The sequence below is a fragment of the Plecotus auritus genome (assembly GCF_963455305.1).
Source record: "Plecotus auritus genome assembly, chromosome: 9".
Classification (NCBI taxonomy): Eukaryota; Metazoa; Chordata; class Mammalia; order Chiroptera; family Vespertilionidae; genus Plecotus; species Plecotus auritus.
Window position 1 is genome coordinate 43,323,831 of NC_137783.1, and position 124,498 is coordinate 43,448,328.

At 41.1% G+C, this 124,498-nt stretch overlaps 3 protein-coding genes and 3 pseudogenes across 9 annotated transcripts; 3 read left to right on the forward strand and 3 right to left on the reverse strand.

Annotated features, from left to right (window-relative positions):
* Nucleotides 1–3,861: 3,861 nt before the first annotated feature.
* Nucleotides 3,862–49,429, forward strand: STOX1 (storkhead box 1; the record flags this gene model as incomplete). Of its 2 annotated transcripts, none has more annotated exons than XM_080687998.1 (4): nucleotides 3,862–4,278; nucleotides 42,648–42,800; nucleotides 45,062–47,426; nucleotides 49,045–49,429. In XM_080687998.1, 4 exons carry the CDS (start codon nucleotides 3,969–3,971, stop codon nucleotides 49,190–49,192), a joined length of 2,976 nt encoding a protein of 991 aa, XP_080544124.1. The 2 variants fall into 2 exon arrangements, with proteins under 2 accessions (XP_080544124.1, XP_080544125.1); XM_080687999.1 differs by having other exon boundaries at nucleotides 3,969–4,278; nucleotides 45,062–45,258; nucleotides 49,045–49,065.
* LOC308257716 (large ribosomal subunit protein uL22-like) lies at nucleotides 43,478–44,534 on the reverse strand (annotated as a pseudogene). The gene is made up of 2 exons: nucleotides 44,287–44,534; nucleotides 43,478–43,816 (listed from the first exon to the last, which is right to left on the reverse strand). The product of its transcript is annotated as a large ribosomal subunit protein uL22-like (transcript).
* Nucleotides 49,430–53,781: 4,352 nt separating the features above from the next.
* LOC308257877 (large ribosomal subunit protein eL21-like) lies at nucleotides 53,782–54,258 on the reverse strand (annotated as a pseudogene). Its single transcript has one exon. The product of its transcript is annotated as a large ribosomal subunit protein eL21-like (transcript).
* Nucleotides 54,259–56,900: 2,642 nt separating this feature from the next.
* DDX50 (DExD-box helicase 50) lies at nucleotides 56,901–84,941 on the forward strand. Of its 3 annotated transcripts, none has more exons than XR_013961647.1 (16): nucleotides 56,901–57,109; nucleotides 61,302–61,598; nucleotides 63,903–63,978; nucleotides 64,327–64,505; nucleotides 66,109–66,226; nucleotides 66,344–66,529; nucleotides 67,238–67,383; nucleotides 70,053–70,202; nucleotides 75,366–75,527; nucleotides 75,970–76,089; nucleotides 76,792–76,865; nucleotides 77,090–77,249; nucleotides 80,777–80,911; nucleotides 82,387–82,431; nucleotides 83,330–83,443; nucleotides 84,444–84,940. XR_013961647.1 is itself a non-coding variant. In XM_080688001.1 (16 exons), exons 2-16 carry the CDS (start codon nucleotides 60,600–60,602, stop codon nucleotides 84,720–84,722), a joined length of 2,205 nt encoding a protein of 734 aa, XP_080544127.1. In that variant the 5' UTR covers nucleotides 56,973–57,109; nucleotides 60,565–60,599; the 3' UTR covers nucleotides 84,723–84,941. The 3 variants fall into 3 exon arrangements, 2 of the variants coding, with proteins under 2 accessions (XP_080544126.1, XP_080544127.1); XM_080688001.1 differs by lacking the exon at nucleotides 83,330–83,443 and adding an exon at nucleotides 60,565–60,677 and having other exon boundaries at nucleotides 56,973–57,109; nucleotides 84,444–84,941; XM_080688000.1 differs by lacking the exon at nucleotides 83,330–83,443 and having other exon boundaries at nucleotides 84,444–84,941.
* A 12,887-nt stretch (nucleotides 84,942–97,828) lies between these two features.
* DDX21 (DExD-box helicase 21) lies at nucleotides 97,829–120,282 on the forward strand. Its single transcript, XM_080688003.1, has 15 exons — nucleotides 97,829–98,013; nucleotides 99,935–100,429; nucleotides 101,652–101,727; nucleotides 102,627–102,805; nucleotides 103,697–103,814; nucleotides 104,475–104,660; nucleotides 105,870–106,015; nucleotides 106,913–107,062; nucleotides 107,873–108,034; nucleotides 110,176–110,295; nucleotides 111,303–111,376; nucleotides 112,902–113,061; nucleotides 114,068–114,202; nucleotides 116,657–116,701; nucleotides 117,773–120,282. The coding sequence occupies exons 1-15, from the start codon at nucleotides 97,927–97,929 to the stop codon at nucleotides 118,040–118,042; spliced, it is 2,403 nt and encodes an 800-aa protein (XP_080544129.1). The 5' UTR covers nucleotides 97,829–97,926; the 3' UTR covers nucleotides 118,043–120,282.
* A 1,799-nt stretch (nucleotides 120,283–122,081) lies between these two features.
* LOC308257817 (cell division control protein 42 homolog) lies at nucleotides 122,082–122,660 on the reverse strand (annotated as a pseudogene). Its single transcript has one exon. The product of its transcript is annotated as a cell division control protein 42 homolog (transcript).
* Between the last annotated feature and the right edge of the window lie 1,838 nt (nucleotides 122,661–124,498).

Below are 124,498 nucleotides of genomic sequence, written 5' to 3' on the forward strand. Positions count from 1 at the left end.
CAGCCAGGGCCCCATTTTTTCTTTTTTTAACACAGTAGTTGGTCTAGCGTACTAGACCTACTATTTGATTTACTTTTCTTTTTTACTAAAATTTATTTGTGATATTGTCTTATGTAAGTCTATAAAGTTCTATCAATTTTTTTTAAAAACATGTTTTTATTGATTTTAGAGAGATAGGAAGGGAGAAGGAGAGAGAAATAGAAACATTGATGAGAGAGAAACATCATCGATCGGCTGCCTCCTGCACACCCCTGCTGGGAATCCAGCTGCAACCCAGGCATGTGCCTTGACCGGGAATCAAACTGGTGACATCCTGGGTTGATGCTCAACCACTGAACCACACTGGCCAGGCTCTATCCATCTTTTTAATGACTGCCTAGCATGCAGCTTAGATTTGTATATAGTGTTAGAGTTGTCCTTTCTCAGGCATGGAGTCCTCTGAACATGTAAAATTTAAAAAATCCCTCTATCCTGAGAATTTTTAGTTTATTTTGACTACTCTGTGCCTTTTACGTGGAGAATGAATGTTTCTGGTCTGGTCTGCAGGGGCCACAAGATGGAAGGCTCTTGATAAGTTCCATTTCTCTAGTTTTGCCATATAAAACAGGCCATCGTTGGAGGCTACAGTTTTCTTTCTTTCTTTTTTTTTTTTTTAATATATTTTATTGATTTTTTACAGAGAGGAAGGGAGAGGGACAGAGAGTTAGAAACGTCAATGAGAGAGAAACATCGATCAGCTGCCTCCTGCACACCTCCTACTGGGGATGTGCCCGCAACCAAGGTACGTGCACTTGACCGGAATCGAACCTGGGACCCTTCAGTCCGCAGGCTGACGCTCTATCCACTGAGCCAAACCGGTTTCGGCCAGTTTTCTTTCTTTCTTTCTTTTTTTTTTTTGTTAATCCTCACTTGAGGGTATTTTTTCATTTATTTTTAGAGAGAGTGGAAGAGAGGCAGAGAGACACAGAGAGAAACATCAAACATTGATGTGAGAGAGACACATTGATTGGTTGCCTCCTGCACACACCCCAACTCAGGGATGGGGGTAGAGTCTGCAACGGAGGTACGTGCCCTGGCCTGGAACCAAACCTGGGACCCTTCAGTCCTTGGGTCCGTGCTCTACCCATTGAGCCAAACTGACTAGGGCTGCTCTTTCTTTTCTTTTTGAAGCTGTACATTTTTAAATTGATCTGAGAGAGAGAGAGAGAGAGTGAGAGAGAGAGAGAGAGAGGCAGCGGTTTGTTGTCCTTTCACCTATTTATGCAGTCATTGGTTTATTGGTTACTTCTTTACTAGTATATGTGTCCTGACCAGCAATCAAACTCACAACCTTGATGTGTCAGGATAATGCTCTAACCAACTGAGCTACCCGGCCAGAGCCTGTACTTTTAACATTTAAGATATGTTCCACCCTAACTGGTTTGGCTCAGTGGATAGAGCGTCGGCCTGCGGACTAAAGGGTCCCAGGTTCGATTCCGGTCAAGGGCATGTACCTTGGTTGTGGGCACATCCCCCATAGGAGGTGTGCAAGGGGCAGCTGATTGATGTTTCTCTCTCATCAATGTTTCTAACTCTCTATGCCTCTCCCTTCCTCTCTGTAAAAGAAAAAAGGATGTGTTCCATTTTGCGGGAGTTTGAGAATTGTGGGGGTTGGGTAGCTGATCCTTTGGGAAAACTAATGGCTGTACAGTTTAAAATTTTTCTCTGTACATTCTTTCTCTCTTCTTTGATAATTGGACTAGCGTAAATAAAATAAGGGAGATGTCACATCTCTGAAACCTCTCTCATAATATCAGGCCATGAAACTTCACATCTGGGTCTGCCTTGGGGCAGCCTTGCAGCCACAGGCCCTGCTAATAAGGGCCTGGTTGTCTGTGCATTTCCAGTTCAAATTCTTGGAAGAGAGAATCAAGCTCAGGACAGTTGTTCACATCAGATACAGGTCCAATGAGTCCGAGTGATGGTTGTCTGGCTTCCCCCTCCAGCCAGGAGCGTGGGCAAGGAGACATAGGATCTCCACTTCACTATCTAGGAGCTTTGTCCTCGGGACAAGCTGCCGCAACTTTCTAAACTTTTGTTTTTCTTGTGGAAGATGGGGCTTAATAGTATTACTCCTTTCAGAGAGTTAATTTTTAGAATAAAATTAGGTCACACATGTAAAAAAAACCCCTCTGTGCAGTTCCAGGCACAGAGGAAGCTGTGAGGAAATGGGAATCAGCATCGTCATGATTATGATGGAAAAGGCACTGTCCTGGATGTTAGATCTACAGAGCTCGAAGTCATAGTTCCCCACGATGACACAGAACTCTGGGAGGAACTTTGTTCTCCCTGTGGTTGCACAAAGGCGTTTACTTCATTTGGGCTCTCGGCTGTATTCAGCCATCCATCCATCCATCTTAGAGTTAGAATTCAGAGGGGAGAGTGTTGTCTCAGGCTTATAATTCGAACTGAAATTTTGTCATAGGGAACCCTGACTTGGCAGTTGTCTGACTCCATTTCTTACTAAAAACACACCTTAATCTAACCGAGCTGTAGTTTCCTTATCTGTAACACATACATGCGAATAGCAATTAATGCAGAGTTGTGGCCTTAATGCCGCAGTATAGAGTGTTCAATAAATGCTAGGGATTGCTATGCAATGACATCATCCATCATTTATTGTGATAGTTACTAGGGACAGTTATAGATGACCCCAATAGTTGTTATTGGTGATGGGTGAAGTGAGGGCGTGGGGGGTCTGGAATGAGGCCCAGGTCTTGCCAAGCACCTCTGTTCCCTCTCACACTGCCATTTCTAGGGGTAGTAAGGCCCTTCCTCTCCTTTCCCATTCCTTCATGGAGGAGCCCTCACTCAGGGCCTCTGTCCTCAGCATCTACATTGTCCCTCGTTCCTGTGAGGCACTGGCTGCAGGTCTATGACAGATCACAAGTTCCTTCTCCCGTTCCTCGTGGGGCAAGTCGGTGTCTGTCTTGTCCTATCCCCAGACCCAACCCAGGGCTGAATTTCACGGATTTCATCACTGCACGCGCCAACTGGGGTGGCACCTCTGGAACACTTTACTTCTCTTATCACTTCCATGTCCCAGGGGCGGGGCCAGATCCTAGAACCTCAGAAAGTCACGGATGAAGAAGTCCTTAGAGTCCCAACTCTTTTTAAAAAAATGATTTTTATTGATTTCAGAGAGGAAGGGAGAGAGAAACATCAACAATGAGAAAGAATCATTGACCTGCTGCCTCCTGCACGCCCACATTGGGGATGGAGCCCGCAACCCGGCCCACGAACTGTGACCTTCTGGTTCATACATCTGCGCTCAACCAGGGAGCCGCGCCAGCGAGGCCCAACTATTTGATAGGACAGTAAGCTGAAGCTCAGAGAGGGGGGAAGTAAAATGTCTCAACAGGTTAGGAGCCGACAGATTCAAACCTGGGTTTCCGGCCATGAGCGAGGTTCTTGACACCTCCAGGCTGTCTGTCCCTTGTGGCCTCTCTCACTGGGAGCGACTACAAAGCCAGGGCGGCCACCTGGCCCTCGCGGCTTTGGGGATCCCTGGCCGTGCAGCCAGCGCCGCGGTCGGAGGCGGCTGGGCTCTCTAGGGGCTGCAGGGCTCCCCGAGGACTTGGGAAAGCCCCCGGGCAGGCCCATTGGAGCAAGGGGAGTCGCCGGGGTGGGGAGGGCAGAGCCCAGGATGGGATGTGGAGAGTGATCTGGCAACTGGGCACTTGGAAACCCTTATTGAGCGCCTCGCGGGTGAGAGCAGCGGCCAGCCCCAGGGCCGCACGTCCCGCCCCACCCCCGGCCCCTCGGAGCACAGCTGACCCCGCCCCCTGGAGTCCGGTTCCCCGGACAGCCGGCGCCGCGCGCAGTAAGCCGATCGCTCCCGCCGGGCGTGCGGCGCCCGGGCCGCCAGTGCCCTGCGCTCGCCGCGCCCACCGATGCGCTAGGTGGGGGGCCACGGCCGTCCGCGCAGCATGGCCCGGCCCGTGCAGCTGGCACCCGGGTCGCTGGCACTGGTGCTAAGCAGGTTGGAGACGCCGAAGGCGGCGGGGGTCGCGGAGGACCCCGGCGGGCACGCGGTGTTCCGCGCCTTTCGCCGCGCCAACGCGCGCTGCTTCTGGAACTCGCGGCTGGCGCGCGCCGCCTCGCGGCTGGCCTTCCAGGGCTGGCTGTGCCGAGGGGTGCTGCTGGTGCACGCGCCCCCCGCCAGCCTGCAGGTGCTGCGCGACGCCTGGTGCCGGCGGGCCCTGCGCCCGCCCCGCGGCTTCCGCATCAGCGCGGTGGGTGAGTGCGGGGCTGGAGGGAGGGGCGCCCCGCGCGAGCTGCGGAGACGAAACCCTGGTTACCCGGGCGCATGCACTCCGGTTCAACTTTGGGGGGGCGGGGGCGGGGCGGATGAGGGGATGAGAAAACGCCGGCGGCTGGAAGAGGGCTCTCCTCCCGAGCATTCCCTCCAGCTGGGACACTGACGCCCCGGTCCCAGCCCCCAGGATACGCCGGGCCAACTCCAGGAGGCCTCCATTGCTCAAATCTTTCAGCCAGTGGAGCGCGCAGTTTCCTGGCCGAAGGAACTTTCTACTTAGAAAAGTGATGCTTTGGGGAGAAAGGCTTTGTGCTCGGGAGCCAGAGGGTTGGTCAGGAAGTAGGGGCCTCTGTCTCTGTTCCATGGGGGCGCTTAGAAGGGGAGCCCTAGGCGTTGAACAGAATCTACTGGTTCTGAACTGGCTGCTTTTATTTATTTTTTTTAATTACAGACTTGGGAGCAGTGTGTGGTTTTCGTATTCTGCTGTATTGGGTGGTGTGGTGGGTTTGGATCAGGGCCTAGCGGAAGGTTTGGGGTCGTTAACTTCTTGAGTAAAAGACATGACAAATGGCACTGTGGACACATCCCGTCGGCTGAATAGAATTCCTCCTTTCCAGCCTTTTCAGAGAGCCCATTTGTTTGAAGACAGACAGCAGCTTTTGCCTGTGTGACATAGCTTCTCATTTGAGAAACTAAACCACTGCAGCACTGAGTGAGCGTTCTCTGGCACCGGCCACTACACTCAGGGGGCTGTCAGCTCCCGGTAACAGCCTGGTTCTGTCTGTCTGCATTTATGTGGGGTTGTGACGACGATTTGATGGTGTGCTGTTGACAAGTCACCAGTTGTTCCAGCCCTGGATTTTGACTCATACCAAGGAACCCGCTCTGTCTCAGTCCATAAATCCTCCTCAGAGGAGGAGCAGCAAATAAAAAACATGTGTTTTAGTCCCCAGGGATAAAGGAACGGGATAGCAAGAGGCACTTGATGTTGTGCATCACCTGTCAGAGATGATGTCTCTGCATCCCAGGTCAGTGAGGTTAAACCTTGGCTTGTCACCTCCATGCATTACCATTCTGTCTGGTACACCCCCCCACACACACACACACCCTTTTTCTTCCCCTAAGAGCAAAAAAGAGCTCATTTGCAAAGCCACATAAACGCATTTCATCTCCTTTTACTTGCAGGAGTGAGTGAAGAAAATAGGTTTTTGGCTCTGAAAGCCGAAATTCTCACAGGGCAAGGGTGGATGAAAAACTCTTTTCAGTTCTGTGTCCTGGGGTTTTCTGGTTTGAATTAGCGGTTGCATTCTCTGGTTCCCCCACCCCCTTTTGAAGGGTGAGCATAGAGCGTGTTGCAGAAAGGGGGTGGGTAGAGTTGGGGTCTAGACCTGAGGGTGAAATAGAGAGGGCTTGTGCTAAGCCAGAGGCAGCCAAGATGCTTACTACCTGGGGTCCAGCGAGCAGTGGTGAAGGCTGGTTCCTGGGTTGGCCTGGGTTAGCTGCCATCTGAAAGATGCAGCGGACAAAGTGAACCCATCACCCGATGCTCTGATTCTCCACCACCAGGTAATGCTGCCTCATTGCATCACTCAGGACGTGGTGGACATGTGTTCTATGGAGAGTGCAATGCAGTGGTCTTTACACGGGGCCATCATCCCTGACCTGGGTCTCCTGTCAGAAATGATTTTGAGGTTTTTAATAGCATCCTGATAAGAATGAAGACATTTAGCTGGAATTTGTACAAAACCACCTATTGGGTCATTTTGAGGAGGAAACTGGGGAAAGATCTTATTTAATGCAGGTCAGTGGATTCCTGTGGGGGGAGGCTGTTTTGAATAGAATGGCTAATTACGAGTCTCACTTGGGGTCCTTGGGTCAGGTCAGAGGAGAGGAGGCACCAAGGCAGCCCTTGGGCCATCTGAGTCACAGGAGGTGGCGAGGGCTGGGGGAGCTGCCTTGCCCCACGGGAACTGGGAGTTTCAGTTGGCCTGCTTTCCTGAATCTGGCAGCATTGGCTTCCAGAGGCTACAGTGGGCTTCCGGGAGGCAAGGGAACAGCAGCTGCACTACTGCAGGCTTCACACCTCATTTGTTACTTGTGGGAACAGCAGAACTAGGAAGAGATACAAAGGGTCAATTTGGTTAGATCGGTTTGGTCTCTTTGCTGTAGTTTTTAAAAAATATGTTTTTATTGATTTCAGAGAGGAAGGGAGAGGGAGAGAGAGATAGAAACATCAATGATGAGAGAGAATCATTCATCACCTGCCTCCTGCATGCCCGCCACCAGGGATCAAGCTGGCAACCCCGGCATGTGCCCTTGACCGGAATTAAATCTGGGACCCTTCAATCCCCAGGCAGACGCTCTATCCACTCAGCCAAACCAGCTAGGGCTGTAGTGTTGTTGTTTTTTGTGTGTTTTTTTAAAGGCTCACTTCTCCTCCATAAAAGTATTTGGACATAGGGAATATTGCCAGCCAGCTGGCAGGAAAAGAGGTGTGGCCATGAGCTTTATAAACTCACTGTGCTTCCCTGGGTCCTTCTCCCGGGCTTTTGGACCTGGTACTTATGGGGCCTCAGAAGAAATGATGGTTGAGTGCCTTGGCCAAGCAGACAGAAGTGACCTGAGCCCCAGATGCAGACCTGAAGTTAAGGCCTGAAGGGGTTTGTTATCCATGTTTTGTGCCCTTTCTTTCCCTCTTCACTTTCTCTACCTCGGCTTCCCTCTGATGAGAAGGTATTTCCCAGGCTGAGAGCATTTCCCTAAACAGAGGGACATTGGATGTATATTTTTTAAATTTTATTTTTCAATTACAGTTGACATTCAGTATTATTTTATGTCAGTTTCAGGTGTACAGCATAGGATCTTTAACAAACAAACTCTCTTTTTGTGCTCTAGTCCTCAAGTGTTTTCTTCGTTCATTTCTTTCTTTTAAATTAGCAAATGACATTAGCAGATGAGAGGGGTGAGCTGAAAGCTGGAGGAAGACATCTGTTTACCTAGCAGCTAGGCTGAACCGCAGGTGGTAGGGGTGGAGGACACCGGATTTGTTTGGGTGAATCAGTTGTTACTCTGGGTCCACACCTACCAGGTAGATGAAAGATTAATGATGGCTTCCTGGGGTAAGGACGGGGAAAGGCCACTTGGCCAAACAAGTTTGTTCCCTTCTGAAATTTATAGCTGAGGTATCCACATTTTAATCCCATCATGGCCTTCCATCTTTTCTCATTGAATGAGAATGCCGGTGGCTCTTTTACAATATTTGCTTCATTAATTCACTAATGTGCCAGATACTGTTCTAGGTGTTTCAATGTATCTTTCATGGACTGTTTGTTTCCTCCATATTCAGTTCAAGAGGGATAGTTGAGTGGGAGGCTAGGTTCACAGTCTTCTCCATCCCACAGTGACATGTGTGGGCAGGTTCTGCCTCTGATTGAGTTGGGCCAGAGTTCCCTGGTGTGTGTTTGGGGAGTGGGTAAATACAGATCTGGCAGGTCAGGCTGGTGAAGGGGAGCTAATGTGAGAATCTTCCCACCTCCCCTCATGACCCTTCTCCCTGCTTCCTGAAACATCTCTGAGCACACAGAGATATTAAGGTAAAATTGCAAGTGCCTTTGAAGACTAGAGGCCAAGTCACTAATTTATGCTAGGTATAAATGACTGATTTCAGAATCTAATCTGGGATCTGGTGTGGGAGAGGAACAGCTCAAGGGTATGGGTGCCTGATTGTACAAGAGTTGGGCAAACATCTGAAATGTTGTCTGACTTATTCCGTGATTTAGGGAATGGCATAGGGAAGTGTGTAGAGATGGTGAGGAGAGAGAGTGGTCCAGCTCCTATTCTGTCTTGCTTCTGGGGTCCTGCCTTGAATGATAGTAGGGCATCTTGTAGGTTTTAGTAGCCAATGGAATTTTTTGTTTGTTTTGTTAATCGTCACCGGAGGATATCTTTCCATTGATTTTTAGAGTGAGTGGAAGAGAGGTGAGAGACACAGAGAGAGAAACATTGATGTGAGAGAGATATATCAATTGATTGCCTCGGGCATGTGCACCAACTAGGGCCAGGGATCGAGCCTGCAACCGAGGTACGTGCCCTTGACCGGAATTGAATCTGGGGCCTTTCAGTCTGCAGGCTGATGCTCTATCCATTGAGCCAAACTGGCTAAGGCTAGCTAATGGAATTTTTAGTTGAAATTTACTTTTAGTGAAATGCACAAATCATTAGTGTAGCATTTGATGCATTCTTCAAATACATAAATAAATGAGTGTAACCCAAACTCCTAATAGGATTTAGAACATTATCATTGTCCCAGAAAGTTCTCTCTTGCCCCTTCGCAGTCACCTCTGCTTCCACCCTCAGAAGTAACCACTCTTTTGATTATTTTTAACTATAAGTTTTGCCTGTTCAAGAATTTCATGTAAATGGAATCATTAGTATGTACTCTTTTGTGTGAGGATTCTTTCACTCAACTTCATGTTCCTCAGATTCATCTCTCTTGTGTTACTAGTTCCTTTTTATTGCTGAGTAGGATTTTATGAATATACCACAGTTTATCCATTTTACCTTAGATGAACACCTGGGATATTTCCAGTTTATGGCTATTATAAATAAAGCTCCTGTGAATATTTATGTACAAGTTTTTTTTTTTTTTTTATGCTTCTATTTTTCTGAGTTCTTATCTAGGAGAGGAATTGCGAACTCACTGAGTATGTTTAGTTTTATGAAGACTTTTCCCAAAGTGGTTGTACCATTTTACATTCCTACCAACAAAGTGAGACAGTTCTGGTTGCTGCACATGTTTGCCAAAATTTGATGTTTTCAGTCTTTATGATTTTAGCTATTCTGGTAGTATCTTGTAGTTTTATTTATTTATTATTCATTTATTTATTTTAAATATATTTTTATTGATTTTTAGAGAGAGAGGAAGGAAGAGGGAGATAGAAACATTGCTGAGAGAGAAACATTAGCCGGCTGCCTCCCACACGCTCCTTACTGGAGATTGAGCCCACAACCCAGGCATGTGCCCTGACTGACTGGGAAGCAAACTGGTAACCTCTTGGTTCATGGGTCAACGCTCAACCACTGAACCACACCAGCCAGGCAGTTTTGTGTGTTTTTTAAAAGTACATATTTTTATTGATTTCAGAGAGGAATGGAGAGAGAGAGAGAGAGAGAAACATCAATGATGAGAGAGCTAATTGATTGGCAGCCTCCTGCACGCCCCCCACTGGGGATGGAGCCCACAACTCAGGCATGTGCCCTTGACTGTAATTGAACCTGGGACCCTTACAGTCAATGCTCTATCCACTGAACCAAACCGGCTAGGGCTAAAGCTCATTTTTTTTTTAAATATATTTTATTGATATTTCACAGAGAGAAAGGGAGAGGGATAGAGAGCTAGAAACATCGATGAGAGAGAAACATCGATCAGCCGCCTCCTGCACACCTCCCACTGAGGATGTGCCCGCAACCAAGGTACATGCCCTTGACTGGAATCGAACCCGGGACCTTTTAGTCCGCAGGCCGACGCTCTATCCACTGAGCCAAACCGGTTTCGGCTAAAGCTCATTTTTTATATCTTTTTCATGAGTGTCTAATTGTCCAAGGACAGTTTGTTAAAAAGACTAGCCTTTCTCACTGAATTGCCTTTGCAACTTGGTTGAAAATCAGTTGACTGTGTCAGGATCTGTTTCCATTGATCTTGAGTCTATCCTTTCACCAATACTGTACTATCTGTTTTACTTTATAGTAAGGCTTGGAATCCGATAGATTGTGAGTCTTCCAACTTTGTTCTTCCTAAAAATCGTTTTGGTTACTTTAGGTTCTTTGTTTTTCCATATACATTTTAGAATCAGTTTATCAGTTACTTAAAAAATAATCCAGCTGGGATTTTGATTGGGATTATGTTGAAACAGGAGATCAAAATGAAGTTAGATGAAAAACTCATCCTGGTCTTCCTGAACTACCCTGGTTTTAGAAATGATAATCTTGCCCTGGTCGGTATTCCACAGTGGTTAGAGCACCGGCCTGTGCACTGAAGGGTCTCAGGTTCCATTCCTGGTCAAGGGCACGTACTTGGGTTGCAGGCTCAATCCCCAGCCCTGGTTGAGGCATGTGCGGGAGGCAATCAATTGATGTCTCTCTCACAGTGCTGTTTCTCTTTCTTTCTCTCTCCCTATATCCCTCCCTCTCTCCTACTCTCTCTAAAAAATCAATGGAAAACTCCTTGAGTGATGATTAAAAAGAAAAAAATTATAGTTTTGCCCTAGCCGGGTGGATCCGTTGGTTGGAGCGTTGTCCTGTATACCAAAGGTTGCAGGTTTGATTCCTAGTCAGGGCACATACCTAGGTTGGGGGTTCGATTCCCAGTGCGGGGGCGGGTAAGGGAAGCTACTGATAGATGTCTCTCTCACATCGATGTTTCTCTCTCTCTCTAAAAATAAGTATATCCTCAGACGAGGATTGAAAAAAATGATAGTCTTGCCATCTTGGGAGCCCTTTAGTCCCAGACAAGCTGGGAGAATTGGTCACCCTAATTTGGGGAGAATTGATATCTTAACATTTCATGAACATGGTATATCTCTCTGTTTGAGTGTCCTTAATATACTTTTTAGTGTATTGAGTATCTTTTGTTAAATTTATGTTCCTAAGAACTTTATGTTTTGGATGCTATTATAAGTGGTATTATTTTAAAATAAACTTTGTATTTTGGAATAATTTTAGATTTATAGAAAAATTGCAAATATATTACAGAGCTCTGTATTCATCACCCAGTTTCTCATATTTTTTTTTACCTTACCTTTAAAAAAAAAAGGCCAGTGTGGCTCAGTGGTTGAGCGTCAACCCAGGAACCAAGAGGTCATGGGTTTGATTCCTGGTCAGGGGACATGCCCTGGTTGCAGGATCGATTCCCAGTAGGGGACGTGCAGGAGGCAGCTGACGGATGATTTTTCTCTCTCATCGATGTTTCTGTCTCTCTTTCCCTCTCCTTTCCTCTCTCTCTTAAAAAAAAAATCAATAGAAGCATATTTTTAAAAAACTGAGATATAATTCACATAGCATAACATTTACCATTTTAAAGGGTATAATTCAGTGGGTTTTAGGATTTTCACAATGTTGTGCAATCATTACCATTATTTAATTTTAGAAGATTTTCATCACCCAAAAAAGAAAACCCTATACCACTACTCACTAGCATATTCTTTCTATTTCCCTCCACAACCCCTGTCAACCACTAATTCATCTTGTCTCTATGAATTTGCCTGTTCGAGATATTTCATTTTTTTAATTAAAAATATATTTTATTGATTTTTACAGAGAGGGAGGAGAAGGATAGAGAGTTAGAAACATCAATGAGAGAGAATCATTGATTGGATGCCTCCTGCACGGCCCCTACTGGGGATGTGCCTGCAACTAAGGTACATGCCCTTGACCGGAATCGAACCTGGGACCCTTCAGTCCACAGGCTGTCGCTCTATCCACTGAGCCAAACCGGTTAGGGCTAGATATTTCATTTAAATGGAATCACAATATGTGGTCTTTGTCCTGGTATCTTTCACTTAACATAATGTTTTCAAGGTTTATCCATGTTGTATCATGTATTAGAACTTCATTTTTGTGGCTGAATAATAATCTGTTGTGTGGATATACCACATTTTGCTTATCCATTTATCAATGGATGGCTATTGGGGTTGTTTCTACTTTTTGGCCGTGATGAATTATGCTGCTGTGAACATCTTTGTGCAAGTCTGTGTATGCACATACATTTTAATTTTGGGGTAGATTCCATTTGGCTGTCATAAAATAATTTGTTTCTCTAATGAGATTTCCAATTTGTTTGTTCATCATCAGCATGTTTAAAATGTTATCTTCCAGCTTCTTTAAAATACTTACAATTCTAACATCTTGGTCATCTCAGGGTCAGCAAGTCAGTCTCATTGGTTGCCTTGTCTTTGAATAAGTCACTTATTTTTCTATTTCTGTATTGTTTAGTGTTTCAGATTGTACCTCTGACATTATGAGTGATGTGTTGTAGAAACTCTGGATTGTTACGTTCCTTTGTACAGTGTTGCTTCCCCCCTCCCCCTCTCTTGAGGATATTTTTTTCATTGCTTTTCAGAAATAGTGGAAGAGAGGAGGGAGGGAGGGAGGGAGGGAGGGAGGGAGGGAAGGAGGTAGAAGAGAGAAGCATCGATTTCTCTCTGGCCTGGCTCCTAATAGGGCCTGCCTTTAGGTGAAAAGCTGTAAAAAATGGGAAACTTATCCAGTGCCATTTCCTTCCACGAGAACCTCCCTTCCAATTTCTACCTGGTTTTGGTTGCTTTTCAGTACCTTCAGGTAGGGGTTTTTATGTTTTGTCCAAAGTTATAGTTGTTATCGGCAAAAGAGTTAGTCTACTAGGATCTCGTTCACCATTATTGGAAGCAAAACCCCAGTAATAAATGTTCTTAATTCCTGGCTTTTCTCCTCTTCTAAAATGTTATTCTGTTGATGAACAATGTCTAGGCCATAGAGAAACTCAAGATCATGTAGACAGTTACCAAAAACCCATGCCTTTGTTCCATCTCTTCCTTCTCCTGGACAGATCTCAGTTTCTCCCCCATCTTTTCTAGCTTGATCATCCCTTTCCTCAAGTTAGGTGGGAAGCTGGAGTAATTCTGCCCGTTTTGCAGACAGGAAACAGAATGAAGGTTGTGATTTGACTGGTGGTGTTTGGGTTTCTTGCCTTCTTCTCTATTCACCACCAGTTCACTGTGGTTCCTCTAAAGGGCCTGGCATTTTTCACCGGCACTCACACTTCCTGAGAGGCTATCAGATTCCCACAAGGCCTTTGGTCCATTCCAAGGCCCAGAAAATGGCAGAAACAGCTGCTCTGTCCATGCCCCACTCTCACCTCCCTCCTTCCCGCCCACGATTTTACCAGCCATATTTTTCTGGCTTTGTTGTGCCAGATGTTGCCTTTTACCTTCGTCTGAGCAGGGGCAATTGAAGGGCTCACAGCAGGGTGTCTTGTAGGCACATTGCTGTTATCAAGCTGGATGTCCTATATGTGGCATCTGGGTAGGTAATAAGTATCTCTGGCTCCATGTTTTGATTAAGCAGCTGGTGGGTAGGAGAAGACACCTCTAGTTGCTGCCTTGTAGTATTGAGGTCCAGTGAGATGAAAAGAGCCATTAACCTGAAAATTAGCTTGGCTTTCTCTACCCTCTTTCTCCTGCCCCAGGCCAGTAGGTCATCATGTTCCTTGAGGCTCAACACCTCAGGTTTCTCTCCAATCCATCCCTTTCTCTGTTTCCATTGCTGGGCCTTTGTCCACCTAAGATCTCACCATTTCCCACGTGAATTAGGGCTCCAGCTTCCTCCCTTTGTGTGCTGCCATCCTCTGTGTGGTCCTGTACAGTCCAGTTCATTCTCCATCCTACAGGTAGACAGACTTATGAGAATCCAAAAAGGAGGTCTAATTCTGCTCAGATCCCTTATTTGCTCAGATCCCTTTATTTGCTCAGATCCCTTAGCTTTTCAGGAAAAGTCCGAGCCTTTAACATGCATTGCAAGGCTCTCTAATCCAGTTCCACCATAAGCATCCTCTTTCTCCCCACCTTCTGAGAGGTGCCTGCATTCCTGTACCAGTCAGGGTTCAATCAGAGAAACAGAACCAGTATGAGATAGATTGCAAGGAATTGACTCTGTGTGATTGTGGGGGCTCGCAAGGCAAGTCAGAAATCTCTAGGTCTGGCCATCATGAAGAACAGGCTGGACATCTCAGGCACAAACCAAAGCTGCTATGAATAGGTGGAATTTCTTTATTTTTATTTTTTAAAATATATTTTATTGATTTTTTTACAGAGAGGAAGGGAGAGGGAGAGAGAGTTAGAAACATCGATGAGAGAGAAACATCGATCAGCTGCCTCCTGCACACTCCCTACTGGGGATGTGCCCGCAACCAAGGTACATGCCCTTGACCGGAATCGAACCTGGGACCCTTGAGTCCGCAGGCCGACGCTCTATCCACTGAGCCAAACCGGTTAGGGCTAGGTGGAATTTCTTTAGTTCTGTTCTTAAGGCCTTTCAATTGATTGAAACCCAGATTGTGTAGGATAATCTCCCGTATTAATCACATCTAAAAAATAGCTTCCCAGCAATGCCTGGGTTTGTGTTTGAAAAATGAGGCCGAAACTTATCCAGGCTGACATGTAGGACCGACCATCACACTTCCCTTCAGCCATACGTGGGTGCTGTCCTCTTAACAAGCTGAGCCTTTAGGTCAGTCGGCTCGTTTCTCTGGACCTCTGGGTCTTCAGCTGTGAATAGCTTACTGCTCACTTGGGCTCTGTTGCGGCCTCTGGCTGAGGCTTCCCTACTCCTGGCTTGGCAGTGGCTTGTGGCTGGATCAGCCTCCTAGTCACCTGTGTTAGGAGGTCCAGGGAAGAGTAGACGAAAGCTCACATTGAAGTTGCTTAAGATATTTCCACAAGCAGGGAAGTTGTACCTTCCCTTCGGTCCTGCCCAGACACCTTGATTCTCTCATACTGTTGCCCCTTCAGAAGCATCTGAAGTAGTGCAGCAGTTGGAGCAACCACACCATCCTGGGCCTCCCTCGCTCTCACATCTGTTAGGTGCGCATCGAGCATTTACTGTGTGCCTGGTCCTGCACTGGTCAGTATGGAGGGGCAAAGGGCTCATGTCCTGACCTTAAGGAGTTCATAGTCCAGGGGTCAGATGGATGAGTAGGTGATAGAATCATAGGGAGCAATAGAAGCACAGCTGACCAAGAGCTGCGTGTGTGCATATGTACACACAGCTGTTTTTAGGAAAGACTTCCTGGAAGAAGTGATGTCTAAACTCAGAATGAGTAGATGTTAGCTTGATGAGAAGTACATTTTAAACAGAGGGGGAGGATATGTGTCCCAGGGCCTGGCCCACATGGGGAACCATAAGCAGCTGAGCACAGCCAGTGCATGTGCTGTGGGCAGTGGCATGAAGGGCCAGGAGAGGGACTAGACTGTGACAGGCTTTGACTACTGTATTGAGGGGTGTGGACTTGAGCCTGAGGCCACTGAAGAGTAGTAGTAAGTAGTAGAGTGCACATATGTGTATGTGATTACATTTATAATCCTGTCTAACACGATTCATGATAAATACAGGGTGGGGCAAAAGTAGGTTTACAGTTGTGAGTATGGAAAATAATACAGTAATTAATTAATAATAATGCAAGAATAAACTCCGTGTTTCCCATACTCACAATGTAAACCTACTTTTGCCCCACCCTGTATTTCCCAGCCTTGGGTGTGCATTATCTTCCATCGAGATTGTTGTCTGCAGTGGCGGTGCCTTTGAGGGGTTCTGTAATCCCTGTGGACCCACTGATGCTTGTTAAGTGGTGGTCTGTCATCTGAGTAAGACCATAGAAAGAGCCCAGGGCTGTGTGGATCTAATCCTCTCACTAATCAGCCGAGTGACCAGTTTCTCATCCAGACCTATTGGGGCCTTCGTTTCCTTGTCTTTTGGCAAGCATTCTATCTGCCCTTTCTACTTCACAGAGTTGGCATCAGGTTCAGGTGAGATACTCTCTGTGAAAACCCTGAAAAGTACAAAGTACAAGCACCAAGATGTCTGTCTGTCCATTTATTTATGTCTTCTTTTTAAAAAAAGATATATTTTTATTGATTTCAGAGAGGAAAGGAGAGGGGGAGAGAGATATAAAATCAATGATGAGAATCATTGATCGGCTGCCTCCTGCACACCCTCCACTGGGGATCGAGCCTGCAACCCAGGCACCTGCCCTTGACGGGAATTGAACCTGGGACCCTTCAGTCCGCAGGCCAATGCTCTGTCTACTGAGCCAGGGCTATTATGTCTTCTTTACCTCTCATCAGTGTTTTATAGCTTTCAGTGTACAAGTCTTTTATTTTCTTAGTTAAATTTGTTCCTAAGGATTTTTTATGGTATTGCAAATGGGACTTTTTTTCTTTTTGTTTTCTTCTTTTTTAAAAAAAAAAATATTCAAAGTATGTTAGAACTTATGTACTACTCATGTACTGGGGGGTAGGGGAGGCCGGGGGGGGGAGGTCAATGGGGGAAAAAAAAAAAGGAGGCATATGTACTACTCAAAGTATGTTAGAACTTTGTTGCTGTGGTTTTTTAAAATCTATTTTTATTAATTTCAGAGAGGAAGGGAGAGGGAGAGATAGAAACATCAGTGATAAGAGAGAATCATTGATCGGCTGCCTCCTGCACGCCCCCAACTGGGGATCAAGCCCGTAACCTGGGGCATGTGCCCTTGACCCTGGGACACTTCAGTCCGCAGATGCTCTATCCACTGAGCCAAACCAGCTAGGGCGGGATTTTTTCCCTTAATTTCCTTTTCAGATAGTTCCTTATTATTATATATAGAAATGCAGCTGATTTTTCGATGTTGATTGTGTATCCTGAAACTTCACTGAGTTTGTTGATTAGTTGTAATAGTATTTTTTGTGGAGTCTTCAAGGTTTTCTGCGTACATGATCATGTCATCTGCAAATAGATCATTTTACATCTTCTTTTCCAATTTGGGTGTCTTTTATTTCTTTTTCTTCCCTAGTTGCTCTGGCTAGGACTTCCGGGACTATGTTGAATAGAAGTGGTGAGAATGTGCATCCTTGTCTTATTCCAGATTATAAAGGAAAAGTTTTTTGTTTTTTCCCATTGATTATTATGTTAGCTGTGGGCTTTATTATGTTAATTTAATTAAGGTTAAGTTAAGGCAGTGGTCGGCAAACTCATTAGTCAACAAAGCCAAATATCAACAGTACAACGATTGAAATTTCTTTTGAGAGCCAAATTTTTTAAACTTAAACTTCTTCTAACGCCACTTCCTCAAAATAGACTCACCCAGGCCGTGGCATTTTGTGGAAGAGCCACGCTCAAGGGGCCAAAGAGCCGCATGTAGCTCGAGAGCCGCAGTTTGCCGACCACGGAGTTAAGGTAATTTTATCCTCCCAGGGCTGACCAGCCAGACCCTGAGCGAGGGATGAATGGATTACTCTGACACGCTTGCTGTGAAAGAGAGGGCTAAGGGACGGCCGGGCCCAAGGAGCCAGGCAGCCTCGATTGCCTGCCTCATTAGACTTTACTGGAATTTTCATCTTTAGATACAGTCAGTAGGTAAGTAATCTTGGGAGGACACATGTGTTTACATTGTCCTCTAGGCAAGGGCATCCAGGGATTAAGCATAATGATTCCAGTAAACACCTGGGGGTCTGCAGGTGCAGACTTGTTTGGAAAGGTCAAGGAATAATTAGGGGTGCCGCCTTTGACACTCCCCTAAGTCTCCCCTGAGTCGGAATTCCAATTAACAGGGCAGGCGGCCTTTCACACACTTCACTTTTATCAGAATGTCCTCCTTTCAAACTTTCCAACCAAGTCTCGTGTGCTCCTCAACATTATCCTATGTTTATGGATTAAAAGACTTACCGTAATATTAAATTTTTTTTTATTGTTGAAAGTGTTACAGATGTCCCCGATTTATTCCCCATTGACCTCCTTCCCCCTCTCTCACTACCCCCCAAACCTTCACCACACTATTGTCTGTGTCCAAGGACTTGATATTTTTTTAAATGTCTGTGCTACCAAAAGTGATCTATAGATTCAATGCAATTCCTATCAAAATCTCAATGGTGCCCAGGCTGGTGTTGCTTGGTGGTTAAAATGTTGGCCCTCACACTGTAGGGTCGAGGATTTGCTTTCTGGCCAGGGCAGGTGCCTCAGTTGCAGGTTACATCCCTGGACCCTGTCGGCGTGCGCAGGAGGCAACCAATTGATGTATCTCTCTATACGTCAATGTCTCTCTCTCTCTCTCTCCCCCCTCTCCCTCCCTTTCACTCTCTCTAAAACGCAATGGGAAAAAATATCCTCAGGTGAGGATTAACAAAAAAATTCATTTTAAAAATCTCAATGGCATTTTTTTTTTTTACAGAAACAGGGAAAAAAATACAACAAAATTCATGTGGGGTCATAACAGAACCTGAATAGCCAAAACAATCTTGAGCAAAAAAAACAAAGCTGGAGGCATTACACTTTCTGATTTTAATATGTTACAATTCTACAGTAATTAAAACAATATGGTACTGGCATAAAGACAGATACACCAATGCAGCAGAATAGAAAGAAATAAACCCACACATATAAAGTCAACTGATTTTTTTATAAGGGTGTAAAGAATACAACATGGGAGTCCTAGCTGGTTTGGCTCAGTGGATAGAGCACTGGCCTGCGGACTAAAGGGTCCCAAGTTCGATTCCGGTTAAGGGCACATGCTCAGGGTTGTGGGCTCAATCCCCAGTAGGGGGTGTGCAGGGGACAGCCAATCAATGATTCTCTCTCATCATTGATATTTCTATCTCCATCTCCCTTCCTCCCTGAAATCAATAAAAATATATATTAAAAAAAAAAGAATACACCATGGGGAAAAGATAATGTCAACAAAAGATGCTGGGAAAACGATGCTGGAAAAACTGGATATCCACATGCAAAAGAATGAAATTGGACCCTTGCCTTTCACCATACATAAAAATCAACTAAAAATGGATTAAAGGCTTAATGTAAGACCTGAAATTGTAAAACTCCTAAAGAAGGAGAAGAGCCCTAGCCGGTTTGGCTCAGTGGATGGAGCGTCGGCCTGCGAACTGAAAGGTCTGGGCCCAGGTTCGATTCCAGTCAAGGGTACATGCCTGGGTTGTGGGCTCGATCCCCAGTGGGGGACTTGCAGGAGGCGGCCAATCAATGATTCTTTCTCATCATGGATGTTTCTCTCTCTCTCTCTCTCTCTCCCTCTTCCTTCCTCTCTGAAATCAATAAAAATATATGTTTTTAAAAAATGAGAAGAAAAACATAATGGCGTAGGTCTTGGCAATGGTTTCTTGAATATGACATCAAAAGCACAGGCAGCTAGCCCTGCAGGTGTGGTTCAGTGGTTGAGTGTCGACCTATGAACCAGGAGGTCACGATTCAATTCCTGGTCAGGGCACATGCCCAGGTTGCAGGCTTAATCTCCAATAAGGGGCACGTAGGAGGCAGCCGATCAATGATTCTCTCTCATCATTGCTCTCTCCCTATCTGAAATCAGTTAAAAAAAAAAGTCACAGGCAAGTAAAGCAAAAATAGACAACTGAGACTGAAATCTGAACACCAAATATTAACAGTGGTTATATTCTTTGTGGTGTTGATTATGGCTGGAGTGCCTGTGTGCGTGTGTGTGTGTGTGCGTGTGTGTGTGTGTGCGTGTGTGCACATGCACTTGTGAGTGTTTTTGTATTTTTTTTTTAAATATATTTTATTGATATTTCACAGAGAGGAAGGGAGAGGGATAGAGAGCCAGAAACATCGATGAGAGAGAAACATCGATCAGCTGCCTCCTGCACACCTCCCACTGAGGATGTGCCCGCAACCAAGGCACATGCCCTTGACCGGAATCGAACCCGGGACCCTTCAGTCCGCAGGCCGACGCTCTATCCACTGAGCCAAACCAGTTTCGGCGTTTTTGTATTTTTAAGGTATCACTTTTTTTTAGTACCTGTTATTTTAATTTGATTTTAATTTAATGGATTGCTAGGTAACATATTCACACGGTATGAAAGGGTACACAGTAAAAAGTCTCTCTTCCCCCTACCTCCAGCCACTCATTTCCCTTCTCTAGAAACAGCTGCAGTGACCAGTTAGTTCCCTAAATCCTTCCAGAGATAGTTTATACATCTACACGCCATATGTATAGAAATATCCTCCCCCGTTTTTACATAAATGCTAGCATATCGCATGAACCGTTTTTTTCTTGGAAATATAGGATTTCTAAAAAGGTCACAAAAAAGGAACAATATAAATGCAAAGAAGTTAATAGCACTGATCTAAGTGTGTACAGAAACACTAGGTCCATGGCATGTAAATAGGTATTACATGAGAGTTTCCTAGTTAAGTGAGCTTAGAAACCACTTTTAAACAGGTTTCATGACTGCAAAGACTTCTGGGAGACCTTGGTGTGCTGATTGCCGACATCCAGGAGGTGGGTGAAAAATTTAGTGCCTCAGGCTTATTCGACCATGGAAACCCCTGTTGCCTCACTCCTTCTGGGGCAGATGTTTGAGGCATTCTTGGGAAACTGGGTTCTTCTGGAGCATCTTCCTGTGGAAGGAGTTGATCAGTTCACAGAGCTGACCCAGAGGCCCCCCCTATAGAGGGCCACAGTCTCAGAGCAGCTGTGATGGTGGGATGTTGAGGCCAAGTACAATCCCCCAAGGTTACCCTCCCCCCAGGGAGGTCAGTGTGTTGTAGGACAGAGGGTGGGGCTGGGCTGTGGGGAGCAGTGGACTGAGTCTGGGCTGCTGTAGAGTATTCATCATGTGACCTGGGGCAGAGGTTCCCCAGCACTGACCGCTCAGTCTTCCCTTCTGACTGACAGTTGCCAGGCTTGCCCTGCACATGCACAGTGGAGGCCTCGGGAAGGGGTAGAGTTTGCCTTCCTTTGAGCTCACAGGTTTCATAGATCAGAGGGCTTTCAAAGGCCCCCTGGAGATTCAGCTAACTTGTGCTAGTAGGGAAATGAGACTTTAAGGTTTTACAATGCCGAGAACTCTTTAGGTCAGCTAACTTATTACAGATGAGGAAACAGAGACTGCTTACCCAGGATCATCAATAATAATAAAAGCGTAATATGTTAATTAGACAGGATGGCCAAACAACCTTATGGACATCCTTCCGGCCATCCTTCTGGACAAAGCTGCAGCAGCGGGGGCAGAGGCAGAGGCGGTTAGGGGCCATCAGGCAGGCAGGCGAGTGGGTAGGGGTGATCAGGCAGGCAGGTGAGCGGTTAGGAGCCAGTGGTCCCGGATTGCAAGAGGGATGTCCGACTGCTGGTTTAGGCCCGATCCCGCAGTCCTGGATTGCGAGAGGGTGTAGGCTGGGCTGAGGTGACCCCCCCGCCCTGTGCATGAATTTCATGCACCAGGCCTCTAGTTTATAATATTAAGCTCATTACATGGAAATTGACTTAAAAAATTTATCTGTTGGGAAATGTGTGCAAACGATCTCCCTCTTCATGCAAAGCTCTGCACCATTTCTTAAGCTGTTAATTAAGGACTAGGAAGTCTCTTGTAAAATTCTTTTAAAATCAAAACAGCTTTTGTTCCCCCTAGTCTGAAACCATCAGTTGTAACCGTATTCATTTGATGTGAGGGTCTCGCAACACAGATTTTCCCATGGCTAATTAGTCTTACATAAGTGACTATAATAAAAATATATTTAATTTTTTTAATACTTTTAGGTTTATATTTAGATTTATGATGCATTTCATGAAAATTTTTGTATATGGTGTGTTATGGGTTGATGTTCTTTTTTTTTTTTTGCAGATATATGTCCAATTTTTAAAATATATAGATGTATATTTTTTATTGATTTCAGAGAGGAAGAGAGGGAGAGAGAGATAGAAACATCAGTGATGATAGAGAATCACTGATAGGCTGCCTCCTGCATGCCCCACACAGGGGATCAAGCCCACAACCCAGGCCTGTGCCCTGACCAGGAATCAGACTGTGACCTCCTGGTTCATAGGTTGACACTTAACCACTGAGCCATGTTGGGTGGTACTATACTGTTTTGATTACTGTAACTATATAGTAAATCTTGAAATCTGGTATTGTAAGACCTCTAACTTTGTTTCTTTTTGTTTCGGCAACTATAGGTCCTTTGCTTTTCCTTGTAAACTTTAGAATCAGTTTATTGATTTCCACAGGAAAATAATCCTGCTGGGATTTTTATTAGGATTGTGTTAAATCTATAGATCAATTTCAGGAGACTTCACATCTTAACAATATTGAGTCTTCTGATGTAGGTACACAATAGATCTATTAAATCTTCTTTGATTCTGACTGTGTGTTACAAATGTAAATTTTGACCTTTGACTTCTGCAGCCTTTGAAAGCCTGCTGTGAAACCAGATGCCTTCCAGATACCAGGGAGTAAGCAATGCAGGCGCAGGAGGAAGCAGAGAGAAGGGAGCCTCAGAAGGTTCATTTACATTCTCCAGGGGCACAGGGACACAGAGGATCAAAAAGGGACAAATCTCATGGGGAGAATTAGGAAATCCATATCAACTGAGGGGAAAATATTTCGAAAGCCAACAAAAGATGACCCCAGGTTTAAGTTTTAAGAGCATCACCAGATTCAAGTGTATGGTGGTGGCTTGGGATGTGGGGGAGTTTGTTTTGTTAGGCTGTGCGTGGGCTTGGATATTGGAAGTAGAAGTATTTTCAAGGCTTATCTTCTCCTGCCTGTACCCTGCCTTTTTTTTTTTTTTTAAGTTGTTGATCAAGAATCATGCTAGGCCAGCTCTGACCTGGGTGCCAGGCAGGGCACAGTGGGGGATGCTGGGTCTCCTGCCATGGGCATAGGCCAAGGGGCATTTCTCCCACACTGCAAAACATGTCTGCCATGTTTCTTATCTCAGAGCAGAGGCAAGGAGCCTGCCTCTAATCCAGTGGTTCCCAATGTGGGGCACATGCCCCACAGGGGGGCAATTTGATTTTTAAGGGGGGCAATTCAAGAATGAGTTATTAACAGTGAATTTTTTGCACTTCTTATGGTTCTAGGGGCCTTATATACAGTATATAAATATATATTGTGACATATTTATGCATTTCAGTTCTCTATGATATGTTTTGAAACTTTATTTGCTATTTTTATATCACTTCATATTATTATTATTATTTTAAACAATTTCTTAGTAATTTCTTCCTCAGTATTTCAACTGTCCTTTCGTTCTTTTATTTTTCTCTTTCATGGATGCCACGTTCTTTGGAAGCTTGTTTAGACCAAGTGAATGGCCTTTTAGGCTTCCTCCACGTGAATAGGAGTTCACTTTTTGAATAAAAAGAATTACATGTCTTGCAGGAGGTAGGCATCAAGATTTTAGAGATGATTAGGTGGCGCATGGCCAAAAAAAAAACACATGTGGAGAACCACTGCTCTAATTTCTGCTAAATGACCATAACTGAAAAGTGATCATTCTGGCCAGACCTCAGCCAGGTCAGGCTCAACGCAGCTTCATTGGCTACCGTCCATCTAAGCCCAAGTGGTCCTCAAGGCCCTTCACCCAGCCTTTGTCTGGGCTGTTCAGGGACTGCGGTGCCACAGTTTAGGGCTGATATTTAAGAAGGGGGAGGAGGGATTTCAGAGCATGATGCTCAGTGAATATCAGTGGTCAAGAGTACCAGCTCTGGGGCTAGACTGCCTGGCTTCCAATCCTGTTCAGGCACCTAACTGAGACTGTGGGCAATTGATTTAACTCTGTATGTGACTGCTTCCCCTCGGCAAAACTTAGATAATAAAACTACAGTGGGCTGTTGTAAGATAACATGACATATACCGATAAAGCACTTAAAAGATATACGTGGCTTTGCTTTTTCCTATTCAACCATTATTGGCCCATGAGTCTGTGAGACCCGGATTCCAGTGTTAACTCCTCCCCTGAATAGCCAGTCCCTCGACCGTCTCTGAACTTCTCCTGCAGTCTGTGGGTGTCAGCCATTCAGTCCTGCAGTATTCTCATTCCCTGAGTCACTGGATGATTCTCATAAGCCGGTAATTGCTGCCCCTTCCTAGTGTTTAATTTATAAATAACTATTTTCTAAAATTATGGAATGGTCCATCTTATTTGTAATTTAGAGTGAATAAAAATTATATTTTGAAAAATTGAAAATTGTGTGATTTCCACCCATTGCCCACACAACCAGAGGTACGTTCAGCCTCTGGGAGCTGTGGAAGGAGTCCTCAACCAGAGGCAGTTCATCTCCTGAAGAGAACCAGGGTGTGCAAGGCCTTGTCTTCTGTGAGGCCTCTGCCATCTGATTGGCCGAGAGCCCTGTGCACAGAAACAGAGAGCTACTAAGTGTGGGACCTTAGCAGGACAGGGTATGTGTGTTTGCCCCTTGAATTCCTTTTGTGATTGTTCTTTCATCCCTGTTCCAAATTTTGATTCTTATTGGAATACAGGTAAAACAATCACGTTCAAGAAGCCGTTTTGATGTTTACTTTTTTTTTTTAATCCCAGCCTTTGCCAGAATCTGTTTTTCTTAAGCTTTCCATCATCCGATTCTTCGCTACCCTAAGAAAGGGAATAAAGGAATGGCGTGCCCTTTAAATGGTCATTGTGGGTCACATCACATGGGCCCTCTCTGGACAGCAAGAGCATTCCGTGGTGGCACTTCTCACAAAGCCCAGGGCTCCGTGTATTTTTAAACTGAGCTGAACTGTCTAGCCCTGCAGTTGCCCTCAGTTAGATTTGCTGGTTGGAAGCCCTGGTAATAAAAATAACTCTTCTTTTTAGTGTCCTCACGGAATCAAGGCACTGTAGATGTTAGTGGTTCCTTGATGTGCCTTGAGAAAGGAAGTTGAGACCGTCTTCTCAGAAGGAAGCCTGGTTCTGAAACCCAGGGCACGTCACAGGGCCAGGGCCTTCTATTTCTGTCCTTAGCCTCTCCTCCCACGATGAAGTAGGGCATCGTTTCCCAAAGTGTCCTATGTGTAACATTGGTGGTGCTACACAGTTGATTTAGGTATACATTGAAACATTAAATTTAAAAAAATGTACTACAGTATAGCTTTTATTATAGCAAATGATACTGATTTCCCATTTAAAGCAGGGACATAAAGTTTCCTCAGTAATGATTTTAATAGAGTTGATTCAAAAATAAAGGTATATGTGGATAGGTCCTAAATCCCAAAGGTGACCCAAATGATTGATGTTTAGGAAACAATGGACTAGGACACTAACTTTTCAACTTCTCTCAACTATAAGGAAACCCTTGTGGAGGGCGGAGGAGGGGAGCGTTGTGTTGCAAAAGTTTCCTTTGAGTTGAATAAGGCGCTACACACTCATTTTGAAGTTGACATTTTATTGGTAGCTGAGACTCCATGACATCTTGTTTATTTATACTTAGACTTTTTTTTTATTATATATTTTTATTGACTTCAAAGAGGAAGGGAGAGGGAGAGATAGAAACATCAATGATGAGAGAGAATCATTGATTGGCTGCCTCCTGCACGCCCCACACTGGGGATCGAGCCCGCAACCCAGGCATGTGCCCTTGGCCGGAATCGAACCCAGAACCCTTCAGTCCGAAGGTCGACGCTCTACCCACTGAGCCAAATTGGCTAGGGCTATACTTAAACTTTTGTGTGTATGGGGGCCTCTTGGAGTATGGGGGCTGTGGCTACAGGGACACTATTGACCTGGACCACCAACTTTTTTTTTTTTTTTAATATATTTTATTGATTTTTTTACAGAGAGGAAGGGAGAGGGATAGAGAGTTAGAAACATCAATGAGAGAGAAACATCGATCAGCTGCCTCCTGCACACCCCCTACTGGCGATGTGCCCGCAACCAAGGTACATGCCCTTGACCAGAATCGAACCTGGGACCTTTCAGTCTGCAGGCCAATGCTCTACCCACTGAGCCAACCCTGTTAGGGCTGGACCACCAACTTTAAATACACAGGGTGGAAGCAGAGAATGAGGGGAAAACAAGAGGGTAAATTCTCTAATTTACCTACTAATTCTCTAGTTCTCTGCAGATTCCAACTAGGTGTCCTGCAATTCTAACATGAACTACCTGGAGTTAGCATCAAACTCACAGGTTTAAGGTTCAGTCCCACAAAACTGTCTCTTCAGATGCCAATTTGAAGTATCGGGTCCTCAGGTTACTGACACTGCTGTGCAGGTTGGCTGCAAAGTCAGGAGTTCCCACAATCACCCTCCTCAGATTCAATAATTTGCTAGAATGACTCACAGAACTCAGGAAAGTGCTTTATTTATGTTACCAGTTTATTGTAAAGGCTACAACTCGGGAACAGACAAATGGAAGAGATGCATAAGGCAACGTAAAGGGAAGAAGGATTTCAGAGCTTCTCTCCAGCACTTTGATGTATTCACCAATCCGGAAGCTCTCCCAACTTCATTATGGAGGTTTCATTGCAAATACCATGGTACATGACTTATTAAAATATTGGCCATTGCGGCCCAGCCAGAGGAGGCAGGAGGCAGCCAATAGATTCTCTCTCATTGATGTTTCTATCTCTCTCTCCCTCTCTCTTCCTCTCTGAAATCAATAAAAACATTTTTTAAATTATTGGTCATTGGTGATCAATGCAATCTCCAGGCCCTCACCCATCCCCAGAAATTAGAAAGTGGGCTGAAAGTTCCAAGTTTCTAATCAAGGCTTGGTCCTTCTGGCAACCAGCATCCATCCTGAGACTATCTAGGGGCTCACCAATCACACTTATCACTCAGGAAATTCCAAGGGTTTTAGGAGCTCTGTGCCAGGAACTAGGGACAAAGACCAAATACCTTTCTATGATTTCACTAGCAGCCTGGTGCACGAAATTTGTGCGAGGGGCTCAGCCCTCACAGCTCCAGCTGCCTCAGCCCTCGCAGCCCCGGAAGGCCGTTTGGCTGTCTGGTTTAAATAGCATATTAGGCTTTGATTATTCTAGATGAGGGAAAGCAGGTCTCTACATGAAGTCAAATATAACTCCATCTTGCAAAAAGAATGGAAGAGGGAGCCTCAATGTTGTGGGCAGTTTGAAATCTCCATGATTAAAGAATCATGTGAGCCTTAATGCAGTTTTGTTTTTTTTTAATATATATATTTTATTGATTTTTACAGAGAGGAAGGGAGAGGGATAGAGAGTTAGAAACATCGATGAGAGAGAAACATCAATCAGCTGCCTCCTGCACAACCCCTACTGGGGATGTGCCGGCAACCAAGGCACATGCCCTTGACCGGAATCGAACCTTGGACCCTTCAGTCCGCAGGCCGACGCTCTATCCACTGAGCCAAACCGGTTAGGGCTTAATGCAGTTTTTAATATTATTTCTTCCAATTGTGTCAGTGAGAAGTCATTAAATTAAAAAACTTTTAACTAGAGCATTGTTGGCTTTTAATATTCATCTTTATTAATTTTATCTGGAATGCACACAGGAGGTGTTTTTGATAGAGACAGATTTTTCTTTCATCACTTTAAATGTTACCACCCTGCTTTCTGGCCTCTACTGTTTCTGGTGAGAAGTTAGCTGTTAATCTATTTGGATCTTCTTTGTATGTGTTGAGTTGTTTTCCCTTGCTACTTTTAAGATTGTGTGTGTGTGTCTTTGGCTTTTAGTCTTTTCATTCTCTGGTGGGTCTGTGTGTAGCATTCTCATACTCGGAAGTTCTTTGAGCTTTTCAGATGTATAGTTTTTCAGCAACTTTGGGAATATTTTACTATAATTTATTGAAATATGTTTCCTGCTCCTTTCTCTCTCTCCTGTACTTCTGGTATTCCTCCTTACACATAGATTGGTGCGCTGAAAGGAGTCTTGCATTGCTCTGAGGTTCTGTTTAGTTTCTTCATTATGTTTTCTTTGTTCTTCGGATTGTTTATGTAATCTCTATTGCTCCATCTTCATGTTCACTGATTCTTCTGACAGTTCAAATCTACTGTTGAACCCCTCTAATGAATTTTTAAATTTGGTCATTGTACTTTTCAACTCCCTAATTTTCAGTTCCTTTTTATTGATATCCTCTATGTCTTCGTACTTCCTGTACTTTTAAAAAATAAGTTTTTATTGATTTTTTAGAGAGAGAGGGAGAAGAGAGAGAGAGAGAGACAGACAGACATTGATCGGCTGCCTCCCCTCCTGCAAGGACCTTAATTGTGATTGAGCCCTCAACCTGGGCCTGTGCCCTGACTGGGAATCAAACTGGTGACCTTATGGTGCACGGACAGATGCCCAACCAACTAAGCCGCAGTGGCTAGGGCTCCTGTACTTAAAAGTATGGTTTTCTTTAGTTCTTAGAACATGTAATAGCTACCTTGAGGTCTTTAAATATGATATCTGGCCCCTCTCACAGGCATTTTCTGTTGCCTACATTCCTCCCTGCATATGTGTCACATGTTCCTGGTTCTTTGCATGTCTTGTGATGTTGAAAACTGGACCTTTTAGGTAATATGTATTAAAGCAACTCTGGACCCAGATTTCTCTTCCCCTCTCTGGGACTTGTATTTGTTTGCTTTTGTAACTTGACTAGGCTACTTCAGTGAAGTCTATTTCCCCAGCAGCAAGAAGCCTTGGTCCTGCACACAGTCACTCTGGGATGACAGTGGTTTTCAGCAGGGCTCTCTCTTTGACTCTTTGTTGAAAGGTCTGTTTCATTTGGTATTATGCCACTTCTATGAGGGACTAATAATTACTGGTGATTGCTCTATTGTTTTCAATAGTGCTCTGGGGCAGACTTGCTCAGCAGTCTGATTCAGTGGAATTCTGTCGGGGGTCACTTCTGAGATCAGTCTTGGAGGTTTTTCTGACTCCAGGAGTAAGTGCTCTTAGCCCTCTTTTTCTGGTTCTGTCTGGCGCAGGAACGGGCCTATAGTTTAGTGCATTGTTCCTAACAGTAGTTATTTTTTCAGTAGTGCTCTTAGGCTTGAACTTTCCGGAACACTTTTTCAAATAAAGTCAGTTCCTTTGGGGAGTGTTTTGGAACTCTTATGAATTGCCTCTGCCCCTGGGCCCACTGAGCCACATCCCATGCGGGGCACAATGGTAGCCTGCTGTCTTTTCAGCATGCTCTACCTGGCTGGAGTCTGTGCCTGGTAGTGAGCTGGGGTGAAGGTGGTTGAGATCCAGTGTTCTTGGCCTGCTGCTCCCGGGGAGAGCCAGGACCAGGTGTAGGGACTGGGTGGAGGAAGTAGGAGCTCCACCCCAAGGACACAGGATTGAGGTCTCCCTTGGCCTCCCCATGAGCCTCCGACATCACCTTGAAATATAAACACTTCAGTTAGGGAATTCTAGAGTTTTCTCACTGTTGTTAACCTAAAAATAAAAGGTCAATGTGAGAGGCAACAGCATTTGTTTGGGATAAAAAAGAGAAGAGTAATTCAAGAAGCACTGATTCAGGCAGAAGCCCAAACAGCATTCTAATTAGAAGGTGAAGAAAATGAATATAGTAACGCTGGTTTATAATTTTCGGTTTGTAGTCATCAATTCAATAGTCATAATATTTGCTTTCCTGTTGTTTTTGCATACAGTTATTTGGAACACAGTGTTGCTTTAGGACTAGTCCAAAGGTTATTTTGCCTCGTTTTAACATTCCAAGGTGGGAGGTATAAAACGAGCGAGGCAGTAACACTGGGATAGCAGCTCAGCTCCATCTGTCTGTCTGTCTGTCTATCTATCTATCTATCTATCTATCTATCAATCATCTATTTTATCTGGTATAGTTGTAAGTTGACTTAGCTCAGGATCCCAAGATTTCAGCAGCATTTGTCAGAAAGCCCCAGCTCTTCAGTCAAACATTCCGCTTCTCTTGCTAACAATTTGCTCCATTGGGCCATGTTGGAAGCAGAATGGATGCATGACTTCCATGACCCAGCAGTCTGTGTTGCTCCAGGCAATTCCATAAGAATTGGCTTTGCTCTCCTACACCTGAGTTGCCGCACCATGCATTAGGCTGCCAGGGTTAAAGCCTGAGGTGGCAGTGGGAAAGGGAGGGGGTCACTTGGGCAAGGTGGTTGGTGAAGTGAGCAGGAGTTGAGAAAATCTTCTTTAGCAGGTTGGTAGCGGGAATACTGGCTGTGCAGCCTTTGGGAGAGGGGATCTTTCATGAGGAAACAGAGAATGTCCGTCTTAGGCTAGACAGAAAAAGAGGGTGTTAGAGAAGCAGTAAGCCAGGAAGCATGTATATTTAAAAGATATGTTGGAGCCTCTTCTGTGGGTTGACACCATGTTTGTTTTGAGTGGAGTTGGGGATCCATGTCTGTGTGGAAGGCAAAGGGAAGGGTCAGAAGACCTCTAAGATGGACCCTAGTGATTTCTGTCTGGACACAACATGATGTGCACAGACCCACAACCTCTCTACCAGAATGTAATCTGAGAACACATCTGGCTGCGTGTGAAGTAAGTAGGTGGTCGGCTCCTAGAAGCAGTGACCCCTCACAGGCAGAGATGAGAGCCACTGATACTAAGCAAGATCTACAGCCTCTTTTTGTTGTTGTTGTTACTCCTCACCCAAGGACATTTTCCCATCGATTTTTAGAGAGTGGAAGGGAGGGGAAGATAGTGAGAGAGACACATTGATTGGTTGCCTCCAGGATGTGCCTGATGCGGGCCTGGGATGGAGTCTGCAACCTACCTATGTACATGCCCTTGACCGGAATCGAGCCGGAGACTCTTCAGTCTGAGGTCCGATGCTCTGGAGATTCACTGAGCCAAACCAGCTAGGACCCTACAGCCTCTTTTAAGGTTTTTCAGGGTAGTGCCCGGCCAGCCTCGCGTAAGACTTTTCAGGCTGATGAACTTTACATTTCGTTTCTAAGGCGATTGCTAACGTCCTTCTCAGGCACAGTCACATCTGCCCAGATTTAACATGAAGCCTTCTGGGTTGGAGAAAAGGGAATTCACAATCTTAAAATTGAAAAGTTTATGTTTTTAAAGTTTCTAACAGCCTAGAAGTACTTCTCGGTGAAACTACATTTATGTGAATTGTATCCCCACCGTGGCTTTTATCTTTTAAAAGTTAATATTTCAGGAGGCCAAACGAGTCTGTAATCAACTTGAAAGCAGCTGGAGCGTAGCAGACAGTCTGGGAGAAGTGAAAGGGACCATTGATGCAGAAACTCAGTGATGCTTTCCAGACTGGGGCAAGAGCGGTTCAGGGTGGGAGAGAGGATGGCCCACTGGGCTGAGCAGCCTTGCTGAGGGGGCGCCCCTGGGCATGGATTCTGGGGAAGGTGCTCATCATTATTCTGGGTCACCAACCCCCACCTTCATCAGTAGGAGAGGAAGAGGCAGGGCTGCACTTTTTATGAAGCTTGTGGTAAAGTACGTAGGTATGTTTGTGTATAGCCTGGGGTAAAAGGCGGCATTAAGTGGGTCGATCTCATGATGTAATGAAGTAGCGCTTTCTCCAGCTCCCATCACCCAGAGCCCTCCCATCATTGGCGCAGGAGGCCCATGCGGGGCTCAGTCCACCATCACACACACCCAGCCACGGAGACCTGGGGCCTGGATGGACCCAGGCTCTTTCAGGACCAAATGCCCCTTTCTTCAACAAATGGCAGGGATTCCCTACCCCTGAAATATAAGTGGGGTTATTCATTTTTTGTCTCTTTAAACCCTGAGTTAATCTTACATTGATGTTGATGATGATACTGACTTTTGGCTCCATTTCACAAGCCTTTCTTTCAGGAGAGATTGAAAGGCATCCCGTTCTCAGGGCTGTAACTGTAGATACCCATTTTGAGAGCGGGCTGTACAGCTGTGACAGTTGTTATCTTCCCCTCTGTGATTTTCTACATGCAGGAAGGAAACCCTCATCAAGAGAAGAGTGCCTCTTATAACTTTTTTAGGACAAATATCTCCAAGCAGTTAAAAATGAGCAATACTAATTTGGCCAGTGTAGCTCAGTGGTTGAGCATCGACCTACGAATCAGGAGGTCACGGTTTGATTCATGGTCAGGGCACATGCCCAGGTTGTGGTCTCGATCCCTGGTAGGGGGTGTGCAGGAAGCTGCCGATCAATGATTCTCTCTCATCATTGATGTTTCTATCTCTCTCTCCTTCTCTCTTCCTCCCTGAAATCAATAAAAAAAATACATTTTTAAAAAATGAGCAACACTAGCTGAAACTCCTGCAGATCCTCCTTCTCATTGCGTGTCCCAGACTTGACATGATGTGGGTCGGGCAGCAGGAGCCATGACATCCTTCCTGTAAGTACCCATCAGTACGTCATTCTAGTTTCACAGCCGTTAAGGTGTTAAAGTACAAGCATTGGCTGGTATAAAATCCAGAAGCTTTAATCCAGGCCTCATTAAGACAAAGGTTTTGCACTCAGCAGAAAATAGGAGGAGGAGATAAACGTCAGGTGTCTTTGACCAAGTATTTTGCTTAGAGATGTGTTTTGTTGTGTCATGCACAAACGAGGAGTAGATTTGTCTCAAAACAAGAAGTTTGGAGGCAGTCAGCCCGGGGCCAGCACAGTGGCTCTGCAAGGCTTTCAGACACCTGGGCTCGCTCTTTCTTTCTGCTTTGCCTTCCGTAGTGGGTGGTATTTTGACATCATACTTGTCACCTCATGGTCACAAGATGGCTGCTTCCCTAATATCCAGGCTGGGAGAAAGAGTCAAGAAAGAAAGGGTAAAAGACAAAGGAAGGGGTTTTTCCTTGAGAGGCCTCCTCTGGCATTGCCAGCCAGCGAGCTGCCTTTATCTCACTGACCACTGTGATGGCCACTAGTGTAAAGTGAGGCTGGGAAGTCAGGTAACACGCTCTCCTGCCTCCACACTAGAGGAAGACAAGGAAAAAGGTGGCTGGGAATGTGTGTTGAATGTGCCAGTCCTACCTTATCTGCCATGAGGGTTGCAGTAAAATATTACCCAGTAGAACAAAGCAGGGCTAACAGTGGCTTTGCCAACATCATTTGTCTTTTCCCAGGTTCTCCAGATCATGGTCAGGACTGGTGTCTGGTCCATTAGGCTCTGGGAGTTGGGAAAAGAAAAGTCAAGACTGGCTGAGAAATCCATCATAGGCAGAACCAGTGCCTTACAAGAAAAACTTGAAGTACTAATAATGACCTGGAACAAGGGATGGTCAAGTTTGATACCCCTGTTTAGGGAAGAAAAGTTAAAGAGTGCTGCTATTGATAGAAGAACTAATGTGTGTCAGATCTTATTCCAGGCACTTCTGGATGTTTTCCCACAATAACTTTTGAGCCAGATATTGTTCATCATATTGCACAGTTATGGTCATTAATGACTACTTGAGGAGGGCTCACAGTCTGTAAGTGGGCGTGGAAGATTTGAGTCCAGATCTGCCTGACCAATTCCATGGCTCCTTTATTATCCTACTGGAGGCCCGGTGCACAAAATTCATGCACGGGGCGGGGGCGGGGAGGGTCCCTCAGCCCAGCCTGCACCCTCTCCAATCTGGGGCCCCTCAGGGGATGTCCGACTGCCAGTTTAGGCCCGATCCCCGGGATCAGGCCTAAACCGGCAGTCAGATATCCCTCTCACAATCCGGGACCACTGGCTCCTAACTGCTCACCTGCCTGCCTGATCGCCCCTAACTACCCGCCCCCCCCCCCTGCAGGCTTGGTCACCCCCAACTGCACCCCCTCCCCCCCGCCGGCCTGGTCATCCCACACAGCCTGCTGTTGAGTCATTTGGTTGTCCCTCACGGACCCCCCTTCCAGCCTGGTCGCCCCACTCAGCCTGCTGGTTGTTACTGTTACTGTGACGGCATCCCAGACAATTTGCATATTCCTCTATTATTAGATAGATGCTGCCTTAGGTATTCCCAAGGCCCCACAGGGACAAGTCTGGCTCTCTTCCTTATGATAGTTATGCCCAAGCATCCACACTCTTCTGAGAATGGCATTCAGGAGGGGGACCCAGGAATACCGAGTCCTAGTCTTACCAGTTTTAGCCCTCATGTTGGGTTATCGTTGCCTCCAACCACTGCTCTTCCAGTAGACCCAGAGTCCCTTGAGGGCAAGAACTGTATCCTGTTCACTGTTGTATCCCCAGTAACTGGCATATAGCAGGTACTCAATAAATATTTGCTGGGTAAGGACTGCTACTAATATCAGTGTTTTTGTATACCTAGTGCTACACTGTGGTAGCCACTCATTACATTTTTCTTAATTGATCCATGTATAAAGGAGAATATATCTCCATCTGATGAGGCCAGAGAGCAATTCATGGGAGAGCCAGTCGGCATTTGAGCCAGTCTTCATGACAGGACTTCTAAACACTTAGGTGTGGGGAAGAGTGCTTTAGGTGGAAGAAGTAAGGACAAGGATGCCGCGATGAGAAAGTACAGACTATTTAGGGAGAGGCTAGTTTGAATGGAGAGAAATCACAGCTGAAGGGTAATAATAGGTATTGCAGAAAAGGGATTGTTGTCAAACATGATTGGGAAACATTGGGTTAATCTAGTTTGTCCATTACAGTTCTTAGAACCTTTAACAATGCCACTGTGACTCGAAGCAGCATTTCTCAAACATTCAACCTTGACACTTTTTTTTTAATTTATTTTTTTTTATTTCAGAGAGGAAGGGAGAGAGAGAGAGAGAGATAGAAACATCAATGATGAGAGAGAATCATTGATTGTCTGCCTCCTGCACACCCCCTACTGTGGTGATCGAGCCTGCAACACGGGCCATTTGCCCTTGGCTGGAATGGAACCTGGGACCCTTTAGTCTGCAGGCCAACGCTCTATCCACAGAGCCAAACCAGCTAGGGCGGGTCCTTTTTTTTTGCAGAGCATTTCATAGAATGAATTTTCCACAGAACACATTTTGGGAAATGATCTAGCAGCCCCACATTTATAGACAAGGAAACTGCGACCCAGACATGACCTACTCAGAGCCACATCTCTCTGGATTAGAACCTCTGTCAGATTGACCCCCGGTGTAATGCTCATTTGTAATGTAAGACTATGTGTATATGAAGGACACCTTTATTACAGGGAACTTTATTTTTATTCAAACAACAACCTTGGGCTAAAATTTCCCCCTTTTTTTTTTTTTTTTTTTTTACTTTTATTAGCGTTTATTTTATGCTAAATTTACTCCTGGGCCATAAGTTTTTGTTCCTTCAGTTTCTTCTGGGGTAACTTTTTCTTCTGTGCAAATTCCTCCTCTGGCTTAGGAGCAATCTGCTCCTTTTCAGTAGGGTCATCTCCAGGTGGCAGGGAGAGCTCATGCCCTCCCCCTTCCCCATGAGCTCTGTTAAGTTCTACTCCACATCTTGAGGGAGCTTTGTTCACCCGGATGTGCTCAATGACCAGAGAGTCTACATCTAAACCCTTAAGTTCAGCATCACTCTCTGCATATTTAAGCATGTACAGCAAAAATTCACTTTTTTTAGGCCACCGACCCCTGTGTCCAGCCCCACTGTTTAGCCTGGACACACCTCCCAACTCTACCATTGTAATGATAGAATGGGACACATTGAAAATGACATCCTTCACCCGGCCACCGCGACTCTGGTTGAGCATCGACCCAGGAACCAAGAGGTCACCGGTTTGATTCCCTTTCAGGGTATATGACCAGGTTACAGGTACATGCCGTTGAATTGAACCCAGGACCCTTCAGTCCGCAGGCCTACGCTCTTTCCACTGAGCCAGACCAGCTAGGGCAATTTGTGTTGTTTTAAGCCACTAAGTTTATGATAATTTATTTTGACAGCCTTATAAAACTAACACACTTGGGTAAAGTCATTAACATATCCAATAGTGGAAGCCTTGAAGGAAGAGGTTAGGACAGGGCACCACAGGGCTGGAAGAGCTTTGGGGCTGAATGTGAGTGAGTTTTATTGTTTTTAAAAAACGGGAGTCAGGTAGGGGGATTAAGTCTTTCACACCCTTCCCTCCCAGTCTGGAGTCCCTGTATCTCTACCCAAAGTGAGGGGTAGTGGTAGTGGGGAAAGGCTGCTAGAGGCTCAAGGGGCTGCCTGAAGTAGGGCCGCCTCTGTGTCTATCCTGACAACCAAGTCGCATAGAGTCTCCAGTCATAAGTGGCCCGAGTCCTTTGCAACTCCATTGAAGGTGGATATTAGTGGATGGGTCACTTGAAAGGAATGCTAATGTACTAATCCTGAGAGGCTGAAGTGTGGTTATTAAAGAAGATAGCATTATGAACTCCTGGCTGTTGAACAGCCCAGCCTTCTGAGGGAAGCCTTGAGCTTTTCAAGAGAGGGCATTTCCCAGAAGGGAAGCCATTTGTCTGGGAGTCCAAAATAAACATCTCCGCGCTTGAGAAAGAATCTCAGCCACCCTGGTAGATAAACTGTCTACCCTTAGACTACAGCCAGTTTCTGAGTCTTGTTGCTCTTTTGTTTCTAAACGTGGAGTAAAGTGTTTGCATTCTTTTATGTTACTGAAAGAAAAGGGCGCTATGGAGAGGGGCTTGCTTTTTGCTGACCTGAAGCCGTTCATCGTCTTGTGTTCCCATTTCGTTTGATTTTCTGAATCTGTTCAAAGCCATGGAAATTTTTGCACAGCATCTTATCTCTGATGAGATGCACGTTGTTACAAAATACTTTCATTTTTAAAAGGTCAGGATTAATTTTAATGTTAAAGAAATTTGGAAATTCTGTACTGGATAAAAGTACAGTTTAAAATCAGGGAAGCTTCTTGGATTACTTAGAACAAAGCATCCTTTTTTTATTAAACTTGGGTGTATTGCAGGCTGTTTTATTCTTGCTCTATTGTCATCTCTAATGCACGTACAAGATACCTTTCCCACAGTGTGATTCAATACAGGCGCCCAAAAAGATGGTCTCAGATTTCACGTGCCGGGTAATTAGCAGTTTGAGTGGCTCAGTTTAACTGTTTGAAGGTCAATAATGCATGAATTTCTGGCTGACTGCCTAGCAAAGAGTTCACACACACATTTGTATGGGACTAAACTTTTTTATCCTAGAGAAAATTTTGTGTTTTGAATATGAAACAAGCAATGTTAGGATTAGTTTTGCCTAGAATTTAGTTTGATGGCAAATTCATGTTTTAGTATGACTCAAAAAAGTTCTGATGGGAATACTTTCCAAATTTCCAAAGAACACTTTGTTCCGCATGTTTGGTAGCACAGCCTCTTATGGACCTTAAAATCAAATGCAGGCACCCCAAGTTAAAAATGTCAGAATTTAGTTTCCATGAGGAGGCCCTTTTAGAATTTGTTTAGGTGCTTTAAAATGTAAGATAAACTTATATTTATGGCTCAGTTGGTTGGAATGTTGTTCCATACACTAAAAGGTGGCGGGTTTTTTGGGGATAATGAAAAACATTATAAACTGATGAAAAAAAAGATAGTTACAGAGGCAGTAAAGCATCAAACAGACTGTCAAATTACAGTGGTAAGGTTAGGGAGAGGTGGGGGAAATAAGAGATCAACTGAAGGACTTATATGCATGTATATAAGAGTAACCAACGGATGCAAAACATTGGGGGGTGAGGGCATATATGGGAGTGGGGTGGGGGTCGGGGGCAATGATAAGATATGTACACATATAATACCTTAATAAAAATTTGAAAAAAATAAAAATAAAAAATAAAAGGTGGCGGGTTCGATTCCAGGCCAGGCACATCGTGGATGTCATGAATTTTGATAGTTGAGTTCTCTATTTGCTGATTGGGCACCCGTGTGCTGCATACATTTAATTTGCCTTCCACTATTTCCCCCCCAAAAGTAGACTTATAAAAAGTAATTGTTTTAAAACTCATAACTTGCTTTATCACAAATGTAAAAAAAATTTATATACCAGCTATTTGGTTAATTCTCCCTGGGAAGAGCAGCAAGATATCAGTAAGTTAAAAATGTTCTTTGCACAAAAAGTGGCATTAAATGTAGCAGGCACAAATCTGTGTGGTTCTGCTTTGTTGACAGTTTTTGTGAAACCAGTCTTTCAGCCTAAACACTTTCCCATTCTCCTGGCACCCAAGAACACAAGGCTGTGTAAACATAGAGCATTGTTGTGAACTGTTTACTCTGCTCCACAGCCTCTCCTAGCCTTCTGATCCCTGCTCCTTCTCCAGGGTCAGAGGTCAGCAGCAGGCTGGACTTAAGGATGCTCTTCAATAGCAGTTGAGGATAAAGCCGAAGGGCTAGCCTTCTCTTATTGTGAAATCTGTAAGTGGGATCTTCTACACAGAAAGTTATTTTTGCATTTTAGTTATTGTATCCCCAAAACTCAAGAAATGCAAAAGTAACCAGAGCAAACTGTGGCTGTAGCTTGAAAATGATTCCTGCATCCGTCACAGATGTTCCCATGTCACTCTGCTTTCCTGCATACGAAACTCTTGATGATTTATGCACCTGCAGACGTATCTTAGCAACAACGGTGAAGGAAATGTACTGAGAAACTGCTAAGCTTTGTCTGGAAAGGAGCTCCAAAGCAGAGGTTAAATGTGATTTAGCATGTTCTCTAAAATGCAGCTGATTTATGGTTGTATTAATTTTAAAGAAAAAAAGATAGGTCGTCTTTCTAGTTGGTAGTAGATTTGTTACCTCTTGCGGTGATCACTTCCTAAGGTATATAAATGTTGAATTCCTATGTTGTACACCTGACACTAATATTGAATGTCAACTATAATTAAAAATATATTAAAACATAAAATTTTAAAAATAAAATACACATTCCCCAAACCAGTAGGAATTATGAATACATCACAGTTCGATTCCCAGTCAACCCTGACCGTACCTCAGTAGCAGATTTCCCAGCTCTGATCGGGACAAATGCAGGAGGTAACCAATCGATGTGTCTCTCTCTCCTCCTTAACCCCCTTTCTTGCATCTCTCTTTCCCCTCCCCCTACTCTCTCTAGAAATCAATGGAAAAAATATTCACAGGTGAGGATTAATAACAACAACAAAAAGAAACATCAATGATGAGAATCATCAGTGGGCTGCCTCCTGCACACCCCCCTATTGGGGAACGAGCCCACAACCCACAACTGGGGCATGTGCCCTAACTAGGAATGGAAGCGGGAATTGAACCATGATCTTCTGGTTGAAAGGTTGATGCTCAACCACTGAGTCACACCGGCTGGGCTGAAATTAAAACTTTTTAACTAAAAGCAGTCAGGGTAACTCCCCTTTTTCCAGATCCCTCAGGGCACAACCAATGCAAAACATACTCTCATTGTTTTATCATGTTAATTTTGACTGTTAACTATACTGTACCCACCTATTAAAAGATACATGTGTCTATCAATTGACTTTTCACCCAAGCCTTGAGGTTACCCTCTCCCCGCTTGCTTTCTCCCACCTCCCTAATCTATCACCCGTGGATTCCATGTAACCCTCTTGTATCATCTCTTTTTAATGTATAAAATAAGCCACAAAACTGCCATTCTCTGGAGCACTGTCTCAATTGGTTGAGATTTTGCTTCCCTACAATTGTTGACAGTTTGGCTCAAACTCTCAAAAAAAATTTTAAAATATATTTTATTGATTTTTTTTACAGAGAGGAAGGGAGAGGGATAGAGAGTTAGAAACATCGATGAGAGAGAAACATCAATCAGCTACCTCCTGCACACCTCCTTCTGGGGATGTGCCCGCAACCAAGGTACATGCCCTTGACCGGAATCAAACCTGGGACCTTTCAGTCCTCAGGCCGATGCTCTATCCACTGAGCCAAACCAGTTAGGGCTCAAAAATTCTTAAAAAATAAAAATTCTTCACAGGTTTGAATGTTTCTTTTTTTAAAAAAAAATATTTTTATTGATTTCAGAGAGGAAGGGAGAGGGAGAAAGATAAAAACATCACTGATGAGAGGGAACCATTGATTGGCTGCATCCTGCACACCCCCCACTGGGGACCGAGCCAGCAACTTGAGCATGTGCCCTTGACTGGAATGGAACCTGGGACCCTTCAGTCCGCAGGCCAACACTCTCCACTGAGCCAAACCGGATAGGGCAGTGGTCGTCAAACTGCGGCTCGCGAGCCACATGCGGCTCTTTGGCCCCTTGAGTGTGGCTCTTCCACAAAATACCACGGCCTGGGCGAGTCTATTTTGAAGAAGTGGCGTTAGAAGAAGTTTAAGTTTAAAAAATGTGGCTCTCAAAAGAAATTTCAATCGTTGTACTGTTGATATTTGGCTCTGTTGACTAATGAGTTTGCCGACCACTGGGATAGGGCTTACGTGGACACCCCCTCTTCTTTGAATTAAGGACTTCTGGTCCACATGGAGTGGAGGCAGGTAATCAATTTTAAATCACATACAAGAAAAAAAAAGTCACAGAGTTTTGGGAGATGAGGAAGAGAGATATATAAAAGTTTAAAGTCACTTATTTAAAATAGCACATAGTTATGTGAAAGTATACAAATATTTGAAATGATACTTTAATTTTGTGTTTTGTCTGGTTGAGGAGGGATGTGAAAGAGAAGAGAGTAAAATCTCTGACCCGGAGGGAAAAAAGAAAGGCAGAGAGGAAATGAAGTTAAGGAGAGAGGTTTATTACCCTTGCCTCAGAGAGCACCATCTCTCCTCACTGCCCTTTGAAATGCTAATTAATTGATTAGCCACTCATTCTAGCCTCTCAGAATCCAGTGGGATAGCCACAAGCACACCTAGAGGGGAGCCTTCCCTCGGCTGCCGCAGTTCTATCTTGTGTTGTGACCTGAGGCCCAGCCTGCCAGATAGAGAAGCATAAGCAAACAAGAAAACAGACCAGTGTGAGGGATAACTGCACACAGCTTATCAGTTTCCCTAAGCAAGTCCTTTATCTTATTACTAGAGGCCGGATGCACGAAATTTGAAATTCGTGCTAGAGTAGGCCTGCCTTTCCCCAGCCGCGGGCACCGGCTTCCCTCTGGACGCTGGCAGGCGCTGGGGACCCGGGCTTCCCTCGCAGCCCCGGCTTTGTCCGGAAGGTCATCCTGAAGGACGTCTGGTCTAATTAGCATATTATGCTTTTATTATTATAGATTATAGATGGTTCTCTCACCAGCTTTGGCTGCAACCCTTCCCACCACGCCAGTCCTCACCACCTTCCCCTCAACAAACCCTGCAGTGTAGCAGCTTCTAAACCAGCTGTGGGCAAACTACAGCCCACGGGCCGGATCCGGCCCGTTCGGCTGTTCTATCCGGCCCGCGGAGCCGAAAGAGCGGAGGGTTCTCTTGCTCTCCCCTCTGCTCCTTTACTTTGAATTTATATTAGTTCACACAAACACTCCATCCATGCTTTTGTTCCGGCCCTCCGGTCCAGTTTAAGAACCCATTGTGGCCCTCGAGTCAAAAAGTTTGCCCACCCCTGTTCTAAACTGTCACTGCAGGAAATGTCTGGCTAAGTTTCTCAGTTCTTAGGCTCTCTTCTGGCTATACTTGACTCCCATATAGGCCATGTTTTTTTGGTGAATGGTTAGCTACTTTAACATTGCTGTCGTTAGCACCCCAACCCTGCTGCTCCAAAGAGTGGACATCACCTGGGAGGTTGTTGGAAATGCAGAATCACAGGTTCCTCTCCAGACCTTCCGAATCAGAATCTGCACATTAGCACAGTCCCCTGATGATTGCCAGCTGCACATTCAAGTTTTAGAAGCACTGCTGGCCTCTCTGCCTCTCTTCCTTTCTTGCCGCTTCATCTGCCAGAAACCACACTAAAATCACCTGGAGACTCAGGGCTCCTTCATAATCTTCATATTGGTTTTTTAATTTTCTAATATTCTCCAAGAATTGCTCCTCAAACCTCCCTTTCTACCTTTCATCTCGTCATTCCCATTCCTACCCATTCTCTCTCTGACTTTACAGAGATCAGATAACTTGCGATGCTGATGTTATTCTTTCTCTGCCTCAGTATATCTCTGGGCTTCTGCTACCCTCCGTTGGTTCCTTAAGTCTCAGATGAAGTAAAATCTTCATAATTTCTAAGCTAGTTCTTCTACCTGTGCCTTTTATCCCCTGGACATTTGGCAATGGAGACATTTTTGGTTGCTGCAAATGTGAGAGATACAGTAGGTGGAGGCCAAGGGCACTACTAAACATCCTATAATGCACAAGACAGCCCCGTACAGCAAAAGTGAGCGTACACAGACCTCATCTTATAATGGAAACCCAGTATCAAGCCCTTGATCATGACTGCAGATTGTGCAAATGATGGCCAGTTCACCATTTGTCAACCTGGAGCCTCTTGTTTTTCTTTCTAAGGAGATTGAGCTCTACATTGATGTGATTGAAGTCCCCCCTGCAGGGTGCCTCTGGGGCTCTTCATAGTAATTGTGTGTCCCTTCAGAGTGATGTCAACATTTTCTGGAATGTCAACAATCTGATTGCTGAAAATGGTCTTCATCCTCACAGTAGATGCAGCAAAGAGTTCAAATTTTCTTAATCATTCCAATCAGGAAAGTGTGGAATGATGAAAATACTGAATTAGGTGTCAGAAGACCTATTCCTGCTACTGTACTTGCTTTTAGGCCTTGGGACAATTACTTGAGCTTTCTATGGCTTTGTATATTTTAAAATATGAAAAATGCTTTGAAATACAATTGTCATATAAGCATTGTCTGACCTAAACTATGATAGCACTCTGTGACTTTCATATTCTTACTCTTTCTTGGACTGAAAAATACTACAAACTTCTTAAAAGTAGGGACTATAATGTAAACCCTTTTCTTCTACAGTTTCTATTCTTGTGCATGTCATGTTAACAGATTCCGAGTAAGGACTGATGAAATAATAGCAATTCTACCTGCTATTCAGTCTTTATAAATGTGCTTGATTCACTAATTTCAAATAGTTTACACTCTATCAAATTTATCACCTTTCCTTTTTTTTTTTTTTTTTTAAATCTCTAATTTAGGTGATGTCTTTCCAGTGCAAATGAATCCAATAGCCCAATCACAGTTTATACCTTTGGCTGAAGTTCTTTGCTGTGCTATATCTGACATGAATGCTGCTGAGATTGTAGTAACACAGGACTCACTGTTGGAGCATTTGATGAAACATTACCCAGGTAGGGTAACAAGTTTTTGTCTGTTAGTTCTTTGCATGTGTTTGATGGTTCTATTTACAAATAATCTTAAACACAAATGAGCTGGATGATATCCAAAGTTTTTTCTATTATAGAACCTTATATTAGAGCCTTGCCAGGAAAAGGCCTTTGATAAGAGTATTTCTTTTATATTCCAATTAACTTTTTAAAAAACAATACTTATGGCAATAAATAAATCAGACTCTTCAAAGGAAAAGTTCATCTTCTCCCCCCACCCCACACCTCCTGTCCTTCCATTGCCACTTCCCAGAGGTGATAATTTCTATTGTCTATAGTTTTTTATGTATACTTTCGTAAGTTATATTTGAGTATATGTATCTTTTTTTAATAACATAAATTGGATCATTCTATACATTCTTTCTGCACTTTTTAAAAAACTTACATATTTTGGAGATCTTTCTGTATTGGCATATATTGATCTCATTTTTTTCATATCCCAGTGTGTAAATGTACAGGAGTATTTTTTATTTTTCTCATTCTAAAATGAACATGCATATTGTAGAAAAATGTGGTTAATATAGAAAAGTAACCACTTATAGTATGGCCACCCAAAAGAAACCAAGGTTAACATATTAATGTATTTTCTTCCAGTGTTACACTTTTTATGTGTTAGTATTTATTTTATGCTGAATTTACTCCTAGGCCATAAGTTTTTGTTCCTTCAGTTTCTTCTGGGATATCTTTTTCTTCGTGCAAATTCCTCCTCTGGCTTAGGAACAACCTGCTCCTTTTCAGTAGGGTCATCTCCAGGTGGCAGGGAGAGCTCATGAGGGGGTGAATCCTCCCATGAGCTTTGTTCAGTTCTACTCTGCATCTTGGGAGCTTTGTTCACCTGGATGTGCGCAATGACCAGAGAGTCTACATCTACATCCTTAAGTCCAGCATCACTCTCTGCATTTGTAAGCATGTGCAGCAAACATTCAGCACTCTTTTTAGGCCATTGACCATGTGTCCAGCCCCACTGTTTGGCTTGGGCACTCCACCATTGTAGAATGGCACACATTGAAAGTGACATTCTGCCTGGCTGGTGTGGCTCAGTGGTTGAGTGTCAACCCATGAACCTAGAGGTCATGGGTTTGATTCCTGGTCAGGGCACATGACCATATTGCGGGCTCGATCCTCCGTGGGGGGCATACAGGGGTGGCTGATCAATAATTCTCTCTCATCCTTGATGTTTCTATCTCTCTCTCCCTCTCCCTTCCTCTCTCTGAAACTTATTTTTTAAAACATATATATTTTATTTTTTTTAATCAGCTTTCTTTTTTTTTTTAAATATATTTTATTGATTTTTTACAGAGAGGAAGGGAGAGGGATAGAGAGAAACATCGATGAGAGAGAAACATCGATCAGCTGCCTCCTGCACACCTCCCACCTGGGATGTGCCCGCAACCAAGGTACGTGCCCTTGACCGGAATCGAACCTGGGACCTTTCAGTCCACAGGCTGACGCTCTATCCACTGAGCCAAACTGGTTTCGGCTAAAACATATATATTTTAAAATTACATCCTAAAGATACTTACTGGCTTTTTGGATATGCATACCCGTGACGACCTGGGCAGTTTCACAAATGTTCTTAAAGTGAACACGAAGATTGGAACCTCTTGATTTGCATGGCTTTGTGGGGTTTTCTAAGTGAATAGCGATCACCTCTGACCGCTTTTGGGAAGTGCCTTCCAGGGTTACACTTTTGAACATTGTTTTCACAACATAATTTTAAACCCTGCTATTTTGAAAGGGAAATTCCTTTTAAAAGTATCACCTTCCCAGTTTGAAAAACCACCATAATCCAGATTTTAGGTAGTTTGCCCTCACTCAAGCACAAACTGGATTTCATTTTCTCTTTAGCTTCTTAAGATGTAAGCAATGAGACTGTTTTAAAAAACTCCTATGTTTGTTCTTAAGAATACTTTCCTTAGGCAAAATTTAAATTTGTAATGGGATTGTATAACTTAGTGTTTGTAGTTTAGTGAACTCAGATTATTTTCCTCTACTTAACTATTAGCCTAGCCATATGTCTTTGTGTGGACCAATTATATTCCTGTTATTCAGTTAAATTATGATGACTGTTAATGTTTCTTTGGCATTTTAATTACATATATCAATTGTGTTATAGTTAGCTCTAGGCTCATCAAGCAACTGTATTGTCATTTCTGTGTGACTGATTTCACTCATTAAAATGTTTCTTATTCAGAATTTACCAGTGTAAAATGCTTTTGTTTTAGGCATTGCAATTCCATCTCAAGATATTCTCTATACCACTCTGGGAACTCTGATTAAAGAAAGGAAGATTTATCACACTGGAGAAGGATACTTCATAGTTACTCCTCAGACTTACTTCATCACAAATACAAACCCCCAAGAAAATAAGAGAGTCCGATCAGATGAAAGTCACAAGATACCTGCTTGCATCACGTACCTGGTGAGCGTGGAGAGCTGTGCAGAGTTTGCAGAGTTAGCCAAAGAAAACGCTGCCCCTGTTTCCCATTGTCCGTCTTGCCAGTGTTTCCCTGATGTGTGCACTCAGGATCCACAGGAACCACCAGCTGCTGCAGAAGTGACTAGAAAAGGCCAGAAAGGTCTTGGGGAATCCAAATCTTTGGTACAGAATCGAGCAGTTTCAGTGTTTGAAGAGAATCATCTCTCTGAGAGCACCAAGCCTTTACCATGCACAAGAGACAGAGACAAAGGCAAGAAGTTTGGCTTTAGCCTCTTCTGGCGTGGTATGTCCAGAAAGGAGAAGTCCAGAACAGAGCACAGCAGTTTCTCTGCCCAGTTCCCACCAGAAGAATGGCCTGTCCGAGATGAAGATAACTTGGACAATATCCCTCGAGACATTGAACATGAGATCATCAAACGCATTAATCCCGTTCTGACTGTTGACAACTTAATCAAACATACCATCCTAATGCAAAAATACGAAGAACAGAAAAAATATAATAGCCAGGGCACTTCCACTGATATGCTGACAGTTGGGCATAAATACCCTTCAAGAGAGGGAGTTAAGAAAAGGCAGGGCCGGTCTGCAAAGCCTCGAAGGCGGGGCCATTCTCATAGGGATAGACACAAAGCCAGGAGTCGGGGAAGTGAGCCTCAGCCAGGAAGCATTCGACTGGAGAAACACCCCAAGCTCCCTGCCACACAGCCCACCCCCAGAATGAAAAGCCCAAATGAAGCAGTAGTTCAGAACCCACTTGATGAGAACCCATCAGAGCTAGGGTCTCATATGATTTACAAAAAGCGAATCAGTAATCCTTTCCAGGGTTTGTCTCACCGAAGGAGCCCAATAACCAAAGGGCACAACCACCAGAAGACCAATGATTTGAGACCCAGCCAGAGTAGACCAAAGGGCAAGCCTTTCCAAAGGTCAAGGTCTTTAGATTCCTCACGAATCCTTGTCAGGGAGGCCAAACAGCCATGTGCTGAACAATGTAATGATAAACTGAGGGCAGAGTCTATTCATATGAGTAACTCTACTGTCAAGCCTGTCAGTGATGATTTTAGAGATCACCTCTTAAATTACTCCCATTGTAGTGTTTTGCAAAAGGATAGTCAACGCTGTTCCTTTAGGGAAAGCATGTTGACATATGATGTGTATGGTAGAGAAAACAAAGTAATCCCTGAAGACTTGCGGGAACGTTATTCTCACTCTGACATGTTAGGGGAGACAAAAGACACACAGAATGTCCTTCCATCACCGGGTTCCTCCTCTTTAGACCAGGCATCTTCTGCTTGTAGATTAGTTGATAAAACAACACACCAATTCCAAAATCTTGGTCTTTTGGATTATCCACTTGGTGTGGACCATTTGAGTCAACCTGAGCGACAAGACAGAGACTCAGAGGAAACACTAATGAGAAAGGCATTTGTGCAGGAAGCAGAGACGGTGAGTCTAGAAAATGAGGTGCTTTCTGACGATGACCAAGCCTTGTATCAAAATAAAGTAGAAGATGATGACGGTGCCTGCAGTTCATTATATTTAGATGAGGAGGACTTTTCCGAGAATGATGATTTGTGTCAAATGCTGCCTGGCCACATTCAGTATTCCTCTTCTGGGGGAAGCCAATGGAATCATTTAGGAAAACAAAAGGTAACTGAGAGATCTCTGACTGAGTACAACAGCAAAATACAGAGGTTTGAGCCTCCGGTGCTTCAAGGAAATGAATGCTGCAAGCCTGCGTTGCTCACCAACCCAGGTGAAAGCCAAAAACCTAATCTCTCTGCTGAAAGCTGTGGCCTCAATTCAGGGACCCAATCCGGATGTAACCATGAAGAGGATCCCAGTGTTGCTGAATGTGTACAGGCCTCAGCATCTGCTGAGAGAAGTATATTTGATTACTACAGCTCAAGGAAAGCCAGCTCTGAGGCCGAAACCCCACAAGACTGCGTTGGTGACACAGGAAAGAAAGCAGCTTGCTGGTCTCAGAGTGCTCAGAATCAGGAAATGAGAAAACAGCTCACACAAAAGTTAGAACTTTTCAACACTACACATATGCCAGTGATGGCTCAGGATATCCAGCATGAACACAGTCACTTGGAAGGAACGGAAAATCATAGCATGGCAGGAGATAGTGGAATAGATTCTCCACGGTAAGTGCACATAAAAGTGATTAGCAACTATCTCACAGGATTTATTAAAATTAAGGATATATTGAGTTACCTAGTGGGCAACCCGTGAGTAATCTTTTTATAATGATATTCTTCTGCCAGCCTTTATTTTACTGAAAATAATTATATAAAGTTACAATGCAATCTGTTATGTAATAGAATATATTATTTATTTTTTGAAGCCATTAAAAAGTGTTTAATAACAAGTAGGAGATAATTAAATCTGAAGTGTTGATGGACTCTATAAAAGATTTAGAAACAATACACAGACTCAAACATTACAGTAAACATTTTACTTGGAAAGGGTGAAAGCGGAATTTTTTATTTTTATTGATTTCAGAGAGGAAGGGAGAGGGAGAGAGAGACGGAAACATCAGTGACGAGAGAGAATCATCCGCTGGCCACCTCCTGCATGCCTCACACCAGGATCAAGCCCACAACCCAGGCATGTGCCCTGAATGGGAATTGAACCATGACCTCCTGGTTCGTGGGTTGATGCTCAACCACTGAGGATCCCAGTGGCCAAGCAGAAATTTAATTTCGTAAAAATTGCTTATGATTTAAAAAAAACACTTATAATTCTTAAAGACATGAAGAGAAAAAGGGAGGGAAGATAGCATTTGAACATCAACTATGTGCCATAATGTTATAAGGATTGGGGGGACAGAGATCAACAAGATATTGTTGCTACCTATAGGAAGCTTACAATTTAACTTAGTTGAGACTAACAAACAATAAACAGACAGATTGAATTCAAGAACAAAGCATAAACTCTTCATAACTGCCAAAGAGGTATGGAATTAATGTGCTGGCCTGGCAAGTATAGCTCAGTGGTTGAGCATTGACTTATGAACCAGGAGATCACAGTTCGATTCCCGGTCAGGGCATATGCCTAGGTTACAGGCTCCATCCCTGGTGTGGGCCATGCAGGAGGCAGATGATCGATGATTCTCTCTCATTATTGATGTTTCTATCTCTCTCTTTCTCTCCCTTCCTCTCTGAAAGAAATAAAAATATATTTTAAAAAAGTGATATGCTATATGAGAGGCTTATTGGAGGACACATTTTTGAGACATATCTTAATGTAATGGACATGTGATGAAGAGCAGGGGAGGTTGGAAATGGGGACTGTCGGAAGCCAAATGCCTAAACAGTAATGTGGCTGAAGCAAGGCAGATGTGTTAGATAAGAAACTAACATAGCTTACAGCTGCAAGGAAGGGAACGTTGTCAATATGAAAACTATTGTAATTAGCTCTTCCCTTCCCTATGACTTCCAAAAAAATAAATTACACAAGATGATATTGGTTACTTTAGTTGTATAGAATAGTTTTTCAGAAACTTATTTCTGACCAGAATATACTTGATATTGGATTTGAGAACAGATGATATTCAGAAAATATGAACTTCTCGGAAAGCAGCTGTCAAATAATTGAGGTGCTTTTGTGAAGCATTTAAAATGTAAAGAGTACTTTAGATTTTTAAAGGTTAACTTATTTGATAAATGTTACACCGCTACAAAGAAACAAATGACAGTATCATGCTTTGATTCGAAATTCAACCCATTTTGAAGGTAATAATTCTATTTTTAATATTTTTAGGACACAGAGTCTGGCATCTAATAATTCAATCATTCTGGATGGTCTAAAAAGAAGACAGAATTTTCTGCAGAACTTTGAAGGCACAAAAAGCAGTCAAACACTTACATCCAATCCCTTGCTACAACTAACTCCAGTCATCAATGTTTAATTCTTATTTTTCTTTTGAAAACTTTTTGTAAAAATGTACAGCATCATATAGGATGTTTTAATCAACTGAGTATATAAGAATTCTCTAAAACTGAGCGTAAATGTTACTAATCTCATTACATATTTTGTTCTAGTTGCTGGCTTTTTTCCTTTTTAGACATTTTAAAGCTTTTTTAAAGCTTATTTTACTATGAATTTATTTGACATACATAGTTTGTAATAAAAAAATGGACTCCTTTGTCCTCTTCCAAATGTAATTACTTTGAATTTTCATTAGTTTCTCAAATACAGAGAATGCTAACGTACTACCCAGTTTGCATTTCTCTACCCACACCTAATATTAAGTTCTTATGTTAAGTGGATCTCACCTGATTTCATCACAAAAATCCAGAATATAATGTTTCAGTGTTGCAAAAATACCTTGTTTACAACTAAAGTCTTATTGTTATCTGAAAGAATTTACCCAAAGTGCTGGGTACTTTGCAACAAGAATTCCTACTGCCCAGGACCTTCTCTGTGACTAGCTTGAATATGAACAAATAGCTTCACATTGTGACTGACTGGCAATGTCCACAATACCTGTGGCAATAAGCACCTGGTTCTACTCTTTCTCTTGTTTCCTCCCCACATTTGAGGCTCTCTCTATAGCATGGCAGTGAGAAGTCAGGATGTTCTCAGATGGCATGGAGATAGAAGGGAAGCAGAATGGTTACAAATGACTTATGAGTAAAAGGGGAGGTTCTGAATTAGAGATTTAGAGAAGAGAAACCATTTGATCCATTTCCACTCATCGTAAGACCTACATAACTTTGCCAGAATTTTTTCTGGAAGGCCTTTTCAGACCACGCAGTGGAATGGTCAGTTCTCTTGAGTTTGGGGGATGTGGAGCAGTCAAGACAGGTTTTATGTAGATGCTAATGCTGACTTATGGTTGAGGATGTTTCTTTTAAGAGGTTTCTAAAGGTGGTCAAGGCCTTAGATCTCACGGATAACTGAATAATTGGAGAGTGCCTCTTTCCAGCTCTCACTGGCCTGGGAGCAGTGAAGGCCAGATGAAGCTCAGCACTGTGGAGAACTGCCTCTAGGCCCCGTGGAGAGGAGTGGAAATCAGATACGCTACTTTGTTGTACAGTGGGTGGGCCACTCAGTCCTGACTATTGGTTTTCAATAGGCCCTAACCAATCTATCCTGGACAAAGTATCAAGAAGGGTAATCTGGGTAGAAAAACCTTGTGAGGAGGCATTGTTTTAGGGATTCTTATAGCTTGGAATTCGCAACAGTGAATGGAAGTTGGGAGAAAGATTCAGCGCAACATGAAGAACATCTATTAGTCAAGACTATCTGTAGATGAAATAGGCAGCTTTGTAAGTGAATGAATTTCCCATTTTTAGGGCATTCTTATAGAAGCTTGGTGATCCCTTGACTGATAACCTTGCGTAGGTATTTCCAGTACTTAGTTTAACAGGATGGCTGAACTAGACTATTTTGAAGATTCCTTTCAACAATAAGGTTTTGCACTTCAGTGAGGGTTATATGTCAAATATGTCTCAAGTAAATAAAAAGATTCAGTGTGGATCCTGCAAAATACTGAACTTCTAAGATTCCTTTTTAAAAAAAATATTTTTTTGTTTATTTCAGAGAGGAAGGGAGAGAGAGAGTGAGAAACATCAAATGATGAGAGAGAATCATTGATTGGCTGCCTCCTGCATGCCCCCTACTGGGGACTGAGCCCACAACCCAGCATGTGCTCTTGACTGGAACCGAACCTGGGACCCTTCAGTCCACAGGCTGACACACTATCCCCTGAGCCAAACCAGCTAGGGCTCATGTAAGATTCCTGAGTATTGCTTTCAATTCTCCATTTCTGCATCTATCCCTGCCAATCCTTGGAAAAAGGAGCACCAACAACTCTGTTCTTTGGTTTTGGACCTGGACAAGTTTCTGAGAGTGAGGAATCCAGTCTTTTTGTGCTCTAATCACATCTAGGGATCATTGAAAGCCATCTAAATTTGCCACTAGTGTTAGATGCATTATAACATTTGAAATGTATTAAATGGAGCCTATTATGAAACCAATAAACTTCCCTTCTATTAAACACAACATATGAGTACAGATATTAAATATGGGTATATGTGTTATTAAATAGTTCTTTGGGAGATTATTCTCTAGTGACTTGCATTTTCCTCAATATTAATTTTTGTATGTGGAAATTTTAATTCTCAATTTGTCTTGGCCATTGCAGTCTATTCTCTAATGAGAAAACTGGTCTCTTGAGGCAGCATGATGACATGAGCTTAGGAGAAAGACAAGTTTGAATCTCAGTTGGAATTCTTGGTAGTCGTGTGATGGAGAAAGTTACCAAACTTCTCTGATTTAGTTTTCTCATCTGTAAAAGGAAGATAGTAATGATACCTATGCTACAGCTTGTTGTAAGATTTGAAGGTAATCTATGTAAAGTGCCCAAAACAGCAGGCACCTAATGTTGTTATAAATCTACTATTGACCCGGTGCACAAAATTCGTGCACATTAAAAGGGGATTAATTAGAGGAAATAATTTAATATTGCTATTTGCCCTTTCTCTATAATAGAAGTGTCAGAGATGAAAGAAAATTAGTAACATGTATATGAAAACCTTCCTCCTGTCAGAGTCTGGGGATCACCAAGAGACCCAGAGTCAAGTCCCCGCCCACCCACATGCACCTCAAAATTGCGTGAAACCCAGACTTGGCCGGCCACCCTCCCATTGGGATAGATCCAGACCCAGCCAGTCCCACCCTTGTCAAGCCCTGCTGGGCAGGGGTTATAGCCTCAGGTCCCCTGGCCCGGCGCCAGGATGGGGGGCGTGGCCTGAGGTCCCCCAGCCCAGACCCGGGCGGGGAGCATGCCTTGAGGTCCTCTGTCAAGCCCTGCCCAACGATTTAGTACTTGCGGGATCACTGTCCTGTTCAGGTCTTCACTTAAAGCCCACTGAGCCCCTTCCCACCAACGCCAGGTGGGGGACACAGCCTGAGATCCCCTGTCAAGCCCCCTGGGTGGGGGGCATGGCCTGAGGCCCCCTGTCAAGCCCCGCCCTGCAGGGGGCGCAGCCTCAGGTCCCCTGTCAAGCCCTGCTGGGCGGGGGCGCGGTCTGAGTTCCCCCGACCCAGCACTGGGGGTGCACCTAGAGGTCCCCCGTCAAGTCCCGCTGGGTGGGTGGCATGACCTGAGGTCCCCTGTCAAGCCCTGCCGGTTGGGGGGTGCAGCCTGAGGTCCTCCGGCCTGGTGCTGGGGCGGGGGGAGCAGCCTGAGGCCTCCTAGCCCAGCACCAGGATGGGAAGTGCACCTTGAGGTCCCGTCAAGCTCTGCCAGGTGGGGGGCGCAGCCTGAGGTCCCTGTCAAGCCCTGCCGGTTGGGGGTGCGGCCTGAGGTCCCCTGGCCTGGCGCTGGGGCGGGGGGAGCAGCCTGAAGTAGCCTGTCAAGCCCTGCCGGGTGGGGGACTCGGCCTGAGGTCCCCTGTCAAGCCCCATGGGGGTAGGAGAGGGCATAGCCTCAGGTCCCTGCTGATTGCTCGTTAAGGCTCCTTATGGGAACTTGGCCTAAGCTGTGGGTGCAGCCATCTTTGTGATGGAGTGATGGTCAATTAGCATATTCCCTATTTATTAGATAGGATGTGTGTATAATTCTATATACTCACCAAACTTGTCTGATAGGTAAATACATGGCCTACTATACAGGCCCTCTGTTTTTGCCAGGTTGTCTGGAGTTCCTCCAATTAGAGATTCAATTTAGGTAATGATTATAGAAAGTATCGTCAATCAAAATCTAGATATGCCTGGGGAAGGTATTATGCTTTTGACTAAGAAGGTTTTTGTTTGTTTTTAATATGTTTTTATTGATTTTAAGAGAGAGGAGGGGGGAGAGGAAGGGAGAGAGAGAGATGAGAGTGAAACATTGATTGGTTGCCTTCTCTACACACCCTGACTGGGGGGACCCAACCTGCAACCTGGGCGTGTGCCCTGACTGGGAATCAAACTGGTGACCTTTCAGTGCACAGGACAACGTTCCAACTGAGCCACCCAGCAGGGCGCTATTTTCTTTTTTAATTTTTTCAATTACAGTTTACATTCAATATTATTTTGTATTCATTTAAGGTTTACAGCATAGTGGTCAATCATATACTTTACAGAGTGTTCCCCCTGATATTTCCAGTAGCCACCTGGTACCATACCTAGTTATTTGAATATTATTGACTATATTCCCTATGCGGTGCTTTACATCCCCATGACTACGAATCTTCCCATTTGAAACCTTTGAAGGTTCCCTCTTTATCAGAAGCAGCTCCCATTTCTTGGGAATGGTGCCCTCTTCTGGGATAAATGATGTGACTTCTCCCTTCCACTTGATTTAAAATGTGTATATAGTAGGTGACTAAAGAAACAGTGAGACCTCTATCCAAAGGTTAAAGAAATTTAAAAATATTTTCAACTAGTTATAATTAGGAGTTAGATACGTAAGTATACCTGTGCTAAATATGTTCAAAGCTGTCTCCAATGTTGTTTGGTTGGTTGTTTGACTCAGTACAGAGGTTTTCTGATTGTTTTTTACACGTATCATGCCATGAATACATAGGGAATAGATTCCAGCAGCTCAGCTTTTTCCCCATTGGTTCTCACAAAGTGTGCTTCTCTGGGTGGAGCAGACTGAAGCTTTAGTTGAACCCTGGAACCGTTTTCTTTGGCTTCCTTTTTCTAATCATTTTCCTTCACACATTTCAGGAAGCTATCTCGGCTCTTAGAGTGCTTAATAGGCTCAATACGTACATTAATTCTCCTGGCAAGGATCTTGCCCTTACCTTGTTTATTCACAACAATGCCCACTGCATACTGGGTGACATGGTAGACTTCTCCAGCGTTGCCATGGTAACATTTATGGGGCATTCCTTTATGAACTGTGCCCATTCCCTTGATGACTACATCACTTGCCTTGTAGATCCGCATGCATGTGACCAAAGGAACAACTCCATGTTTTCTAAAAGGCCTAGAGAACATATAGTGGGTGCCTCTCCTCTTTCTCTTTGTGTTCGTCATTTTGGCAAATTACTGGAAGATGGTTACAGCCAATGCTTTCAAAACCTGTCAAAACCTCAAGCTAGAGGTATAAATGTAAGCATCATCTATGTAGTACTGTTATATCATCTTACGCTTCTAAATTCCCTGTGCTATCAGTAGGGAAGGCATTTTTGTCTGCACATTGCTAACGAAGAACAGGTGTTAGAGTTGCGTTGGCCAAGGTCATGTGGCTAGCAATGGCAGAAACATCTCTCCTGTTCCCTCTTTCATTTTCTCCTTACTTCTTAGTACTCTCAATACTCTGGCTCCAATGTCTCTTGATCAATTTATAACTGCCCCTTAAACTATTTTCAATGTCATAACATTTAAAAATGATAGCTCAATTTTTCTCGTTACATAAAATTGACATGCAGATGCAAAATGATGGCTCTTTTTACCTCCTATTTTCTAAATATGGAGTAAAAATCTAGCCCTGTAAGTTTTAGAATGACCAGAGGGAGGCAAATTTATAGTCATCTTGTCTATATCTTAAGGTCATAAAGTTTTATGAGCTGAAGCCAAAGGCAAGGGAAATCTTTATAGAACCTTGGAACACAGCAATAGACGAGGCTCCCCAATTCTTAAATTTTAAGAAAGAAATATCAATGACTGGTAAGATATTTGGAAAATAAAGATGTTCTAATAAGATTGTATTTTTAATTACTTGTGCATTTTAATTATGCTATTCCTTCATACTCCTCCCCCCTCCAAATTTCATCAGATATAAATCTCTTGAAATTTATGGAGGGAATATGAAAAAAAATTCTCCATTCCTTCATTCTCAAGTTTCCTAGTTGATACTCATTGAGAACACATATGTAGTAGTATCCCCAAACCCCCCCCCCCATTTTTTTTTTTCCAACTAAGCCACAGCTTGGTTAAGTTACTTATGACTTTGTTTAATTTGCACACATTTGTATTTTCCACCTGACATAAACAGCAGTCAGATATTTGATTCAATGAATTTGGGGCTTGGAAAGGCAAGGTTTGTTTGGGGCTTGGAAAGGCAAGGTTTGTAGAGTATTCTAATCTAAACCACAGAAGGTCGTTCTGAAAAACACGTATCTCTTGCATAGGGATAAGTAGTCCTTTCCTTTTACAGATCTGCTGTGTGAACTTTGGCATAAAAATGAATGCCAAAAATTGTCTTAAGGAGGTTTTAAAAACTTTACTTCATCTGTTTGCTCTTCAACCAGAACATATGTTAATTGGTTCCTTTTACCCCAATTTTATATGTGTGACATTCTTAACCACATCCACTCCATGTCCCTATGCACATTATACCCTGTTGTAGGGCTATGAACTTTACCATGGTAGAATTGGGGGTGGGGGTGAGAGAGTGGGATAAAAGGATTCAGGAAAAAAACACAGATTTAGAGATGCACAGCCATTCTCACAATTTAGGGAGAGATGCGTTTTCCCACAGATTTAACATTTGTGGTTCCAGCTACTCAGGACCAATCCCCAAACTCCATGACGTAGGTAGCAATTTGCTAAAACAGAAGTTTGATGCTCAGGTTACAAGGCTGGTGGGTGCCAAGTGGTTTGTGAAGTGCTCCTGCACCTCCATCTCAATTTGGGTTCTTGTTCTCCATTCAAGAGTAGCTGGAGTGAAGAGATCCTGAAGAGAAAGAAATGGCTCAAGGTATATGCTAAGGAATTAACCCTTTGTATTATCAAAAGGCTTCCAGTTTTGCATAAGGTTGCATATAATTCAGGGCTTTTAATCCCCATCGGTAATATAAAAATCCTTTTATTCACTACAAATACATAATGTGCCAGACATTTAGGCTTGTTTTCTTTCCAAGTTTCTCCAGGATTTTCCTACTTATTACATATTCTGTTTCATGAGAGCAACCTTCCCCAAAACGCTTTGCGAAGAAACTCGAAGCTTTCAGGTCGATGTGGCCGAAAGGCACTGGTCGCGATCGCATTCAGATGAGTTCTCTAGTCGTGACTGCCACCAACTGATTGTGTGACCAGACGGTATATCCCTTTCTAGTTTCCTCTTTCAAATACGGAATATGGGAAGGGCGTAAAATGAGGCAAGGACCAACTTCCTGACAACGATTTAGTACTTGCGGGATCACTGTCCTGTTCAGGTCTTCACTTAAAGCCCACTGAGCCCCTTCCCACCAACGCCGGACCGCAGGCCTCGCGCGAAGCCTTTGGACTTTAACGTTTCACCCCGCAATAGGCGGGGCCGAGGCCGGCAGCTTCCGGGGCGAATGGCGGGCGGCACGTGGCGCTCCGTCAGCCCTGCACCGGGCCGTCCACGCGCCAGCCCGCCGAGCGCGGGGAGCTCTCTGGCCCGGCCGAGGAGCTTCCTAGTCCCCTCACTGCATGCTGGGAAGCCCTGTAGCGTCTCCGGGGTGCCGAGGAGGAATGTTCGGGATGGGGAGGGGTAGAGAGAGGAAATCCCCCACCATTTTTATGTTAATAAGCTCGTGCGTCCTTTATGCAGATTGGCTAGGTTTTACTCTTAGAAGCCAATCATTTTAGAACGAGGGTGGGCCAATCGAGACTTCTCACAGTCATTGGTTGCAGATTGAGACGCATGGGAAGAGTTTAAACCAAGAGTATCCGGTATTACTTAACCTCCACCCCCACCCCCGCTGTGCGGTGCGTGTCCCGGAAGTGACGCATAGCTTTGGTCCGGCGACCGCCCTGCCCCCGCTTCCTTTCACTCTGTCGCTAGCGGTAGGTGGTTGTGGCCACCGTGCCCAGAGGGAGGCGGCGGCGACCAATGATGCCTGGGAAACTACTCTGGGGAGACATTATGGAGCTGGAGGCACCCTTGGAGGACACCGAGAGCCAGGAGAGGCAAAAGGTGCGCTGAAGATGGGCCGCGCCTCCTTTTGGGCTGCGCCGGCTTGGGCGGGGAGGGGAGCTGTCCCTGATAGCCTGTCACAACCGGGTCATAGCATCCCAGGGCCTCTCCTCGCGCAGCCCTCGCTCCCCTGAGGTCGCTCCAGGACCATTCGCACCTCCACACCCCCAACCGGGAGAAGGGCGGTACTGGGCTTTGGCCGGGCACTCGGCTTTGGTTCTTGAGTCCTTCCCATCGGCGCCTACGAGATGGGCAGATTTAAGCTCCCATCGACGCGGAATCTGCCCTTTCCTCTTCTTCCTTAAGCAGCCAGGCCTGTCATTTGGTTCTTGTTGGCCGTCTTAGAAAATGATTAAGAAAACCGATTGCCTTGAATGTGTGTTGCTTCTCCGTCACCCTGAACTGTGTACGGGAATCTTGGGGAGAGCGGCCTTAGGTTTACAAACCTCCATAACTAATCTTGAGAGGCTTAGGGAAAAGTATCACCGCCAACGTCGCCAGGATTTGGCTGTGATGGAGATCCTGTGGGTGATATTATTAATAGCCTTTACTGTTAGTATTTTCATTTATTTCACAAGTACTTATTGAGCCTAATTTGTGCCAGACTCTTCTGGGCATCAAGGAGTTTAAATAAGCTCCTCCTTTCAAGGAACCTGCAGAATTGTAGAGACTACCCTTCTGCCCAGCTCCTCCGAAGAATGAGAGTTGGAGAAAACAGCTGAGAAAAAGGCTGACATTTGACAAAAGAATGACTGTGTTCTGTATGGCCCCAGAGAGCAGAACCTTATCATCTTCCGACCTTATTATTACCAAGGTAAACTTGCCATTCTAGCCAAGCAGTCTTTTTTTAATTGTACTAAAATATACACATAAAGTTTACCATTTTAACTATTTTAAACCACAGTTTTGCAGTATTAAGCACATTCATATTGTTCCTCAGCCATCACCACCCTTCATCTCCAGGACTTTTTCATCCTTCTAAACCGAAACTCTGTGCCCATTAGACACCAACTCCCCTTTGCCTCCTCTCTTCAGCCCCTGATACCTCATGTAAGTGGAATCATCTAGCAGTGATTTTAATTTTGGCTCCTCCTGAAATACTTGTTTCTCTTTTTACCATCAAATCCTACCCATCTGTTAAGGTTTAGTTATGTTCTAACCACTCCAGTGTGTACAGATAATGTTACCCTCCTTTTAAGTCTTGTTCCAGTGCTACCTTTATCATTCGATTGTCATTTATTATTGCACTTCCTTGTAAAGTTAGCTCATTTTTCCTGTGTATATCTTTCCCAAATACTTCCCAAAGATTCTGGAGGGAAATGACTATGTATTTGTCCATTACATTTCACTATATTCTTGTAAATTGATGGCTTTCACATTGTAGATTCTCCAGAAGCACTTGCTGCCAAACTGTAGGTTAAAATGGTAAATTTTACGTTATGTATATTTTAGTACAATTTAAAAAAATGCTTACTTGGAATGGCAAGTTTACTTTGGTGTTAAGGTCGGAAGGTGATAAGGTTTTGCTGTCTGGGGCTATATGATTTGGAAACAGATTGGAGTACAAACTAATAGAAAATAGTCGAAGATAACTTTGGTTTGGGGTTTGTTGAGCTATGGAATTGGGCCTTAGGTTCTCAGAATTGTAGTGCAGGTGAGGAAGGAAGCCTGGCAGTGTATGTTGAAGCCATGAAAATGGTATGAAAGTGTACATAGATAACAGACTTAAGGAGCATCCACAGAAAGAGGAGGAAGAGGAACCACCAAAGGTAGAGGTAAGAGAATAAGGAGGGAATATACAGTGTATGGAAGCCAAGGAAGAGGAGAGTGTCAGGCACTGTGGATCAGATGTGGAACAATATATTCATCACCTTGTGATATTGCTGAGCTTGGACCTAGAGGTCTCCCTTTACCTTGCTTCATTTACCTGAAGTGCAGGGCCGAGGAACAATTCAAACTCCAAGGCTGACTCTATAAATAACCTTGTATTTCTATAGAACCTATTGACTTGGGGAGATGTGGGCTAGTTTAGTTAACTAAAGACCAAATGATGTAACATTTAACTGTATATGATTTACGTTAATTTAAAGGTCTATTGTTTACGAAGCATTTTCACATACATTATTAAATTTTCACTGCAATTCCTATTTTATGGATGAGAAAATTGTATGTGAAAATACTCTGTAAAAATTGTGTAAATCATGGTGAAAATTTTGGTGGTAGTAGCTTTTACTATCACTAATCACTACTATCTAATTTATTTTGAATATTTGACCAAGTAATTCTGAAGTGCTAAATTTTCAAATAATTGTTTACTGGCTGCAGATATTAAAACACTGGCCACTAGTCTGGTGTTTTAAAACTAAAGTTGCAGCCCTAGCTGGTTTGTCTCAGTGGATAGAGCATCAGCCTGTGGACTGAAGGGTCCCAGGTTCGATTCTGGTCAAGGGCACATACCCTGGTGGCAGGCTTGATCCCTAGTAGGGGGCTTGCAGGAGGCAGTTGATCAGTGATTCGCTCTCATCATTGATGTTTCTATCTCTCTCTTCCTCTGTGAAATCAATAAAAATATATTTTAAAAAAACAACAAACTAAAGTTGTAGCATAGTCCTTTATAAATGGTTCTAGTAACTAAATTTTTAAAACTTTTATAAACTTTTTACTTTCTAGGCTTATTAATATACTTGTTCTTCCACGGAGTATAACAATTGGAGTTTTACATGAATTATATAATTTTATTTTTTTTCTTCTTTTATTTTTTGTTAATCCTCACCCGAGGATATTTTTCCATTGATTTTTAGGGAGAGTGGAAGAGAGAGGGAAAGACAGAGAGAAACACTGATGTGAGAGAAACATAGATTGATTGCCTCCTGCAGGAGCCCTGACCAGGGCTGGGGGGCGGGGGGAGGAGCCTGCAACTAAGGTACATGCCCTTGACTGGAATCGAACCCGGGGCCCTTTGGTCTGCAGGCCGAGGCTGATTTGCTTTTTTCTTTAACCTGTTATTTATCAAAGTTCAGGAGGAAGCATGATATAAAAAAAAAAAATCATGGGCTTTCAAGTCAGATGGGTCTTGATTTCTAGCACTTACACTTGCAGGAAATTCTATATGTGAGTCTTTGGCAAGTTACTGACCTCTAAGAACTTCTGTTTCCTCATCTGTAAAACAGTAAAAATAATACAGGTTCGTTATCCCTTATCCAAAATCCCTGGGCTAGATGTGTTTGGAATTCAGAATTCTGGGGATTTTTAGAAGGGCAACACCCTAGTAGGGTTTTGGGCTTCTAATCTATAATCAAACACCTTAATATTAAATATGAATATTCATTTTAATATAATAAATAAGGATTACAAATAGCCTCACATTAGTTCAAGTCCAATTTTGCCACCAAATGAGTTCAGGTCAGGTAAGGTTTTGTCTCCAAATAAGTTACAAAAAAACTTTCGGTTTTCAGAGCTTTATGGATATCGGAATTTCGGATAAGGGATTATGGACCTGTACTTCCCTTATAGGGTTGTTAATGAAGATTTAAACAAGATAAGCCGAAAACACATTACACAATGCTGGGTAGGTACTCAATAAGTATTAATATTTTTTTCTCTTGGAGATATTAGAAGCTTTTGTGTGTCTTTTAATTTGTAAGTCTTGGGTTTTCATTCTTTTTTCTGCAAAAGAGTTATTTTAATTTCCTTTAAATCTAATGATGGGATTAGAGCTCTGGCCGGTTTTGCTCAGTGGATAGAGCATCGGCCTGTGTACTGAAAGGTCATGGGTTCCATTCAGGTCAAGGGCACATGCCCGGGTTGGGGGCTCGATCCTCAGTGTAGGGCATGCAGGAGATAGCCAATCGATAATTCTCTCTCATCATTGATGTTTCTATCTCTCTCTACCCCTCCCTTCCTCTCTGAAATCAATAAAAACATGTTTTAAAAAAGCATTGATAGAACACATTAATCTTTAAAAAAAATGATGAGATTAGAGAGGGGCTAGAGGCCAAGTCTTAAAAATGTAAAAGAAGAGAAAAAGCAATAGATGAGGCTAAGGCTTGGCATTAGAAACCAGCCTGGATGTCTGCCAGGTTACTTTTCAAGATAAAGGTATGTTGAGCTTTGCTGGTTGAGGAGTCATGCTCTAACTTCTTAGAGAAGAGCTTTTGGCTCTCTTGTCACTGCTTCTTTGTTTTTTTCACAGAGTGATAGAAGGAAGTCAAGGCACCATTATGACTCGGATGAGAGATCAGAAACAAGAGAAAATGGTGTTGCAGATGACCTGGATGCTCCCAAGTCCAAAAAAGCTAAAATGAAAGAGAAGTTAAATGGAGACACTGAAGAAGGATATAATACACTTTCAAATGAATTTTCTAAGTCTCATAAGTCAAGAAGAAAAGATCTGTCAAATGGAGATATTGATGCATGTGAAAAAAAATCAAAGCGAGTATCATCCTTAGATAGTTCTACTCATAAGTCAAGTGATAATAAACTAGAGGAGGTATGGATACTTTTTGTCTTGCATTTGACATTAACCTTCAAATACAGGCTAATTGGATGGATTAGACTAATTAGAATTGATTTTATAATATTTTCTGCTTAGTATTCAGTACTCTGTTGGACCTGGGAATCTCTACCGCCGAAACCTGAGCCTTTTTCCTTTGTCCCCTGTTTCTTTTAAGGTATTGCCTCTTTGGGGTGGAGGTCAGGGATGGTCAGATTTGAACCTTTCCTGTACATTTGGGTTTGTAAACAGTTTTTCCAAATTGCTTATGATGGTCACATACTTGCATTTCTTATGGTTATTTTGGACCCTACTAGTACTCATGAATTGACTTCTGACTTCCTGAAATAAGGTACATGAGCCCTCTTGACTGTGTATTTTGCCTTCTGCTTTTTCTGCTTCTATAACAATAGCAACTTTAAATGATCTTTAAGTCTTTGAAATTCAGTCTTAAAGCTGCATTTTTAAAAAGGAAATGAAACATATAAAAATGATTTGAAGAAATCTGTTCTCTTGAATATTTGGGGGGGAAGTGTAGAAAACATGTTTCGTATAGAATCTTCATTGCTTTCGCCCAGTACTTGTTACAGTAGATATTTTCTTGCTTAGAATTTGTTCAGTTTGTTTTTGCAGTTTTTCTCTACCAGAGTTCATAGATTTTTCTAGGAATCACAAATTGTCAGTGCTGCTTAGAAAGATGTTGAGAAAGAAACAACTTTGATATTCTTAATAATTCTTGGTAATTAATAATTCTTTAAAAATTTTTAATCTGATAGTTGCTAATAATATAAATACATTCGAGCTTAATTTAATATGCAATCTTTGGGGAGTTTTGGGAATAGATGTTGAATCCTTGTCTTACAATATGGTTTTTTTTATTTGTGAATTTGCTATTGGTCAGGAAGCACATATATTAGAGATTGATCTAAATAAGGCCCCACAAATCAGTATTACTAGCAATGGATTGTACAAGTTGCTCACTCTATTGGGATTTTGCCTGGTACAATGATGCTCTGTATTATAATAGACTTAACTGTTTATAATTTTATTTAAATCATGTTAGAGTTCAGTAATTCTATTACTAGGAATTTATCTTTCTAAGGAGATAATTATGAGGTGTGCAGAAATGTATGAATAAGTACTCTTAACACAGTGACATTGTTGATAATAGCCAAAATTTAAACATCCTAAGTGTCTGGTAGTGGGCAGTCGGCTTAATAAAATATGCTGTATCCACGCAATAGCATACGTCTATCATAAAGGTCATAGAAGAATGTTAAAAAGGCATTTAGTGTATCATAGTAAATGGAAAAAAAAAAAAGCAGATAACATAATAGTGTATACAGTATTATTTTTACTTTAAAAATTTGTATGTGTATAGAGTGAGGATTGGGAGAATGTTTCAAATGTGGCTTTAGCTGACTGGATTATAGATAATTTTAAAATTTCTTTCTGTTTATGTATGGTTTCTAATATTTCTACAATGAAAATGTATTACTTTTGTAATATATTTTTTCTTTTAATCTTAAAAAAATGACAGCGTTGAGATTTGCTTAATGACTTACAATTTGAATTTGATATGTCTTTTATCTGATTCCCTACTTAAAAATTGCTATTGTGTGTGGTTCTGGAACTACTTCCTTTAAACACGCCAATAATAAAGTTTATGGGTAGATATATTGTCTTTGTTCCATATATACACTGACTAATACAGAGTTTCTAATCTTAAATGATAATGTTATGCTAACCTGTATATATGTTAAAGAAATTTTCAAGCTTACAGGAACTTTTATTTGTATCAGTGACCTAAAAAAATGCTATTTAGAGCTATAGAACAACTTTTTAACTTTTATTTTTGGAAGCAATTTACTTTCCTCATGTGTAATTTCTTTTAGGGCTGTTTTATTGGCTGGTATTAATTTTCATAATAATTAACATGGTTTGTATCTGTGAATATGATTTAGATTATTAAGTAGCTTTTTTGTAATATCTTAGTTAAATGGAAATATATTTTTTATTTATGTGATAGATTATTACTAAAGGGAGTCTTATGTGTGAATTATTTTTAAGTGTACTATGGGAGATGTATTGAGTAAGCTTGCTATTTAAAGGGACTTTTGAAATTAAAACTATTTCCCACTAATTTATCTTGTAAGTTAATCTATAAAGTTTTTGCAAGTATTAACTAAAGTTGTTTTGTTAACTTATGTAGTAAAATAAAAACAGTAAATGAGTAAAAGATTCTAAGTACCTAGTCAAATATGAACTCTATTAGTTAGAACTTTGATTTCATTTTGACAGACCCTAACACGTGAACAGAAAGAAGGATCCTTCTCCAATTTCCCTATTTCTGAAGAGACTATAAAGCTTCTCAAAGGTACTATGAATTTAATGGATATGGAATTGAAAATGTAAATTTAAAAACCAAATTTTCTGTCCAAAAGGAGAATATAGAAAGCATAAATAGTTCTTCTTTAATTGCGGTTATTTCTACATCATCCTTTTGGTATTCCAATCTGTTTTTGACTCTAAAGAATTATATGCAATTGTCAAAATTTAGACCATTAAAAATAAGAATTCTTCTTTGGGGTAGGGATAACTGTAAATGTCACTAGGTTGTATCTTTAGGCAGATGTTGTGGAATCAGGATTATAATTTTCAGAGAAATATATTTTTTCCTAATGCTAGTCTTATATAAATATTTCATTGAAATCTCATTTTTCAGGTCGAGGGGTAACATATCTGTTTCCTATTCAAGTTAAGACCTTTGGTCCTGTATATGAAGGAAAAGATTTAATTGCTCAAGCACGAACAGGCACAGGAAAGACATTTTCTTTTGCCATTCCCTTGATTGAAAGACTCCAAAGAAATCAAGAGACAATTAAAAAAAGCCGCTCACCAAAGGTAACCATTATAGGAGTAAAAGATTTAAACATTAGTCTAATGAAAAGGGAAAGAAAGAGTGTACTGGTTTTAAGTTCAAGTATCCCCCATGATAGAAAAATTAACTCTGTGGCATAAAGTAAAAATTTGGGTCCTAAAGCAAAAATTTGTTGATTTTTTTTCTTTAAGGTAAAAAAATATCTCAAGGCTAAAGTGAAGTAGTTATTGCATATGAATGTAATGTGTATGGATTCATAGACATCTTTGATAACTGTATAATTATTTTGAAGCCAGCATATCTAATGTTAGAATTATTTACAGTTAGTATATTTAGTGAACAACTTCTCTTCTTTTAGTCATGACCTTTGCTTTTAAAGAATGAATTTGCTAAAGAGGTACTCATTTATTTGATCATTCAGCAAATTATCAATTTTTATTTCATTGGTTAACTTTAAGAAGAGACTATAATGATATTGCTGGTCCCTATGTTATTGGGATACTGGAGATCTGTTTTTTAAACATGTATTTATATTGAGAGGAAGGAGGAGGGAGAGAAAGATAGAAACATCAATGATGACAGAGAATCATCAATTGGCTGCCTCCTGCACGCCCCCACTGGGGTTTGAACCCACAACCCGGGCGTGTGCCCTTGACCGGAATCGAACCCAGGACCCTTCAGTCTGCAGCCCAGTGCTCTAAACGGCTAGATCTAGAGATTTGTTTTTACAAGTAGTAAAGAACAGAGAGGACCTAGTTTAAGTTTCTTAAAAGTGAAGAAGAAAAAAATCAACATCATAATTAGAAAAGATACGTGACTAAAAGTAATTTGTTTTTTTGAGACTATGAAATGATGTTGCAGTATGAAACTATCACATACATGAATATAATTAAGTCATAATGGTCTTGGATCAGGTTGGCCAACAGGACAAATCTTTTTCAGAGTGTTTTGCTCCTTAGGTGAAATTAGGAAAGAATGCAAGTAATAGAAATAGGACACAGTCCCAGCACTGCCTTAAGAAGCTTTTATGCTAGAAGCACACTACTGGAAATTCTAGGTCTGCCACTTCTAGCTATTTGATCTTGGGCAAGATTCTTAACTTCTCTAAGACTCAGATTCCTCATTTGTAAAATTGGGATAATCCACCTCACAGAGTTTTTGTGAGGATCAAATTAGATAATTTATGAAAATCACTACTGAGCATTTATTCCACAAATATTTTTTTGAGTATCTATTCTGTGCCAGGTACTGTTTGAAGTACAAGGAATACAGTAATTCAAACGCATATAAATTCTTGCCTTCTTGGAGTTTATATTTTAGTGGTTGGAACAGACAATAAATAAGTAAAATATGAATATCTTATATGGTATAAATGATAGGACAAACGAGTGAGAATATATGAAAAAAAGGGTTAGTAAGCTCATTGAGAAAGTGAGTTTTGAAAAGAGACCTGAAGGAAGTAAGGGAAGATACAATAAATATAAGCGATTGTTCTTGTTATTTGTGCTGTCTTTAAGTACCATGTTGAGATTCCTAGTTTTAAATGCACCTTAAAAAAGTCTTCTCAGTTTGAATTTAGACATCTTTAGAAAAGTATGTTTTTGTTTTTTTAAACCTCTTGCTCAGGTACTTGTTTTGGCTCCTACAAGGGAACTGGCAAATCAAGTAGCCAAAGACTTCAAAGATATAACTAGGAAACTCAGTGTAGCGTGTTTTTATGGTGGAACATCATATCAAAGCCAAAGTGAGTAAAAATGTATGAAAATAGCGCAAATATCTATTTGCTACTTTAAAAATCTAAAGAAATAGCAGGAAAAAGATATTTAATTTACATATTGCTGATATTTCTTTCCTCTCACAGTTAATCATATTCGAAATGGTATTGACATCTTGGTTGGGACCCCTGGTCGTATCAAAGACCATCTGCAGAGCGGCCGATTAGATCTTTCTAAACTGCGCCACGTTGTGCTTGATGAAGTGGATCAAATGTTAGATTTAGGTTTTGCTGAACAAGTTGAAGATATCATCCATGAATCCTACAAAACTGGTACATCTTAATTCAAAATAAGCACATTAGCAATTCTCTTATCTAAAAACTTAAGAATTTTTTATTTCGTAATTTTTACAACATTGTCCTCAATGTTCTTCTAATACAACTCAAGTTTTTTGGCATCTGTTCTCTTCCTGAACAGGAAAATACAATAGCTTACTTTAACTATTTTCTTAGCTTTCTATGCTTTCTTCCGTGTATTATTTTTTATAGATAGCAGTTAGATTTACTAAATCAATTTATTGATTTCTTTGCGCATTCTTTTTTTTTAAATATATTTTTATTGATTTCAGAGAGGAAGGAAGAGGAAGAGAGCGATAGAAACATCCATGATGAGAGAGAATCATGGATTGGCTGCCTCCTGCAAGTCCCCCAATAGGGATCGAGCCCACAACCTGGGCATGTGCCCCCGACTGGAATCGAACCTGGGACCTTTCAGTTCCCAGGCCGATGCTCTATCCACTGAGCCAAACCGGCCAGGGCTTTGCGCATTCTTTCTTCTTAAATTCTCACCTTCCTTCTGGTTTTCTTCATATTTCCCCCTAGTTTTGAAAGTTGAAAATTTGAATAATTGCAATGAAGTTTGTATATTCAAAATTCATCCCTTTTTGAATTTTTCACTATTTCTTTGAAGTTTGGGGGGATTTTTAAGAGCTTACTGTATCATGGGATATTAAGAAAGCATTTGAATTCTTTTTGTTTAAGATTCTGAAGACAATCCTCAAACTTTACTTTTTTCTGCAACTTGCCCACAGTGGGTATACAAAGTTGCAAAAAAATACATGAAATCCAGATATGAACAGGTTGACCTTGTTGGAAAAATGACTCAAAAGGCTGCAACTACTGTGGAAGTAAGTAGCTTTCCAGCATGATAGATTTTAACTTTTAGTTGGTATTTTGAAATTTGTTGAAGCTAAACTTAAGTTTTGGGTACCACTTCAAGCCAAATCTCTTTTTTGCCCTTAGTCAATAAGATACTTACGTAATTCTATGTCTGTGACTGAGGAGCAGAATAGAATAAATGGGGAAAAAGTATGAACAGGCAAATTCCAGGAGATTTAAATAAGCAGCCATTGAGACAGTTAATAAGTGTGTTGAATATGACAGAGGAGGCGATTCATATCAATTTAAAAAGAATAGTGCTGGGATAATTAAAGTTTAGGTGAAAAAAAGTTAGATCCTCATCTAATATTATATACCAAAAATTTTTCCAAAAGATTTTTTAAAAATTAAGGCATAAAATTATTTAAAGCACATGTAGATGAACAATTACTTGATTTTAGGAAAAGGAAGGGTTTTCTAAACATAAAGTCAGAAGGATATATCATAAAGAAAAAAGTTGATAATTTTGACTTCATGAAAATTTAAATTAATAGTATGTTTTTTTGAAAAGGAATTAAAGGTAATATTTGCATGGTTTATTATAGTCAGGTACGTACTATATATATAACTTTTTCATTTAATAGATGTACATATATGTGGAAGTAGATAAAAATAGGCTAAATGAACAATAGTATAATCTGTAAATACAATGTAATGGTTAAAAAGAATGAATTTGAGTGATACAAACCAAATTACAAAGTGATATGTACAGATTTGTAATATTAAAAAATAAAAAAATGCTACATTCTTTAGGTATTTATGTAAATGTACAAAGATAAGTTGGAAGGATAAATACCAAGTTAATAATTACTACTAGGAAAGAGGACTTTTATAGTATGGGATGGTCAGAGGAAGCTTTGTATATTTTGTAATGGCTGGAAGTTTTACAGTAAGAATGGAAAATGTATCAGTGAAAATTTACTAAGGATGTTTTCAAACATACACAAAAATTGGATAATATAAGGGATTTGATATACCTATCACCGGGTTTTAAGAAATGATTTTTTTTATAGCCTGATAGTCTTTCATCATCCCTACATTTGAAGCAATCTAGTTATCATTTCATCTTCATGTAATTTAATATATATATTTTTTAAAGATAAGGGCTCTTTAAAAAACAACAACCCAGAAAACTACAAAGTTTTTATCACAGAAGAAGAAAACAATACTTCTTTAATACCATTAATATCTAGTGTCCACATTACCCTACTTGTCTTTTTTTTTTTTTAATAGTTTGAGTCTGGATCTAAATAAGATCCTTACATTGCACTGGTTTGTATGTCTTAAATCTTTTGTAATCTGTAGATTTCCTCTGTCCCTTTTATTCCTTGCAATATTTTTTTTAAAAGAACTGAACAGTTGTCTTACAAGTTTCCCACTGTCTCAATTTTGCTGATTTGCAATCCTGTAGTGTTATTTAACATGCTCCTCTGCCTTCATTTTCCCTGTGAATTAATGGTTAGGTTGTGAGATTTGATCAGATTCAGGTTGTTTTCTTTGTTTTTTTTGAGAATGGGGGAAGCAACACTTTGTTGCAGGTAGTACAAATGATTCTTAGTTTTCTTCTGTGTGCTCTTTATTTTCCAGGTGTTCTATAATTTATATATGTTACATTTTAAAAACAATTTTATTGAGGTATATGTTAAAATGCACAGATTTAAAATGTACAAATAGTTTAAGTTTTTTAACATGAAAATTTATAAACACAACAAAAAGTTGAATTTCACAGTGGACACCCATATACTCACCAACTGCTGGAGTCTGTCATTAACATTTATATTTGCTTTGTCACTTATCTACCCATCCCTATATCCATTTTGTTTTTTGATGCATTTCAAAATGCAGAAATCAGTATATTTCCTCTTAAGTATTTTAGCTAGAGCTCAATATTTATAAATTTTTTATTGAGACAAAATTCTAATAACTAAATTTAATCTTGTAAAGTGTGCAATTCAATATCATTTAGTATTTTGTATAAATGTAATCATATAATATGTGACTTTTTGTGTGTTTAGCTTCTGTCACAGCATGTTTCTGAGGTTCACCCATATAATATTTACAGTTTTTAAAAATAAGATTTACATGCAAAAAATTGCAAACATTTAAACATATATTTGTTTGTTTTGCCCAGTTCATACAGGTGCATAAATCCCTATCAAAATATAGAATATTACCATCATCCCAGGAACTTCCCTCATGCTTCTACCCAGTCAGTATCCCATAGTTAGGCAACCACTGTTGTGATTTTTTTCTACTATAGATTAGTTTTGTTTGTTTTAGAACAGCATATAAATGGAATCATAATATCTATACTCTTTTTTTCTAAAAGGCTTCATTCTCCCAGCATATATTTTGAGATTCATCCATAATGTTGGATGTGTCAGTAGTTGGTTTCTCTCTAAGTTGGTTTCTTTTAATTACTGAATAGTACTCCATTGTATAAAATATACTACAATTTGTTTATCCTTTTACCTATTGATTGCCATTTGTATATTGTTTTTAAATGGGATTGAGGAGAATCATTGTCTTATTGTCTCCCAGGAAGGCCAATTCTTGAACAGATAGGAAGAAAAATGTACAAGAGAAATCTTTTCTACTAATTTTAATGAAACATATTTGGCATTTTCTTTCCTCAAAGCATTTGGCTATCCAATGCCATTGGTCTCAGAGGCCAGCAGTTATTGGAGATGTCCTTCAAGTCTACAGTGGGTCTGAAGGGAGGGCTATTATTTTTTGTGAGACCAAAAAGAATGTAACTGAAATGGCCATGAATCCGCACATAAAACAGGTAAGTCTTTTCATGGTTTCTCTACTTGAGATTACATGGATGAATCACTCAACAAAAAATCATATTGTCATTTGTGGCCCAAGTTTGATAGTCATTTTAAAATATATTTTCTTATTGATTTCAGAGAGGGAGGTTGGGTGAAAGAGAGCTAGAAACATCAAATATAAGAGAGACTTATTGATCGGCTGCCTCCTGCACGCCCCCTTCTAGGGATCAGATCCTCAACTGAGGCATGTCCCACGACTGGGAATCAAACCCTGACCTCCTGGTTCATAGGTCAGCGCTTAACCACTGACTCACACCGGCCAGTCTTAATAGTCATTTTTAGAATTGGGTCTAATTCAGAAAGAAGTTGTAGTCAGGCTCAAATGATCTGGTAAGTTAGGATAGAATTCTACCCATTTTCTAAAGATTTTGCAGATGTGAGCTTGAAAATACAGAGGTAGATGCCCAGCCGCCGTGGCTCAGTAGTAGACAGTGGATCTATGAACCAGGAGGTCACAGTTCGATTCCCAGTCAGGGCACATGCCTGGGTTGCAGGCTTGATCCCCAGTGTGGGGTGTGCAGGAGGCAGCTGATCAAGGATTCTCTCTCATCATTGATGTTTCTCTCTCCCTCTCCCTTCCTCTGAAATAAATAAAAATATATGTAAAAAAGTAAATATAAAGGTAGAAATATAGTGAGTTTCTATGGGCAAGAGTGGGTAATATTTTAGAGTTGTGTTGTAAAATGAATCACAAATACTTAATGAATGAATCAGAATACTAAGTCCATGTCTTTTTTTCTTTTAACTTTTTTTTGTAAGCCTCATCCGAGGATATATTTCCATTGATTTTTAGAGAGAGTAGAAGAGAGAGGGAAAGACAGAGAAATATTGATGTGAGAGAAACACATCAATTAGTTGCCTCCTGCACGTGCCCTGTTCGCAGGCCAATGCTCTATCCACTGAGCCACACCCGCTAGGGCTTTCTTTAACTTTTAAAAAAATATATTTATTGATTGATTTCAGAGAGGAAGAGAGAGGGAAAAAGAAAGAAAGAAATATCAATGATGAGAGAGAATCATTGATCAGCTGCCTCCTGCATGTCCCCTGGGCATGTGCCCTGACTGAGAATGGAACCATGACTGTCTTGTTCATAGGTTGGCGCTCAACCACTGAGCCACACCGGGTGGGCTTAACTTTTTATTATAGAAAATTTCAAACATGTATAAAAGTCAACAGTCTAATGAATCCCTATGTGCTCATTCGTCAGTTGTAACAATTATCTTACTTCATCCAAATTCTACTCATTTCTTGCTCCTAAATTATTTTCATGCAAACCCTATAAAACATATGTCCATGTATATTTGGGTATGTGTCTCTAAAAGAAAAGGATTATTTTTAAAAACCCACAATGCTATTATTATTTCATTGTTGTTAATCCTCACCCAAGGATATTTTTTCATCAATTTTTAGAGAGAGTGGGAGGGAAGGAGGAAAGGGAAAGGAAAGGCAGGGAGGGAGAGAAGGAAGAAGTGGGGGGGAGAGAGAGAAATAAAGATCTATGTGAAAGAGACATTGATTGATTGCCTCCTACACACGGATTGAACCTGCAACCCAGGTACGTGCCCTTGACTGGAAATCGAATCCTGGACCCTTCAGTGCAGGGGCCGACAGTCTTAACCATTTAGCAACACCAGCCAATGGCACAATGTTATTTTTTAAATTAACAGTAATTAATACCTTGAAATATCAATTAGTGTTCAGGTTCTCAATTACCTCATAAGTGCTTTGCTTTTCCTTAAATAGTTTTTTCTTGAATCTGGATCCAGATAAGATTCTTACATGGTGTGTTTTCATTAAGTCTCTTTAATATGTAAGTCAAAGTTTGATTCTGGTCAGGTCACATGCCCCAGGGTTGCTGCCTCGATATCAGTAGGGGGTATGGAGGAGGAAACCAATCAGTGATTCTCTCTTATCATTGCTGTTTCTGTCTCTCTTTCCCTTCCTCTGAAATCAATAACAAAAAAAAAGAAACGAAGTTTCCATAAATAATCTAGTGTATTGCTTCCATGTGGTATCATTTAACATGTTTTTCTGTCTTCCATATTTCCTGAAAATTAGGTTGTTTTTTTAGAGAGAACTATTTTATTGGTGTATACTTTCATCAGGAGGTGTGTAAAATGTCTGGTGCTTTCTCTTTTTGTGACAACATCCATCGGTAATAATGCCGTCAGTCCTTATATCACGGTCTCTTCAGTCATGTTTTTGTCTGTGACTAATAGCCGTGGGCAAACTACGGCCCACGGGCCGGATCTGGCTGTTCTATCCGGTTCTCTTGCTCTCCCCTCCGCTCCTTTACTTTGAATTTATATTAGTTCACACAAACACTCCATCCATGCTTTTGTTCCGGCCCTCCGGTCCAGTTTAAGAACCCATTATGGCCCTCGAGTCAAAAAGTTTGTCCGCCCCTGATAGATCCTGAAGAAAGACTCATGGAGACAATATTGCCTATTGATAGCTTGTTTATAACTGTATACCTGGAGATAAATTTGGCTGAATATATAATGATTGGTTTGCATTTTCTTTGGTATCTTAAATATTTTTTATTTTTTGAATAAAGCATACTAAAAAAGTCTGATGCCAGTCAGACTTTTTTTCCTTATGAGTGATTTTGGTCTTTTGCCTAAACACACAAGACTTTTTTCTTTAAAAGTCAGTAGTTATACTAGAATATATTTTGGTATTGCTCTTGGTCACTTTTTTCTGGGTACACAATCAATGTACATGTGCAATTTGTAGTTCTGAATATACATGTTTTTAATTCCAGCGAAATTTTTTTTGAATTCTAATTTTTTGGTATTTGGTTTGATTGCTTTGGAGTTTTTCTTTAGGGACTCTTGTTGGCATTGGCTCTTCTTTTCTCTCTCTCTTGTCACTTTATCTCAAATTCTTTTCATCTTCAATTTTCAAAACTTTCCATTTTTAAGGCATCATCTATTGTGTTTAGTTAGTCTTGTATTTCTTCTAATGTAGTCTTCATTTGTGAAAAGTCTTTCTCTCTTTTTTAAAAAAAATATTTTTATTGATTTCAGAGAGGAAGGGAGAAGGAGAGAAAGATAGAAACATCAGTGATGAGAGAGTGTCATTGATTGGCTGCCTCCTGCACACCCCACACTGGGGATTGAGCCCGCAACCTGGAGCCTTCAACCTGGAGCCCACAATCTGGGCATGTGCCCTGACTGGAAATCAAACTGTGACCTCCTGGTTCATAGGTCGACACTCAACCACTGAGCCACGTCAACCAGGCTCTCTCTCTCTCTCTCTCTTTTTTTAATCCTCACCCAAGGATATGCTGAGAGAGGGGGCGAGGAGAGAGAGAGAAATAACGTCAATGTGAGGGAGAAACATCAACCTGACCAGGAATCGAACCCACAACCTGGGCATTTGTCCTGGTTGGGAATTGAACCTGTCACCTTTTGGTGTGTGGGACAATGCTCCAACCAACTGAGCCACACCAGCCAGGGCATTGTTATAAACTTTAAAATTTTAATAGTGGCTAAGAATACTAGGAAATTTATGCCAGTAATCTAGGAAAATTATTTGTAGCAAAGTGGTAGATAAATATATAAATAGGTTCAACTTCAGTAAAAATTACCTAAATGTAAATTGAAATAACATTTTGAAGTCATTTTTGCCTATTACATTCACAAGGATTATAATGATTCATAGTAAACAGGGTAGGTAGGGTATGAGGAAATAAATACTCAGAATGTTGAAGAGTAAATGGGTACAACCTCTTTTGTTAAATGTTCATAATTTTTGACCCAGAAATATAGTTTCTAGATATATATCCTTCTGAAATATACATATAATGAGGTATCCAGAGATATAAGTACAATGTTGTTTACTAGCATTGTTTCTGAAGGTGAAGATTTGGATACGACCCAAATGTTCATCAGTAGAATATTGCTAAAATAAATGATACCGCATCCATATGAAGAAATCATATATATAGTTTTTAAAAATTAAGTAAGGCCCTGGCCAGTGTGGTTCAGTTGGTTAGGTGTTGTCCTATCTACTAGGAGATCCCTGGTCTAGGGCACAGGCCTGGGTTGTGGGCTCAATCCCAGATGGGAGGCATGCAAGAGGCAGCTGATCAGTGTTGCACTCTCACATCAGGGTTTCTCTGTCTCTAAGAAATCACTGCCCTAAATGGTTCAGATAAGCAGTCACCAACCGGTGGTCCACGAGGTCCAAAAGGTTGGCGACTACTGGTCTAGATAGAGCGTTGGCCTGCAGACTGAAGAGTCCTGGGTTCGATTCCAGTCAAGGGCACATTCCCGGGCTGCGGGCTCGATCCCCAGTAGGGGGGCGTGCAGGAGGCAGCCAATGAATAATTCTCTCTCATCATTGATGTTTCTAGCTCTCTTTTCCTCTCCCTTCCTCTCTGAAATCAATAAATATGTGTATGTATATACATAGATATTAAAAAATAAAAAGTCACTAAATTCTAAATAAAAATAAAAAATTGAGTTATAGATGTGGAAAAATGGCTAATAATTTATAAAGCAGGTTACAAAACAGTACATAAATATAATTATAGTATGGTCCCTTATTTTTAAGTAAGTACATAAAATTATAGTACATGCTAATATATGTGAGAAGTGTGTGTGTGTGTATGTGTATGTGTGTGTTTGTTTTTTGTTAATCCTCACCCGAGGATATTTTTCCATGGATTTTTAGAGAGAGTGGAAGGGAGAGAAAGAGAGAGAGAAACATTGGTGTGAGACAGACACATCGATTGGTTGCCTCCTACACATGCCCCGAACCAGGGCCAGGGATCAAGCCTGCAACCAAAGTACATGCCCTTACTGGAATCGAACCCAGAACTCTTTAGTCCACGGTCCAATGCTCTATCCACTGAGCCAAACCGGCTAGGGCAGTATGTGTATTTAAAAAAAAATTTCCGGAGGAATATTCACCTGACTACTAGCAGTGAATTACTAGGAGGATGATTTTAAGGTTTTCAGTAATGGTTTTTTGAACAATAAACATGCATTACAGTGATCAGAAAATAAGATAAAGAAACAACAAAAAAAAGAGCACAGAATGTATGGTGTTAGGGTGCTATCAATTGTAAGTATGAATTGTACACTTACTTTTCCCCTTTTTTCTAATAGAATGCCCAGTGTTTACATGGGGACATTGCACAGTCACAAAGAGAAATTACACTGAAAGGCTTCAGAGAAGGTAGTTTTAAAGTTTTGGTGGCGACCAATGTGGCTGCCCGTGGTTTGGACATTCCTGAGGTTGACTTGGTGATTCAGAGTTCTCCTCCACAGGTAGGAAATGAGATTGGATTTGGGGAAAAGAACAGTTGTATAAATTGACTTTTTTTGTGTGTGTGGAAAATTTTGCTTTTGGATATGAAAAATGTTAAATTGACCAGAATCCGATGTCTTTGCAAATTGCTAACTTCATTATTTGGATGTGAAGCATGCATTTATAAAGGGAATTATTAAAAAGTTGCCATATAAAGAGTCCTGGGATGGGGTAGATAAGGTTTTATTTTGTTTATTTTTTTTTAATTTTTAGATAAGGTTTAACATCATATCCCCCGTGTCCCAAAAGTCTGCATAAAATTTTTTTGGAATGTTGGAAAAAGTGACAGGATTGAGTTATTATTATTGGTAGTAGTAGTTTTGTTATTAGCATTATTATTTGGATGTTGGAATGACTGTGTAATTTGCTAGATTTTTAAAAAGTATTACCTCTTATTTTTAGGATGTTGAGTCCTATATTCATCGCTCTGGACGCACAGGTAGAGCTGGCCGGACAGGAATTTGCATATGTTTTTATCAACCAAGAGAAAGAGGTCAACTAAGATATGTGGAACAAAAAGCAGTAAGTAGAGTTAATTTATTTCAGGCTTATTATCTGAAAAGAGTTCTTTTTACATTTGTTCTCACAAATAGATCTTTATAACTTTTCTCAGTTTAAGCTGCATTTGGATGTGAAGCATGTGGAGAGCTAAATATATATTAGCTGCAAGTCTTTGTTTTCATATATGTTTTATTGTGAAGACAGAAAATCTGACTTTCTCATTTTTCCCTTGAATTTCTCCCTTGATACTAAAATCAGAAGTGCATTATGATTTCGGTACCTCTTAGTGTCCAGCATTGTAATGGTGACTATGACATTGTCTTGGTGTAATTGTTAAGATTATATTGAGTAATTATGGATTTTTTGTGTTATTTCACATTTTTTTATTTTTATGATGTGTTTTTATACTCTATTTAATATACTTAATAAAATTAGATAGGGTAATAAGAAAAAGATTCATAGTTGTAAACAGCATCATTTTCCTTTTTTTGAATCAGCTTAAGTTTGCAAGTGAAATTCCATGTTTCTAACTAAAGGGCAATTCAGAAAATCTCTTCTTTTTTCTAGATTTTGTAATTGGTGATTTATTTGAAAAAGCAGATCTTTTGATCTACTAGGGCTTGGAAATCTCGTCCAAGAAATGGAAATTCAAAAAGCTATATTAATTTAGAAATTAATTGTAAAGACTTCCATTTTTCTTTAATGTAATTCTTTCATTTTCAGGGAATTACTTTTAAACGTGTAGGTGTTCCTTCTACAATGGATTTAGTTAAATCTAAAAGCATGGATGCCATCAGGTATGCTTTCTGACCTTGCTGAATAATTTTTTCTTTTGTGTTAGGCTATTCATCTTTAAGCTCTCCTAGTTCAAAAATCAGAAAATTTAATCACCAGTTTTACCAGCAGATACTTAGTAATATTAAAATACAAAAACGTTGCTCTTTCTTTTCCCATTCATTCTCTTATCTTTAATTTTTTCCCTTTGCCTTGACCAAGAAAATTTGCTATTTTTAAACTATAGGTCCCTGGCTTCGGTTTCTTATGCTGCTGTTGACTTTTTTCGACCATCAGCTCAGAGACTGATAGAAGAGAAAGGGGCGGTGGATGCATTGGCTGCAGCATTAGCCCATATCTCCGGTGCATCGAGTTTTGAACCACGATCTTTGATTACCTCTGATAAGGTAGCAATCTGTAAGAAAATGTATGTGCTTGAGAAAAGGTTAAAATTGAACCATAGCTAGCTAGCTATCTGTAAAGAAATACAGGAAATTTTCACTTTGCATGACACTTTGTTAACTGAAACTTGCAAACCAAAACCTGTTCATTTTTTAAATTGCCATGGAACTATGCAAATCGGGAAGTAGTCTGTGAAGTTAACATAGTACCATGCAAATTAAGGATTGCCTGTATATATGGATGGTGTGTGTGTGTGAGATGTCATCTGATCTGGCCCCCTGCCATGTCCATATCAGATATCAAAACAAACCACACCAGAATCATTAGTTGCAAGTAGTTCACTTACATTGTGATGTAAGTGAGGGGAGTCCCTGGGTGAGGGGATCCATCAAAAAAGAGCTCTCTGATATCTGGGTAGAGAGAGAGTTGGTGGGAGAGGGAAACAAAAGGCGCAGGGGAGGTAAATGTGCATGTGACTTACTTGGTGTAGCTTAAGTGGGTACAGCTGGGTCATCTGATGGTTTCCACTTGGCAGGTGTTAATGGTTTAGCCAAATGTCATTTTGCGGGAGTGACTTAATTGTCCAACTCTATACCTCCCTTCCCCTTCTCTCTTCCTATCCCTCCTCTCTATATATCTTTTTTATAAAAATTAGGTTCCAATTAGAGTTTATATCTTATATTTGGTTATTACGTCTCTCTTTTAAATTGGGACTGTTTGCCCATCATTTTTATTGATCTTTTAAAAGAGTAGGTCAGTTGTCCAGATAAGAGTCTAGAATATCTTAGAAACAGGGTGTTAGTACTTTAAAATTTCTTTATAGGTTAATCAAATCCAAAGCCTTTACCACAAATGTCCTACAGGGTGTCTTTCCCTTGCAACCTCTTTGGTCTCATCTCTTAACACTCTCCCCTTGCTTGTTTCAGTTTAGGGCCTAACCCACTTGCTGTTACTTAAACTTAAACCTACCCCTACACAAGGCCATTGTACTTACTTGCATTGTTTCAAATGTTCTTTCCCTACACAAGGCCATTGTACTTACTTGCATTGTTTCAAATGTTCTTTCCTTTTAATAACCCTCACTTCCTCCTTCACTTCATTCTGGTCTCTCCTCAAATATCACCTTAGTAGAGAGGTCTTTCTTTTTTTTTTTCCTTTTTTTTTTTTATATATATTTTATTGATTTTTTACAGAGAGGAAGGGAGAGGGATAGAGAGCCAGAAACATCGATGAGAGAGAAACATCGATCAGCTGCCTCCTGCACAACCCCCACTGGGGATGTGCCCGCAACCAAGGTACATGCCCTTGACCGGAATCAAACCTGGGACCTTTCAGTCCGCAGGCCGACGCTCTATCCACTGAGCCAAACCGGTTTCGGCTGAGAGGTCTTTCTTGATCACCCTGAAATAGCTTGGTTTACCCTCTGTTACCCTTGCTCTGCTTTACTTTTCTTTATGGTGCTTATTACTATCTGACATTCTGTATATTTTCTTATTTGTTTACTGTCTGTCGCATTCCATCAGCCCCCATCCTCCTCCCCATACACTACAATATAACCTCCATGAGAGAAAGGGCTATTTATTGCTGAATCTCTAGCACAGGGGTGGGCAAACTTTGTGACTCGAGGGCCACAATGGGTTCTTAAACTGGACCGGAGGGCCGGAACAAAAGCATGGATGGAGTGTTTGTGTGAACTAATATAAATTCAAAGTAAAGGAGCGGAGGGGAGAGCAAGAGAACTGGGTAGAACAGCTGGATCCGGCCCGCGGGCCATAGTTTGCCCAAGGCTGCTCTAGCACCTAGTAGAGTCTTTGAAACACACACAGAGGGCACGGAAATATTTGTTAAATGAATGCCTCCATATATATTCTTTTTTTTTAAATTAAGGTATTATATGTGTACATATCTTACCATTGCCCCCCCCACCCCACTCCCATACATGTCCTCACCCCCCCAATGTTTTGCATCCGTTGGTTACTCTTATATACATGCATATAAGTCCTTCAGTTGATCTCTTATTTCCCCCACCTCTCCCTAACCTTACCGCTGAAATTTCACAGTCTGTTTGATGCTTTACTGCCTCTGTATCTCTTTTTGTTCATCAGTTTATAATGTTTTTCATTATCCGCAAATGAGTGAGATCATGTGGTATTTTTCTTTCATTGACTGGCTTATTTCACTTAGCATAATGTTCTCTAATTCCATCCAGGTGCCTACAAATGGTAGTAATTCCTCCTTTTTGATGGCAGCATAGTATTCCATTGTGTAGATGTACCATAGTTTTCTGATCCAGTCATCTGCTGACGGGCACCTAGGCTGTTTCCAAATCTTAGCTATTGTAAATTGTGCTGCTATGAACATAGGGGTGCATATATCCTTTCTGATTGGTGTTTCTAGTTTCTTAGGATATATTCCTAGGAGTGGGATTACTGGGTCAAAAGGGAGTTCCATTTTCAGTTTTTTGAGGAAACTCCATACTGTTCTCCACAGTGGCTGCACCAGTCTGCATTCCCACCAGCAGTGCACGAGGGTTCCTTTTTCTCCGCATCCTCGCCAACACTTGTCGTTTGTTGATTTGTTGATGATAGCCATTCTGACAGGTGTGAGATGGTATCGCATTGTCGTTTTGATTTGCATCTCTCGGATAATTAGTGACTTTGAGCATGTTTTCATGTGTCTCTTGGCCTTCCTTCTGTCTTCTTTCGAAAAGATTCTATTTAGGTCCGTTGCCCATTTTTTTATTGGATCATTTATCTTCCTTTTATTAAGTTGTATAAGCTGCCTGTAGATGTTGGAGATTAAACCTTTATCAGTGATAACATTTGCAAATATGTTCTCCCACACAGTAGGGTTTCTTGTTGTTTTGTTGATGGTTTCTTTTGCTGTGCAAAAGCTTTTTATTTTGATGTAGTCCCATTTGTTTATTTTCTCTTTGGCTTCCATTGCCCTAGGGGCAGTATCAGTGAAAAAGTTCTTTTGGCATATGTCTGAGATTTTGCTGCCTGTGGATTCCTCTAGTATTTTTATGGTTTCCCGTCTTATATTTAAGTCCTGTAACCATTCCATATATACCATATATATTCTTCATGTTGATCCTTTTCCTGTACAGTGAAATTTTACAGAACAAGTAAGTCTTGGTTATGTAATAGTCCCTACAAAGTTTAAAGAGTTTATAGCCTCTTACTTTTCCACTCCATGCAAACTTGGACTCTTTCAGAATTGACTTCCTTAATTCTTTACTACCTTTTCTCTGATGCTGTAGTTTAAGTATCTCTTAAAGCATGATGGTTAGAATTAAATTTGGTCTTCATAGCAATGCATAAGAGAATGGTACTATCAATGATCTGTAAACACTCATCTTTTCTTAATACAGCTTCAAAGAAGTTATTTTTTTTAGCAGTCATGTTATATTGTTGGCTCATAAGTTGGCATGTTTAAGTCATGAATTTCATTGAATTAGGACATCATTGCTGCTGCTGCTGCTGCTGCTGTTGCTTTTTCCATAAACATAATGTAACTTTTATTCCTTAAGGGGTTTGTGACCATGACTCTGGAAAGCCCAGAAGAAATACAGGATGTCAGCTGTGCTTGGAAAGAACTTAACAGAAAACTGAGTAGTAATGCTGTATCCCAAATTACCAGAATGTGCCTCCTAAAAGGAAATATGGTAGGCTTTTCTAGACAACTAAAAAGCTTAATCAACTACTGTAAATGTATATAAAGACCAGCAAGTTTTTTTTTTAATTATTTGAAGTATTACAAATAGTAGTACATATGTCTCCTTTTTTTTTTCCCAAAGACCAGCAAGTTTTGTTCCTTCTTTCTTTTATTGAGGCCTAATGGGATCAATTAGTTTGTTTTGTTGTAAATTTTGGGCAGTTATTTGAATAACCCATTACTCTAGAAAACTATAAGTTATTCTTATTTTGACTATCTAATATCCAAATTATTTAAGTTTCTGCCCATATTGTGTGGTGTGTTTTAATTTCTAAGATGAAGTAACTTATGATTCCAACAGCTACAACTGTTATTTAGGAAATAGGCAATATTAATTTTTGAGTGGCCTGCTATTGGTTGTTGTTTTTTTAAAAAATGTATTTTATTGATTTTTTACAGAGAGGCAGGGAGAGGGATAGAGAATTAGAAACATGGATTCAGCTGCCTCCTGCACACTCCCTACTGGGCATGTGTCCGCAACCTAGGTACATGTCCTTGACCGGAATCAAACCTGGGACCCTTCAGTCCGCAGGCCGACGCTCTATCCACTGAGCCAGACCAGTAATATTGGTTGTTAATGTGGATAATTAAGTGCATTAAATATTTTAATGCATTTATGAAATAGCAAAGTTAAAACCATCTGAAATCTTAGTGACTGATTTCTTCTAATGGTTTTGAGAAAAAGATGTTACATTTATTCATCTAATTTTACTACAGAGCTTCATTTTAGTCTAGAATTTATTAACTTGATTGTTTATTGGAAGTAATTATCAGAGTTTAATATTACTTACATTCAAAAAGGATTTGTGGCAAGTATGAGACAAATATACACATTCAGAAAAAATGTGGAGGGGAGGGAAAATATAACAAGATCCTTAGGCTAAACTAGTTATACTTGAGTATTAAGTTAACTTTCAACTTAACTGGCAATCAAGACCAAGGATGAAACATCTTGGGTTGCATCGTTCTCATTATCTGATAAACACTGTAGCACTTTAGGAGAGAAACTTTCTGGCAATTAATTAATTAGTTAATTAATTAATTAATATTTGTTAATCCTTACCTGAGGATATTTTCTTCCATTGATTTTCAGAGAGGGTCAAGTTTATTTATTTATTTATAGATTTCAAGGAAGGGAAGCAGGGAGGGAAAGCAGGGAGAGAGAGAGAACGATCATTGGTGCAAGAGAGACACATAAATTATCCGCCTCCTACATGTGCCCTGACCAGGGCCTGGGATAGAACTTGCAGCCCAGGTAAGTGCCCTTGACCAGGAGTTGAACCCAAGACCTTTTGGTGCTCGGGCCGACACTCTAGCCATTTAGCACACTAGCCAGAGCTGGTACTAAATTACTAGCAAGTATTAGCATATTAGGAAAAAAATCAACTCATGAATCTAAATAAAATCTTTTCATTTTGTCTTTAGGGTGTTTGCTTTGATGTTCCCACAACTGAGTCAGAAAGATTACAGGTATTTAAAAATTTTTATCTGTTCAATAGTTGAGTATGTTTATAAGATAGGGATTAAGAACATAGTAACAGTATATTTATCATGCCTTAAGTCAATTAACAATTCCTTGCTATAAAATATCCATTCTGTATCATAATTTAAAACATTTTTTATAACTAATTTCAAACATATAAAAAATTAGAATTGCATAGAAATCCTCATGTACCCATCACTCAGCGTCAACAATTATCAACTTCTGGCTAATTTTGTCTCATGCGTACTTCTGTCCACTTCCCCACTCTCCTAGAATTTTGAAACAAATTTTATGTATTCTGTCATTTCAACCGCAAATATTTCCATATACTTAAATATTAAGGATACTTTTAAAAAAACATAATCATAATACCATAATTAAATCCCCAAAATAATAATTCCATGACACTGTCCAATTTGTGTTTAAATTTCCCCTATTAACTCCTAAATAGTTTTTAATGTAAGGTCCATAAGGTTCATACATTGTAATTTGATGTTTCTTAAGTCTCTTTTAATCTATAGGTTCTCCCTCTTTTCTCTTGTCTTTTTAAAAAATTTCCTTGTATTTTATCTGTTGAAGAAAGAGAATGATTATAGTGTAGAATTTGTCTATTGCATCCCTGTGCATATTTATATATATATACGTTGAAACAAGAGGGAATTGTTCTGTATTTTAAGTCTTTAAAAATTCAGAATGTACTGTGAATACATTTCTGTGTCAGCTATACACTTATTTTTAATGGCTCCCTGGCATTTGGCCATGTGGGGTGTCCAACTTTTCTTAGTGTTCTATTTTCTGACAATTCGATTATTTCCCATAGTATATTGTTATAAACAATGTTGTTGTAGCTAACTCTTTATACATTGCTATGTTTATCTCTTTAAGATGAATTTTTAAAGATGACTGCTTGGCCAAATGGTTTGCACATTTTTAAGGCTTTGGTTATATATTACCACCAATGGTGTGTGTGGGTGTTTGTCTACTCACTCTTACCAACAGGTATTTTAATATTAACTTTCCTTGGCAATTTATGATCACAGTGAAGAACAGTTAATGTTGCAGGATATGACATTGATGCTCTTATGAGCTGCTGATTTGTGTATGTTGAGTTGTTTATTCTAATACCAAATTGTTTCCACTGGCCACATTTTTCTAGTCCCTAGATGGTGTTTACACGTTTTTAATCTCCATCATCAGCTTCTTACTCCTTGCTTCTGTCAGTATACTTGCTGAAAGCAATGCACTACTTATTAATGGCCTATGTGTTTGATGCAGAGAAGCCAGTGCGCTCTTTTAGAATGTATAAATTGAGAGTCTCAAAGTAGGCCTGAGGGTTTCTCCAAAGAGTAAAACTTGGGAACTTTAGTGAATGTGCTTTATAAAGAAATAAAGCACATTTATTTATAGATTTATTTATTTATTTATAGGTTTCAGAGAGGAAAGGAGAGGGAGAGATAGAAACATCAATGATGAGAGAGAATCATTGATCAACTGCCTCCTGCATGCCCCCTTCTGGGGAGTGAGCCACAACACGGGCATGTGTCCTGACTGGGAATTTATGCTCAACCACTGAGCTACGCCAACTGGGCATGAATGTACTTTTATTTTTTAATTTATTTTTTTCAAACGCTTTTATTGATTTTTAGACTGAGAGGAAGGAAGAGGGATAGAGAGAAACATTGATGAGAGATACATATCACTGATGGGCTGCCTCCTGCACGGGGATCGAGCTTGCAACCCAGGCATGTGCTCTGACTGGGAGTCAAACTGGTGACCTCTTGGTTCCTGGGTTGTTGCTCAACCACTGAGCCACACCAGCCTGGCAAGTGCTTTTAATATGGTTTTTCCCCCTCTGGTTTTTAAGTTTGTACCATATACTTTGACTTTAAAGACCTTTAGCTGATAGATCATAGGCATGAAAAAAGAGTGTCCTATACTCATGTGCTTGCTTATGGATTCTAGTTTGCATTTATATTAATCCTGTAAATTCCCCCAACAGGCAGAGTGGCATGATTCAGACTGGATAATCTCAGTGCCAGCCAAGTTACCGGAAATCGAAGAATATTATGATGGAAACACATCTTCTAATTCCAGACAGAGGAGTGGCTGGTCAAGTGCCCGGTCAGGCCGGTCAGGTCGGTCAGGGGGTCGATCTGGTGGCCGGTCAGGTAGACAGAGTCAACAGGGGAGTCGGTCAGGAAGTCGACAAGATGGTCGAAGACGAAGTGGGAATAGAAATCAATCAAGAAGCGGGGGCCACAAACGGAGTTTTGACTGAGTATTTGATAGTTAATCTACCAGTGTGAGCTTACCTATTTCTGCCTAATCATGTACATTATCCACCAAAAATTAGGTCATCATAGTTGAGGTATGTGTCTGCTATTTACAGAGAAGTTGGTCGTATTTTTTTAAGAAATATTTCACAAGAATGGATGTAAACAAATCAACTTACCCAGTTACACCTTTGAATAATAAAACCTTTTATTGTCTCTTTTCATTATGCGTTAAGAATTTAATTTTTTTTCTAAAACGTCGCAGTCAAGTAAATCTTACTTAAGGTTACTTGTATTTTACAAAATGTGGTGTATCTGTATTCAGATTATTCCTTCTATAGAACATGTAGTAGAAAATGAGAAATCCCTTTTACATTAAAGGGCTGTATAAACTGGTGACGTGATTAGTTAGGTGTTGTATTTTAAATTAGGTGTAGTTAATTAAAAGGGTGTACAGAGAGTACACATTTAATTACTTATACAACATATATTGGTTGGAGTATCTACCATGTGCCCATCATAATAATAATCACTAGGGATATAGTACTAAACAAGGCATGGTCACTGTTCTCAAGGAACTTACAGTCTAAAGAATGAGATTAGCACCTAAGGCCTAAGATGAAGGTAAGTGTGAAGGCTAAGGACCTGGTTGGGGTGTGCCTACCCAGTCTTGTAATTAGGAAGGCTTTTAGAAGAAATGGTGCCCAAAAGGAAAAGTAAAGCAAGGTATCAGTTGAGGTAGCCAGGTAAATGTGTATGGTGGGAAGAGGAGTTTAGAAGGGAGAGGCTGTGCAGAAAGAATAGCATGCAGAAACCCAGAGGCTAAGAATAGCATGGTAAATCTGAGGACCTACAGTTAGTTCAGGTTTGTATGTGATGAGCAGAAGACAGGAATGTGAGAGAAAAGGAGTTAATACTTAACAGGGACCAGATTTTTTAAAAGACTGTGTGTGCCCTAGCTGGTTTGGCTCAGTAGATAGCCCGTCTGGTCAAGGGCACATGCCCAGGTTGCAGGCTCAACCCCCAGTGGGGGGCGTGCAGGAGGAAGCTGATCAATGATTCTATCTCAACATTGATGTTTCTATCTTCCTATCTGAAATCAATAAAAATACTTTTAAAAACCCCCATAAGAAAACCAGAGCTCATATTTAAAAATACATATAAATAAGTAAGTAAGCAAGCAAGCAAATAAATAAATAAATAAATAAAAGACTGTGCATTGTTAAGGAGTTCAAACATTCCCTTGAAGATGGTGGGAACCATTAAAAGATTTTAAATAAGCTAACATGGTGATGTTACAGAAGACTGGAAAAAAACCAAGCCATGCTTAGAGAAAGGAAGTTACATTTTATTAAGGGCAGGGCCAGAGAAAAATGTGCCTTTCAAATTCTGGGCCCCCCCACATGGAGGAAACCTTTTCTATTTATACTTTTTCTAGCTCTTTTGTCTCCCAAATTTGGAATGAGACTTCTGGGCCTTCTGGAAAAGAAGGCCTACGTGCTGGGAAGGGGCCATGAGACCATATCTCAAGGCCTGGCCTGGTGTCAGCACTGACAACTCTGTCTGGGGCATAGTCCACGGCCTCTCTGGAAAGGGAGTAGTATTATTTTCCTTATTATTTAAGCAAGCAAGTGTTTACAGAAGCCAAAAGAGCAGGGTTAAAATTTCAAACAGCAGTTTTTATATAAGATGGATGCTTCAGTGAGATTTGTGTTTCAGAAAGTTTACTGGCTACCCTGAGGAGATTGGATTGCAGAAGGTCCAGACTGGAAGCCAGGAGGCCTCTAAAGATACTGTTAGAGCAGTGTGTTTTTTTAAATTAAATTAAAAAAATTTTTTTTAAATTTCTTTATTGGTTAAGTTGGTACATATGTGTCCTTATTCCCCCATTACCCCTAGAGCAGTGATTTTTAACCGGTGAGCTGCAGCACACTAGCAGCACAATGGTGTGCTGCAAGAAATTTTGGAACACACAATACCTGACTATTCAGTCAGGACCACTGACCTCTTTTCCCTTAACTGTCAAATAAAAAAATTAAAACAGGCCCTGGCCAGGTAGCTCAGTTGATTAGAGCATTGTCCTGATATGCCAAGGTTGTAGGTATGATCCCCAAGTCAGGGCACAAACAGGAAGCAACCAATGAATGCATGAGTGGAACAACAACTCGATACCTCTCAATAAATTTTTTTAAATGTGAAAAAAGAAACACCAGCCAATACAACAATAGCCTTCAGGTGTGAATGACCTGTCTTGAACCATAAATACATAGGTCAAATACAATAATAGAGTTGTATCTTATTGGTCATCTCACATGATAAGGTTGCGTCTGATTGGTTAATTTTTTTTATTTTTTTTTAAGAGGAAGGGAGAAAGCAAAACATCAATGTGAGAAGTATGGAGTGGTTGCCTCATGCCCTGATCAGGGATCAAACATGCAGCCTGGATATATACCCTGACAGGGAACCAAACCCACCACCTTTGGGTGTACAGGAAAATGCTCTATCCAACTGAGACACGTCAGCCAGGGCCAAACATTGGTTTTTGTTGTTCCACTTATTTATGCATTCATTGTTTGCTTCTTGTATGTTCCCTGACCACAGATTGAACCCTTAACCTTGGCATATCTGGATGATGCTCTAACCTACTGAGCTATCCATCCAGGGCTGATTAATTTTTGGTACCAGAAATCCTTTATATAAAAGTATAGGCACCTGATTTTTTACAAAGTCACTTTGGAGCAAAAAGGTTAGTTAATTTTTTAAATCCTTATTGTTCAGATTATTACAGGTGTTCCTCTTTTTTTTCCCCCATAGCTCCCCTCTACCTGATTCCCCACCCCACCCCTTGCCCTTACCCCCCCGCCACTGTCTTCATCCATAAGTGTAAGATTTTTGTCCAATCTCTTCCCACACCCCTCACACCCCATTCCCCCTGAGAATTGTCAGTCCACTCTCTTTCTGTGTCCCTGATTCTATTTTATTCACCAATCCATTCTGTTCATCAGATTTTTTATTCACTTGATTTTTAGATTCACTTGTTGGTAGGTATGTATTGTCATTTTGTTGTTCATAATTTTTATCTTTACCTTTTTCTTCTTCTTCCTCTTCTTAAAGAATACCCTTCAGAATTTCATATAATCCTGGTTTGGTGGTGATGAACTCCTTTAGCTTTTTCTTGTCTGTGAAGCTCTTTATCTGACCATCAACTCTGAATGATAGAGTAATTACTCTGCTGGGTAGAGTAATCTTGGTTGTAGGTTCTTGCTGTTCATCACTTTGAATATTTCTTGCCACTCCATTCTGGCCTGCATAGTTTCTGTTGAGAAATCAGCTGACAGTCGTATGGGTACTCCCTTGTAGGTAACTAACTGTTTTTCTCTTGCTGCTTTCAAGATTCTCTCTTTGTCTTTTGCCCTTGGCATTTTAATTATGATGTGTCTTGGTGTGGTCCTCTTTGGATTCCTCTTGTTTGGGGTTCTCTGCGCTTCCTGGACTTCTAAGTCTATTTCTTTCACCAGGTAGGGAAAGTTTTCTGTCATTATTTCTTCTAATAGGTTTTCAATATTTTGCTCTCTCTCTCCTTCTGGCACCCCAATAATTTGGATGTTGGTACGCTTAAAATTGTCCCAGAGGCTCCTTACACTATCTTCATATTTTTGGATTCTTTTTTCTTTTTGTTTTTCTGGTTGGGTGTTTTTTGTTTCCTCATATTTCAGATCTTGGGTTTGATTCTTGGGGTCCTCTAGTCTACTGTTGAATTTCTGTATATTCCTTATTTCAGCCAATGTATTCTTAATTTCTGACTGGTCCTTTTCCATTTTTGTGGCATTCTCATTAAGGTCCTTGAAGGTCTCACTAAGCTCCTCAGAGGTCTCATCAAGTTTCTCGGCGGTTTTTAGAAGATTCTTGAGTAACCTTATAAATGTGGTTTTGAACTCTATGTCCAGTAGTTTGCTTTCCTCCATTTCTTTCATTCGTGACATGTTTCTTTGTCTCCGCATTTTGCTGCTTCCCTGTGTTGATGGAGTGGCTTTGTGTGGTAGGTGACCTATAGGGGCCAGTAGCTCAGCCTCCCCAATCACCTGAGGTGGACGCTCTTGGTACACCCCTTTGTGGGCTGAGTGCTAAGTCTTGGTGTAGTTAAGTCTTGATTGCTGTTGGTGCACTGGGAGGAATTGACCTCCAGGCCAATTGGCTGTGAGGACCCGCTGTGTCTATAATGGAAGAACTGCTGTGCTGGAGACACGCTTATGGGGCAGGACTTGCTTCATTGGGGCTTTGGTGCTCACTGAGTCTGCCTCTTGAATGTGTCACTTATGGATGTAAGGAGTTGAAATCTGGTGTCGTCTCACACTGACCACTAGATGCACTAGCTTCTGGATCTCCAGTGGGGTGCAGGTCAGCTACTGTCTGAGGCCACCCAGCAGGAGCTACAGTGAGAACTACAGTTTTCTCCTCTTTGCTTGGGGTTTGGAGGTTTTGGAGCTGTCTGACCAGAGCTGCAGTTTGTTAGGTTAAGCTGCGATAGGGCAGGCCATTTATATGCAAAAGCGGCTGCTTGGAGCTTGGGTGGGTTTGTCGATTGTGCTGGGTGGGGTCTCAGGGAGTCACTAGGCTAGGGTGTGGCAAACGGCGATGGCTGCCAGTCAGCTGTCTCTGCGTCTCCACATTTCCAAGTCCCCGTGTCCTGCGCCCTAGCGCAGTAAATAATGATTGCTGCGCGCATCTCTGTAAGAAAGCCCCACCCTCACTTTCCGACCCGATGGCAGACAGTCCAGCTTCTCCCCATAGGAGTTTGGGTCCCCAGCGTCTCCCCAGAAACTGGAGTTCGGAGTAACCGGGAGCTTGTCTCCCTTAGGGTTGAAAAAAGCAGCGGTCCCAGTCGCCCGCCACCAGCCCGATACGCGCGCCTCCGTACCTCAGCTTTTCAGCGCTTGTGCACCTCTCAATGCTCTTTGCTCTTTCCTTCTAGTTGTAGAACTTCCACTCAGCCAGCTTTCCCGTGGTTCTGGGTGATAGACATTTTGTCTTTTAGTTGTAGTTTTGAAATTGTTGTGCGAGGCAGCAGTTTAGGTGTTTACCTATGCCACCATCTTGGTTTTTCCCTCAAGGATAGTTATTACTATTGTAAATCAAAATTATATCTTTTGTCAGATTGGCAAAAAACATTTTTTTGTTATACTGCAGAATTTTAGTAATTAGTTTATTTGTGCCATGAAATTAAAAAGGTTGAAAATTGTTGTGTTAGAGTAATACAAGATAGAGTTGACAGTGGTCTGCACTAATGATAGGTAAATTTTTAAAACTTATTTTATTATTGACAGTATTACAGATGTTTCCCTTTTTCTCCCATTTTGCCCCCTCCATGCAACCCCTGCCTCACCCCAAGACTTTCCCATGCTACTGTGTTCATGGGTTATGCATATATGCATAAATGTTCTTTGATTAATCACTTCCTGAATTGTCCCCCCGATTGCCCCTCCCCTTCCACCGAGATCTATTACCTAGTTTCATGCATCCATACCTCTGGACCTATTTTGTTCATCAGTTTATTTTGTTCTTTAGATTCCATTTATAAGTGATATCATGCGATACTTGTCTTTCTCTAACTGGCTTATTTTGCTTAGCATAATAGTTTCCAGGTCCATCCATGCTCTCTCAAAGATCCTTTTTTATAGCTGCACTAGTAGCCCTGTGCATGAATCCATATGCCAGTAGCTTTCTGTGGGGCCTGGCCACTCTGCGCCCGCTGCCCAGAGGCTCCCTGTGACCCAGAGGCCCATCCACGCCCCAGCCTGGCCAGAGGCCCATCCACAGCCAGACGCGGAACCCTTGCCTCATTGCCACAGCGACGAAGCAAGCATTCTGCCAGGCTGCTCATGCTGCCCGCTCTCAGCGGCCAACCCCCCCTCCCCCTCCCAGGACTAGGGGACTCTGGCGGGGCTGAGAGGACTGGGCACCGCCATCTTTGTGACGGAGTGACAGTTAATTTGCATATTACCTTTTTATTAGATAGGATAGTATTCCATTGTGTAAATGTACCACAGCTTTTTAAAAAAATATATTTTATTGATTTTTTACAGAGAGGAAGGGGGAGGAATAGAGAGTTAGAAACATCAGATGAGAGAGAAACATTGATCAGCTGCCTCCTGCACACCCCCTACTGGGGATGTGCCCACAACCAAGGTACATGCCCTTGACTGGAATCCAACCTGGGACCCTTCAGTCCGCAGGCTGACACTCTATCCACTGAGCCAAACCGGTTAGGGCAGCTTTTTTTTTTTTTTTTTAATTGATTTCAGAGAAAGGAAGGGAGAGGGAGAAAGATAGAAACATCAATGATGAGAGAGAATCATTGGTCAGCTGCCTCTTGCACACCCCGTACTGTGGATTGAGTCTGCATCCCTGGCCTGTGCTCTGACCAGAATCGAACTTTGACTACCTGTGTACCACAGCTTTTTTATCCATTGATCTGATGGGCACTTGGGCTGTTTCTAAATCTTGGCTATTGTAAATAATGCTGCTGTGAACATACGGGTGCCATGTAATTTTTTTTGTTGGTGTTTCAGGATTCTTAGGATATATTCCCAGAAGTGGGATCTCTGAGGCAAAAGGCAGTTCCATTTTTAATTTTTTGAGGAACCTTCATATTGTTTTCCACATTGGCTGTACCTGTCTACATTTCCACCAGCAGTGTATTAGGATTCCCTTTTCTTCATATCCTTGCCAACATTTGTTTTTTGTTGATTTATTGATGGTAGTCATTCTGGTGGTATGAGGTGATACCTTATTGTAGTTTTAATTTGCATCTCTCTGCTGATTGGTGACCTTGAGCATTTTTCATATGTCTATTGGCCATCTGTATGTCCTCTTTGGAGAAGTGTCTATTCAGGGCCTTTGCCTATTTTTTAATTGGATTGTTCGTCTTCCTGGTGTTGAGGTGTATGAGGTTTTTTTTTGTTTTGTTTTTTTAAATATATTTTATTGATATTTTTACAGAGAGGAAGGGAGACGGATAGACAGTTAGAAACATCGATGAGAGAGAAACATCGATCAGCCCCTCCTGCACGCCCCCTACTGGGGACGTGCCCGCAACCAAGGTACATGCCCTTGACCGGAATCGAACCTGGGACCTTTCAGTCCGCAGGCTGACGCTCTATCCACTGAGCCAAACCGGTTTCGGCGAGGTGTATGAGTTTCTTGTATATTTTGGAAATTAAACCCTTGATAGGTAACATTTTTTAAAAATATTTTTTGCCCTGACCGGTTTGGCTCAGTGGATAGAGCGTCGGCCTGCGGACTGAAGGGTCCCGGGTTCGATTCCGGTCAAGGGCATGTACCTGGGTTGCAGGCACATCCCCAGTAGGGGGTGTGCAGGAGGCAGCTGATCGATGTTTCTCTCTCATCGATGTTTCTAACTATCCTCTCCCTCTCTATAAAAAAATCAATAAAATATATTTAAAAAAAATATTTTTTTATTGATTCCATAGAGGAAGGGAGAGAGAGAGACACAAACATCAATGATGAGAGAGAATCATTGATTGGCTGCCTCCTGCACACCTTCGCACTGGGGATCAAGCCTGCAATCTGGGCATGTGCCCTGAATGGGAATGGAACTGTGACCTCCTAGTTCACAGGTCGACGCTCAACCTCTGAGCCACGCCAGCCAGATTAACCTATTTTGAGTGATGAGAACTGAGGCACTTGAGAGGCTGTTGATTGTCCAGAACCACATAGCTAGAAAAGAGGACTGAGAGGGGAATTCAGAGGCACACCAATATATGAACTGAATAGCAGAGGAAAGGGGTCCTGTTAAGAAGGGATAAGCAGAACAGGATACAGAGAAAGCCCAGAAGTGTGAGGCTTTCAAAGGAACCAGTTAGATGAGCCTAAAATGGCCATTGGACTTGGCAAAAAGAGACCTTTAACATGAAGAACAACCATATTAATATACTGTTGAGAGTAGAAGCCATTTAACAGTGGGTTCAACAGGAAATGGGAAATAAAGTAGGGACAATAAGGAACATGTCTTCCAGAAATTTGGCTGTGAATAGGGAAGAATAAAGCTGGATGCATAAGAAAGGACATGAGATCACAGTGAGCATTGTGTGTCTTGGTGAGGGGCTGGGGGTTAGGGAGGATGAGAACATTTGAATATATTGAAATATTAATATGGGAAGGAGCCAGAAAGGAGGGAGGAAGAGAAAGAATATATGATGGAGCAAAATCTCTATGAAGACCCAGAGGGATAAGATCAAGCACACATAAGATTTTAGTCTTAGATGTTAGAAGCACAGCTGCAACATTTTGTCAGGAAGAAAGTGATTATCATGTAGGTAAGTTTTAAGGTGTTAGGGTAAAATTGATGAATTACCTGCCTCATGTCTTCTATTTTTTTCTTGCATCATCATCTACTGAAGTTGAAGAGGGAAGTACTAGACTGGAAGGTTTGAGGAAAGTGGAGAAATGCTGGAGTATTAACTCTAGAATAAGATGGAGAACTCACCAGGCAAACTGAGGGTCACAGGTAGCTTTGAGGGTCTAGTTGAGATTAGAGACTGAATTTGTAATGGCAGAAGTTAGAGTGATCAAATGATTTTCTGTAGCAATGCTCAGCATTCTGTTATAGGAGTGGAGATGGGAGACAGGATTAGTTTTGCTCTGTGAGATGAAAGGATGACAAGGTGAAAATGTTAAGGACTCAGCAAAAGTGATTGGCGTAATGGCCCATAGAGTCTAGACTGCCTAGGGGTTGATATGAAGATGGGTCGACAATGGAAAGTGTAAAAGGACCAAGGGGCTGAAGATTAATGAGGGATTTTTGAATTCGAGGGGTTGGGAAGACTGGTGCAGGGTGTGCTAGTAGGCCTGTGGTGGTGGTGGTGGGAGGTTATTTCAGTTGGGGTAGTCAAAGAACTGAGAATTCATGTTATGTGGGTAGTTCTCATGTGCAATGAAGTTTCCTAGAATGAAGACAAACCAGGAGTGAGGAGGAGAGAAGACTAAGTCAGGTGCCCAAATATAATGAATAGTGGAAATTGTTATAGGAGGAATATACTGTGATATAATGCTACATATCTTCAAAGAGATAAGTGTATTTACATGAAAGTGAAGGAATAATAGTTTACAGATGGCTTTGAGGAAAGGGGAAAGGCACTGATGCCAGGCAGGGTACATGGAATGTGAGGGAATGCACAACAAGTGAGAAAGCTGTAGAGGGTATTATTTTTTAGGAAGAGTCGGATTTCAGTTAAGCCAAGGAGCAGAGAAAGACTCTCAATGCTGGACTAAGAAAGGAGGAAGTTTTGATTATGGGGAACAGGGCTCCAGATAACTATGACTGGGGGCAAAAATCTCAGTTGGCTCTGATTCAAGTCATTGTGAGCTCTGGATTTATACCCAAGATGATATAGGATCTCTATTTCTAAGTGCAAGAGTACTAACTAGTACTTAAGTCAGAATGTGTTGTACATGTATAATGTCCCAGGCACTATGTTTGGGGTACAACGGTGAATAAGGAGTGCCGAGTACCTGCCCTCAGGAGCTCAAAATCTAGTGACATAGTTGGACACATAAACTTAGAGCCAGTCTGGCCAGTGTGGCTCAGTGTTTAGTGTTGACCTATGAACCAGGGGGTCATGGTTCGATTCCCAGTCAGGTCACATGCCAGGGTTGCAGGCTCGATTCCCAGTAAGTGGTGTTCAGGGGGTAGCCGATCAATGATTCTCATCATTGATGATTCTATCTCCCTCTCTGAAATCAATAAAAATATATTAAAAAAGAAAGATAAGTATATAGATGAATGCCAGCAGGGTGGAGATGTATTTAAGGCATCCACTTGCTAAAGGCTGGCTTCCCTACTAACAGGGAAAGTGAGGCAGGTCCTAAAAAGATTCAATCATAGCTTTCCATATCTTCTGGAAGAAGGAGCAGGCAGGGCAAATTCTTCACCAAATTCTCAGCCTTGGGCTTCATTCAGCCACTCGGCTCCTTCCTCATAGAGCCCAGAACGTCATGGTGCCACTTTTTGGCCATTCAGAGCCTCCAGTTTGGTACTCTGTGCACAGCTATTTGAACTTGAATCAGTTGCCCTGATCTTCAGTTTTTGAATTAGTAAAAAATGTTTTATTATCTTCGACATTAGACATTTGAATAACAAATTCACATTTGTTTAATTTTTATTGACTTTATTGGGGTGACATTGGTTAATAAAATTATATGGTTTTAGGTGTACAATTCTATTACATCATCTTTTATGGTATGGTGTGTTCACTACCCAAAGTCTCTTTTCGGCACCATTTATCCCCCTGTAACAAATTCACATTTAGATATGAATTTCTGAGAGCTTTCTCCTCTCACATTTTGCTTTGTATATTTTGGGGTAGTGCTTAATAAGTTTTAAAAACCATATTGTTTTATATTAGTAATATATATCCATTGTTGAAAATTTGAAAAAATAGAGAAAATAAAAACCACTTACAATCACATCACTCAGAGATAATTACTGCAAACATTTTTGTTGTGTAGAGTTGAATTCACTGTGTGTGCGCATGTATGTATACATACTTTTTGAAACAAATCCTCTCCATAATTTCATGAAAATGTATCATCTTCATCAGAGGACACTAGTCTGCTGCAGTCAGTATTCAAGCAGAACTTCGCATTTTCTATAAGATGTATATGAAACTCATGTCTTCTACTTATTAAATTTTATGCTGATAAGTAGATTCTATATAGTAATTTGGCCACCTATGAGCCAAAAAGAGCCTTTTGCTTTTTTCCTCTTATAATTTTGGCCTTGTGCAGGTATTTACAAAGGATTTTACTTACTTTATAAGCTTTGACAACAATTCATTTAGCAGTGTTCTGGGCTCTCTCTCGTTGAACATCTGTTGATAATAAAAATGTCTTATACTATGTCTAGTGGTATCATACGTAGCAGTATCCCATAGTTTTGTGGTTTATCAACCAGACTGGTTTATCAGCTAGAGGGAATGGTCCTTCACATATGTACTCTAACGTTTGCGTACGCTGACATCCTAGATGTTAAGCATTTTGTTATTCAGTTGGTTGACTACATTCATGTTTGCTCCCCCTTTTCTCACACCTAATGCCAGGATGATTGATTGAATTGCTTTTCTGCCTGGGCATATAGCTAAAATTTATTTCAAGGGGTTCCTTCCCCTCACCCGACAATGCCATTTTAATGGTCAACATTTGGTGATAGGCTACTATGTGTCAGGCACTGTCTGAAGGCTCCTGGCTCAAGGATATCACAGAATATAAATTACATAAATTTATTGGTTAAAAAATTGAGACATGAAATAATAGTTTATGTGAAACATGAAATTTTTCCTTTAAGCTGTCATTTAAAAAGTACAGTTAAAATAACCTTATGACATGCTGAAATAAAATTTCCAGCCTTTTCCTGTCACAAAATGATTACATTTTGAATTTTCTAGCCACCTTCATACACCTATGAGTTTTAATAGCTTTCATTTATTGTGCTGTATGTGCCAAACACTTTTCATTCATTATTTTACTTAATTTTCTCCACCTATGAGGTAGGTTTTATTATTTCATGTGTGAGAAAATCAGGTAGTGTCCAAAATCATTGAGCAAATATAGTGCAGGTTTTCAAAGCGATGCATGATTTCAACCCATTTTTTAAAAAATATGTTTTTATTGATTCCAGAGAGGAAGGGAGAGGGGGAGAGAGAAACATCAATGATGGAGAATCATTGATCAGCTGCCTTCGGTACCGCCCCCACCCCCCCCCCACTGGGGATTGAGCCTGCAACCCGGGCATGTGCCCTGACTGGAAATTGAACCTGGGTCCCTTCAGTCCGCAGGCAGACACTCTATCCACTGAGCCAAACCAGCCAGGGTTTCAATCCATTTTTAAAAATGATTTTATGATGACTTAGCTCCCAATTCTTTGGATCACTAGTTCTTCAGCGGAAGTTTAGGAAGTTTGTTGACCAGACCCTATTGAATTCTAGTTCTAAGCCAGGCTTGTGAGTCTGGGCATTTACTTTCAGAGTTAACAAAATGATCAAGAATATACGTTTTGCCCTCGCCAGTGTGGCTCAGTTGGAGCATCGTCAGGTACACCAAAAGGTGGCAGGTTCCATTCCTGGTCAGGGCACATACCCAGGTTGTGGCTATTCCGGTTGGGCCGTATGGGAGGCAAATGATTAATGTTTCTATCAAAATCAATTAAAAGAATAAACGTCGTGCTAAGCTGTTCATGAAAGGATTTTGCAAACTCGAGCAATCTAAAGCAGTGAAGAGCCCTGGCCGGTTGGCAGTGGATAGAGGGTCAGCTTGTGAACTGAAAGATCCCGGGTTATATTCAGGTCAGGGACACATGCTCAGTTTGCAGGAGGCAGCCGATCAATGATTCTCATCATTGATGTTTCTCTCTTTCCCTCTCCCTTACTCTCTGAAATCAATAAAAATACTTTAAAAGCCCTAGTTGGTTTGGCTCAGTGGATAGAGCATGGGCCTGCAGACTGAAGGGTCCCAGGTTCAATTCCAGTCAAGGGCACATGCCTGGGTTGTGGGCTTAATCCCCAGTGTGGAGTGTGCAGGAGGCAGCCGATCAATGATTCTCATCATTGATGTTTCTCTCTCTCCCTTCCTCTCTGAAATCAATAAGAATATTTTTTTTAAAGTATATTAAAGCCCTAGCTGGTTTGGCTCAGTGGATAGAGCGTCCGCCTGCAGACTGAAGAGTCCTGGGTTCAATTCCAGTCAAGGGCATATGCCGGGGTTGTGGGCTTGACCCCCAGTAGGGATTATGCAGGAGGCAGCAGATCAATAATTCTCTCATCGATGTTTCAATCTCTCCCCTCTCCCTTCCTCTCTGAAATCAATAAAAATATATTAAAAATATATATATTTAAGAAAAATACAAAGCCAACCTTTGTGCTCCTTCCAGTTCTAGCCTACAGTAGGTACCTCCTAGTCTAGATGCTGCAAGCAATCAATTCAACACGCCCAGGCACTGAGCAGCTGGTGCTTGGAACCACCACATGGGGCCCCGCCTCACTGCTGTGCTTTCACTGCTTCAGTGATCGTGTTCTCCTTCCGGGGGAAACGATTTGCCACAGGAAGTGACGAAAGCTGAGTGGACCAACGGGGTAGGGCTGTCTCTTCCTCTCCACGCGGTGGACGAGATCGGCAGGCCTACACAGCTCGTGCTGAATGATGCCGGGGAAACTCCTTAGTGACGCAGATTTGGAATCGGACGCGGCCATGGGAAAAGTGGAGATACCGAGAAAAAATGAGAAGGTGCCACCGAGGACGGAGGGACCTGGGGCACGGCAGGACGCCAAGCCGGGGTGCGGGGAGGGGAGGGGTACGCCGGCTGGGAGCGCGGCGCGGACCCGGCTTGTCAGGAGACCCGCGTGGGTCTCGGCCGAGGGGCGTCTGAGATTAGCGTTTTGCGTGGGCGGTGGGCTCGCCGCCGCGCTGCGGGAGTTCTGGCCCAGGCTGGAACAGATCGGAACTGCGGGGAGGGCCAGGTGTCCCACGTGGTCCCGGAACCTGGGTGCCCCGCACCAGGTGCACAGTGTTGGAAGGTTAGGCCCCTACATTTTGGCTCAAGCTCAGACCTGACTCCCGGCCAATGCGTGCGCGGAGGGAATTGTAAGTCAAGGTAGGGAATGACGCTTTAAACTAGCGAGAATTTAACCCACCTGCCCACGTGGGCGGCGTCAGCGGTGACGCTTTTATCCTAAGGGAGGTGTAGTTTCCCCGTAAGCAGCCCTTAGAAACTTTGTCCTGCAGTGCAGTTCCTCTTAATGTTTATTGACCAGATCACCCGCTGGAATGCAAAGCCCTGTTGTGGTGCTAACTGCACACCATATTTTTGAGAGTGGCCGGCAGATTGCATTTCTACTGTTACCTTGACAGCTGCCTGCCTCCTTGATGTTATTTATTTAGATAGTGATTGAATTGTGACTGAGTCTGTTCTGAGATAAGGTCAGTGGGACCAAAGATTGTCCCAGAACTTGTATACGACTTAGATCTTGCTGTTTCTGGGTCTTTTTGATGGGGAGCTTTTACAACAGCAATATTCTGGCCTTGTAGGAAGCCGAGGGAGCACAGACGTGCCCTCACAGGTGGGGAGGACACTGCACTGCTGTACTTTCACTGTTCAGTTGTGGGATGCTCAGATCAGGAGGGACATGACCAAATTCCGTTATATTCTAAAGGAGACCACGGGGATGGGAAATCCACTCTGATTTGGTAGAACCAAGGTGACTTATTTTATTCAGAACTGAAGTCGTGGAGAGGGGGTGGGGAAACAGGCTATTTTCCAGATGTCTGAAGGACGGTCATGTTGGAAGGATGACCCTCATCCAAGATTTGAGAGCAGAGGCCACATCTGAAGTTGTAGGGAGTCAGACTTGAGCTCTGTACTTCTGGGGGAGCTCTGTCGGAGAAGTTTTAACAGGCTACACCAGCTGTCTAATTGTGTTGGGTAATATTAAGTAATTAAGGTTTCAGTAATAGGAAACGTTGGAGAGGGTCAGACATTTCAGGTAGGAGCCATAGTCTGATTTGGTTTTGAGGTTTCACTCATTCCAGGCCCTTGTAACTTGTGCTTCACCCCCACATCTTCTTTAAATTAGGTTCATCTTTTTTACACATGGGGTGATATTGTGAGTTTTTATAGCTTTTTGGTTCATGAAGTGTCTCTGTAAATTCATTTGCACTTGTGAGGTAGGCAAGGCAGATGTTATGAATCCTTGTTTTACCTGTACATGAATTCTAGGAAAGAAGAGTCTATATTCCACCCATGGATATATATGGCCTTATTACTTTTATCAGAATTAAACTGTACTTTACTTGGTCACTTGCTATAGTGTATTTAGTTTAGAGCCCGTGGGAGTATCCCATGAGCCACCCAAGTACTTTGTGAAAATTTGATTTTACAACTTGTTTGTCCAACATGAACTGAGTAGTTAGTAAGAGGCATTCTCTTCCAAGCTAATGAATTTATTGCTATATATTTATCTCCATATAGCTAATAGTACTAGAAAGCATACTGTTTGATTGTTGCCTTATTGCAAGGTGGAAGTACAAATGTTGAAAGATGCCCTCAAATTGTGTTCTTCATAATTGTGTAATCTTGAAGTAATCCTGAATTGATGTATCAGATGCTTTGTGCAGTGTTTGTATTTTCTTTGTTGATTTCTTTTTTTAGAAAAGTAGAAAAGAGAAGCCAAAATCTAATAAGACTGAAGAGGCAGCAGAAGAAAAGGAAGAAGCTATTTCCCCCAAAGCTAGAAAAGTTAAAAAGAAAGCAGAGCCTTCTGAGGTTGACATGAATTCTCCTAAATCCAAAAAGGCAAAAAAGAACGAGGAGCCATCTCAAGATGAAGTTAAATCCAAAAAGGCAAAGAAGAACGAGGAGCCATCTCAAGATGATGTGATTTCTCCTAAAATCAAAAGTGTAAAAAAAACAAAGGAGCCCGTGGAAAAGAAAGTTTCCTCTAAAACCAAAAAAGTAAAAAAAAATGAGGAGCCTTCTGAAGAAGAAGTGGGTGCTCCTAAGCCCAAGAAGATGAAGAAAGAAAAGGAAATGAATGGAGAAATTGGGGAGAAAAGCCCCAAACTAAAGAATGGATTCTCTCATTCTGGACTTGACTCTAACTCCAGTGAAGCTGCCAGTGAAGAAAGTAACAGTGAGTTGGAGCAGGTAAGGTTTAGATATGTATCATTTCAGGTAAATAAGTAGGTAATCACTACATACTTAATAATGGGAGGAAATTTTATTTGTTAGCGCTTCATGGGGTCCCTTGAGCTCAGAGTCAATGCCTCCTTGCAAGTAAGCAGATCTGTTGAAGTTTGGGGGAAAATCTCTCCAGACACCCTCAGCTTATTTGCAAGTCAGAAATCAACAGGAGGGATGTAGTCATGCAAATAGGCCCTCGATTCTTTAGGGGTTTCACCAAATCCCTAAGTAGGATTGTAAGTCTCTGTTTAGGCTATTAACTAACTTGAGTTGAACAGGATGATTAAATAAATCTGCTTGGAAGCTAATTCTGATAGCTTTCAGAATCTCAGTCAGGAAAGAAAAATTCTAATTTAATAAACAATTTTGTGTTTGTAGGTCATGATCAACATTTAAGAATTTTTTTTGATTATTAAAAAATAATATGTGATCTAGAGAATGTAGGAAATATAGAAATTTATTTTTAAAAGTTTCCTTAGAATTTCTGCATTCAGTAATTCAGTGAATATTAAGCACTTTTCAGGTACAGAAGTAACCTGTTGATTTTGGTATTTCCTTGCTGTACTTCATATATGAAATTATTTTTTTAATCAGATTAGAATTTACTATATGCAGTATTGTATCCAGACTTTTCCACTTTTATATAAGCATTTCCCCCACTTGTTAAATATTTAATTTATTTTAATTATTTATTGTTAAATAAAAAGATTTAAATATTCTTAATGGTTACATAATCCATCACTTAAATTTGTAAAAATTCACATAATTATTGGGCATTTTATTTGCCCAATTTGTTGGGCATTCAGATTTTTGCTGTCAATGCCACTGTTTGGTCCTTACTTTCTGTGGGTGTATGAGAGATGTTGGTGTGGAAAAGGGATAAGACCTGTGCAACTGTATAGTTGTCAGAATGGCTGTGGAATAGTTCTTAGTTGAGACTGATCCTGCCTTCACTAGCCATATATAGTATATGTATGGTATGTATCTGCTACAGATTTTTCTTCTAGGGTTTTATAGATTATTTCCTTTTTAGACCTTCATTTATCCATAAGGTTTTTGTGTCTTTTGGATTGATTGAGAAAAGTATGTTAGAATAGGTTCTTCGGTTTATTTCTCAGAAGGCTTTTCTGTATTAACCTGTAGGGGTAAAGTTACTGATTTCTTTCTGTGGCCCTTTACTTGATAGGAAATACCTGTGGAACAAAAAGAAGGCGCTTTCTCTAATTTCCCCATATCTGAAGAAACTATTAAACTTCTCAAAGGTAATATTCTTAGAATATTGTATACATTAGAACATATTATTTGGAAGCACTCCACTGTATCTGTTGAGAGGAACTAGGATGTGTTCTTTTTTTTTTTTTTTTTAATATATTTTATTGATTTTTTACAGAGAGGAAGGGAGAGGGATAGAGAGTTAGAAACATCGATGAGAGAGAAACATCGATCAGCTGCCTCCTGCACACTCCCCACTGGGGATGTGCCTGCAACCAAGGTACATGCCCTTGACCGGAATCGAACCTGGGTCCCTTGGGTCCGCAGGCTGACGCTCTATCCACTGAGCCAAACCGGTCAGGGCAGGATGTGTTCTTATATGCAGCCATATAATGAAGTAGATCTAGATATTCAATGTAGGACTACACTAGTGATGGCCTTTGTTGACTCTTAAACCGGTAGTTAACATTTATTCAGAAGTGTAATGACTGATAGTGCTGCTGCAATTAAACAGTTGATACCATGTTACTATTTTCTTTTTTGAATCTTCCTCCATTTTTTGAGGTATCTCTAGGTTAATGATACCAGACTGGCTTAGAATTCATCTTAGCAGTGTGCCTGTGAATGAACCAGGTGGTCACAGATGCCCAGCTAGGTGTTTTCTGAACCAGGTGTTGCACAGTCTGGACTTGACTGCAAAGCATCTGATTCTCACCTTATACTGACCTGTGGATGACATTTCATGACAAGCAACTTAAACTCTTAAAATAATATTTACTGTAATTCGGTGCTTTAAAGTATGTTGATATTTTTCAGTCAGGTAGCTTCTTCACCACTACAATATATCTGAACCTGATTTTGTAGATGTTGAGAAGGTAGAATTCCTCCTCCCATATGGCTGATATTTTAAGAACTGCAATGTCAGATAACATGGTTAATTTGTTTACAGCCCGTGGGGTGACCTTCCTGTTTCCTATACAAGCAAAAACGTTTCACCATGTGTATAGTGGAAAAGATTTAATTGCACAGGCACGGACAGGAACTGGGAAGACTTTCTCCTTTGCCATCCCTTTGATTGAGAAGCTTCTGGGGGAACTGCATGACCGGAAGAGAGGCCGTGCCCCTCAGGTAACTCAGACCTCAGGGGCTCCAAATTCGCACAGCAAACATCTCTTGGGCATTGTTTACAACCCTACTGTTTTGTATTGGGTTCTCCTTAAAGCCTTTTTTGGGTATTTACTATATATCTAGCTGCAGGTAAACCTGGATAATTCTTTTAAAGTGTTGGCCACAGCCCTGGCCAGGCAGCTCAGTTGATTAGAGCATCATCCCAATACGCCAAGGTTGCAGGTTAGATCTCTGGTCAGGTCACATACAAGCAGCAATCAATGAAGGCATATATAAGTGAAACAATCCCCAATCCCCTTTCTCCCCTCTGTCTCCTTTCCCAACTCTCCCTCTCTCCCCCCTTTTCTCCCAGGCCGACACTCTATCCACTGAACTAAACCAGCAATGGCTGGAGCCTGACTCTTAATTTAAATCCAGGCTTGGCCTCCTCTTCAACTTTGGTTTTAGAAATCTCTTGTGTATCATTGTAGGTATTACAATACAATTGTATGATATAATTGTAGGTATTATAGGTCAATACCTTGTGAGAATTAAATGAGAATATTGCATATTAAGCATTCAGTAAAGCCTGAGACACAGTAAAAGCACAAATATTAGCTAATATTATTAGCAGTGTTACTCCTTGCTCAAGTTGTTCCTTTCCTGGCATGCTGTTCTTTAAGTACCAGCAGCTCCATGAACATTGCCCCAGTGGCTCAGCCTGCTTCATGCAGCCCTCCTGGAGCACCATACCTTTGGTAACCACTTTTCTTCTGATTGGGGAGATCACAGTTGTTTCTTCTGAGTAGATTTGTCAGAATCTACATTATCCTTCCACACACACAGCACCTTACAAAGCACAGATGTTTTGAAAATACTTGTTACGAGTTAACTTTACTTTTTTCTTTTCAGGTACTGGTTCTTACACCCACAAGGGAATTGGCAAATCAAGTAAGCAGAGACTTCAGCGACATCACAAAAAAGTTGTCAGTGGCTTGTTTTTATGGTGGAACTCCCTATGGAGGTCAAAGTAAGTAAATTCAAAAGTGAGGAAAGGAAAATGCCATTCATTGTTGGATGCCCCGGTTAGATCCAACCTTGACATCCGGCTTTACCTGGTCCAATTATCTGGTCGTTTCCTTTGTTATTATTGTTTAAAGTTGGTTAATAACATGGTCCTGCCTGATGATGTGTCCAATCCTGTGTATCCTCCTTAGAACTTTTGTATTATCTATGTTTATCTAAAGGCTGTAAAGTCTTACTGAACCCCAAGGACAAGAGTCCAGTTGGGCCCTTGGAACTTGGAATTGAAGATTACTCCTCCCCCTGCCCCCGCTTTTTTATAATAGGTTTTATTGATTTTTTTTTTTTTTTTTTTAGAGAGGGAGAGGGATAGAGAGATAGAAATATGGATGAGAGAGGAACATCATCGATCGGCTGCCTCCTGTACAGCCCCCACAGGAGATGGAGCCCGCAATCTGGGCATGTACCCTGATTGGGAATCCAACCCACCACCCTTCAGTCTAAGGGCCGGATGCTCCAGCCACTGAGCAAACTGGTCAGGGCATGTCTTGGTATCTTTATCTTTAGTCCTTAGCACTTGTAGTTGGTAAAAATATTTGTGATTGGTACCCCAGCCTAATAAAAGGATTTAAAAACCAAGCATATCTTAACTTTATGTTCTCTATAGTTGAACGTATGCGGAATGGGATTGACATCCTGGTTGGGACGCCAGGTCGAATCAAAGACCACCTACAGAATGGCAAGCTAGAGCTCACCAAACTTAAGCATGTTGTCCTGGATGAAGTGGACCAGATGCTGGATATGGGGTTTGCTGATCAAGTAGAAGAGATTTTAAGTGTGGCATACAAGAAAGGTAAACTCCAAGTTCAAGGAATTGATAAAAGGGATAAGAAGAGTGGTAATTAAGTAGTTTTCTAAGAGTTAAATGAAGCTTTAGGAAATTGGGAGGTGACTTGTTTTATTCAGGAAAATTTGAATGAAAAACAATTCATGATTTATCAGAAATGGGGGAAATTTGAGAAAGTAAAGAGAATTTCATATCTACCAGTTTGGTGTACTTGACTTTTGGTACATTTCTTCCTGACTTTGTGCTCTTGTATGTAAGTATGTGTGTGTGCATTAAAATAACCTTACTGTGCATATACAGATTTGGCATAATAGTCCATGAAGTGGTTGTGCTGTGATTTAATTCCATCTATGTGTTTGAATTTTTAGATAATAAAAATTATTCTTACAAACATTTTTTTGGTGCAGATAGCTTCTTTTCACACCACAGTGTCTGGAATTAGTTTTTTTAGGATAGATTTCCAGAAGTGAAATTACTGAGTTGAATGGTATGAATGTTCATGCTCCTCAATAGTTATCGTCAAGTTGCTCTCAAAAAGGGTTCTATGAGCTTACACTGCCATTTGAAATATATGAAAGTGCAATGAATTGGTGTCTTGTGTTTTTTTTAAAAATCTTTATTGTTGAAAGTATTACATATGTCCGTCCGTCCGTCCCCCCCCCCATTGACCTCTTCTAGTCTGCCCCAGGGTGTTTTCACGTGGTAGGATTTGTTATAATGGACAGATTTTCCTTGTGGTTCATAAAGGCCAATGGTCAGAAAGCAAATAAGTTTCAAGAGCTATTGCTATTTCAAGGATTCTTTTTTTTTTAAAAAAAAATGTATTTTTATTGATTTCAAAGAGGAAGGGAGAGGGAGAGAGAGATAGAAACATAAATGATGAGAGAGAATTGATTGGCTGTCTTCTGCACGCCCCCTACTGGGGATTGAGCCCGCAACCCGGGCATTTGCTCTTGACTGGAATCGAACCTGGGACCCTTCAGTTCACAGGCTGACACTCTTTCCACTGAGCCAAACCAGCTAGGGCTATTTCAAGGATTCTTTACATAAATTATTTAGGCAGGATTTGCCTATTGTTAACCTGTGTCTCTCATTTTTGTGTCTTAATGCCTGGCGTGGCCTAGTGGTTGCTGTATGGAGCCTAGAAGAATTGGGTTAGGTGGAATACTATGTAGGCTTGTTTGGGTTATTCATACTACTTTTTTACCCCCAAAGATTCAGAAGACAATCCCCAGACACTGCTTTTTTCTGCAACTTGCCCTCATTGGGTATATAATGTTGCTAAGAAATACATGAAGCCTACATATGAACAGGTGGACCTGATTGGTAAAAGGACTCAGAAAACAGCAATAACTGTGGAGGTAAATGATTCATTTAGTTGCTGGAATTAGTAATAAATTGTATATCATTTTTTCCTGTCTGGTTTTGATAGTTTTAAGACTGGCAAACAGTAACTCTTTCTAGATAAACACAAATCCATGTGAAAAGCCAAGTAAAGACTTGTATATGGTATCTGTGTTTTCTAAATTCATCTTCTGGTAGCTTAATTTCATAATTTTTTTGGAACCTAAATCTGTCTGAATTATCTAAACAGAAATTAGCCCTAGACTTTAAACACTAGAGGGCAAAGGAGAAGTCTAGGCCAGTGGTTGGCAAACTCATTAGTCAACAGAGCCAAATATCAACAGTACAACGATTGAAATTTCTTTTGAGAGCCAAATTTTTTAAACTTAAACTTCTTCTAATGCCACTTCTTCAAAATAGACTCGCCCAGGCTGTGGTATTTTGTGGAAGAGCCACACTCTAGGGGTCAAAGAGCCGCATGTGACTCGTGAGCCGCAGTTTGCCGACCACAGGTCTAGTGCTTTGTGTTGAAGCTGTTTTCATCTTAGGGTCAGGTACCTACCTTAATTCATTTCACCCAAGGAGTAGACATGTAACTGACTACTGATTGCATTTTTAAGTGGATGAAAGGACAAAACATAGAAACATTTCTCTTGTTATTTGGTTTCCTGTAGGAATCTAAATGGTATGTATTTTCCTACATTTTCATGGTTATGTCAGAAAGTAAAGAAGTCAGATGCTCTTTGGAGAAATGGAAGGAGCTCTCTGCTTTCATGGTTTAGTTTTTTTTCTAATCGGTGGTATAGTCTGCTCCAGGTGGGCTTAAGTACTGCTTCTAGTACCTTAGAGGTGAGCAGGTGATTTCAGGTTCCAGGTATGTTTATGAAATTGATCTTTTTCCCCTCTCCTTTAAGCATCTGGCTATCAAGTGCCACTGGACTCAAAGAGCAGCAGTTATTGGGGATGTGATCCGGGTGTACAGTGGTTTTCGTGGGCGCACTATCATCTTCTGTGAAACCAAGAAAGAAGCTCAGGAGTTGTCTCAGAATACGTCCATGAAGCAGGTTGGTCCTTCCACTCCCTTTCCTTTAGGGAGGAAGCATCTTTTATTTTTTATATTTTTACTAGAGGCCCGATGCACGAAATTCGTGCAAGGGGCTCGGCCCTCACAGCCACTTGCAGCCCCAGCCGGCCCTCACAGCCCCTCGCAGCCTCAGGCAGCCCTCACAGCCCTGGCTTCGTCCGGACAGTTGCCCAGACGGTCGGTCGGCTGTTTGGTCTAATTAGCATATTAGCTCTGTATTATATAGGATTGATTTCAGAGAGGAAGGGAAAGGGAGAGAGAGATAGAAATATCTGTGATGAGAGAGAGTCATTGATTGGCTGCCTCCTGCACAACCCATACTGGGGATTGAGGCCACAACCTGGGCATATGTCCTGACCAGGAATCTAACCATGACCTCCTAGTTCACAGGTCGATCGATGCTCAACCACTGAGCCACGCCGACTGGGCAGACAAATCATCTTTTAGTTAATAGAGTATACATGTTATAGCTCACCTAATCTGTCAGTCTCATCTCAGAGATGAGGAAAAGGTGGCTAAAACTCAAGGTTACACCAGCTAATAGATTTGATCACTCTTATCTGGTGTTCTGTATCTTGTAAGTATAGGAGGGTGCATTTGATTTAATGACCAAAGATTGGAAATAGTTTTGAATCTTGTCCATGTAAGGCACATGTTTTCTTTCCACTTTGTATTATTTTCAGTAGAAGTAGAACCAAAATATGAATCTCTTTGACAGGCCTCATTGGTGATGTAAAAAGTACCCGTATTGTTGGATCTGGATTCTTATGCTAGCTTATTTCTTTGGCAGGATGCCCAGTCATTACACGGAGACATCCCACAGAAGCAAAGGGAAATCACCCTGAAAGGTTTTAGAAATGGTGATTTTGGAGTTATGGTTGCAACCAATGTTGCTGCACGTGGATTAGACATCCCTGAGGTTGACCTGGTTATACAAAGTTCTCCACCAAAGGTAAGTGTTTTATATTTTTATTTTGTTGTTTCTTTTGGGTACTAAAATGGAAGTTGTATCGTTTACTTTCACTTGATTAATAATAGCCGTGTCTTGAGTGCTAGGGGTGATTTTAATTTATTGTGAGGCTCTCCCCTCAGAACTGACAGTTGAGTGCAAGTGTGATCACTGGCCAGAATTAGGAAACATAATTTCTGGTTAGAGGGTCAGTCCTGGAAGGCTACGTGGAGGTAGTGCAGTTTTGAACTGGGCTTTTGAACATGGGTAGGACTTAGATGGGGTAGGGGTAGGATGGATAAATTCATGAGCTAGAAGATAGAGAAGGGAGAAGAAGCTTGAAGCTTCCATGGTTAAAATGCTGTTTTGCGGGGGGAGATTAGAACCTCTTAGGGAGGGCCCTGATAATAAAAGACGGTCTGAAGGAGCCTGTTAACTATCATATCACTTCACCTCCCCCCAAACTGGCAAATCCCTCGGGATTGAAGGATGGAAAAAATACCTGATTACTGTGATCACAAGTCATCAATTCTTTTAAAGGAAGTCCCATAAGTGTGTGGCATAGATATTGTTTAAATGAGCCTGCAGACCTGTGCTGTGCAATATGATAGCCACAGCCAGTGGGGTTGTTGAATACACGTGAAATGCACCTAGTCTGATGTGTGCTAAGTGTAAAACACAGGTTGGAATGTTTTTTATTTTAAAGTCTTTATTACATGCACTGGATTTTGAAGACAGGAGAAAAGAATGCAAAATATCTATCTCATTTTGATAACTTGTTTTAAGTAGGTAGCATATTGAAGTGATAAATTTTTTGGGTATATCGAGTTAAAATAATAAAATTAATTTAACTTTTTAATTTTTACTTTTTAGTGTGGTTACTAGAAAATTACAGATTGAAATTACATACGGCTCTGTTGGACAGCACTATTTAGACCAGGGGTCCTCAAACTTTTTAAATGGGGCCAGTTCACTGTCCCTCAGACTGTTGGAGGGCCAGACTACAGTTTAAAAAAAAAACTATGAACAAATTCCTATGCGCACTGCGGGCCCGGGACGAGTTGGCTGCTAAGCAGGACAGGCAGCGGCACCCGGCGGGCTGGATAAATGTTCTCGGTGGGCCGCATGTGGCCGGCGGGCCGCAGTTTGAGGATGCCTGATAGACGGTGCTTTGTGCAGACTTGTCCCTGGGACAAGGACCATTGTTCTAGAGGTTTTGCAAAATTGTCACAGTACTTTAATATTTTAAAAATTTATTTTAGATGGAGAGAAGAAGGAGAAGAGAGAAACATTGATTGGCTGTTCTACCTATTCATGTATTCATTGGTTGCTTCATTTTTTAATATATTTTTTTCTCAGAATACTTCATGAATGCATACACACACACACACACACACACACACACACACACACACACACACATTTTTAATTGATTTTTAGAGAGAGAAACATTGATCAGCTGCCTCCTGCATGCTTTCTACGGGGGATCCAGCCCATAACCCGGGCATGTGCCCCAACGGAATTGAACCAGCAACCTCTGATTCATGGTTCGAAGTTCAATAACAGCCACACAGGCCAGGCTTTCGGTTGCTTCTTATATATTCCCTGACTGGGGATTGCATCCACAACCTTGGCATGTTGGGGTTCTGCTTAACCAACTGAGCTACCAGGCCAGGGCTTTAAATTATTTTTTTTTAATTGGCTTTATTGGGATGACATTAGTTGGTAAAGTTTCATAGGTTTCAGGGGTACAGTTCTATAGTACACCATCTGTATATTGTATGTTCACCACCCAAGTCAAACCTTCTATCACCAATTATCCCCTCTTTCCCTCTCCTCCCCCCTTTCCCTCTGGTACTGTTGTCTATGAGGTTTTGTCTTTTTTTTTCTTAGTCCCTTCACCTTTCTCACCCAGTCCCCCTTCACCCTCCCCCGTGACAGCTGTCAGTCTGTTCTCTGTATCTAAGAGTCTGTTTCTGTTTTGTTTGTTAGCTTATTTTGATAATACTTTAATATAAATTGAAATGCTAAGGAACCTCTTCCCTCATACACCCGGCATATTTATCTCCACTCTTGGCTCTGTGTAACTGCTCAGGTCCTTGTCTCTTTTTCTGTTGTGTCACTCATGTATTTTACTTCGATAGGATGTGGAGTCCTACATTCATCGTTCTGGGCGAACAGGTAGAGCTGGAAGGACTGGGATTTGCATCTGCTTTTATCAGCACAAGGAAGAATATCAGTTAGCTCAAGTGGAGCAAAAAGCGGTAAAACTATTTTCTTAGCCTTATTCAACAAATGTTGAGTTCTAAAGTCAGCCTTTGGTTTCTTTACTCAGTTTTATTTTAACTTGAAATTGGTTGTATTTCCAGTGTGTGGCCATGACTCAGAGTTTATTAGATACATATTTTACACATTGTCCTACAATATAAGGCCCATTTTGAAATAACTTTGCATTTGAAAGCAGTGGTTTTGTTTTCATATTTAACAATTATAGTGGGTGTTTTATGTTAGAAAGGCAGTTTTCAGACAATGAGAACACATCAGAAATATTTAAGGATAGATTAGGGGGTTGTAGGAGTGCTTCTGTACGGAAATTGGTACTTCCTCCTCCAGGGTGGACTGCTCTTAATTTCTCACTTACAAAGAAAATAGTAGGGGTGGTGGGGCAGGGGAGACTGACAGTGCCGAAAGCAGGCAAACGCTGCCTGGCGGTTGATCGTGGTTGACAGTGATAAGCATGTGCCCCTGATACAATGTGATGAGGCAGCTTTCACCTCTGGTCTTCTTTCCCAAAAACCCTTGACCCCCGTCTAAGCATGTGAAAAATATAGATAGCCAAATTGAGGGACAGTCTGCAAAATACCTGGTCAGTACTCCTTAAAACTGTCCAGGTCATGAACAACAAGGAAACATAAACTGCCACAGATCAGAGGAGACTAAGAAGACATGACAATTGGATGTAATGTAGTTTCCTGGATTGGATATTGGAACAGGGAAAGAATATTAACAGAAAAACTAGTGAAATTCTAATGAACTCTGGAGTTAATAGTAAAGCAGCATTTGGGTTTCTTAGTTGGGATAAATGTACCACAGTAATAACAATAAGAAAGCTTGGTGCATGATACATAGGAACTCTTTGTAAATCTAAAACCATTCTCAAAAAGTTTTTCTTATAAATGTGTAACAATATGTTTGGTAAATATAAAAGATTAGAGGATTACTAATCTCAAAGGCCATGTTGTGTATTAAACTATAGTTCATTTTCTTGTAGGGAATTAAATTTAAACGAATAGGTGTTCCTTCTGCGACAGAGATAATAAAAGCTTCCAGCAAAGATGCCATCAGGTATGTTCCCTGCTACTGCTGTGGGGATCAAGCTTGAAACTCGGGCGTGTGCCTGACTGGGAATTGAACCAGCAGCCTCTCAGTGCACAGGACAATGCTCAACCAACTGAGCCACACCCGCCAGGGCACGTGACATGCTTTTCAAAAAAATAGACAGGGGGCCCTGGCGGGTGTGGCTTATTTGGTTAGGGTATTATCCCATATACTGAAAGATCATAGGTTCAGTCACTGGACAGGGTGCATACGGGAGGCAACTGATTGATGTTTCTCTCTTCCTTTCTCTCTAAAATCAATAAAAAACATAAGCTGTGGCCATTGTGGCTCAGTTGGTTGGATTGTCATCTCGTATACCAAGAGGTGTGGTGGGTTCAATTTCTAGTCAGGGCTTGTGCAGGAGGTAGCTGATCGATGTTTCTCTCTCTCTCTTCCTCTCCCTGAAATCAATTTAAAAAACAGACAAGAGTAGTTCATGATAAAAAGAAATGCTAGGTATTAGCACATTAATAGCTTGGGAAAGTTCTGCAAATGAAAAGAATTTAACTCAGCATTTTTCAAATGTATTTTTAGCATGTCTTTCTTTAAACATTCTGCAAGCAGGGTTTCTTATGACACCAGTAAAGGAAATTTGGGGTGAGAAAAGAGACCAAGTGATGATGGTGGTGTATGGGAATGGGCTTGAGCGGGGCAGGCCTGCCAGATGAGGCTGCCTCATGTAGCCTATTCGTCCTTGTGGATGATCTCTTTCAAATTTGAGATGTGACATTATCACCAAGATAGATGTATAGTCTCATGAAGGCATGTGTCATTTTTAACTTGATTTGAGAGTCTTTTTTTTTTCTTTTATTTCAGAGTGAAAATAGTTGGAGTATTTTCTGATTCTAACAGTAACACATACTTTATTGATGCACATTTTAAAATGGTTAAATTTTTTTTATAACACTGTGATGAACACCTTAATATCTTACTATTTTCTTAGGATAAGACATTTTGTTTTGGTGGTTAGAACTAGATAAAATCAAAGGAATGAATTTATTACCACAGAAATGTGATGATTACATACTTTGCATCAAAATGATGTGTTAGACATATGAAAGGTCTCGGTAGAAAGTTACTGATTTAGCCTGGCTGGTGTTGCACAGTGGTTGAACATTGGCCTGTGATCCAGTTTGATTCCTGATGAGGGCACATGCATGGGTTTCGGGCTGGATCCCCAGTACGAGGCTTGCAGGAGGCAGCTGATTGATGTTTCTCTCTCATCGGTGTTTCTATCTCTATCCCTCTCTCTAAAATCAATAACATATATATATATATATATATATATATATATATATATATATATATATATATATGAAAGTTACTTGAGATGTTGTCTTGAAAATGAAATCTGTCAGGCAGTTATAGGGTGGAGGGTGTCAATGTGGAAAAAAGGGAGACATTTGTAATACTTTTGACAATAAAGATACATTAAGAAAATCTGTCCACTTCTATCCTTCTCCTAACGAATATATTCTCAATCAAACTATAGGTTTTTGGATTCTGTTCCTCCCACTGCTATCAGTCACTTTAAGCAGTCAGCAGAGAAACTGATAGAGGAGAAGGGAGCCGTGGAAGCCCTGGCGGCAGCACTGGCCCATATTTCAGGTGCTACATCTGTAGACCAGCGCTCCTTGATCAACTCAGAGGCGGTAAGGGTCCCTGTCAAATAGCTGATGCTTTATAATTGGGAGTTTGAGCGAGATTTGAAAGTGTTCCATTGAAACTTCCCAATGGTTTCATTGCTTCTCGGCCTTTTGGCTAATATCAAGTGTAAACTTTCCAATTGTTTCAATTTTTTATTTATCTTATTTTTCAATTACAGTTAACATTCAATTTATTTTGTATTAGTTTCAGATGTACAGCATAGCAGTTAGACAATCAAACATACTTCACAAAGTATTCCCCCTAGTAATTCAAGTACCTATCTGGCATCATACATAGTTTTCTCAATGTTGGTGACTACCCCAGTTGCTTTAACTTTTGCTTGAAGGCAGATGTATATAAACAAATCCATCGAGACATAAAGTAGATTAGTGGTTGCCAGTGTCCCTGAAAAAGGAGGAAATGGCAGTGACTGCTAATGGGCATAGGGATTCTTTTTAGGGTGATGAAATGTTCCGGAATTTTAGATAGTGTTGATGTTTGCAAATTTTGTGAACTTACTAAAAACCCCTGAATGGTACACTTTAAAATGGTGAGTTTTGTGGTTATGTGAATTATATCTCAAAATTTTAAATTCCTAAAATATAACACACATATAAATGTACATAATACATTTGTCCAGCATACCTAGAAACTTTAGAAGGTGTATGCTTTTCGGTTTCTTTTTTAAAATTTTGAGGTAACTATAGGTTCACAGGTTGTTGCAAGAGATAATATAGTGAGATCCCTGCACACTTTGCTCAGTTTCTCCCAGTGTTAACAGTTTGCAAAACTATAATACCACAATGGGGTTATTGACTTTGGCACAATCCACCAACCTTATTCAGAGTTCCCCAGTTTTACTTGTACTTATTTGTATGATTGGTGGGGGGTGGAAGGCGGTATATCCTTTTAGGGAGAACTTTTCCAGAAATATTTTAGAAACATGAGGGCAGGTGTTTATCAGTTAGGTTTGTTTTTAAGACTTTAATTTTGTTCCCCTTTCCTCTATAGGGCTTTGTGACCATGATCTTGAAGTGCTCAATTGAAATGCCAAACATTAGTTATGCTTGGAAAGAACTTAAAGAGCAACTGGGTGAGGATATTGATTCCAAAGTGAAGGGAATGGTCTTTCTCAAGGGAAAGGAGGTAAGGAAGGCTGGGACCTCTGTTGTGACCTTGCTTTGGTTCAGTGGCTTTATGTGGCAATAAAGCACTGTATGGAGGTTTCTCCCTGTTCTCATATTTTCACTTTCTAGTTTTCTCTGGGCAGTGCCATCCATGACCCTCGGTTCCACTTAGTCACGGACAACTACCCCATCTGTGTATCTATCCTGAACCACCTGCCTCCAGTGCTGGACTTGAAGATCCAGCTACTTCCCTGACATCTCCACTCAGATGGAGTTTATTATTAAGCAACTTAAAACAAATATTTAAAATTGAATTCTTTAATTCACATTCAAAATTTAAAATCTTGCCTTCCAAAATTGGTGTTCTTTCTTCTGAGTCCTGCTCTCAGTTAATGACACCGATCAGCACAGCAATTCTCAAACATTTTGGTCTCATGACCCCTTTACATTCTTAATGAATGTTGGGGACACCGAAAAGCTTTTGTTCATATGGGTTATATCTAGTGCTATTTTCCATATTAAAAATTAAAACTGGGACTCTAAAACAAGAATATCATGTTCAGTTAGTCATCAGAGCAACATCATCACATGTCATGTGTGATCTGGGAAACTCTACTGTACCCTTGTGAAAGAATGGGGGTGAAAAGGACAGATAACATTTTAGTATTCTTAGGAAATAATTTTGACTTTGTGGAACCCCCTAAAGATCTCAGGTTTCCAGGGGCACATGGACTATACTTGGCCTGGTAAACCAAATGAGGTTTATTTTCAACTCATTTCATGTCCGACCACGTTGGTTATCTCTAACTCCACATAATGTGTGGGATAAAGTCCCAACTTTCCCATGGAGGATAAGATCCTTTATGAGCTGGCTCCTGCCCCCCTTACTAACTTCATCTCTGCCTCCTCAACACCAGCACTCTCCTCTACTCCAGCAATGCCAAGTACACCTTGTTTTTTCTCATCCTACATGCATGCTGAACCCACTGTTTATAATATTTCTTTCTTCATGGTGTTCTTTGTGACTTGGCTTACCTCTAAGTCTCCCTGTGAAGTTTTCCCTGGCCATACAGCAGAGTTGGGAGCATCTGTATTTGTCCTACAGAGTTCTAAGGGCTTACCTTTATTCAGGTAAATTTTACTTGCTATGCTTGCTGGCTGAGAGCCTCGAGAACAGTATAACCTACTCAAGGGCAAAGACTGTTTTCTAGTTCTCTCTATACCCAGTGAGAGCCTGTCATTGAATACTTAGTAAACATGTAAATGAACATTCCCACAGATGGCAAAATCCATCAGTACCTGATGCTACCTGTGTTTATAACTGGGTAAATTGTTGGGTAGAAGGGCTGTTCCTCATAAAATGTTGGAATTACAAACAACCAGTGGGGAGGGATGCCTGTGTCAGTTGCAGGGGTAGTTTGAATATAGTATTAAAAATGGGTACCAAGACACAGGACTTAATTGGATGTAATGTCTGCTTATTATCAAATATAGTGTCCTGTATTTAATTTTTTAGAAAACTTCATAGGAGGCTGAATTATAAACAACTAGATTAACCATAGGTCATTTATTTCTCTGCTTTTAGTTAGGCCATCTTGAATAGTTGACACTCTTTTCTGATGAAAGGCAGTGTATTTTAGTGGTTTTAGACCAGAGGTTTTGGAGCCATACTGACCAGAGTTTTCAAACCTACTCTATTTACCAGCTGTGGGGCCCTAGACCAGTCAGTTAGCCTGTCCAATCTTCTGTTTCCTCAGCTGTAAATGTGGCTAATAGTTACTTGAGGATGAGCACAGTGCAATAGCCAAGAATGATCTCTACTCAGTTCTAAATAGTTTTTGAATCGTGTGTGTGTGTGTGTGTGTGTGTGTGTGTGTGTATCTATATATGTGTGTGTGTGTGTGTGTGTGTGTGTGTGTGTGTGTGTGTGTGTATTCCTAGCTTTTTGCTATTGTGCTTTGGGAGGTACAGTGTGTTGGTCTTCGTCTAAAGTTTACCTAAAATTAATACTTTTTTTTTGACTCGATAATGACAAATTTATTACTTTTCATGGCTTCATTTCTGTGGACACTTACAAGAAAAAAGTCTAGTACACTCCAAACTCTATGCATTTAAAATTTTTTTCGTGCATTTAAAATTTCTTACATAATATTTAGCCCTTCCACAGTTTTCCTCTCCATTATTATCTTAGTAACAAAGAAGAAATATGAAAAGTTATAAAGAGATAGTAAAAATGAAAATAAAGGACACAAGAAGCATTTGAGAACATTATTGATGGCCAAAAAAAGAGGCCATTTATAAACAGCATTTGCTGGTTATACAATTTTTAAATATCTTAATGCGAAATGTGGTATTCCTTTTTTTTAAATATCTTTTTTAATAAAACAATACCTGGTCATTTGGTGTATTACTTAATGTGCATGTTATAATTCAGGTCAAAGGCTGGATTAACTGCTTTTGTTTTGATTTTTAGGGTGTTTGCTTTGATGTCCGTACTGAAGCAGTCACAGAAATACAGGTATTCTTTTTCTTGGATTTTGAAGTTAACATATTTAAATTGTAGAATGTTTGTTATTGAAAATACAGAATAATAGAAAGGAAACAACAGCTCTAGGCCCTTCACTAAAAGACAAGAATTTTAGGATTTTTCTTTCCTAACATTTTATTTTGATACATTTTCTTGGTCAGCTTGCCTGTTTTCTTTTCTACAGAGTATATCCAGACTCCTTCCCTCCCCCCTATATATGTTACATGAGGTTTACATAAACATTTTTAAAATATATATATTTTATTGATTTTTTACAGAGAGGAAGGGAGAGGGAGAGAGAGTTAGAAACATCAGTGAGAGAGAAACATCGATCAGCTGCCTCCTGCACACTCCCTACTGGGTATGTGCCTGCAACCAAGGTACATGCCCTTGACCGGAATCGAACCTGGGACCCTTGAGTCCGCAGGCCGACGCTCTATCCACTGAGCCAAACCGGTTAGGGCTACATAAACATTTTTAATAGCTATATCTTTCTTTATTCACTACTGCTGTGAGAAACATGTTTGTGCAAGATATATTTATGTTTTACTGCCTGACAGCTTTGGATACCTATAGTAATTGAATAAATGATACTGTGATGATGCTATACTATGAGGCTACTTCTCTCTTTTTTAAAAAAAATATATTTTTATTGATTTCGGAGAGAAAGGAGAGGGAGAGAAAGATAGAAACATCAATGTTTGAATCATTGATCAGCTGCCTCCTGCATGCCCCCTACTGGGGATCAAGCCGGCAACCTGGGCATGTGCCTTGACCGGGCATCGAACCATTACCTCCTGGTTCTTAAGTTGATGCTCAACCACTGAGCCTTGCTGGCCAGGCTATGAGGGTACTTTTTATACTGGAAGTTATTTTTCTATCCTCAGTGATTAAGGCTTTTGGGCCATGAAGGTTAATATTTTTGACCAGTGACCTTTTAAGCACTTAGGTTATCAATCTAGTTTTTCTCATTGAGAAAGGGCAAAAAATGTCTTTCTCATGTCTTTTTAAACCAAATTCAGTAAAAATAAAAGAGGAAAAAACAAAAGCATCTCTCAACAGGAAAAATGGCATGATTCCCGGCGCTGGCAACTCTCTGTGGCCACGGAGCAACCGGAGCTGGAAGGACCACGGGAAGGATTCCGAAGCTTCAGGGGACAACGGGAAGGCAATCGAGGCTTTAGGGGACAGCGGGAAGGAAGCAGAAACTTCAGGGGACAGCGGGACGGAAATAGAAACTTCAGAGGACAGCGATCAGGAGGTGGCAACAGAAATAACAGATTCCAAAACAAAGGCCAGAAACGGAGTTTTAGTAAAGCATTCGGTCACTAATTGAAGTAGACGATTTATATGGCAAAACAGGAACTGAACTTTTTTTTTTTCCATACAAAGTTAAAAATACATTGTGTTTCCTTCCTGACTACTTGCCCTGGCCCATCTCTTCCAGAGAGATAAGCTTCATTTAAATCACTTCATCTGATGATTGCCATTTATAATTTTATTGTCACTTCTGTATCAGGTTTTCCTTTTGAAAAGGTATATGAATTCATTGCATTTTTATTCTAATGCATTTTTTATATAAGATAAAGTCAAGTATGTATCTGCCTATACTTTTAAGTTAACCAGTCTTTATACTTAAAAGTATCTCAGAATAGTGTTCTTCCCTATGTACCTTTGCAGAATGCAACAGTCTCTGAGAAGCACTTTGTTCTGTAATTAGCATTCCTCAGCCACCTCCTAACGATTCCTCATGTGATCCTATAACATGTCTTCTGAGAGTTAAACTGAGCGATGTTTTGAAGCAAGATTTCAAACTGAGCTTGGATGTAATAAAGTTTATGTCAGCCTATGCTATAGATTTGGAGGATAGTGATACATATGATAGGAGACAATATGTAGATTAGCCATCATTTTGTGCATTTTGATACATTTTTAGCTTTTCAATATAGGGTGATTTGTGCTTCAGTGAATTCTTCATAGATTTTATACATCTATATATCTCTATATATAACAAAATGTTTTTAATAGAGAGCAAGTGTCTCTAAGGAATTCTAAATGTATGAGATGGCTCCATAACTTTCTTCATAAGTAAGGAGGCTGTATAAGTGGGGCTTGATGATAATATATTACACTTCCTATTTACCAAGAAGGAGTTAAGGGAATAGGGGGCAGAGATTTGCATTGCTGAAAAATCAAAACAAAACAAAACCACTGAAAATATTTTTCATATGCAAGAAGGAAACATCTGTTAAGAGCAAAGAGAAGAACAAGTGAAGATAAAGTATCTTTAATTGGTAGAAACTTAATGGGTCATTAATGTCTCTAGCGGTTAATGTCTAATGGGCAAACTGGAATTTTTAGGTAGAATGATCTGGGTTAGTCTCTTAAAAAAGTCTATTCCTATAGCCACAGTATAGGAATCTTTATTAAACTGCTACTTCATGGGGAGGTTTTAAAGACAAACTATGTGATTATTTTAAGTTGTTGCTTTGAGGGAATTGGAGAACTTGATATAGCCTCTGGCCAGATAGTTAACTGAGTTCTCAAATATTACTTCTCTGAGAAACCTTCTGCATGGTCCAGGAGCTTAAGAATGGCATTGTCTTCTCGCCTTAATTCCTAGAAATTCTGTACTGGGAATCTCAGGGAATAAACTCTGATGGGAGAAGTTAAACTGCATGGCCTATCTTGTTTTCATTTAATTATTTTGAATAACTGAAATCTTTCTAGGACCTGGTTTTTCTCACTTAGTAGTGTCTTTTATCTACCTGCCTTTTACTTGATCACCTTGCAGTAAGGGGCTCAGATAGCCACTCACCCCTGATTCTCGGGGCTATGTCCTTTTTCTGTTTGGGCTTCAGTTCCATCTTTGAATCCTGACCGGATGTTTCTCAGTTCTCAGAAGTTCTCTTGGCTTTTATTTCTTGATCCACTTGTCAGTGTTGCCACTTTTCCTCCTGTTCCTCGTGGCTACCTGTCAAGCCACAGGAATTTAGGGGAAGGTGTTTGGTGACAGAGAACTCATGTGCCTTGTGGATTATAATTAATAAGAAATAAAACATTTCACAGTTTAGATAGAAATGGGTACTTTATCAAGCAGATTAAAAGGACATAGTACTTGTCCTTTATTAAAACCTTGATGTGGATTAGCCTAAAGAAAAATAATCAGACCTAAATCAAGAATAAAGGGAAAATTATTGGATATTTCACTTTACGCAACTTAATTTTAAGGAAAGCATGGCTATGGCTGTTTCAGTAAATGAAGCTAAAGTCTCTTCTGGATCCTAGATTTCAAACTATATTTATAAATGAATACTAGTGATTCAGCTACTGCTTGGTTGAAATGGGCTTTTGCACTATCCTGGGCAGTGTTACCACTTTTACTATTTTCTACAGAGAAAATATTTTCCAATTTATGAACTCACTGAACTTTTAAAATCCAGCCCATTTTTACATTGGTGTTATCTATGCAGTGGTTTCTTTACAATTGTACATAAGATATTTTTACTATAAAATTGCGTTAATGTATAAAATATTGCTTTATGCCATAATAAAGGTATTAGTACTTTTTATGTTTTTGGTGACTTTTTTTCTGAAATTGAAAATAGCTTGAAATTTTTATTTTAAAAATAAATGGTGCGTATAAAAGTTCAAACATAGAAGAAGAAAAAACCTAACAGTGACCTCATATCTAACATTTTTGTGAGCATCTCTTCCAGCAATTCATTTATAAAATTGGAACCATTCATTCCATTTTGTGAGTTGCTCTCCCCCCCCTCAACATGTAGTGCACACTTCAGAAAGTATAGATCTATGACATTTTGAGACTACATAGTATCTCACTGAATATTTAGATGGCCATGTTGGTTATTTATAATTTTTCCCTATTATAAACAACCCTAAAATGAGTGCTCTCATGTAAATCTTTGCCTACTTGTCTGGTTGTCAATTTAGGACAAATTTTCTAAAAGAATTTCAGGGTCAAAGTGAATGTGTATTAAGCTTTGGTGCAAGTTGCTCCTCAATGTGGTACCAGTTTACAGTTCCACCCTACAACGAATGAGAACCTGTTTCCTGCAGCAATGGGACCCTGGATTTTGGCTTCCTTTTGTCAGTTTGCTAGGTACAAAATTATATCATTTTTTATTTTAATCTTTTAATTGAGTGAGGGGTGATATCTCCTATTTATTGACAAATAGCATTAAAAAATTACCCTATATATTTGTCTTCTTCTACTGGGGTCTGCCTCTTGTTGATAAGTTCTTTGTTTATTAATAGTGATCGTATGTAGCAAATACTCTTGAAAATTTTTTTGTCTTTTAATTGTGTGGGATTTTTTTTGTTTTTGTTTTAAAAATACATTTTATTGATTTTTTACAGAGAGGAAGGGAGAGGGAGAGAGAGTTAGAAACATCGATGAGAGAGAAACATCAATCGGCTGCCTGCTGCACACCCTGCACTGGGGATGTGCTTGCAACCAAGGTACATGCCCTTGATCGGAATTGAACCTGGGACCCTTCAGTCTGCAGGCCGACGCTCTATCCACTGAGCCAAACGGAGTAGGGCTAATTTAAATTCTTTATTGTTGAAAGAAGTAGTACATGTCTCCTCCCCACCCTGCTGCCATTGACCTCTGCCGGCCACTCCCACCCTCCTACTGTCTATGTCCATTGGTTATGCTTATATGCATGCATACAAGTCCTTTGGTTGATCACTAAATTTGTAGGTTTTAACGTGATATACTTTATCAGTTATTTTTTTAAAATATATTTTTATTGATTTCAGAGAGGAAGGGAGAGGGGAGAGAGAGACAGAAACATCAATGATGAGAATCATTGATTGGCTGCCTTCTGCACGCTCCCTACTGGGGATCAAGCTGGCAACCCCAGGCATGTGCCCTTGGCCGGAATCGAACCTGGGACCCTTCAGTCCACAGGCTGACGCTCTATCCACTGAGCCAAATCAGCTAGGGCTATCACAGTTATTTCTTGCTCAACTTGTCTATCCCCTCTTTGAACAGCAAGAGCCTACCCACCCCCTCAAGATGGTGATTTATTTGCATAGTTTTTATTTCTTCAAGACCCTAGATTGGCTGAAGCAGTCCCTCCTGGAATTGCCCCTCCAGAGGCTGTTACCATAGGTCTTCTGTGGAGGGAAATGCTGGGAGAGCAGTCAGCTTTAGTAAAGGCAGCTCTCAGAGAAAGCGGGAGCTGAGGGGCCAGCTGCCAAGAATTTAATAAATTGCTTCAGATATTCTCTCTTGTGGGCAAGAGCCTCTTTTATTGCAAAAATGAATTTTAATGTTTAATCTTGAGTTTCATTTAGTATGATGCCGACACCAGCTGTGCAGAAAGGGCTCTGGAGAGATGTTTTATGAACATAGCAACACACACCTGCAGCTCTTCTGTTCTGGAGGCTCCAGGGCAGCCAATATTGCTTCGTCAAATACATTCTTTAGGTCTTTCTGTGTGAGTGCAGAACATTCCACATATTTGATGGCCTTCACGTCATGGGCCAGCTTTTCTTCAGCAGTCGCTGGAGGGATAGGCTTTTGTTTGTTCTTGGCAAGTTTCTCAATAGTAGAGGGGTCGTCTCAGATCGTTTTGGGTCCCAACAAGCCAGAAAGGAGTCTATGGACAGTAGTGAGTTATCTCAGGCACCCACTTTTCTTTAATGTTTTCAAATGAGGATGGAGAGACCACTGAAAAACAGACTAGAAACACATCTGCTTGTGGATAACTCAGCAGTCATAATCTTGTCATATCCTTTTGCCCTGCAGTATCAAAAAGTCTAAGAGTATATGGCTCTCCACCCATCATAATTGTGGCTATATAGTTGTCAAAAAACAGTTGGTACATTGTCAGATGGAAATTTGCTTATTGTAGGATATTAGAAGACATATTTTACCAATGGCACCATCGCCCACAATAATGCACTTAATTGTCTGCATTGCTGAAACAGTTTTCTATCCAATTTAAATATCTCAAATCTGATGATGACCTCAACTTCTCCGCCAGGGTGTTGGCAGCACTGCCCAAGAACCTCTTTTTAAGTTGGCACCTTTTCAATTCTTTTGAACTGACCCTTCTAGTCTTTGATGGTTTCTCAAATTTCTGGTGTGACGGGATAGCCAGGCTCATCCTGTCCCAGAACCAGAATTACCATTTTGTTGAAGGAACCGAGTTTCCTTATAATAGGTAATGCTGTTTAGGGCTTACAGTCTGGGAAGCAAGACTTATGTCCTACATTCTTATTATTTTTATTTAATTCATTAAATAGGTTAAGTTTATGCTAGATTTTTGTTGATGTTATTATTATGAAAGTGACCTTTTTCTCCATTGCATCTTTCCTCCAATGAAAGGTTGTTGATTTTTATACCTTTATTTGTGACCCTCCTGTTTACTAAACCTTTTTTTACTTTTCCTGTTTAGTTTTACTTTGCTTTTTCAGGAAGCCAATCATGCCATCTGTAAATAATGATGATTTTTCCATCTTCTTCCCAATCATTATACCTCTTATTTGTTCAAAAGAATGTCCAACTGCATTTTCAAGCACTTTCAGATCAATATTGTATACTACAGATGATGGTTACCCTGCTCTTATTAATGAGTTTTCCATTAAGTTGGCTCCCCGGTGTAAAGACAAATTAGTGCTCTTCTTAGTGTCTTATTTTTACTGGAAAAAACATAATTGATAGACATTAGCTGTGCTCTGACCAAACAAGTTAACTCCCTTTCATCACAAAATGCCTTATACTTTCCCCTCTCTTCTAATTACCTTCCATGAGCTTGATCTCGGGTCACTGCATTGATCTGTGTACCACTCACTGGATGAATTCCACAGGGACGGCTTTATGACATCTCACAGGGAACATCCCACGACCGTCAATACTCAAAATAATGGTATAAAAAGAAGGCCAAGAGAGGAAATAATGTTTCCCAATTGTCAGCTAGAACTCTTCCATCTTACTAGGTGTACCGGTTAATAATGGCGGATTTTGTAATCAAAGAAAACATAATAATTTCAAGAGAAACATCAAAAGTGCTTTACTCAAAGTAATGTCCATCGCTAGCTACACATTTCCCCCAATCTTTCAGGTAATTTGTGGATACCGTCCCAATAGAACTTTCCTTGTTTTGAGGCAAACCATTCAGAGATCCAATTTTCCACTTCTTCGTATGTTTTGAAGTGCTGCTCAGAAAGTGTGTGCCATCAATCAGAACAAGTGGTAATCTGAAGGAGCAAGGTCTGGTGAATACAGCAAGTAGGTTAATACTTCCCAGGCAAGATATTTTAACGTGTCTTTAACTGGTTTTGAAGTGTGTGATGGTGTGTCATCATGAAGCAAAATTACTTTGCCCTGTCTTTTGGAATGTTCTGGTCATTTCACCATCAAAGCGTGGTTCAAATTGATTATTTGTTGTCGGTAGCGAGCAGTATTAACAGTTTCACCTGGTTTTAGAAGCTCATAATACACCACACCTTCCTGATCCCACCAAACGCAGAGCATTGTCTTCTCTCAGAAGCGATTTGGCCTTGCAGTCGATGTTGATTGACCTGGATCAACCCATGATTTTGTGCATTTGGGATTCTCAAAATAAATCCACTTTTCATCGCCAGTCACAATTTGATGCAAAAAAGATTTTCTTTTGTGCTGCTGAAGCAACATTTTACTGATGACTTTTTGGTTTTCCATTTGTCTTTCTTTCAGTTGATGTGGCACCCATTTTCCTTCCTTTAAAATCTTTCCCATTGATTGTAAATGAACGGAAATTGTTTGCTGAACAA

Bases quoted from the DNA above. Each gene is read 5' to 3' on its own strand.
- DDX50 (XM_080688000.1), top strand. From the start codon at position 57,026: ATGATGCCTGGGAAACTACTCTGGGGAGACATTATGGAGCTGGAGGCA. The intron at 63,979-64,326 runs GTACTATGAATT...CTCATTTTTCAG, and splicing joins GACTATAAAGCTTCTCAAAG to GTCGAGGGGTAACATATCTG. The intron at 70,203-75,365 runs GTAAGTCTTTTC...TTTTTCTAATAG, and splicing joins TGAATCCGCACATAAAACAG to AATGCCCAGTGTTTACATGG.
- DDX21 (XM_080688003.1), top strand. From the start codon at position 97,927: ATGATGCCGGGGAAACTCCTTAGTGACGCAGATTTGGAATCGGACGCG. The intron at 104,661-105,869 runs GTAAACTCCAAG...TTACCCCCAAAG, and splicing joins AAGTGTGGCATACAAGAAAG to ATTCAGAAGACAATCCCCAG. The intron at 107,063-107,872 runs GTTGGTCCTTCC...TTTCTTTGGCAG, and splicing joins AGAATACGTCCATGAAGCAG to GATGCCCAGTCATTACACGG.